At 38.3% G+C, this 119,096-nt stretch overlaps 5 protein-coding genes across 5 annotated transcripts; 3 read left to right on the top strand and 2 right to left on the bottom strand.

The window, feature by feature from the left end:
• Positions 1-12,182: 12,182 nt before the first annotated feature.
• On the top strand, positions 12,183-14,065 carry LOC145764675 (peroxisomal trans-2-enoyl-CoA reductase-like). Its single transcript, XM_082576323.1, has 2 exons — positions 12,183-12,972; positions 13,825-14,065. Exons 1-2 carry the CDS (start codon positions 12,231-12,233, stop codon positions 13,923-13,925), a joined length of 843 nt encoding a protein of 280 aa, XP_082432449.1. The 5' UTR covers positions 12,183-12,230; the 3' UTR covers positions 13,926-14,065.
• A 5,186-nt stretch (positions 14,066-19,251) lies between these two features.
• Positions 19,252-30,048, bottom strand: LOC145764676 (mediator of RNA polymerase II transcription subunit 20-like). The gene is made up of 4 exons (XM_082576325.1): positions 29,979-30,048; positions 20,934-21,079; positions 20,394-20,647; positions 19,252-20,136 (listed from the first exon to the last, which is right to left on the bottom strand). Exons 1-4 carry the CDS (start codon positions 29,990-29,992, stop codon positions 19,936-19,938), a joined length of 615 nt encoding a protein of 204 aa, XP_082432451.1. The 5' UTR covers positions 29,993-30,048; the 3' UTR covers positions 19,252-19,935.
• Positions 30,049-55,109: 25,061 nt separating this feature from the next.
• LOC145765639 (uncharacterized) lies at positions 55,110-57,859 on the top strand. The gene is made up of 4 exons (XM_082577470.1): positions 55,110-55,254; positions 56,421-56,528; positions 56,960-57,077; positions 57,688-57,859. Exons 1-4 carry the CDS (start codon positions 55,141-55,143, stop codon positions 57,837-57,839), a joined length of 492 nt encoding a protein of 163 aa, XP_082433596.1. The 5' UTR covers positions 55,110-55,140; the 3' UTR covers positions 57,840-57,859.
• An 828-nt stretch (positions 57,860-58,687) lies between these two features.
• On the bottom strand, positions 58,688-67,861 carry LOC145764887 (tubulin alpha chain, testis-specific-like). The gene is made up of 7 exons (XM_082576581.1): positions 67,600-67,861; positions 64,414-64,636; positions 64,210-64,314; positions 63,359-63,555; positions 62,330-62,827; positions 59,626-59,819; positions 58,688-59,032 (listed from the first exon to the last, which is right to left on the bottom strand). Exons 1-7 carry the CDS (start codon positions 67,600-67,602, stop codon positions 58,897-58,899), a joined length of 1,356 nt encoding a protein of 451 aa, XP_082432707.1. The 5' UTR covers positions 67,603-67,861; the 3' UTR covers positions 58,688-58,896.
• Positions 67,862-86,198: 18,337 nt separating this feature from the next.
• On the top strand, positions 86,199-92,921 carry LOC145765051 (tubulin alpha chain, testis-specific-like). Its single transcript, XM_082576790.1, has 7 exons — positions 86,199-86,337; positions 89,805-90,027; positions 90,153-90,257; positions 90,862-91,058; positions 91,714-92,211; positions 92,310-92,503; positions 92,575-92,921. The coding sequence occupies exons 1-7, from the start codon at positions 86,335-86,337 to the stop codon at positions 92,705-92,707; spliced, it is 1,353 nt and encodes a 450-aa protein (XP_082432916.1). The 5' UTR covers positions 86,199-86,334; the 3' UTR covers positions 92,708-92,921.
• The last annotated feature ends 26,175 nt before the right edge of the window (positions 92,922-119,096 follow it).

Genomic DNA, 119,096 nt, shown 5'->3' with positions numbered 1-119,096 from the left:
AATTTTTAACAGTCATCACACAAAATATCAGACTAACACAACATCTAAATACAGTGCCTATATTGTAATTCTTATCTCAACAACTCAGTGTTCTGCCATTGCTTTAATGATGGTGTTCACAAAGAAAACAGAAAAATTTATCTGAAATTATCTGTAAATTACGATAATTATGTTATTGTTCTTGAACAAACACGACTAATTTGACAAGCTTGATGGATTTCACAGTATGCACATTTTTACTACCAATAACGCTTAAGATTACTGATAAATTTTCAAGCATTTTGTGTTTTTTGGAATTTTTTCAATTATTGCTGACTTTGCTGTAAACAGCCCGTAGAAAGCAAAATACAAAGTTTGGAATTTTTTATGGTATTTTCATTTGATTTAATTATTTTGCCTACTGCACGTAAGCGGCAGTGTAACTCAATTGATAAAAGCATCCAACTGGTATCTGAAGGTATAATTATAAGCACGGCGGTTACCTCAGTGGTTTGATTCTGGATCAAGAGGTTGAAGATTGTCACGATTTCTCTCTATCTCTTACCAGGAAAAAGACTTGGAAAGGTTCAATGACGTAGTTTAATGGGTCAAACCGAAAAGCAGTCAATTAAATGTCGAATAGTTCTACTAGTGAAATGATAATCTAACTTCTTGAAGGACTTTAACGAACGGCTTCTCAAATAACTCTAATTTCGAACACAATTTATATCAGCACCAATTCTCCTCTACTTGTATTCGATTACTTCAACTCTCAATCAACAATAATTTCTGCACCAACTACCAACCCATAACACAACTCTCATAATCAACTCATAATAATAGGGAAGACCGGGGCTAAAAGTAACAGGGGTAAGTTGTAACACTATCATTTTCTCCCCAACTAAACAGAAAAATATATTTCTCATTTGCGCCCTCTATCAAGTGTATTGTAGCTAAGTTACAGAGAAACCCTCGTTTCAATATCTCTCCGTACAGTTGAGTTATAACGAAAAGCATTTTTTGCCTACTGAAAGTAAAATTTTAGAAAAATAAACTTGTAGTTACTACGACAAGAAAAAGTAAGCTAGAGGGCTGGTCTTTTTTTTTTGATATAACCATTGACTTAGGTATTTAAAAAAATAAAGATGACCAAAAATATGTGGCATTTTATTGGTGAAATATCGAACAGTCTATGGTTAACTGCTATTGGGGCAAGATGTAACAAGAGCTGTGTTATGTTTTTTGGCATTAAATGAACTAGATTACTTGGTAACTGTTACAATTATGCGTAATTATAAAAAAAAAGTGAACGTGGGAAGATTCCACCTGCTGTATTAAAACGTGCTGCTGAGGAAGCCATCACTGGAAATGAGTCTATTCGAAAAATTGCCAAAGATTAGCCTACAACATATGCCATGTGACTTTGTACAGACTGGTAAAGAAAGTTAAAGGTAAATTTAACTTGCCTACCTAAGATAGCTTACTGATTGTAAGAAAAAACATTAAACACCTGTAGGCCTATGTCTACTCCAAGTGAGAATGTTTCTACTGATCAACCTTCAGTTGCAACACCTTCTACTTCTCTTCGTTCAAGTGAAACACCGAGTCCTTCTGTTTCTTTGAGTGCTTGTTCAGCAGTGTTTTCTCCTATCCAAGTAATGGGAGGATTGCCTAAGGCTGCACCTACAAAAGTTGGGGCAAAGAAACGCAAAACTAAGCAGTCTGCAATCTTGACAGACACACCGGAAAAAGAGAAGCTTGAAGAAGAGCAACATGCTTCCAAATCTAAGCACACAAAGAAGCGAAAGCTTACTTTTGAAAAGAAACAAGGCTGCTCGAAGAAAACCGAATGGTAGGCTATTGTTTGGTGTGCTCCGAAGCGTATTCGAACAGTAGACCGGGAGAAAACTGGGTCAGGTGTGAAAAGTGCCATGGTTGGTCGCATTCTTAATGTACCGAGGGATTGCCAAAGTATTATTGTCACTTTTGTTAGGAGTAAAGAAAAAATTTGAATTTTTGTAATGCCTATTACATTGTGTGCAGTTTTGCTTCAGTGTGTACCTTCTGGTGAACATTTTCTGACCTTGAGGAGTGAATAAACCTTTCTTGAGCAAAAGTGAATGTTCAGTAAAGTGTTTGCTATTTATTAGCAGCAAAAATATTCTGTTACAACTTGCCCCTGCCCGTATTACAACTTGCCCCAGATCCGGGGAAAGTTGTAACGCCCGATTGAAGTTTTTCTAGGCCAATTTTCTCAAAATCCTTAATACATATCACAGGGCCTTAGGTGGAATAATATGCGTAAATAGTCTACCTATACAACTAATCTCCAAAAAATTCGTTCAGACTTGTTTTTACAGACATATAATAAATAATTAAAAAAATGTTACAACTAGCCCCGGTCTCCCCTACAACTCCCATCATCACATAATCAACTCAATAATAATCATCATAATAATCATTACGCAAATTACACCACTATTTATAAAAGGTTTGTTCGGTCTAGTAACTTCGAAAAGGTTACGTAATGTTGGGAATCAGAGGACTCGTGCGGCGGACATCCGGCTACGATGATTTCTACTGTAACGACGACAGAGCTCTCTAGCGCTACAGTTGCATCACACGAACTCATCGTTCGGTCACGTTGCATTGAGCGGCATAAACAAGCAAGTTTAAAGAAGACTCTAGAACTGCACGTAGCAATCGAATGACCTAGAATACACGTTACATAATACAGATTTCGTAATCAGAGGTTACTTCAGGATAATGACCGATGATAACCTATAGCATAAGAATTTTACAATCAAAACAGCACGCTCGATCGAGATACAAGCGGCCCGTCGTAAGACCTCGCACATTGATTGTGACAAAGATTCGATACCTACTGCCGCTGTTGCAATTCTATTCATGCATAACTTACAAAAAGTTTTGTCCCTTTACAGTAGGCTACATTATGTTCGATTTTTCGTCATGTTGATGAAAACAGTTCGTGCTGCATGGGGTGGGGCAGCGCTAACCAAGAAAAAAAAATTATTGTTATCGGACATTATCGGCGATAATTTATCGTTATCGCTTAACTTTTTTTTGATTTATCGTTTATCGTTATCGCTTTAGGCATTTTTCGTTTATCGATTATCGTTATCGCTTAACTGAAAAATGAGTTATCGCGCCCAACACTGTCTATAACTTAATTTACTATTACATGAATACTGAATAGGCCTACAACACGATAACCTGTGCCATAACATCCACAGTGAAAAGAAAAGTTTCAGCATCTGGAGTCTACTCCTACATTCAATTCAGAAAAAAAATAAAAGCTATAATGCATTAACTTTTACAACCAGTGCTTCCACTTTGGTGGTAATTACCACAATTGTGGAATTTTCATCATGCTTGTGGTAAAAATGTGGTAATGAAAAATTTGTGGTAATTTAGTGGTAATATGGAAATTTTGTGTGGAAATGTTGCCAAAATGTGGAAATTATAAATTTTGAAAATTTGACATAAAATACTCTCAATAAAAGAGCATAGCCTACTGTTGTCTTCCGAAATCGAACAAATATGCAAAAAGCTACTTATAATAGCCTAGCATGCGACTAGCATGTTCCGCTGTTTTCGGTTTGATTTTGGAATGCGTCCTGACTTTTGACCTGTAAATATAACCAAATAATAGCGTTGCCAGATAAGGAATTCTATCCTAATCTGAGAAAAGTTTAAAGCTATTGAAAACAAGAATTTGAATTTTGGAATTATTTTTCAGTTCTGGGTAAAGATCAAAACCCTAACCTTATTCTTAAGTCTAACCAGAGATGTACGTATACGCCGCAAATTCTACGCTGCAGACTTGCGGCGTAGACTTTTTGTTTACGCTAACGCTTGCGGCAACATTTTTTTGAATAGTTTGTGCTTGAGGATACGCCGTAAAGTTTTCGCGTTTTTTTTAGTGCATAGCGTCAACGCATACTTTTGGATGCAACCTAGTTCGTACCCTGAACAGTTCGTACCCTGAAAAGATCGAGAGAAAAAATTAAAAAAAGCCAAAGTCGCTGATCGCAGCTTGCGCAAACATTCAAAATTTTCCCCCTGAAAAGATCGAGAGAAAGATAGCACAAAGCCGAAGTCGCTGATCGCAGTTTCCGCAAACATTTTTCCACAGTTTCCGCTAACCCTAACCATAGACTAATCTATGTTCTAACCCTTTTGTTTGTCGTATCCAGGCTTACACCCGGTGGTTGAAGATTTAGATTAAGTGGACGGGAAGGCAAGGAAGCCAATCTTCGTGTCCACCTTCAGGCATGCCTTTTAAGTGTCCTGCCAAAGACACAGCCGCATGCTCTTGAGCGGTGTCGAACCGGCGCCCTTTCGATTGCCGTTCAAGGGTTCTCACCACTCGGCTACGCAGCTGACGTTCTAACGTTCTAACGTGCTGACGAAGGTTAGGGTTCTAACCCTAACCTTCGCTGATGGCAGTTTCCGCAAACATTTTTCCGTAGTTTCCGCTAACCTTTACCCTAACTCTAACCATAAAGTAATCTATGCTCTAACCCTAGCCCTCGCTGATCGCAGTTTTCGCAAACATTTTTCCGCAGTTTCCGCTACCCTTTACCCTAACTCTAACCATAAAGTAATCTATGCTCTAACCCTCGTTGATCGCAGTTTCCGCAAATATTTTTCCGCAGTTTCCGCTAACCCTAACAATCGAGTAATCTATGCTCTTTAACCCTAACCCTCGCTGATCACAGTTTCCGCAAACCTTTTTCCGCAGTTTCCGCTAACCCTAACAATCGAGTAATCTATGCTCTTTAACCCTAACCCTCGCTGATCACAGTTTCCGCAAACCTTTTTCCGCAGTTTCCGCTAACCTTTACCCTAACCATAGAGTAATCTATGCTCTAACCCTAACCCTATTTTTTGCAGCAGACAAAATAAAAGGTTTCTCTCTCTCTCCTCGCTGATCGCAGTTTCCGCAAATATTTTTCCGCAGTTTCATTTTTTCGCAGTTTCCGCTAACCCTAACCTTCGAGTTTGTTTGCGGAAACTCCGATCAGCGAGTTCGGCTTGTGCTATTAAATTGCGATCAGCGACTTCGGCTTTTTTTAATTTTTTCTCTCGATCTTTTCAGGGTACGAACTGAGGGTGCGAACTAAGTTGCACCCCATACTTTTTAATGTATTTTTTTCTCTACAACACGCCAATACCTTTCATCGCTGCAGTTGAAAGAATGTTTTCAATGGGCAAAGACATATTGGAACCAAAACACAGCAAAATGTCAGATGAACACTTTCAGATGCTTGTGTTTTATCATGGAAATTCAAAATAAAACTGGTTTGTTTTGAGTGGTTTATACCGTGTGAATGTTTGGCACCTTGCAAACAAAATTAGTTTACGCTAGTGTATGCGCTGACGCTGACGCCGCCAACTTTTTTTACAAGTTACGTTGACGCATACGGCATATGTTTTTTCGGGTGCAACCTAGTTCGTACCTTGAACCATTCGTACAGTCAGTTTGTACCCTGAAAAGATCGAGAGAAAAAATTAAAAAAAGCCGAAGTCGCTGATCGCAGTTTAATCACAGTCTCTATATTAGCAACGCCATAGCAACTATTATACGCCATTGAGTTTCCAGACTAGTATTATAGAGACTGTGGTTTAATAGCACAAAGCCGAAGTCGCTGATCGGAGTTTCCCCAAACAATTTGAAACAAACTCGAGGGTTAGCGGAAACTGTGGTTAGCGGAAATTGCGAAACTGCGGGAAAACGTTTGTGGAAACTGCGATCAGCGAGGGTTAGGGTTAGAGCATAGATTACTCTATGGTTAGAGTTAGGGTAAGCGGAAACTGCGGAAAAATGTTTGCGAAAACTGTGATTAGCGAGGGTTAGAGCATAGATCACTTTATGGTTAGGGTAAAAGTTAGCGGAAACTGCGCAAAAATGTTTGCGGAAACTGCAATCAGCGAGGGTTAGGGTTAGAGCATAGATTACTCTATGGTTAGAGTTAGGGTAAGCGGAAACTGCGGTTAGCGGAAACTGCGATCAGCGAGGGTTAGAGCAAAGATTACTCTATGGTTAGGGTAAAAGCGGAAACTGCAGAAAAATGTTTGTGGAAACTGCGATCAGCGAGGGTTAGAGCATAGATTACTCTATGGTTAGAAATTAGAATTAGGGTAAGGGGTAACGGAAACTGCGGAAAAAATTTTGTGGAAACTGCGATCAGCGAGGGTTAGGGTTAGAGCATAGATTACTCTATGGTTAGGGTAAGCGGAAACTGCGATCAGCGGACTTCGGTTTTGAGCTATTTTTTCTCTCGATCTTTTCAGGGGGAAAATTTTAAAGCGATTGCGAAAACTGCGATCAGCGACTTCGGCTTTTTTTGTTTTTTCTCTCGATATTTTCAAGGTACGAACTGACGGTACGAACTGTTCATGGTACGAACTAGGTTGCATCCTGTTTTTTCGAACGTTTGCGCTGACGGCGTCAATATTTTTTGTATGCGCGTACATCACTGAGTCTAACCCTTCCTAACTTTAATCCTAACTCTGGCAACACCTGATTGTAACCATGGCAACAAGTAGGTAAAAATAGCCACTTTGTTAATGTAAAAGTAAGTCGAAATACGATTAAAATCGGGAAGAAAATCACAGCAAAAAAATGTGGTAATCTGAGGACAAATGTGGTAATACAAGTGGTAATCTAGCTTTGCAAAAGTGGAAGCACTGTTTACAACAACTGAAAATAGAAAGACATTGAAACAGCGCAACTGCAGCCTAGCCTAGTGAATCTGTTTTCCACTTCAGTAATTACGGCTGAAGCAAATAGGGTGCCTATCCTCTGCATTGGGAAAAACGTAATGTCGCTACTTCAGCTTCTTTAATAAAAATGTACTGCAATCGTTTACAAAAAAGTAGCGCACTACCACCCACCTCTGGCTACAACTGTGACATTGTAAATACTGTTGATTTGTGAAAATCAAACGTTGGAGTCTGCGGATTTTCTGATGCCAGTAGTTAAAAAAGTTGTGAAGCTATTATTTTAAAATCCTTTTATGAAAACCATTAAATATTCAGCTCTTTTTGGGCTATCTTTATTAGCCCACGAAGAGATGAGGCTAGTTCTTTTATGGTAATTGGGCTGAAAATTTCACAAAATCTGGCAACATTTCCAAGTTGCTAATCGCTACGGTATGTTCCAGAGGTGTAGCCAACAGGAATCGGTTCTTACTGTTTTCACCTGATCCGATCAAGATCTTGTTTTTTTTTAAAGAGACAGTATCTGGATTCTAAATTTTCATAATTTTTTCTAGGGATAGTAGAAGTAGGGGATTCCTCACTCAAAAAGGAGGTGGACAACTGGAGGGTCATAGTCTTATGACAAAATTTGGTGAAACTGCAGCTTAAGGTCTACCGCCATATGTCGCTTACCCAGGTGCAGCGTATGTGATCTGCCTGCATGTGTATAAAGTGTGTATTGCCAAAATACTGTAAATGCATGAAAATATGTGATATCATGTTTATGTAATGCTATACTAGTCATAATAATGCAGCAATAGATTTCACACTGCAGTAGTAACAGTAGTTAGCCTCACACTGCAGTAGCAAGGTTCTGCCGATGTTCTAGCATCCTAAAACTCACGCAAAATATATAGCATTTCATTTGATAAAAAGGAATTTACCCAAAAGCAAAGAAAACTTTTTGCAGTTCTGCCAATTTTTAAATTTCGCAATGACCCTCCAGCTGTCCATAATTTTTTCGCACAAAGATACAAGCTTTTTCATAAAACTCAGAGAAAGTTGTGAATCATTGCGTTTGTGGCAACACTGAAACTTTAGTCAGGTCAAAGGTGATCTTGTTATAATGTGAGCTCGCATAGATTTGTTTTCCCACATTCTGATCATTGAGGAATGGTTATGTTTGTTGCACATCCATGTTTACTGTAACATGTGTTGAAAATGTTTAGTGTTAGAGAGATAAACAATTAAACATGCATGGGTTACAAGGTAGGCTACTAGGGCTACAGCCTCTACAAGTATGCAAAACTGCCAGAATTAAGCTCTGCAAGAAGCTTTTCTAGTCCGAGGATAAAGATTCAATCAAATGAGGATAGACTTTATTCATTATTAAGCTTACAGCCAACCTCTTTTAGTTGTTGTTTTGCTATGCACTGACTGATTAGTTCAACAACAATAGTGATTAGTGGTTGTGCGATGTACTGTGCAATTGTGCATTTAAAGGAAGACAGAACACATTTCAAGTCAGGGTGCTTGTTATGTAGGGACCAAAAGTGCTATAAGAGGTGATCAGCCAGTAATGCACGATGCAGGCTACCAGTACGGTAGTAAGATGGCTTTCCCTCGTCTTTGAGGATGATGGTCTTCGCAATAAAGTCTTGCGTAGACGCCTGTGCATGGGCTGATTTCCATCATGAGCTGTAATTAATTTACTCAGCTTCAAATTCAACTCAAGGCTTAGCCGCTTGGTCATAAAACATGAAGTGACTATATTTACAAATTACGGTAGCCTACTGGCTGCAATCAAATAGCGTTTTGTGACAGGTGTTGTTAGGGTTTTGCTCTCTGCCTAAGACTTTAAAATTTCCCAAATCATTTTTTTTTCAGTACGGTAACATTAAAGTTTTTTTAAATCATAATCATAATCCATCGTCGGTTTGTTCCCCACTAGTGGGGGTGGCCGATTGTTTCCGCGCAGCAATTGTCTTAATCCCTTTTCTCCATTTCACCCTGTCCCTTGCATCTTCCTCCTTCAGTCCGACTTTTTTAAACTCATCCTTCACTTGTTGTTTCCACGTTCTTCTTGGACGACCGCGTTTCCTCTTCCCATCCACCTTTAGATCTAGTGCCTTTCTAAGAAAACTTCCTTCCTCCCTCCTTATCACATGTCCATACCATCTTACTCCATTTGCCCTTGCCAGTTGGTCTATGGTCTCTCTCATCTCTAGCATATCCAACAATTCTTCAGTCCTTTTTTCCCTTCTCGTTTTCACCCCACACATTGCTCTCACCATTGACCTTTCCGTTCTTCTCAGGATTGCCAGTTCACTCTCTCTCAATACCCATGTCTCGCTACCATATAGCATTGCAGGCCGCACACAGCTCCGATATACCTTTCCTTTCATCCTTAGTGAAAATTTTCTGCCATGCAACATTTCCCCACATTCCCTGAACTTTGCCCAGCCCAATCTTGCCCTTGTTGTCACCGCTGCTTCACATCCACCACTTCCATTTATCCGATCACCCAGATAACAGAAGTCTGTCACTGTTTCGATGCCATGGCAGAACTCATCATCATGGCCTTCCACTTCATTCCTTCCTTTACTGCATTTCCCACAAACAAAACACTTCGCCAATCTTGTTGCGGCTCTCTTGACATTAGCACATCTTGCATGTACCCACTTTCCACATTCCTTGCATTGCATTGAATTTCTCATCACTCTCTTGCCACATATTCCACAGGGATCTACTTTGCTCTCAACAACTGTTCCTTCTGCTCCACTCACCATCACTTTTGTTTTTTCAAGATTCACCTTCATACCCTTGGTTTCAAATGCTTCTTTCCATTTCTCAAACTTTCTCTCCATTCCCTCCATACTATTACTTGTCAAGACCAGGTCGTCTGCATACAAAATTTCACTCAATAAGCCCTCCCTCACTCCTTCAGTTACAATGTCAACCACAATAGCAAATATCAGAGGTGACAAAACTGATCCCTGGTGTACACCAACCTTCACAGAAAACTCGTTTGAATAATTTGATCCAACTCTCACTTTTGTTCTTGCATCCTCATACATAGACATCACAGCTCTCACTAATACCTCCGGTATACCTCTTTTCCTCATTGCCCATTCCATCACTTTCCTTGGTACTCTGTCAAATGCCTTTTCTAAGTCGACGAAACACATATATAGTTTTCTCTGCTTCTCTCGGTATTCCTCCTGCATTCTTCTCAATATAAACAGAGCATCCACTGTACCTTTTCCTGGCATAAATCCAAACTGCATATCATTTAATTTCACCAATGTTCTTAACCTCTTTTCTAGTATTCGCTTCACAATTTTCATTCCATGCTCTAGTAGTTTTACACCTCTATATGCACTGCAACTTCTCACATCCCCTTTTCTCTTGAACAGTGGAACAACAATACTATGCTTCCACTCCTGCGGCATTCCCTCTCCATCTAATACCCTTTGGCTAAGTTGTAGCATTACTTCAATTCCCAACTCTCCACTTGCTTTTATCATCTCTACGCTCACTTCTGATGGACCAGCTGCTTTATGCAGTTTCATTTGTCCCATTGCCTCCACCACTTCATCACGAGTAACCTTTCCCACTGGACCCTCCACCAGATCAACCTCTGTCATATGATCCCATACATTCTCCTTATTCATAACATTTTCCATATGTTCCTTCCACACTTCTCCTCTGCTTTCCGGGCTGAAATGCAACTTCCCATCTCCACTCCTTATACATCTTCCCCCTACAATATCTTTCCCATCCCTTTTCATTTGCTTTATGAGTCTGAATACTTTGTTTTGGCTTTCCCCCATTTTATTAAGTTCCTCCTCAGCACCATTCTTCATAGCTCTTGCAACAACCCTCTTTGCCTTCTTTTTCATACTCTTATACTTCTTTTTATTCTCTTCTGACCCATTTTTGCGCCACTGCTTGTATGCATCTCTTTTCTGTGAAATCGCATGCTTCACCTCCTCATCCCACCACCATGTGTCTCCACGATCCCTCCTCACTTTCTTTTTCCCACATACTTCATCACATGCTGCTAGGACACCTTTCTGAAATGAAGCCCACAAGTCCTGCGCACTCATGTTTACCAGCTCTTTTGCTCTTTTCACAAACTTAATTCTCGTTTCTTTTTCCTCCAGTTTCCACACATTTCTCACAAAAACTCGTTCTTTCTTCACAATTGTCTTCACTTTTTTCATATTTAAGTCTCCTACTACTAGTCTATGCTGCAACTCCCACGGAATTACTTTCACATTCTTCAAGTACTTTCTCTGTTCCTGCCCAACCACAATAAAATCAATTTACGAATCATGTCCTCCTGAGCTGTAAGTCACCTTCCTTTTCTCTTTCTTTTTAAACCATGTGTTGGCAATACAAAGTTTCCTTTCATCACAAAATTCAAGTAGCATTCTTCCTTCCATGTTTCTCTCCCCAAAACCATACCCTCCATGAATGCCCTCGAACCCATTTGCTTGTTTTCCAACATGCCCATTAAAATCTCCTAATCCAAACACCAACTCTGTTGAACTCCGTAAATCCCATTCCTCTGCCAAAACATCATAAAAACTTTCCTTTTCTAAGTAATCCCTACCACTTTGAGGTGCATATGCACAGATTAGCCTCACTACCTCCTCTTCAAAAGCAAGTACCATTGTCATTACTCTGTCACTCCTTCTTCTAACTTCTATTACTTTCTCACATAATTCCTCTTTTACCAAGAAACCAACACCACCGATTCCTGTGTTATTTCCTGACCACCATAACTTATATCTCCTCCCATTGGCACCTAAAAACCGCGCTGACTGTCCCCTCCATCTTACTTCCTCTAGGCCACATATATCCACCCTTCTTTTTCTTAGTTCTTCACATATTTCAGTTCCTTTACCACACAAACTTCCCACATTCCAGCATCCGATTCTAACACCATAATCTTTTTTCAATGTTTTTTTGTTTTCTCGGAACCCAGAGATTCTTCGCACCCCTTGCCCATCTAAGGACTGCTGGGGACTAGGGGCCATTTTTAGCTTTTGCTGCATTTAAATAATATTTTGGAGCATAGATTTTCCAGCCGGATGCCCTTCCTGACGCTAACCACAGTTATTGGCGGTGGGCCTAGCCTTTACTTAAAAAAGTATTTCCTGCAAGGCAGCAGGATTTCTAACAAGTTTTAGCCAACCAGTCGAGGTTGTTGCCCATGAGGTGGGACGTGGACCCACTTGTTAGTTTGGTGTGTGATCAAGACCAGTGTTCCCAGAGACCCATGGTGTAACAATCCATGGCGACTGCCCAGGGTTCAAAGGTGCTACTTGTACCACACACCTAAATGGAAGAAGAATTCTTTATCTGGCAACACTAGTACCATAGATGGGCCTATAGAAGGTCCTGTAAAATAGTGTTGTGGCTTTATAACCTATGAAACTTTGATTGCAATTCGCCAGTGTAGTTTGATGCATTGCAGGTCAGCTATATTTTTCTATATTTTATATATATGTATAACAATGATGAACGTGTGCAGTGTTCTCAGACCAAATTTGTTTGGTGGCCAAGTTGCCATAGTTACTGGAGGTGCAACAGGTCTAGGTCAAGCAATCACTCAAGAGCTTGCCCATTTGGGGTGCAATGTAATAATTGCCTCTCGTAATGAAACCAGACTAAATAAAGCGGCTACTGAAATGAACAAAAACACTTCTCTCTCAGGTCAAGTTTGTGCAATTCAATGCAACATCAGGAAGGAAGAACAAGTGAGAAATCTTGTAAAACTCACACTGGAAAAGTATGGAAAAATTGATTACCTTGTAAACAATGGAGGTGGACAGTTTATCTCACCTGCTGAAAACATTACTTCAAAAGGATGGCATGCTGTGATAGAAACCAATCTTACAGGAACATTTATGTGTTGTAAAACTGTATACAATGAATGGATGAAAATTAATGGTGGTGTTATTATAAACATGGTAGCAGATATGTGGCGAGGCTTTCCAGGCTGTGCCCATACAGGTGCTGCTCGAGCAGCAGTTGTAAACTTAACGAAAACTTTAGCTATTGAGTGGGCTGCCAGTGGAACCAGAATCAATTCGGTTGCACCAGGAACTATTTTTTCTGAAACTGCAAAAGCCAACTATCCTGAAGGTACATTTGAAAGAGCTGAGAAAATGCAACCTTCTGGTAGACTTGGCCACCCAGAAGAGGTTTCCGGTGTGGTATCATTTCTTCTTTCCCCTGCAGCTGCATATATAACAGGTAAATTGGTCATTCTATTTGTAGGCTAATCAACATATTTTCATTGCACTGGTAGATACCATAAAAGTGAACCATAGCCTCTGCGACTTTTAAAGCTGTGGTCCCCTTGTCATTCTAATATGACGCTTGTAAAATTGCCCTTTAGCTGCATTTTAAGCTGTCTGCTTGTCAATAACAAAAGTAGGATTGAGAACTTGCATGTTTGCTTGTGGAATGTCATGCTATAGATTCTGTGTGAAGCTTTGCCAGACCTCAGTTCAGTACTCTTAGCTTTTTTTTGTAAAGGTTCACTTAAATAATACTAATTCTATTTACTGTACTCAGTTTGATTTACTTATTTTGCAATTTTGGTAAAGAGGTGACTTTCTTCAACCATACACAGATAAAACCAAGCAACCACACGTCATTTAACATATATAATACATTAAAGTGTTCACAGTGTTCATGTTCAAGTTTTTATTATTTAAATATTTTTTGCTTCATCAGTGCTGTTTTGTTTGTTTTTGATTTTGTGACCTTGGTGGCTACAGGCATGTACTAAGGGCTAAGGCCTACTATGCTAACAATTATTCATAAGCATTTTTTAACCCTTTGAAGTCTTGGCAATGGCACGTTTTCTGTTCATCCGTGTAGGCTACTAATTGCCTGTAGCCACCAAGGTCACAAAATCAAAAAATATACTAATGTAAGGTGTTAAGGTGTATGGTGTAATGTGTTGTAAGGTGTATGTCAAAACTGATTTTTGTCATTTATAATACTGATGTGAATGTGCGTCTTGTGCGATTGGTACTGTAGCTTGCATTCCTTCCTAGTACCGTTAGCTATACTTACTGCACATCTATTTTTATGCAGGGGAAACGGTAAAAATTGATGGAGGTCAAAGTCTTTACGATCAAATGTTGAAAGTACCTCCACACAACAATATGCCTGCTTGGAAATGGACAAAGTTATAGCAAGAATCGAAGTGTTACAAAGATTATCGCATTCTTATAATTGCAATCACTGTTTTTATCCACATTCTTATTACATTGTTATGCAGTCTCAGTTAATTTTTAGTATTAATACATTTGAGACAATTTACTCGCAAGTCAGTTGACCCTGTTTTTTTATCCATTCAGATTTGATACAGTTTAGAATCTTCGGGTTTTCAGAAAGTGCGGTTTCCATCTTACAAAGTTGTATTGACAAATGCTCCAGTGATAGTGTACAACAGAAGTTTCCAAATACGACGCGATGGTGTTGACTGAATTGGAATGATTTGATGCTCATTTCAAACCTATCAATTTTTATTGACATCATGATTCAATAGCCCACCCTCTCTTTTGTGATTGGTGCAGTTTTTACATCACTTATATATTTAGTCTAATAATGTGTGGTATATATACAGTGGCCCAGATAGTTAGAGAGTTTCTCTGGGCAAGAAACTTTACGATAATTGCCTCTACCCAGTGATCGATTTCGAGTAATGGGTAGTACCGAATTTAAGTCATAAGTAGAGGAGACAACCGGAAACAGACATTGCAGTCGGCTGCAGCGTGGATCAGGTGTACGTCGGAAGGCGTACACCGATGCATAGCGCTCAAGTCCGCTTTCCCGCAATGCAGGATAAAGATAATAAAACAACAACAACAAGAGTAGTCATTTCAATTCCTACTCCTACCCTTAGGGGGCTGTCCATAAAAGACTTTGCAAATTGCGGACATTGGGGGAGGAGAGTCATTTTTTATGAGAACATCTTTTGTGGACAGCCCCTTACCCTTTTTCAATCAACTCTCTGCTAGAAGGCTCACAATCAGGGTTGCCATCGACATGGACCCAAAAATAAGGACAACCGAAAAATTAGATTAGCATTTAAAAAACGTTTTTGGACATACTTTGTATTTATACGAGCCGTGTCATATCACATTCCATACTTTTTGCCAGAAACAATCTGCTCCAGCAACTCCTTGTTATTAGAAATTGCTTCATGGATATCACGGCAGCTCAGATATAGGTTTATCTTTACTTGTAGCTGAGATTTGACTGTCATTTCACTAAGTCTGTTCCTTTCCTTGGTCCACAGCGCCGAAACAAGAGAGAACACTCTTTCCACAAACGCATTGCTGACCGGTAAGGAGAAAATGATGCTAACCAGCATGTAGAGCAGCGGAAAAGAATTGTTTCCGGTAAAGATCTTCATCCACTTGGCAGGACATCCTTGCTGAACACATCATCTGGAATCTTCTTGAGCAGAGCGTTAACAGTCATCATCAAACAGCTCATCTTTCATTGCCATTAGTGGATCAACTTGCTTCGCCAACCCCTTGACTTCCTCGTACTCGATTGCTTGATCTTTCAGCAGGGTCCAGTTGATGTGCGTTGGATGCTTCTCAAATCGATACCACTTGTTGATATATTTCAAAGTAATTGTGTTGAACTCCTGGAAGCTCGCTTTAAGAACCTTAGCATGCTCTTCATCGACTGTTCTTAGTAGTTCGTCTGTTGTTGCTCCGAAAAACCCTGAACACTGGCGTTGCAATATTTTGATCATGAAAGATTCAATTATCTCTGCCACTTCTGGAAACAACACAGTTGACTTTTGCAGGAATAACAGTGGTTTATTGAAGAGCAAGAGAGCGCTGTGGAGGAATGATACGATGATCAGTGCCTCTTCTGATTTAAAGAAATCCTCCAATATTCTTGGTGGATGTTTTAGCGAAAGAAAATGCGCTTTGAGTGGTTCCCAGAGATCGATCGTTCGCTCCAGTACAGCATCAAGTGTGGTCCATCGAGTCGGCGTGTGAGTTGGCAGAGTCGAGTAGTTGCTATCAAGCTCCTCGCAGAAATGCTTGAGCCTCATCGTTCTATCAGTTTAACTTTTAAAGTGGCTACCAATCTTCAGTACGATTGTTTCTGTGTCAAGTGTGAGGTGCTCTGATTCCTTCTCGGCTGCATTATGCAAAATATGAGCAGGGCAGCCGACTAGGACAATATGCAATGTTTGCTCTTTGAGACGAGAGAAACCGTTGTTTTTTCCACTACGCTGTGATCCTCCAAAATTCACTGGTGCATTATCGGCACAAAAGGATGACAGCTGTTTTATGTCTAGGCCATTCTCTTGAATAGAGGAGAGAATAAAGTTCGTGATCTGTGCCGAGGTCTCGCCTGGCATCAATCACAGGTCAAGAAGACGCACTCGCACTCCAACTTTGGCGTTGAAGAATCTGATGACTAGAGGAAACTAATTAGACTAATTTTAGAATATTATGCAACACCGGATACCAGAGGAAAACGATCGAAGTTCTGTAATTGTTGAAAATAAGACAAAATAAGGACGCAGGTCGAAAATAAGGGCATTTCTTAGAAATAAGGACATTTAAGTTTTCTAAGACCTGGCCCTTCAAAATAAGGACAAATCTTAGAAATAAGGACGGTATGGCAACTTTTCTCACAATGCTGCAGTAAGCTGGTTCATAGAGAAAATTGTCCTGTTTTAAAGTGTCTAGGGACCGTTCAAATATTACGTAACGCTATCGAGAGGGAGGGGGGGGGTTTATGAAAAGCGTTACGTTAGCGTCACATCGGGTGGGAGGGGGTTCAAGCAAAACGTTACGTGACGCTTACGAGTAGGCTACGGTAGTTTATTTGTGCTGGCTGGTATCGTCGTTTGGAGACTAAATTAAGCTGAAATCATATCCAACAGCACCAACAAAATCTCTATCTATGTTGACGTGTATTGTTTTGATATGATGGTCAGAAATAAAAACAACTGAAGTATCAACTACGATTCTGTAATTCCCGTAATTCCATACAGGTTCTAAGTCAGGGACGGGCAACATACGGCCCGCTGGCCGGATCCGGCCCGCGACGGGATTTTGAGCGGCCCGCAGACAGTTTCCGGTCTTTACATAAATGTGGCCCGCGGCCACACTCTTCCGCAATCCACCACTATACTTGCTTACTACGTCAAATAATAGTGACTGTTGGTTATTTTTTAGTTCTTTGATTATTTGTTTTCGGTTTTTAGTCAAGTGACAAACAGTCCCGGGACAAACATGTTATGTTCTGTCATAACCGGGCCTTCCATCCTTTTTCTTTGTGTCTTGTAAGAATCTCCTTCAGTCTCAAGCCGGAAAAATAGATCTAAACGTTTTTAGTAGGTAGGCCTACATAACGTTTTAATTCCAAAAAAAGAATATAGCTAAAATTTCATGTCTCAAACGTAAGCTTTTGGTGCATACAAACCAAGATATTTTATCAGCACGTGTTTCCACGTCATAATTTTGATATAAACTGGCTAAAACGGGCTTTGTAATAGAAAAGCGTCACGTGGGAGAGGGGGGGTTGACAAAACGTTACGTTGGCGTCACATGGGGGAGGGGGGTCAAAAATTCGGAAAAACAGCGTTATGTAATATTTGAACGCTCCCTTATTAGGGGACTGGTCCAAATTAGAACACGTTACGCCATACTTCAAGCAGGTAAAAGTTCTAAAAATAAAAGACATTTACAAACTAGAGATTGCTAAATTAATGTTTAAATATAACCATAATTCTTTTTCGAATTACTTCAAAAAAACATCAAACGTTCATAATCGCTCAAATAGATGTTCAATCAAAAATTATAATTACTTTGTTCCTCTGTATGCTACTACAAGACTTCAACGAAGCATCAAGTATAGTGGAGTAAAAATATGGAACTCAATCCCACTAGACATTAAAAAAAAATCTTTTGACTCATTTAAAAAACTTTACAAAAACTATCTAATAGCAGAATATTAAAGTTAATGCAGTGTAATTTACTAATGTGGACCGATACTCTTTAAGATTTTAATCGTTGACTATCAACACCTAATATTGGAACTTGAAGTTCAGTTCAGTTGTTTTTATTTCTGACCATCATATCAAAACAATACACGTCAACATAGCAAAGGTCGAGAAAAGGGTAGAAGCGACAAAACGCGAACGTTAAAACGTGCTTGAGACCGAAGTAAGTTATTGATTTGAAAGAAATTTGGCACGGTCGCAACACCTTCAGAAAAATTTAAAATATAAAGGGAAAATAAAAACAGAAAATGTTACAAAAAAACAAAAAACAATTAAACAACATATATTTAGGCTATAGCTTTATTAGCCCACATAGCTTTAGCTGATATATTTAAGATTTGTATGGACAGTTGCTATGAAGATCGGCCATGGTGCGTTATCAAGAGTGCTAATGGTCGTAAATTTTGACATATCATGGATGCAAGTTTGTTTCTGTCTTGACTCTTTGTTGTAAGTGTAGATATTTTAGTGCAATGTTTATCATCGACTTGGCTGAGTGTGGCTGCTTGACTCGAAGACCGTCATGGTCACTTCGCAGCTTCCCGTTGTGATTTACTTACTTCAAAGATGCAGTGTACATTTGTTATTTTTCTTTTGTTTCAATTGTGTTCGTTAAGCGTGCTGCATCATTTAATGATTTTGCCGTTATAGCCTGATATTGCACAACAAAATAAACCAACCAATCACCACTTTCCCCTACTTGCATTTTTTATACAGTTTTCGGGTTTTGCGAATATCCAGCGGCACCTTTGAGACATGGACCACTGAATATAATTTCGTGATCCATGCTTTGAGATCTCGCATATTTGAGGAACTAACAAACAGCCTATGGGGTATCCAGCAGCCACATTATGCTGATGCGGGTGACTAGTCCTCACACCCATAGGTCGTTTTTTTTTTTCTTTTTCGCGCAATAGGTCGAGGTGGGAGCTTCCGATGCTGGATTGCTCAACGAAGGCAAGTCGACCCTTGTGGTCTGTTAGAAATAACTTAAGCTCGTAGTACCCAGCACTCCCACTCGGCACAAAATTGTTTGATTTGGAAAAAATGATGTAAAAATCAAAAATTTTGTAGCCTAGAGAACTAAACAATTTGACCATATTGAAATAATGTAAAGTATAACAAAGCTTTGCCTACAGTACCGGTAGCCTATATTTGCTTTGACGTGATGACTTGCATTGACTATTTTTTGTAATCGCTTCTTATGCCTAAAATGTAAAAAGAAAAACTTAAAAAAATTAAATATAGGCTAACAAAACATCGAGCTTTGAAGTAAAATTATAAAAAAAGCATTAAATTTTGATGAAAAATCACAAAAATATATGAAATAGCCAAAACAAACATAAAAATGTTGACATTTTTGGCATACAATCATAAAAAATAGAAAAATCTTGAGTGGGACCCCTGGGTACGGAATTCGAGCAAGATTCCGAAAGCGGATTTACCTGCTTCTTGCCACACTGAGCCCATTATTATTTCACAGTTTATTACAGACAAAAAGTATTATACGAACACAAAAGCGATCAAAAAAAAATAAAATTGGCAGTGTAACCTAACAATCATCATGAAGCAGCCTGCTGATAGTTGTAAAGTGTCAGTCATGTGTTCCAACATTCCAAACGTGTATCAATACTGTTGACATTTTATATCTACGGGGCCCGAAATGGATTTACAAACGTCTATTAGAAAACATGTTGACAGTATTCATTACAATTTGGAAACTAGGTGATGTGAGATAGATTAATCCGCTAGACAAGCGGTTTCCAAACAACGTTTGAAACTTGCAAGATCGTCATAAGAATCTATTGCGACCAAGGGTTTTGAAAAACTCAAATGTTGCGTACTTAGGAAATGGTTTCAAGCTCATTGGATTGTTGTGCAGGGCCATACCTCTCTCTCAATTAGCCATGGCGTAACAAGCAAGCAGATCCATCACATTTAAGCACGCGACTAATCTTTAAAGTAGGCTACATCATTTTGAGCATGAGTTCATGTAAACTGGAATCACTGCTTTAAACAACCCATCAAAGGACCATGGACAACCTAACTCGAGCCTGTGGCATAATTGGTATTTTGAAAAATCTGGAGCATTGGTAAAAAAAAGCAAGCAGAAAAAGATGAATCTCAAAATACACAATATGCTGCAAAGAAAGTAGCTATCACCGGGCAGTATTCGATTTTCGCATATTGTTGAACACTTCTATGTATTGATGAACCATGTAATAGGGAAGTCCTGCATCTGGCTTTTGCACAATAATTTGTGGAAGGCTGGTTGGAGCTTGATCTTCAATGATGTCTTGCAACATCTCCGTCATCAACCCCCAGCACTCTTGTGGATAAAGGCAGGGCATGTATTCTACCTGTGAAAATAATGAATTTAAATTCATAATATGATGTTTTCTAAATATGATATGAAAAAAGTAATGACATCTGAATGATCTTGAACCGTGCAATAATTACAGTATAAGACAATGTACAAATACAATGTTTCCATGATACCTCAATTTTACTAATCATTTTCACTTTAAACAAGAAGGATTAGGAGCAGAATAGAGTTTTAGCAGAATAATTCTACCTTACGAACACTAAATTACTACAACATGAAAGTATAATTTACCTCCAGAGCAACGCCTTTAGTGCTCGGCCCAACAGTCACAACTCCTATTTTTATTACAAAGTCCCCAAGCAAGTACCGATTTCCTTTGCTTTCAATTTTTCCACCTTTCTTTTGCTGCCAATGAACTCGAAGTTTAGATAGAAAAGACCCAAGCATGACATCGGTCACCAAAAAAGCACCATCTTCAAAAAAGGCAAATCTGGAAGCTGGGTATTCTGTGCTGTTCATAGTATGCAGCGTTTTATTGAAATGAGCTGGAATTTATAAACAGATGCTGTAAGAGTTTTGTAGACGTTGACCATTTAAAACTTTAAATGAAGAGTAATTAACACATCCTTTTAAATAAGTGTAAAATATTGAGTTTTGCATACAATTTCCCTGATTTAATGAGGTCACTGCCTTTTTCTTGCGCAATGACTGTTTCTTGATGCCTTGCAGTGATTTACTGGCAGCAACCTACTAAAATATACAACAAATTACAAATATTCCCTAAACTTTTGTAAAATTACTGTTTCAAAAAGTGTTGAACATCAAACTCACGATTTGTTGCTGCTGAGCTTTGAAAAGATTCACACTCAACTGAAAATAGTCCTGTTTTCTTCCCTCCTAATTTCTCAACAAGTGCTTGAAGGTCTTCCACACTTTGTTGGAAATTTTTTCCAGCAGGAACATCCCATTGAGTAACACTACATAAATTCAATAAGAAAAGTACAATTTAAGCAATTTTGAACTCCACAATGTATGATATAGTTTCTATTGGTATCCAAACCAAGGGGGAACTTGGTGCCCTCACAAAAAAATGAAAACAAAAATGCAATTTCCTTTGTTTTGGCAAAACTTTCTTTGTCAATCACATAATGTTAACCTAGCTGCCACATTAGGGTGGTCCAAAAAAAACTTTTTTTGTAAATGTTAATGTCTCACCCTAAAATATTGTTACCATTGATGAGAAAATGATATATGTGAATTTTCATAAAGATTGGTTGATATTTAGGGGTTGCTACCGGGGTTCAAAGTTTTGTCGTTTGCCCCCATTTTAACGTTTTAAGAGGATGTGATACAGATATGATATGATACGGTACAGTAAAAAATATGGTACAGTGCCATGGCATATTGCAAGAAAAATACAGTTTAATAATTACTCTATATAGTCTGTTTATAAACTCATGTACGTCTGTATTACGAATTATACTAACTGGTCTACATATATATACAAAATGTGCGACTTTGTATACTTGTGTTTAAAGTTCAGAGACTAAATTTGACAATCAATAACAGCTTTAGAAGACAGTAAATAAACTACATGTACAAATGTACATGATGTAAACTAATATACATAGTACATACATAGTTATTACCCTCTAAACCAGGGGTTCTCAACCGTGGCCTTCGGCCCCCCAAGGGGACCACAGAGCGTTCTCAGGGGAGCCACGATAAAAAGCTTCATTAATAAATTATAACATGTATTGATGAATTATAACAGAATTGTGACACAAAAAACACTCATGTAGGTGTTAGTATCGTAAAGCTAGCCAAAAGCATGTTTTTTCATCATATGTTCTATCTCACTGCATGTTGCATCATCTTTTGTGATTGTAACGTAACAATTAAGGATACGCTTGATTTACTAGCGGGTCATTCCATGTCAAGTGATCCAGACCATGTAACCCACCCTCTCAGATTTTAATGAAAATTCACACACTGATAAAACTTTTCTTCCTGATTTCAAAAAACTAATTTTTTTTAAATCGGTCAACTAAAACAAAAGTTACGGCCACTTAAAGTTGACTGCTTTTTGTGATCGCTGAAGCGTAAAATCCATTTCGCTTTCACAAGTTTAACTATTGGAAGATATTTCTCAGCTCGTAAGAAATTGTACGGATTGATATTTTCAGGTATTGTAGGACATATACTTCTTATCCATATCACTCAAAACTAAAGCTCTTGACCATCACCTTTGACCTTTAACCTCATGTTTATTCGTAGCCCCAATTGTGCTTAATCATGCGGAACATAATTTTTGATCATAAATAACTCATGGTGCTCACTAGTTACAATCACATGCAATGCATCATTTTAAAGGTATTTTCAAGGAGAATTGATATCAAAAATAAAATTAATGGCTTATTGAGTATTTCACCTTACAAAGTGAAAACAAAAGCTTGTGTCTGAAAATCAGTACTATTTTTAATTGCAAGTGTGCTATGCCAAGTTCCCCTGATGATGTTTTGTATATTTATAATTTGAAATAGGCTCATTAAATATTTAATTGAAGAAGATTGTACCAAACAATGCAAAACCACCCTCCACACCTCCAAGACACCCATTTGAATGCTCCAAGCTCCCAACTTCCCTGGACACAACCACCTTATAGACAAATCCCACAAAAGCGACCAAGCTTGTGGCTGTGTGGGGGAGGCCATGGCTTGACCACTAAACAACTTGGAATAGCTCCTCCTCAATGACTTTGAGGGAGAGGAGCCAACAACAAGATTGTGCCAAAAACTTATGTTTTTAAACTAATATGGGTCCTGCTACTTAAACATTTTAAGCTATAGATCTGAGCAATAATGATAAATTCTAAATTCCAGAACAACATTTTGTCACTTCGGGTACATACTCTTTCTTGACCTATTTTTCCACAACAAAACTAACACATCAAAAATACCATACAACAATACACTGAATCATAACATAAGAGTTCACAAATGGCTATCTAAGGGTTGGAATCGGGTAATTGGACATCGAAATAACAATTAAATATAATACAGATTAAGAAATATGGAAAGAGACTCAGTCAGAACATCTAGCAATAATGCAGGCATTATACTGTATATGAAGACACATACTGCACATATGCATATAAGTTGCATGTGTGCATACTGCATACATACACTACCTGCCATTGATAGTCCGCTATGTACAAACATATGATGTAACTGACTTGTTTGCTGAACTATACAGTATTTTGCTTTGATTATATCATTGAGCACTCTGAATCTACCGTATTGGCAATCATACCAGATATATATTATATAATATATACATCACAAAGTGAAACAGATCACATTATAGATTCATATTTTATTAAGTTCTCTACAGTTGGTTTCGCCCTTAGGGGCTCATCAGAAGAAATGCTAAAAGAAAGAGAACTTAATTATATAAATATGAATCTATAATGTGATCGAATCCACTTTGTGATATTATGCTCTGACTCTGGTCATCGAGCACTGTCATATATTTGTTGAGGCAAGATGTGTTGTTTGATAAAAACCAATGTGCGTGCCTTGAGGAACGGTTGTACATTGTACAGTGTGCAGGCCTCGAAGTTTGTACTTTTTTCCGGCGGTCAAGCATGTCCTACCGGACTGGCCCTTTCAGCGGACATTTAATATCTCAACCGGACATATTTTTTGCATGTACATTTTGCACAAAATCGTACTACAGTATTGTGTGGTCGTGTTTGTAGAAGAAGAATTTTTACAACAGAATAGCTCTGCAATGGTTGATGGCTTAATTAACCGACCCTGAAGTATACTGGAGCAGGTTAAGCGTGAATGAGGTCGCCACATTCGCCTAAGCACGTACGGAACCCAGCTGAGATTTGCTTCTCTGTGACGTTTCTTTTTAACAAACGATCAATGTAACGCAATAATCCTCATTGTTAAAATTAGAATACATATCCTGCCGAAAAGTTCAGACAATTTTATTTCAAGGCAACATTGCAATTTGCAAGGCATTGAAATGATGCAAAAATGGATACTTTTGCCATCAGCTCGTTAACCACACCACTCTAATGTGATCTTTAAAGCAATTGCCTGTACTATTATTGTTTCAGCTCCGTATTTGTTCGCGTAAAACAAACAATTGTAACAATTCAAATTTAAAGTATATTTTTGCTGCATTAGCTCTATTTTTGTCAAGAATTTTGCAGCGGTCATTTGTGACCGACCAATCAGTCGGCTTCGGCAGACATTCGAGGTCATTCCGAAGGTCATGTCCGCCATGACCGCCGGATATTTCAAGGCCTGAATAATCTATTAATTTTCATTGTTTGATTTATATGTGTGGGGTAGACAATAAGACTATGGTATATGTACTTTGGTATTTTGTGGTATGTCAGTATATATGTGCATAAGCAAGATTCACCGCTGTACATATATAATTATATATACCATGGTGAATCTTGCTTCAACAAATATGAGAGTGCTCGATGACCAGAGTCAGAGCATAATATCACAAAGTGGATTCGATCACATTATAGATTCATATTTATATAATTAAGTTCTCTTTCTTTTAGCATTTCTTCTGATGAGCCCCTAAGGGCGAAACCAACAGTAAAGAACTTAATAAAATATGAATCTAAAAATGTGATCTGTTTCACTTTGTGATGTATATATTATATAATATATATCTGGTATGATTGCCAATACGGTAGATTCAGAGTGCTCAATGATATAATCAGAGTGAAATACTGTATAGTTCAGCAAACAAGTCAGTTACATCATATGTATGTATATAGCGGACCATCAATGGCAGGTAGTGTATGTATGCAGTATGCACACATGCAACTTATATGCATATGTGCAGTATGTGTCTTCATATATAATGCCTGCACTATTGCTAGATGTTCTGACTGAGTCTCTTTCCATATTTCTTAATCTGTATTATATTTAATTGTTATTTCGATGTCCAATTACCCGATTCCAACCCTTAGATAGCCATTTGTGAACTCTTATGTTATGATTCAGTGTATTGTTGTATGGTATTTTTGATGTGTTAGTTTTGTTGTGGAAAAATAGGTCAAGAAAGAGTATGTACCCGAAGTGACAAAATGTTGTTCTGGAATTTAGAATTTATCATTATTGCTCAGATCTATAGCTTAAAATGTTTAAGTAGCAGGACCCATATTAGTTTAAAAACATAAATTTTTGGCACAATCTTGTTGTTGGCTCCTCTCCCTCAAAGTCATTGAGGAGGAGCTATTCCAAGTTGTTTAGTGGTCAAGCCATGGCCTCTCCCACACAGCCACAAGCTTGGTCGCTTTTGTGGGATTTGTCTATAAGGTGGTTGTGTCCAGGGAAGTTGGGAGCTTGGAGCATTCAAATGGGTGTCTTGGAGGTGTGGAGGGTGGTTTTGCATTGTTTGGTACAATCTTCTTCAATTAAATATTTAATGAGCCTATTTTAACTTATAAATATACAAAACACCATTAGCGGAACTTGGCATGGCACACTTGCAATTAAAAATAGTACTGATTTTCAGACACAAGCTTACCGTAGGTTTTCATTTTGTGAGGTGAAATACTCAATAAGCCATTAATTTTATTTCTGATATCAATTCTCCTTGGAAATACATTTAAAATGATGCATTGCATGTGATTGTAACTAGTGAGCACCATGAGTTATTTATGATCAAAAATTATGTTCCGCATGATTGAGCACAATTGGGGCTACGAATAAACATGAGGTTAAAGGTCAAAGGTGATGGTCAAGAGCTTTAGTTTTGAGTGATATGGCTTAAGAAGTATATGTTCTACAATACCTGAAAATATCAATCCGTACAATTTCTTACGAGCTGAGAAATATCTTCCTTCAGTTAAACTTGTGAAACCGAAATGGATTTTACGCTTCAGCGATCACAAAAAGCAGTCAACTTTAAGTGGCCGTAACTTTTGTTTTAGTTGACCGATTTAAAAAAAAATTAGTTTTTTGAAATCAGTAAGAAAAGTTTTATCAGTGTGTGAATTTTCATTAAAATCTGAGAGGGTGGGTTACAAAATCCCATTTTTCTGGATCACTTGACATGGAATGACCCTAGCGTAGTCTATTACGAAAAAGAAAGCATTAAATCATTTAATCATTCGTTAACTGTTTTTATTGATTTCGTTTCATTGTTCTTTAAACAAATACATTTTTATTTTGCTCAAGGGGGCCATGGTCTTTTAGAGCCACAGTCTGGGGGGCCATGACTCAGAAATGGTTGAGAACCACTGTCTAAACCCTTGACAGCCTGTTTCACCCTAAAAGGGTAATCATCAGAAAGTCCTCCTTTTAGGTTAAAACAGGCTGTCAAGGGTTTAGAGCAGTGGTTCCCAACCTTTTTGACCTTGCGGCACCCTATCGAAGAGATAAATAGTTTGCGGCATCCTGGCAAAACTGGGTCAATTTTATGAGATTTCTGTATTTCAAGTAACTGTATGAAATAGCACAGAATGAGTTGTACAGTATAGCGCGCATAAATAAATGTATTTATTCAAAATTTAGTGTGAAATTTGGGCTTGACTTCTTGCACAAGTCCCTTAATATCTCGAGGCACATTCGACAAAGCCACCCACATTTCTTCCTCGACTATAAGCAGTCGTTCTCGTTTTTTTAGTTTTAATGTTCGTTTGTACGGAAAATCCACTAATTTGGAGACCCAATTGTAATCGCAAAGCAATTCACAAAATATATTCATATAAGTATAAAGCAGTGCTCCGCAACCGGTGTGCCGCGGGATAACTATCATCAGAACATACTTTTTGAAAAGAAAGGAGTTTTTATGTTTTAAAAATTCTCGCTTTACCACTGCAAGACAACTCAAACTCTAGCTAGACTTCCCACAGTGCATTTATGATTTTTTTGCCTCACATTGAAGTTTTCGCAATGGGAAGGCTGCCCTAGTTTTAAAAAAGGCTGGTTAACGTGGTAGTGCGTTTTTAGAAGTCAGGCTAGGTCATTTTGAATTGTCAGTTAGCAGTGTTTAATGAAAAATTTCGTAATATTGAAAGCACAGCTATTAAGTGTAGTAGCCAACGTTTTGTCAATGGCGAGTCCATAACAAACGAGTAGCCTAATTATTTTGCAAAGAACTTCCAGCCAGGAACGAACGACTGGCCAGGAAATTTTTAGAGTGACCAACGAGTTTTTCATAACCTATGGTATCCATTGGAATAACTGCATCAACGTTTGCACAGATGGTGCTTCAGCAATGGTGGGCGAAGGAAGAAGTTTAGCTGCATGGGTAAAACGTCAAAATCCAGCCATTCAACTTATGTATTGCTGCTTACACAGGGAAGCCTTGATGATCAAACATTTTACAAGGGAGCTGACAGAAACAATGAATGACTGTATCCAAATTGTTAACTTTATTAAAGCAAGAAACAAGCGCAAATATCTCATTAAAAAGATGATAGTTATTTTTTACATTTTGAAAATGTGTCGGCCGAATTGTGCCGCAAAATTTTAAAGAGTTTTTAAGTGTGCCGTGAGTAAATAAAGGTTGCGGAGCACTGGTATAAAGAATAAATCAATTATAACTTAGCCTTTTCTCGATTAGCTATGTAGGCTATCGTGTTTGTATGCGCAGGTATGGTATCCCCCATGCAAAAGTTTCTATTTTATAGTGGTTCGCAAACAATCGTGCAATTTTATAATCGTGCTGGGTCACACAATCCGATAATCCATCACTGCAATTTGACTTTGTGCGCCGTGAAACGCAAAATAAAATCATGAAACCTGGCAATAATGATGCGTTTCAAACGTTTTTATGGAAAAAACAGCAACGATTCAAAATCTCTTTCACGCTGTTATTTCTGGGCGAGAAAACAAAGGCTTATTGTGGATTAGAGTTAAAATAAATAAATAAATTCCACACTTAACGGGTTAAAGTTAAAATATCTCGCGGCACCCTTGAGCATTGCAATTGGCACCCCGGTTGGGACATTGCCGAGCGTGGAGTGGCGTTGATCACGGAATACAACACATTACACACATGTGACGAAGAACAAAAACAGTATCTTTTGCGTGTCGTCGCCGATCACCGTCAGCGATATCCAGACTGCAGTAGAAAGACCCTCGCGCAATAATTCCTGTATGTAGTTTATTTGTTGTATTCTAAAGCTGTTAATGAATGTCCAATTTAGTCTCTGAATTTTAAACACAAGTATACAAAGTCGCAGCGGTGACGCGCTCGCTTTCCAATTATGCAATCCTGGTTTGACTCCCGGCTTATACTGGTTGTTGACAAACACCGCCCACGCCCACCTCTACCCAGGGTATAATATATTGGGTGGGCGTAGTTGCTGAAGTAAAGGCGGCCGAGAGAAAGGAACTGGCCACCCTACTCTCGTTAGTGCCGAAGGCTTAGTATAATGAGAACCTCATCCCTCGATGCTTGTATTCAAGTATGGGACTCACCTTTACCTTATACAAAGTCGCACATTTCGTACATGTACACCAGTTAGTATAATTCGTAATACAGACACATGAGTTTATAAACAGACCATAGAGTAATTATTAAACTGTATTTTTATTGCAATATACAATGGCACTGTACCGTATTTTTTACTGTACCGTATCATATCATATCCTCTCGAAACGTTAAAATGGGGGCAAACGACAAAACTTTGAACCCCGGTAGCAACCCCTAAATATCAACCAATCTTTATGAAAATTCACATATATCATTTTCTCATCAATGGTAACAATATTTTAGGGTGAGACATTAACATTTACAAAAAAAGTTTTTTTTGGACCACCCTACTGCCACATATGTTTTAAAGTGTAGGCTAAGCAATTTTTTAAGGACAAACTGGTTATATATGTATTTTTTCTCAAGATATCACAACAATACATTCGTACATTTCATAATGAAATGAGGGAGGAAGGAAGCGAAAGACCTTACAAGGTCACCACTTGAGTCAGCTTCCACTCTGTCAGTATTTTACAAAAACGTTACGGTAACAATGAAAATTACCGTATATTATACTGAAAAACACAAGAGAAAATGAAGAAACGTTGAATAAGGTTACACTCGCAGTATGATGATGGTTAGTACATACAAGCCAGCCATTAGAAAATTGTATATGAACATATCGTAACAGACATAACAAAAACGTAACATACAAAAATCAAACAACACACAAATCAGCTCTCAAAGCCCTACCACACTGCAAGGTCAACTCCACCGAAAGCTACACAACACAGTTGCATTAGCAATCTAAGTGACAAACAATCAGATATGTTTGATATTGCTTTTTGAATCTAATAGGAGACAAACATTTAATTTCTGAAGGAACCTTACCCCAATACCCCATGCCTGAGCTCCCATGTACCGTACTAAAGTATTTTTTACCCGGAGTTATTGTTATTTCTATGTAAGAAATATTAAAATTATATTTTAAGGCGAGTATTATGATTGATTTAAGTGGCAGCAGTTTGGTCACATGCTCTCATTAAGAAAAAAATGAAACATTCTGTATTTATGAGCAGGAAAGTCATATATAACTGATTTTGTCAGAACGTCAGCAAAAGTTGACAACTTTGTCAGCAAAAAAGGTTGAAAATTATGAATTTAAAATGTGTGGAAATGTAAAACTTCAATACTTTATAGATGTTTATTCAAAAAAATGTTTACACCTCACAAGCACACAACATAACAACACAATTATAATATGTATAAATCTCAGATTAGCTATTTTAAGGGTTGGTACCGGTACCTACAAACAAAATTAGCTGCAATACCAAATTGCAATCTATTCATCTAACTCTTTAACAATGTCCAAAAACTATTGCTGTTTCACAAAATCACATTTTTACTTACTACGTAACTCCCATGTTGATGTAAAGCTATTCAATTCAAACTGATAAGAACGACCGGAGCTGGTTTACAAGCTCCCCCTTTAGTTAAAAAGGCGATGACGTCACGGAGGAGGTATTCACCAAAAAAATAGTAGAAAAGTGGGGTGAAATTAGTCAACCATGACGATAAAAAGCATGCAAGTGTCCGCCTTTAGTAAATTAGTTGTGATTTGCTTGTTTTTGCTTCAATTTATACAATTGAACCAGCCCTGCAAAGCAGAAGATCTCACCTATGCAAAGCAATGTAACACAGGCCTGAAAAACACCACATATCTCCTTAGAAAAGAGTTAAACTTGACCAAGTTTAACTATTTATCCGAAGAATACTTCTAAAGATACCAGCATTTAATCAAGAACATATCTCTGTCGTTTCTGCTTCGATTTTTTCAATTGAATCATTGCTGGAAAGCACAAGCTATCGTCTACCCAAATAAAGCTAAGCCAGATCCTAGAAGTTAAAAATATTATCTAGGTAAAGAGTTAAACTTGACCGAGTTTAACCATTTATACGAAAAATACCTTCAAAGATACCAGCATTTATTAAACGCTAATTTAAAGAGCATATCTCTGTCTATTTACAAGCAAAAGTTGAGGTTGATAGCTTTTTCACAAAGCGAGCAACCGGGCTTCAAACACAAGCAAATAGCGCCCGATGACTCGTTGCATTTCCGAATCGAAGCGAGTATACAATTCTCCCCCGGTCTGCGATCATTATATGTCTTTATTAAATTAGTTGTAAGTTGCTTGTTTCTGCTTCGATTTTAACAATTGAACCATTGCTGGAAAACAGAAGCTATCGTTTATCCAAATGAAGGTAAGCCAGACTCTAAAAGTTAAAAATATTTCTTAGGTAAAGAGTTGAACTTGACCGAGTTTAACCATTTATCCCACAAATATTTTTAAAGATACCAGCATTTATTCAACGCTAATCTAAAGAGCATATCTCTGTCTATTTACAAGCAAAAGTTGAGGTTGATAGCTGTTCCAGACAATTGTTCACCTAATCAAACGTCATATAAAAGCGTTCAGGTCTACTGAATCTTAGCGTATTACGTCATGGAATTTTTCCTAAAAATGAGCCAAAATTGCACCATCGTTCGTAAGACTTGTGTCAAACCTGTTTAAACATGAAACATTGGATCACCACCTTTGAACACCTGTTAGAATTGCGTGACAATGTCTTTCATTATTGCGTCACAGTTACTGTTTACGTGAGTTTGAGATATCGCAAATTATTCTAGTCATTTTAAAATTGTTGCTTGAAGAGGTTGGTCGCATGTTTAACTGTTTTGCTTAGTGCTTGTCAGCTGGACGAAAATTTCCGTCTTTTATCCAAGTAATCTGTTCTGTAGTGACAAGTTTTTAGTGGCGTACCGTGTTGCGTCCCATACAATTCTCGAATAGACGTTTCCTGAAGAGTGTTTCTTTTCGGTCATTACATACAGACGAACGGATCTGGGAATCTTATGTTACAATTTTCCCACGAAGAGATTATGGTTTACCGCTGTGACCATAAAAAATAAAAGACGGTACTCTGTCTAGTGTTTGGTACTGAAGCAAAATAATAAAGACGTTGTTGTCAGTTGGAACTTAGAAGCACATAAGTAATAAAAGAAGATCTTGTTGGTTGGTAGTCTACAGAAGCAAAAGAAAATTAAAGACATTTCTTTTCAGTTGGTACTGAAGAACTTCAAGCTAAAAATTAAAGGCGTTTCTTTGTTGGTTCTGAAGAAAAAACTACATTGACATTCATTGGCAAGAAAGAAGATTAAAGACAATCGATCTGTGCTTGAAGATTCAAGTTGACGAATCCAAGCAAGTTTTGTGGAACTTTAAGACTTCATTTACATACCCCAACAACTACGGTATTGTGCATTTATATTCTTTTTGTATTTTTTACGGTCATTGCAGTTAAGTTTTTTATAACTACTGTAATAATTTTGTGTGTTTGTGTAACTTAATTTTTTTAATTGTTAAATTTAGCCCCAACATTTAATATGTCTACCCTCGGTGGCGACAAGGACTCGACCGCCGTCGACTCGACTGAGTTTAAGTCTGATGATGTTCTTTGCAGTCGGGCAGGCCATTCTGGGGAGGGACCCAGTAACGATGAGGCTAAGTCAGTTCGAGAGGCCCAGTATCTTAGAAAGGATATTTTGACTCAAATTGGGAAACTTTCTGTAGCCCTAGGTTTTTTGAGTGATAAGCAGGAACTGTTAATTTTTAGATCTAAGTTCTCTACTTTGGAAGAGGATTTACGGCATTTCCATGCTCTTTTGACTAAAATTTTTAACTCTGCAATCTTGGCAGAACTTCGTGATAGGGTAGATCCCGAATTGAACTCGTTAAAAAATAACTTCGAAGAAAAAGTAAGAGAGTTCTCAGATATGTTGGACGCTGACATACATCCTGAGGATAGCGCTTCAAATGTAAGCACTAGGATGTCTGAGAGCTCGTCACGGATAGTTGCACAAATTAACCTACAGCTCAGAAGAGAAGAGCTCCAGATGCAAGCCGAGGCCGAAGCGAGAGCTGCTGAGGCCGCCGCGAGAGCTGAGGCCATACGAGTTGAGGCTGCCGCGAGAGCTGCTGAGTCCGCCGCGAAAGCCGAAGCGAGAGCTGCTGAGTTCGCACTCAAAGACGCTCAGTTGAGGGCTGAACAACGTAAGGAGGTAGCTTTAGCTGAATATCGATCAGAGGCGGGCTCCCGGCGTAGCTCTAAAAAGGGATCTTCTAGGCATTCCAGAAGTGAACATCAATCTCGGTTAAATTTACATAACCTTTTCCAGACGCCTGTTCAATCTGTAAGTGGACCAGTACAATCCACATGTTTTCAAACTGTTTCAGGAGGTCTCGGGGCCGCAGCGAAGGATCTTCCGAAGGATCTAAAGCCAAAGCCTGCGAATTTTAGCCGAACTCTTCCCCCAGAGCGTACAGGTCACGAGGCCGCTGATAGCAGTAATGCTTTGCCCCCTTCACAGTTTTCTGCGCCGCTAGTTTTTGATCGCCCAGCTACACGTAATTTGGGTGGTTGTGAGAGGCGTATCGCGTCTCCTGATTTTAACGTTTGTGAGGATCGTGATCGGGCTGTGCATGTGACTGAGCCCACTCAGCCCCTGAAGGGATATAGCTTGTCTTCTCCCGCTAAATCGAGTTCTCAACAACAGGATAGCTTTTTTGAATACCAAAATAGTAGGACGTTTTTCGATAAGGCGGCCTTGATTGGTTACGATGGTAATAATATGCCATTTATCTTCTTTAAAAATTGTATTACGGCCTTGATGGCAGCTTCGCCCTTTAAAGGGAACTCGTTTGACATTGTTACAAGCAGCCTGTGTTAGAACAGCTGCGCAAACGATTGCTAATTTGGTTTCCGACACTCCTGGCTTGTCAGAGGAAGACAGGATAGAAATGTCGTTAGCTCGCTTGTCCCAACGTTTTGGAGTTCGTGGAGGTCTTTTCGCCGAACCGGAAATTAGAAAGTATCGCTATGGTAGCAAATTGAATTCAATCTCTTCCAGTGATTTGAAAGAGTTTAAAGATGAATTGTCGCAGTGTTTGCTTTACGCGCAAGCTTATGGTCAGCGTGATAAATTAGAAGGACGTTTTGTTTTGGATTTGGCTAAGCGACTCCCGTTTGACGCTAAGCAGCGTTATCTTGACTTTTTAGGTGATCAGTATGGTGGCACTGATGAGCCTACTTTTCAGAGTTTGTTTGAATTTGTAGTTCGGGAGGAAACGCGTAAGTCGACTGATTTTAGCATTATGCTAATGGGCGATTCTGGTGAGTCGCAGCATTTTAAAAAGTTTGGCAAAGGAAAATTGCCTTCATGTCCGGTTAGGCAGACGTCGGTAAAACCCCATGATGATGTGATGTCAGGGAGTTCGCAGTACTCGACTGCTGTTGGCGCACCGCGTGGTGGTGAAGCCAGACGTAAAAACCTACCGGCATGCATTTGTTATTCGTCACATGGTCAAGTTGAATATCATTTTTTGTCTAACTGGAAAGAATTTTTGCGCTTGACACCTAAAGATCGGAGAGATGTTATTGTGAAAGCTGGCAAATTCTTGAATTGTTTGCGCCAGCATATGGTTAGGGATTGCGTTCATGCAAACAACTGTCGTAAGTGTGGGCCTAACAACGATAGGAAACACTATTTTCTTCTGCATGATTTTTATGTGACGCCACGTGATTCTCTGGATTCGATCGGCAAAGATGATGCTGGTGCCAGAGTTCCTGTGCGTAATGTTAAGATTGGAAATGTTAAAGCAGCTTGTAACCGCATTACTGCTGCTTGTGTTTTGAATCCAATGACTGGTAAATCGAAGTTGGTGTATTGTCAGCATGATCCTGGTTCGCAGTTGACGTTTGTTTCGAGTGATTTGGTGTGCGAACTTGGCGTTAAACCGTATGATAAAGCGTCGTTTAAAATGGACACTTTGGCTGGTCAGAAACCTACTTGTGCTAACCTTGTTAAACTCAACATCCAGTCGTTAGAGACGGATGAACTGTTTTGTGATATAACCTCGGTGGTAAACCCAGCTTGGGCTGACGATGTTAAAACTTTACCGCATAAACAAGATTTAAGTGGTTTCCGTCATTTTCATGACGTGAATATGTTTCATTTGAATGATTGTAGTACTGTAGATGTACTGATTGGCAACGACAACGCTTATTTGATGTGGGCCAAAGAAGAGCGTGTTGGTGAAAATCGTAGTGAACCGCATGCTTTGCTCACTCCTCTCGGTTGGTTGGCTTGTGGTGGTAAGTCACCCTTAGATGAAAGCGTTGCTAATGTGTGCAGAGTGCAGACGTCTTCAGAGTCGGATGTCATCTCTGGCTTTCAGCGTAAAATTGAGTCTCGTAATATGGAAATAGCAGACCTGAATAAAGTCATTCAGGATTTGACGTTGCAAAATGAAACCTGTGAATTGTCTCGCACAACTGCCCATAGGAAACCCTTTTTTGATTGCGCTTAGACTATCTTGGACCTTTAACCTTTGTTGAAGGTAGAAGTCACAAAAAAGCTTGGGGACTCTTGTTCACATGTATGGCATCTCGCGCTATTCATGTTGAGCTGGTTACGTCATTGTCGCTGAGGGATTTTTTACTTGCCTTTACGAGGTTTACAGATTTACGTGGGCAGGTTAATGCTATCTATTCCGATAATGGAAGTACCTTTCAGGCAGCATCTAAGAAGTTACCCGAGTTGATAGAATCAGCTGAATTTCACAACGCCCTGAGACAGAGAGAGATAAACTGGGAATTTATACCTCCGTATGCTCCGCCGCAAGGTGGCGCCTGGGAGGCAATGGTAAAACAATTTAAAATTGCATTTTTTCACATTTTGGACTCTTCAATACGTAAGCCCAATTTCATTGAACTGCTTACGTACACAGGCAGTGCCGTTCGGATCGTGAACGAACGCCCTTTGGTACCTTTGAGTGACAACCCTAGGGATTTTACTGTCATCACCCCTGCCTCACTTTTGACCCCATACTTAGACCCATACTGTGCTGTTGGGAAACCACATGATCGTGACCAATTAAGAAGGGATTATCGGTTCAATTTGTCACTTTCTCAGCAGTTTTGGAGTAAATGGATCGATTTTTACTTGCCAGGTCTTCAGGGCCGGAAAAAATGGTTAAAAATGGCCGAGAATTTGGAGCCTGGTCAACTTGTAGTGGTGGGTTCTCTCCAAGACATTGGTAAACGTGGGAAGTATCAACTTGGGAGGGTGCATGAGGTAGTTCCACAAATTAGGAAAGGGAAGCCTGTGGTTCGTAGAGCCAAAGTTGCCGTCTGCAACTATGATGAGAGTACAGGGAAAGTGAAAGTAGACTACGTGTTGAGAGATATTTCGTGCTTCGCCACCGTAAAGAACACCTAAGTGTTAGGGTTTGAGCCTGGTTTTGTCTGCGGTGGCCGACACTTGTCTGAGACCAGAACAGTCGGTTATTATCGCAACCATTGTACATAGCGTCATTTTAGCGTGTACCTATGGTACCAATTTCATGTATCGTCGTGTATTATTCGTATTGCTGTTCATTCTTTGCATGCCTTTTGTATTTGCGTATTAACTTAACTCGACCTGTTATCAGCCGGGACCTGATGGTCCCGCCCTTCACTAGTTTTGAAATTTTATATAGAAGGAATTCTCCTAAAGCGCTGATATTTCTTGACTTTTACTTTTTATCATTTGAGCATCGTTTAAACCTAATTTGGTTATTTTTGGAACATTATGTGGTTCACAATAAGCATTTTGTCACAGGTTGTTCAGAAAATTTGTCTAAATTCCTATATTTTGGCAATCGGCCTCGAAATGACTCATCGCTTCTGCTATAGTGTACACAGTGGCCGCAGTCAACCGCGAGTCAAGTCATCAATCACACATTTAAACTTAGAACTAAACGCAATGGAACCCATAGTGTAATTTATCGTTTTATCTAAATCCCAGGCAGTTTTTGTTGCGTCATTGCACAATCTCGGCAAGTGAAGTTGACCAGTTTTTACGAAGATTCGACGTGTTCAAAACATGAAAAGCAAACTTTGGCTACTAGGAATAATCCGTTACTTTAGTTTAGTATTTACACTTTGCTACTTCTGAAAAGAAAAACAGGGCTAATCACAACCGAATCATCAACCACAGTTATCCACAAAGCGTTGTACCATTATGTGTAGACGACATCAGAGGAACGGGTTATTCCAAAAAAAGAAATAATCTCGGCAAAGTTTCTGATCGTCGCTCCAAATGCAATATGCCTTTTTGCACAAAGCACATATTGAAACTATGTATGTCATGCCATTCATGACATGTAGGCTACAGTTGAGAAGGAGCGATCTTCCCGGCGTAAGCACTACCTGACTACTCACAACAGAACAGCGAGCATTGTGTTTCTCTAAATGCTTGTAAACTGAATTTTTCATAACTCCACGATCATTTGTGTGTTGAACCAGAATTGTGGTACATTTCATTTTTAATTATGTAAAAGTAAAATTAACTATTCTTACATTGTCTCGACATTGCCAGACTCAAGTTAAACAACCCAGACAGAAAAACCAGTCATTTTTACATTGATTCAACGTCTGAAAAATGACGGGTTTTGCTGTCTGGGAAATTTAGCTAAAAGCAGCAGCCCAGGCAGAAAAGTTGGCTTTTATATCGTTTCAACGTTTAGCTACATTGAAAAGTATCAAAAAGAAGCTTTTTTTCTGATTCTAAAACATTTTGGCAGGTTGAAATGAAAGCTACACTCTATGTTATGAAATGAAACGCCTGAAAAAACAGCTGACTGGAAATCGTGTTACCTATACTTCTAACCCAGGCAGTAAATCAACCACTTTCAACAATGATTCGACGTCTGCAGACGTTAAATAAATGTAAAAAGGACCAATTTTGCTGGCTGGGAAAGAATGTGATAACCTAGAGTTCTTTCAACCAGAAAATCAATCTGCGAAGGTTGAATCAATGTAAAAAAATGATTTGCTGGCTGGGACGCGACAACTATTTTATGCTTTCATTCATCTTGATTTGTCATGAGAGATACTGCGATGCTAAGCAGCCATGACCACATGTGGAGAACCTATCAGTGCAATTCATCACAATAAACTCAAAATCGGTTGATGTAGTATGAATATGAAAAATACTGTATTTATTGTAGGAAAAAATAATTTGTTTCAAAGTATTTTTTTGAATGGTCACAAAACCATCAAAATTAAAATTCGAACGAAGAAAATCGGACATAAAATGACTAAATGCCAGCAAAATTCGCGTTTTTAGAGCTTTTTTGCAACATATGTCTTCAGAATACACAAACTAAGCATTTATTTCGAAAACAAATAATTACAATATAAAATAAAAGCATTTGACTATGTGCATGCCAATTTTCTCAAATGTGCGATATTTAGCGGCTGAGTTATAACCCATTAATCAGGGCGTGGCCAAATGGTCCCGTCTCGTGCTTTTCGCTTGTCTTTGACACGAATACCAGAAAGGGTTAAACGTGAGTGACTCAAACAATTTGTGTATCATGTGTTTTTATTCATTGGCTCACAATTGTCGTCAATTCTTTTTTAGTTATGCCATGTCAGACTGTCATAACTAGGGGCCGCTATGTTCCAGACAATTGTTCACCTAATCAAACGTCATATAAAAGCGTTCAGGTCTACTGAATCTTAGCGTATTACGTCATGGAATTTTTCCTAAAAATGAGCCAAAATTGCACCATCGTTCGTAAGACTTGTGTCAAACCTGTTTAAACATGAAACATTGGATCACCACTTTTGAACACCTGTTAGAATTGCGTGACAATGTCTTTCATTATTGCGTCACAGTTACTGTTTACGTGAGTTTGAGATATCGCAAATTATTCTAGTCATTTTAAAATTGTTGCTTGAAGAGGTTGGTCGCATGTTTAACTGTTTTGCTTAGTGCTTGTCAGCTGGACGAAAATTTTCGTCTTTTATCCAAGTAATCTGTTCTGTAGTGACAAGTTTTTAGTGGTGTATCGCGTTGCACCCCATTTTCGACAGCTTTGAGGCTATTTTTACAGAAATACAATTCTCGAATAGACGTTTCCTGAAGAGTGTTTCTTTTCGGTCATTACATACAGACGAACGGATCTGGGAATCTTATGTTACAATTTTCCCACGAAGAGATTATGGTTTACCGCTGTGACCAATAGCTTTTTCACAAAGCGAGCAACCGGGCTTCAAACACAAGCAAATAGCGCCCGATGACTCGTTGCATTTCCGAATCGAAGCAAGTATACAAGTCTCCCTCGGTCTTCGATCATCATATGGCTTTATTAAATTAGTTGTAAGTTGCTTGTTTCTGCTTCGATTTTAACAATTGAACCATTGCTGGAAAGCACAACCTATCGTCTCCCAAATAAAGCTAAGCCAGATTCTAGAAGTTAAAAATATTTTCTAGGTAAAGAGTTGAACTTGACCGAGTTTAACCATTTATACGAAAAATACCTTCAAAGATACCAGCATTTAATAAACGCTAATTTAAAGAACATATCTCTGTCTATTTACAAGCAAAAGTTGAGGTTGATAGCTTTTTCACAAAGCGAGCAACCGGGCTTTAAACACAAGCAAATAGCGCCCGATGACTCGTTGCATTTCCGAATCGAAGCAAGTATACAAGTCTCCCCCGGTCTGCGATCATTTTATGTCTTTATTACATTAGTTGTAAGTTGCTTGTTTCTGCTTTGATTTTAACAATTGAACCATTGCTGGAAAGCAGAAGCTATCGTCTATCCAAATGAAGGTGAGCCAGACTCTAAAAGTTAAAAATATTTCTTAGGTAAAGAGTTGAACTTGACCGAGTTTAACCATTTATACGAAAAATACCTTCAAAGATACCAGCATTTAATAAACGCTAATTTAAAGAACATATCTCTGTCTATTTACAAGCAAAAGTTGAGGTTGATAGCTTTTTCACAAAGCGAGCAACCGGGCTTTAAACACAAGCAAATAGCGCCCGATGACTCGTTGCATTTCCGACTATATCACGAAGAGACTTTATACTCGAGCTCAATGAATGTTTGTGCCACCAACTACAAAACAACACAACTATTGTCATGACACCTTAGTCAAGTAAACGCAGGAAATGCTATAGATTCTATAACATAGCTATCAACCTAAAAAGCTATCAACCATGCTTTTTATCGTCATGGTTGACTAATTTCACCCCACTTTTCTACTATTTTTTGGTGGATACCTCCTCCCTGACGTCATCGTCTTTTTAACCAAAGGGGGAGCTTGTAAACCAGCTTAGAACGACCAATTAAAGATAGATTGCCTATTTAAGCGTTCATAATTGAAGTAATCACTTGCTAAACAAAAAAACTAAAGATCGTTAAAACAGTTTGTCTGATAGCTCAGTTGGTTAAGCACCCAACTTTGTGCAAGCAGAAACTGGATGATCAAGCAGCGTTAGTTTGACTCTTGAGATTTGTTTTTGAGCAATGCATATAAGGACTGTTCTCCATTTATTGACCCTTACTGGATAAGATACTTCACAGAAAACAACACTTTCATAAACAGAAACTTCACGTTGCCAATCTTGATGACAAACTGAAGAGTCTGTTACAGTACGGTAGTTCAAAACCTCTACATTGCAAAACTGCCAGGACTCAGCTTTCAAGAAAAGTTTTCTCAGTCCGAGAATAAATATACCATAACACTCTAACAAGCCAAGTTGAGAACTTGGCCAGACAATCTAACCCCTCGCATGTGGCTTAAACTTTTCTGAATGAAAGTTTGAATAATAATTGATTGTGGAAATGTTTATCCTCAGATTGAGTAAGCCTCTATCAGGGATACCTAAACAACCGGGATGCGAAACTCCGTTTGACCGCTTAACAACAGTAGGGCTAATGCCAAACGGCGATGCAGCTGTTTTTAAGCGTACATCTGATGCAGAACTTTCTGCAGTTTATGTTTAAAACATTCTAGAAACACTAATACTGGCATTACATAGACTGGAAGCAATATTGGTTGACTACATTTTCTTTTACACCATCAAACTATTACAAACACAATAATTCAAAAGTCAAATAAGGATGAAAAATCACTTCTTAGAAAATTAAAAACACATAATAACAAGTCGACTACGAAAACCTAGAGGTTTAAGCGGCAGTTTTGTTGGAGCTGGCACTCGTAACTTTTCGCAGTTTTCTAGCCATAATTGCTGGTGTTTGATGTTTTGGTGCGTAGAGCCGTTTGAGTTCGTTTTTGGCAAAACAGTTACAAACTATCTCCAAAATTAGTTCAAAATTACAGTGTTATCCTACGCAGTTATGGCGTGGCATAGCACAATAATGGGAAGACTCATGTGCAACATTTTTCACTGCTGCTATATGCAGAGCGCTGATTAACAACTGATATCATTTTGGATTTGGCCAAGTTAAAGTTCCTAAAACTGCAATGAGTAGTCTTACCAGTACAGAGTCTTACCAGCCCACTACCTGCTTCGGTATTGAATTTGTGCTGGTCAAGTACTAACTAGCTTGTTCTACCTAATCTGCTGTAGCTTTTAATTTATTCTTGTGATCTTCCAGTACAGCAGTGAATAGGAACAACGAAACGTGAACTGCTGTCTAGCATCTGCTTACTGTTGACAAAATCACATGTCACCGCGACGTGCGCACTCCACGACATGAAGATAGCCCTACTGTTGTTACGATCAAAGCGGAGAATCCGTTAGTTTCGCATCCCGGTTTGTTTAGGTATCCCTGGCCTCTATAAAAGCTTAACCTCGGCTGTTGCACATAGCCTACTTGTAACTGGCTTTAAATTAGTTACATTAGGCAAGATAAAAAGTCACTTGGGTTATGAGATATGTACTTTGGTACTAGAACACCACTTTGGTACGGTACTCACTAAAACGTTACAGTAATTTAGATTGTAAAAATGTTGCATTAATTTTGCTAATTATATTTTGATATCTGATCAATATTTTCGTGGGAATTTTTACCGATTAACCCTTAATTATGGCTTTGATTTCAAAGCCAACCGTTAAAAGTTCATGTTTTGCCAAGTAAATATCTCCCAGGAAAAATTTCTTGAAAATGTCTATTATATCCTGGTACCGTCAGGGCCGGATTTAGCTGATGGGGGGCCTGGGGCACTTTTAGATCGGGGGGCCCCCGTGCAAAAATTTTTTTCAAGCCTACGGCGCGAAAAACCATCTCTACGTCCACAGTAGCATCAGTCCAGTACTGCACAGCATTTTGCAGAAACTTTAAAGGCCAAAAGGAAAAAAATAACACAAAATCACATTTTTTCCACATAGGGGGGCCTTCAAAAGTCGGGAGGCCCGGGGCAACTGCCCCCTCTGCCCCCCCTAAATCCGGGCCTGGGTACCGTAGTATATAAACATCTGGGGTGGATAATTTTTCAGTGGATTTTTTATGATAACCACACACATGTTTTACTAAACTTCAAAGTAAAGTTGTCCATGCTGTAAAGTGGCCAACAATTCCCATGATTATCGCAATAAGGAAACCATACAAGATTGTGATGAAGACCACTATAGATATAAAATTTTTTGCATGAAATGGCTATAATCATGGTGCCGTAGCCTAAGTATGATATAGCTTTTTTACAGAATGTTGGATTCCATCAGAAATTTGTGAATTCTGGTTTAAGCAGGAACTTTAATATCGCAGCTCTGGTACATCTCTACTTAAAATGCTTATAACTTTGGATTTCTATGCAATAAAACTGTTTATTTGTTAGAAATAAACCTCATACTCAGTGGCGTATCCTGATTGATTTTCGTAGGCATGCAATAATTGCAATGGAAGGAGGGTCATAGCCAGTGTAGGGGGGTCTGGGGGCATGTTCCCCCAGGAAAATTTTGCAAATTTGCCTTAGGTTTTATAGCTTTTCTTGCAATCTGAGCCTTACTTAGCTGATAATTGTTTGAGCTGTTTTGCAAAAAATGAAGTTTGGAATGCACCATGAATCCAATGTCTTAATTTTATATCTTTATCCTGCACTGCAGGAAAGCGGACTTGAAGCGTTATGCAGCGGTGTATGGCCTTCAGCCAGGGATAGCCTTCAGCATACACCCGACCCGTTTTCTTGATGATCTTTTAAACTACTGTGCTTAGGTCTCAAGTAAGCTTATATCATACTATCTACAGTAGAAAACCGCAAGGACTTAAACTATGAGAACCAAAAAAAAAAAGGCCAAACAAATGCCAATCGGAAAACTAAAAAAGACCAAGCGTCCAAACACTTTTTAAAAACTCCAAATTTCTGAGATTTAGCCTTAAAAAGACCAATCTGGCAACCCTGTCTCGAGATCATGATTTTTGGTTTGCATGCAATTTTAAATCTGCATGCCTTGGTTCCATTTGCGCCACGCTGTTGTAAAAGAGCGGCGAATAGGCAAATTGTATTATCATAGATATCTTACATAAAAGATATAACATCTTAATAATATCTTACATATATGTAAGATATCTATGGTATTATCAACGCATGCTGAGCTCGTCTCAGCTTGCAGAGTTGCCAGGTTAAGCAAAGTTTTCAAATTTTGAAAACGAACAGTTGTTTCGAATAGACTATTGAAATTAAGAGAGCGAGGTGGTTCTGCTATTAACATTTTCAATTTCTACGCATAAATTTGTTGCTTCTGAAAGATTTCTGATTTCATCAGAATTGTAAGGCATGCAGTGCATGCCTTGCATGCAGTGCATGCCTTGCATGCATGGAGAATACGCCACTGCTCATACTGTTCTTCTTTATTGACAGCAACTACAGTAGCCTACTACTGCTAATCTTGGGTCGACTACTCTACTACACACAGAATAGGACTGTTAAACTTATAGTAATGGTAGGTAGGTTTTTGCTAGCATGTGTGTAGGCTACAAGTACAAGCAAGGCATTATGAAACGGGAAAGTGCTCTGAAAGTTACAGCCTCCGAGCACGTTAACGACTAAAAATCACCCACATGGTACAAACATGGTACATAACCTCATAGCCTTAATTAGCCTACCTCCCCCTCCGGCACCACCACCAGGGTTGCCAGGTCCACTTATGGAAAAAATGCCAAACAACTGGTCAAAAAATGCCAACTGACCTCAAAAAATGCCAAATAGGCAAACCGCTGCAAAATCGAAGGTTTTTTCATTAAGGAGTAATAGATTTGTTGAAAATTGAAAAAAACTCAGCCTACACGTACTGCTAGTGCACAACCTAGCTATCTTCATTCATTGTAGGACGGGACGCGCAACTCCGTTGTTCCGCCAACATTAGAAGGGTCAATTTCCAATTTAACATTTTTTTTTCGCTTTGCTGCTGGCTTGCTTTCAACTAAAAACCTTAAATTACTTTAAAACCAACTTCACTCTTCTTATATAACCCATAAAAAGTACATTATGTTGTAAATTACAAAAAAACGTAACCCTTCTAATGTTGCGGATAAGCCAAAAGCGGATGTAGTTTCGCATTCCTATGATCTACAATCCCTAATTCATTGCTTGGCGAAGTTGTATGACGTCACTAGTGCAAAACTTTGTGAAGACAACGGAGGAAATAAAAATGTCCAAGGTTTTATTAAAATTGCCAATCACAATTAGTCATGTGAACAACGTTTAAAAGGTCAAATTAAAAAATCTCAAACAAAATTTTTTGGGCAAAAAAACAACAAAAAAGGCCAAAAATCTGCCAAATTTTGAAAAATTGCCAAACAGGATTTTTTCATGCCAAACAACATAAAAAAATGCCAAATTTGTGTAATTTGGCATTAAGAATGCCAACCTGGCAAGCCTGACCACCACAAATTGACATAAGCACAAAAAAAATTGGTGGATGTGTATAGGAAACCCCCAGTTTCGCGAAATTACAACAAAAATCTTGGGACTACAAAAATCAATCAGAAAGTTTTATTTGATTGGAGAAAACTCTACTCACTGTATATGGCAACTACGTAATGCATTGAATTGAATTTATTTATCTTTGTCGGAATACACCAGCAATGATAATGTTTAAAATAAAGTATGGGAACAAAATCAACATGGAAAAGGTAAAAAACCACAACAATTTAAGACGTGCATACGATGTGGATTTTAGCAAACGTAGCAGTAATACGAGATTAAAGTTAATTAGGCAAGGCCACCAAACCTGGCAACAAATTTTCATTGCATTTTAGTCGATCTGTCAATAGGCTAAATAATTAAAAAAAATTGACGTCGACCTCCAAATGATAGCCTACTAAGAAACTTAAGCTATTCTTAACAGCCTAAAGTAGGCTATAGGCTATCAGGACAATTCAAAGAAACCTTGATTTAGGCTAGCTAGTAGCTAACTACTAGCTAGTAATAGAGCTTCGATAGAGAGTTTGTTTTGTTAAACCATAGGCATACGAAGCCGAGCAACGTGATCAAGTTTAACATATTAAGTTTATTACATTTATAGAAACACAAAACTACGCAACAAATTAGGCTAAATATAAAACGTTTTCGACATCACAAGATGTCCTTTTCATGAATAATATAAGGTACCGGTACTCTGCCCAAATAAGGCCTGTGCCTAAATAAGGCCCACCCTTTTATATCTGGAAAACCAAAGCAAGCAAGGAACAGCTGTTGTAATCTAATTGGCTGCGATAATCATGTGAATGAACAAAAAAGTAATTTGGTTTCCTAGAAGAAGCCACATGCCAGCAGAGTTAGTTGTAAATTTCTGAAAGCTATCTTGCAGGAGTAAAATTTTGTTCTAATCTATCGGCGTGTTTTCGTAAGTGGTGTTTGTTTTCTACCTTTGTTAGAGTTTCAGGATATGCTAAAGGGTCTAAAGCAGTGGTTCCCAAAGTGGGCGCCAGCGCCCCCTGGGGGTGTTTGCGACTATGAAGGGGGCGCTGGCTATAAAGTGGGCGATTGGGGGGCGCTGAGAGTAAATCGGGGCAGTTACAAGAAAAGGATTGCAAAGCATTTTTTGTCATGTTTCGCTTCAAAGAAATACCAAAGACGGTGACTATAAGAGCTTTGTGGCAGATATCGTGGCAATTATGTTGGCAACGTCGCTTCGCAGTGCCTTACAAGTTAGTTGAGATCGTAACGTAACGCATACCGCAAGACGACAATTTGAAGCACTGCGATTACGCCAGTGTTGTACGCGTCATTGAAATAATTTGACGGCGTCAGCGTCAGCGCGAATTGCCTAAAAACTTTGCGGCGTAAAGGACTGCGTAAGCTCTTAAAGAAATTGACGGCGTCAGCGTCAGCGCTAATTTCTAGCGCTATTTTTTGCCAGCGTCTCATAAAACGAAAATATTTCAACCAAGTTCAGGCTAACAATAGCTATAAATAAAGAGCAGGTATTATGTTTTCAGACTGTATTGTAATTAGCTGCTCAGCCTATTAGTTATTTCCTTGCAGAAAAACAAACATTTCAAAACGTTTGTCTGACAATCTGCTGCGTTTGAGACGCATATTTAGGGGCGCCAGAGCAATTTTTGACTGGATGGGCACTGGGCAGGAGTATAAAAAAAGGGCACTTTTGTTGCTGAAAGGCCAATTTTTTTTGTAAGTTTTAAGATAAGATATAGCGATAATGCTCATCTATCAGCTCATTATCGAGTAATGATACAAGTGTCCGCTATACAAAGAACAATGGCACGGAAGGGCATCATGCTATTTTATAATGATGTAATATAACTTACTGTGATAGAGAATTTTGTGTCGAGAATATTATTTTGAGGCAAAAATAGAATATTATAATTAGGCTAAAAGCGAATAGCATAAATTTTTATATTGCAAAGTGTGCAGTAGCTTACATGACCTTAAAATGGCACCATTGCCCCCTCTTTCCTCCCCATCCACAGAAATTTGAGGGCAGGGGGGCATCCGCTCCCCCTGCTCCCCCACGCTTCCGGCGCCCCTACGCATATTGTCATTTCCAAGTGAAAACATGCGTTCCACAGCAGCGCTGGTTGGTATTGGTGTGTTGTATTTCAAAAACAAGTTGAAAACGTTTAGTCGGAAAGGTATCACTGTTCCAAGCGTGCTGTGATAGTTTAGCATGTATACATCTTTTAACGAGGTCCACTGCACCAACATCGCTCTTTTCAGGGGCATAGAGCCGTCACCTCCGAGATAACACGGTGGTGACGATAGAGCTCTTGAAATAAACTATATTCAACGTCCGCGATGCCATTCATGGATTTTTTGCATTCTGTCTCTGATCTCTCGTTCTCAATACATGGGTGATCACCATTTGGCGAACTTCTTCTGCATGTATTCCAGAGAGCCATTCCAACCAACGCAAAAGCCGTTAATTCAGATGAGTCGCGCTGGCCAGAATACATTGTGAAACTCTTATTGTGAAACGAGATTTTCCATGAAAACAAAAAATGACGCTTAGCGCTTGACGCTTAAAATCGGCAAAATAGTTGACGGCGCTATCACTTCCGTCAAATGAAAAATAAACTGACGGCGTCAACAAAAAGTTGACGCCGTCAAATGACGCCGTCAAATTGACGGCGTCAACGTACAACACTGGATTACGCAAATCTGGTCTTACAGTCCGAGATTATTTTGATCTAGCGTTCGTCTTAATTTATCTTTGAAGACTGTCATCAAAGCAGTGAATCAAATTAAAGCGCACGCTCTGAATAGGCTACACGCTTATTCAAACGATTGTGTAATGAGAACGATGAAGCTTTTGAGCGCTTACTACTCCACACCGAAGTACGATGGCTTTCCAAGAGAAATTGCCTTGCACGGTTTTAATCCCTGTTTGAAACTATCGTGGAATTTCTTAATAGTTGTGACCGTGGCCTTGCGAATGACGTCCTGGTTGTGAGAAATGATATCGCCTACTTGTCAGACATATTTTCCAAATTTAATGAATTAAAATTATCCCTTCAGGGTAACGAAATAAGCTCGTATTGTATCAGCAAAATTTAGCTAAACGAGAATTTTTCCAATTCTCAAGCTTGCATCAACTTGATACCAGTGACAAAGGCATATCTGATATTGATGTAGAGACGTACAGCAATCATCTTGAAGAAGTCCACAAAGGCATGGGAGTTCGATTCCAGGATGTATTCCAGTTAGAAATCCATGACTGGATAATCGACCCATTCTGTGATATTTCCGAACATGGAATTCTTGAGGAGGAACTGATAAAATTGCAAAGCGATTTTGCACTCAAACCGAAGTTCAATATCTCCTATTAATCGTTCTGGCTACAGAACCAAATCAAAGAGAAATACCCTCACGTGCGGAATCGGGTCAAAGTTTTTATCATTGCCTTTTCCAGCTCATACTTGATGGAGTGTGGTTTCAGTGCCGTAACAACGCTTTTGGGTAACAAAAGAAACTGTCTTGGCATAGTTAGACGGGGAGACTTAAGATTGTTCATATCCAAAGTGAAACCCGATAGCAAGAGGCTGATAGCATTGCACCAACCTCATCCGTCTCATTAGAATTGGACTTTAAGTTGTGATGAATGGAGAATAACTTTGGTTTTACTTTTTTGTCGAAGGGGGCGTTTGATACTCTGTTCGTTGTCCAGGGGGGCGCTATTAAAAAAAAGTTTGGGAAACACTGGTCTAAAGTTTCTTTTATTGTGGGCTTGTAAGGGATGTTAGGAAAAAGACAGTGCAGTTGATACCCCTTTACTGGCAGCTAACAAGCACAACCTCAGATCAAAACACCACAACCATGTGGTTGGGGCACAAAACAAATTAGGCCTACCTGTTTCCAGTTTTGCAAAAATTGGGTTTCGCTTTTATTAGGATTTGGAATTTTTCCATTTGATAAAGGCTACTGCTGACCATGTCTTTGCTCCAACAAGGGATGTCACCAACATTGACCATACAGTGGATGACCAAACTCACCTGCCATCACCGAGTCAGGACATGCTTTCACAGCCACCAAAAAGTTGTGGGATGTCTCCACAACTGTCAACAAGTCATGAGTTGTCCCCACAAATATCAACAAGTTATGGGACGTCTCCACAATCGTTAACAAATCATGAGATGTCTCCACAAATATCAACAAGTTATAAGATGTCTCAACAACCGTTAACAAGTCATGAGATGTCTCCACAAATCTAAACAAGTCATGGGATCTCTCCTCAACCATCAACAAGTCATGGGATCTTAACACAGCCCCCCACCCCCCATATCAACACCATGTCATAGCATTATGGCTACACCGTCAGCAAATACCCTAAGCAAGAAGCGGGAACAAAGAAAAAGGAGCATTATTATCGAGCAACAACTGTATCGAAGTCTCTGTTTGACAAGTATGGAAAAGGGAGAGAAAAGGCAAAACAAAAGGGGAAAATAGTAAATATGCAAAGACGTCCAAGTGTAGGAGATTGGTGTTGCACTCCTCAATGCTTTTTCAATTGCATCGGCATCTTCTTTTTCCCCACTGCTTAGTTGATCGTAGACCGCAAACGCAGGTCCATCGAGAAAAAGCGGAATGACGACCGCCAAATCTTTTAGGTTTAGCAACCTTTTTGCTAACTTAGCCTGCTTCAACCAAACTTCCACATTACTAGCACCGATGTATCTGTTCAAAACGTCCGTCGCTTAAAGTGACGGACAGCCCAGTTAAGGACCAACAAGTTGCACCCTTGGTACCCAGAAGGGCCCCAATTGTCATTGCTGACTGGGAACATTGTACTAAAATACAAACATCGAATTAAAAGCTAAAAGACCATTGACTGAAAAAACATTGACTAACAACCATACCCCTAACACTACCAAACGAAAAGAATACCAGTACTAGAAAATAATCTACTAGACAAACTGAAAGCAAAAAACATTCTAAAACTAATTAGGCTACTAACATTGTACCAAACCATTAACATTGAGTGAAGAGCTGAAACACCATTGACTGGAAAAACATTGACTAACAACCACACCCCTAACACCATCAAACGAAAAGAATATCAGTAGGCCTACTAAAAAGTAATCTATTAGACAAACTGAAAGCAACAAACATTCTAAAACTAACTACTAACGTCCAAACCATTAACATTGAATGAAGAGCGGAAAGGCCATTGAGTGGAAAAATTTGACTAACAATCACAACCCTAACACCACTGATAGAAAAGAATACTAAAGAATAGATTACTAAAGAAAACTCAAGGCAAAGAATATACATTCCAAAACTAACTAGCCTACTATTATTGTGCCGTATCACAAACATTAAATGAAGGGCTGAAAGACCATTGACTGAAAACACATTGACTGACAACCGCAACCATACCCCTAACATTATCGATCAAAAATAATACTAGAGAATACTGAGAGCAAAAAACATGCATGCTATATCCACTAACTAACACTGTAGGCCTATAATCTGTCTTGGTAACATTGCTAACACATGACCGCTTCATTCAAATCAGTAGCTTACTGCAAGTGACTCTGCACCAAACAATTTACGAAAAAAACATTGACCGAATCACACTCCTATCAGAATGAAAGTTTAAAACGGTACGGTACAGTAAAAATGTTGTCATCGAAACATAAAAGTATTTTATCTGTGGGCCTCTGAGATGGTGGGTCCGGGGGCCAGGCCCCTTTGGCCCCTCCCTTGACACAGCACTGCCTACACGGAAAAATCATCGGTCCCATACACCTAGGACCAATGACCCATTTTTTTCATAATTGCTTTTAGGGTATCAATTTTTAAGAGAAACGTTTAGTTTTAGGCATGCCAACAGCCGGGCTTGTTGATAACCCATTTGCCATTTTTTTGGTAGTTTTAGCTGTTAAACTGTGCAAAGGTTTGATGAAAATGTGACGGTTCCATACCTTCTTTATGTAAGTTAGCTTAACGCAGAAAAAACCGTTGCTATTGCATCAAAGATCGATATTTTAGAACAAAATTGTAGCCTATTTATTTCTTAAAAATGAAGAGCTTAATTAAGTTATATCTACTGTAAATGACTTTGATCCTTTTTTCTTCAATGTGACCGTCAATAATAAAAAATGAATTCAATTCATCAAAGAAAACTAACTTTGCAAACTAGAATTGGCGTCAACTTGTAAAGTTTGTAAAGTGTGTTTTACCTGTTATCTTGAATGGAAATTGAATTGAATTGGAAAAATTAATTATAGATTAGAGCCTACTTGATGTGTTTGGACAAGAACAAAGTAAATATTTTCGACAGTTTTGCGTTCATTAAAACATCTTTGATGGATCTCGTGAAATAATGAATAAATATCAAAACTAATTATAACTATACAATAAGGCTTAACTACCGGTACGCGATTGGCGATCCACAGCCTTTTACTTTGACATATAGTCAGTCGAAAGTTGTCATATAGTCTAGTCGAGAAAGCTGATGTAGAACTACAGAAAAGTAAGATTGTCACTTTTGGACTTTTACAGCATTGATCCAAAATGGTGTCTAAAACAACGTTAAAAAAGGTTTTACTTAAGTTTTCTTCTATCTATTTTTAAATGTCGCCTTGTAACAGATTTTGTGTGATGAATTTACTGAAGTAGTGGTCAGTTTAGAAAATTTATTTTCTATAACCATCTACCATCCTCCCCTGATATATTGTTGGAAGTTGTCCTGGAGGCCCATTTTGAGCTGAAGTAGGCTAACCATAAACCATTTAGATTATAAATAAGTACTAAGTAGCCTATGTTAATAATAAAGAACTGTGTCGGCTTGACTACGGTGTCAAAATAATAGGGCTAACGCACTCGACAGTGGAGTATAATAAGTGATAAACAGCTGATGTTCTGTTCCTGGTATGTCATTAATAGCGACCATGCACTGCGTCACACATGTTGTGGATTTATGCTAAAATAAATTGAACCTGATACATTTCTAATCCACAAGTAGACCGGACACTAGAGCAGTTCGAAACGAACTTTTTCAAGTCGAAACGAAATCTTTCTTATAGATGTTTGCTCCGAAACGAAATTTAGAAAATTAATAATTTTAGGTGAAAACGAAACGAAATGTTTCGTAATTTCAAAACGAAACGAAATATGTCACAGCTAACAGGCTATTGCTTTAGTGTCAACAGGAAATTTTAAACATCATTTTTTGCAAACAAAAGTGTGGCATTAAGAATTTTATCACTTTGTTAATTGCAATTATAATCAAACCTTTGAAAAACATGATGAAAATTTACTTTGAAGTGTGAGTTTTTGGCACATTTAAAGTTCCCAAATTCTTGTACATTTCGTTTCGAACTCAGAACGAAACAAAGTGGCTTAAATATCGAAATGAAACGAAACGAAATTCTTCATTCAGAAATTATTTTGAAACGAAATTAAGACAAGAGATTTCGCTTCGAAACGAAATATTTTGAATTTTTTTTTAAATACTTTTTGTTTCGTAGGCTATAGCTTTACTGGACATACGAATAAGGTAGGGCAATATTAATGGAAAATGGAATATGTTCATGCTATTTGTGGACAGCTTACTTAAAATAAAAAAATCTCATGATTTTTCATGTCAGAGGTATAGCCAGTAAGTTATAATTAGCAAGTTTGATTAGATATTGGCTTATGTTTACAGGAGTTTTCCCAATGGACATTTAAAAAAAATTAGATTATTATCCAACCGAACTTTCATATACCGTACGATTTATTAACTGAGACCTCTTTAGCCGTTGTAGGCTCTAGCCTACTTAAATTTGTTCTGTTGTAATTTAGTCACAATGGCTTATGTAGTCTACTTAAAATAGTCAAAGCTTGAAAGCTCTTAACTCAACGTAAAACATTTTTATATCAAGTTGCGGCTATTGAATGAAAGTGATGGACATGGAACATCTATTTATTACTTCATCTCTAAATTTCTAACTCTACGAAATGTCATTGTTACGGTGACAGACAGAATGGATATATTATATTTGTTTTTCATAAAGATGTCATGTCGCATATGTTTGAGTTTACTTAAAGGGTTTGGCAACGAATTAAATGAACAAAGTTTTATCAATAAATTCATTTGTCCTTTATGATAAAAATAATTTTTAAAGTTTGAAGTTAATTTGCCTTTTAGTATTTAACAAGAAAAATGTACGCTAATAACAGTAACACGTATGGGCTTTTGTATTTTTAAAAAATTGTAGGCTATTGCAAAAAATGTATTTTTACGTCAAAAACATTTAATCGCTTTTCTTCCCGTTTAACACATGTGCTCTAACCCAGGATTTCCCAAACTTTTTGTTTGCGAGTCGCGACCCTTTTCAATCTTCTAAATGTTTTCGCGATCAGTCGATTAAAATCATAAACAGTGCGAAATATAGATTTGTGGCATTTATTGAACGCTTAATTCGAACAAAAACTAAAAAAACCTACCGGTAGCCTACACGAAACCTGCTACTTTACATGTAGCCTAGCCTATTGGAATTACTGGAAACCAAACAAAAAGCAAACACATTTATTTTGTGTGTAACGTCTTGATCTATCAAGACATTGATTCTTATTGCACTGAATAATAGCTTCATGAAACTCGCGTTTTGCCCATACAAATTATCAACTCGTGAGAATGTATATTGCGTCATAGTGATGGTAACCGCACATAAACATATCGTAGATGGCGCTATAATCGTTCAATCTGTTACACTGTGTAATGGGTGGGACTGCTTTCTGCCACAAAACAAGTTCAGTCGTGGCTTAATGTTTACTAATGCTGGTCTCAAGCCGGTTTTAATGTTGCTTAGGCTGGAACAGTAGGTCTATTTTGTTTTGATTGCCGTCAACGTTGAAAATTCTGATTCGCACATGTACGTTGATGCAAACGGCAGGAGTGGCCTACTGCTGAGTCAGATAATGATGGCCCGTACACTATCTGTAACTACATCATTGCTGTTGTTTTCCGACAACGAAAAATAAATTGAATTGCATGATCAGCTAGTTCTTCCTGAGAATTAAGAGCGAGGTGCTTGGTGGACCTGCTTTATTTTGCGTTGTAAATAAGTTTTGAAACCAACTTAATTTTGTAACGTCCAAATGTGGAAGAAAATACTTGAAACTGTTTCAACAGATTTGACAAATGGTCGATAACAAGAGGTTCAAATAACGTTTGATTCCACATCATTGCAAATCAAAAACTTTTCAGTAAATAAAAACATTTTAAATAAAGCATTTTGAACTTTTTGTTTCCAAATGTTTATTTATTTGATAATTAATTGCACAAACTTTACATTTCAATACAAAACATTGATGTTATCTCTTAGGAGGGACAAATTAAATTCCTTCAGTTTTTTAAGCAAAACTGACATTGGGCATAATTTCAAAAGTCAGTTGTCATTGTTAAAATGGTGGACTAAGTCTAAATTTTATTCAGAGTCTGAATTAGAAAAATCATGACTTCATTTTTCAACATTAAAAGCTTTCTCAAAGCTTTAACTTTTAAAAGCTACTTCACTTCACAATGCAGTGTAAGCGTTTTAAACTCCGATTACATTTCACACCATAAACTCACAAAAATACATGTTTTGAGTGCGCAACTCCATAAAGTCAATAACTTTACCCCAGTTTGGGGAGCCCTGCTGTAACCTACATACAATTTGTGGCTATTTTTTATTATAACAAATTTCTTAACGGGTCAATCCGAGGATGAAAATTCCTATAATCGAGTCATATTGGCATTTGTAAAATCGTTCACAGATTGCCCTGATTCAAATGTTTGCCTTTATTGGGCGTGCATTTCAACATCTTTAGTAGGCTATATACTAGTCTACGCGACTTAAACCCATAAGACATTCAACCATAGTGATGTACGCGCATACAAAAAATATTGACGCCGTCAGCGTAAACGCAAACGTTCGAAAAACCATACGCCGCATGCGTCAACGTAACTTGTAAAAAAAGTTGGCGGCGTCAGCGACAGCACATACACTAGGGTAAACTAATTTTGTTTGCTAGGTGCCAAACATTCACACGGTAGAAACCACTCGAAACAAACAAGTTTTATTTTAAATTTCCACGAAAAAACACAAGCATCTGAAAGTGTTTATCTGACATTTTGCTGTGCTTTGGTTCCAATAAGTCTTTGCTCATTGAAAACATTCTTTCAACTGCAGCGCTGGAAGGTATTGGCGTGTTGTAGCGAAAAAAATACATTACAAAGTATGTGTTGACGCTATGCGCTAAAAAACCGCAAAAACTTTACGGCATAGCCTCAAGCGCAAACTATCCAAAAAAATGTGGCCGCAGGCGTTAGCGTAAGCAAAAATTCTACGCCGCAAGTTTGCGGCGTTGAATTTGCGGCGTATACGTACATCTCTGCCTTCAACGCATTCGGTTTTGAATAGTGATAGGCCTAGAATGCAATACGACAAAACTTTAAGTTACAGTAGGCCAAGATAAATATGAATCATAAGTACAAGCAATATTATAACTTAGTTGAAGGGTTTGGTTTCAATCGTTTTTAGAATTAACCAATCTCTGTCTACTCAACTGATTAATCTGTTTGATTGCTTATAAATTGATTTGATGTCATTCAATTTTTTTTACAAATCATTGCAGTTGAAATACGTAGAATAATTGTAGATAAATAAGGTTTTTTTAAATTTGTTTTCTTTTTTTGTTGGCAAAGTATAATCTTTTTACACGAATGCATATCATCTGTCAGGTTTATTTGCTTACAAAACAAGCATCCTATCAGAAGATGTTTCTAAGTGTACTTTTATTTGTGGCAAGTGTTTCGCTAGCTGGCGCAATACACGAAGAAAAGTTAGCCGCTCCGGTCATTACAGCTGATGAATACCTCGACCAGCTTACGGTAAGTGTCCTTTGCAAACGTCATAGCCATAAAGTGTTCAATATAATTGTAAAATAAACCGAGTTGATAACAGTTTAGTCTGCAATGTATATAGCTTATTGATGGAACACTTAAAAAATATTCTTGCATCCAGTGACGCAAAATGCAAATCTCCATCTGGTAAGATAAATGTAAAAAAATGTGGCCTATTGCTCATATTTTTATTATTATGATTTATACCAAGCGATGGCTCACATGCAGCTGAAAAGCTTTCAATATAAACCTCAGGGTACGGTAAACCTATTAAACTTACATGTAGTCGGCATGCGTTACAAATGCCTCACAATTCACATAACCTATTATAGCATACTGCCTTTCATTAGCTTATACAGTATTGAGATACCATCGCATATTCGGCTTCACCCGTCTTTAACTACAAAGAAGAAAGCAGGGCCACATTTAGAGAAAAAAGGCTCTAGGCTATTGTCCATTTGAGGCCCTTAACCTTAACCCTAACAGCCAAAGAGACAACTATTTCAAACATCTACTGATAAAGAATTTAATTATTAGTGATGGAGAAATATGTACGCAAACAGAGACGTCGCCAGCACAGAATTTCGGGGAGGGGGAGGGGAAATGAGTAGGCTATTATTGCACATGTCAGTGAGTCCGGAAGAGTGGGGGTCTGGAAAACATCCCTCAGAAATTTTTGAAGGAAATGTCTTACAATAGCGCATTCTGAAAGTGAGTTCTGAGACTTTAATTCCAAGTCTATAGTAAAACTCTGTCAAACGATTCTGCAACAAAGGGTAAAAAGATTGTTTAAGTTACATAAAATCAAAATATCTGAAAGAACGAATGGTGGTTAGTTCAATGGTATCTGTGGGTATATCAAGGAAGTAGCCTATTGTAATTTGGTGTAGGCTAACCAAAATGAAATGCAAACTCCAGAGATAAACTGCTAATTAGTTGCAAATGATAGAAAATTTCTTTGTCCAAGAATTTTTTCAAGAGTTTATGGCCCAATGCCCCTTCCCCATTTTACAGTAGACTAAGCCATTGTGGTAAATCTATCAGAAAAACAGAAAAACGTTTCTATCGTTTTGTGCTGAAAAAACTATGTAGGCCTATAGGTTTATAAAAGTTACATTGTGTAAGCTTGTAGTTTTAAGTTGAACTTCATTCAGGCAAGTGTGGATGTGGAACTGGAAGAAAACAGTATGATGGGTCACAAGCCTCCCAACCGTTGGTACTACAACCCTGTTGCAATCACAGAGCAAGCTAGCCAACAAAAGGTTTCAAACTTCTTGTTTGTTTTTGATAGATTGGGTAACTTTACAAAAATAACTTTGTGATTAGGCCTATAGCCTATATGTTACAATACAGTATTCGTTGTTTTATTAACGAGTTGTAGTATTGTTGGCAAACATATTCTTACTGTATGATTGTATGAATATGGGCGCGGATGATTAATAATTTTGCATCCTCTTAATATTATTTTCTAATTCTTTATATTATTATGACTTTGAAAATGCTTGTATTCAATATAGGCTACCACCCACCTACTATTGTCCAGCATTTATCACATTATTTTTGATAGGCTAAAGCTGATTAAACGAAACAATGTCTTAAATTATGCGATGATTACGACTAAGTTATAATCTCTAGCTAGTCTACTTTAATTACAATCTAAAAGCGATTTTGACTCACCACACATATTTTTCAGCTAGAGCAAGCTTTAGCCATGATCCTAGTTCGGCATTACAACTATCTCCTTCACGTTCGACGGGATTTGAGGAAGATAAACAATAGCCTACCTGGACATTTAGACTTGTGGCCTTTGCGTAAGTACACTTGGAATGACTAAGGTTTATCACAGTGCAGCTGGCACTCTTTACTGACTTGGCTAAACAAATTATTTAGCAATTAAGTGATAAGTTTTTGTAAAAGCGATTACAACTGGAAACATTTAAAACAAAATGATGCCTGACATTAGAAGATAACAAACCATAGAAGATTGTGAAGAAAGGGGCGTTCTTCCTGCCTATCAGCACAAGGATGAGCACTCACTAGTCTTGATCTTCAAGATCACGTTGTTCTGGTGGTCTGATCTTCAAGATCACATATTCTTGGTGCCTATATGCCGATAGAAGTGGGGAATTTTCGTCTTGTTTCGGTTTTGACATACAGAAGGCTAGGCGAAAATGTTCAAATGTAGGCTCTGACTTTTCTAGTTATCAATACATTTACAGTAGCCTATAACAGAAAATGTTCAAAGCGATGGAGCCTATATCAAGAATAGACCACCATAAGACTGCTTTAAATGAATAAAAATATTTTAATCCGTATTTGCAGCCTGTGCTGTCAATCAATTACATTATGCAAATTCAATCCAAATTAGGACACCGGATGCAAATTCGTAATAAGTTAATTAATTTTGGTAATGTTAAATAGAGAGCTTCAATCACTCTGATGAAGCTGGTTCCAAAGAAAATCAATCGGACGAGGATCGATTTATTGGGTGGAAACAACCGGAGTGGATGGATAACCTGTTTAACAAAATGGGAAATCTGAATGCGCTTACAGAAGATTTGAATGAAGAATAAAATGTGTTATTTAGACTTTAGTGGATATTTGTAAAGTCATTGAGGGGAGATGGTAGCTTGAGAAATAATGTAATTTGATACAAAACTTCTAGAATGTTAAGCTGCTTTATGCATTTTACTAAATCAGATTATATCATGGGTTAAAACATAGCCTACTGTATCATGCAATAAACTGATAGTGATTTCGACTAACGAAACTGTTTGCAAATTATTTCGGCCTAAGAGTGTTTAAGCACAGTAGGCCTATACTTGATTTTCTTGCTGTCAGTTAGCATTGCGGAAAGTCTGACCGATTTTAGGTAAAAATAAACGAGGTTTACAAGTCACGGCTAAAAAATCTTGGTGCTAATTGGCTACAATGCTTGTCCTTTTTGTTACAGGAATAGTAGCCTATTATAGCTACCAAATTATTGCGTAACTTTCTGACAGTTTACCTACTGAATTCTTTTTTAAACAGCATTGCGATAAAACCAAATTAGGCATTCCATTGTTTCTTTTAAGGTACGAGCGTTAAAAAGTTTGATGAGAGTGCACTCTTGAAAGGAGTAACGTTAAACCTAACTTTTTTTTAAAGTTTAACGGTTAAAGTTAGAAAATTTTTTATGCCCTTTTGTGTCCCCATGTTATACAGGCTATAGCCTATTCTGTCAAAAAAAGTTAATCATCATATTCGGCTTTATTCCTCTTATGGGGGTGGCCGATTGTCTTCACTCCTATTCTCCATCTTATCTTCTTTCAGTCCGATTTTGTCTGCCCATTCTTCACTTGTTCTTTTTGGACGTCCCCGTTTCCTCTTCCCATCGGGGTTACGTCCAAGTTTAGAAATTACCAGGTTACTGAAATTTTATATCATTGTGGAAATTTATTGGAAAAGTCACTTTGGATTTAGCCTAAATACTAAATTCAGTAGTTATGCATACTAAATGAACGATGCCGTTGAAAGAAAAGCAGTGACAAAAACATGACTAAAGCGACGATAACAACAATGCCAAGTTCTCAACACCAACTTTTGATTTACGGTGACCAAATGAAGTTTAATTTATTACGCTCTCAAAATTCAATATTCATCTTCTGCTTCTTCCGCCTCTCCCTCAACAGAGTCGACACCAACTTCTTCATAATCTTTCTCAAGAGCAGCCAAATCTTCACGAGCTTCTGAAAACTCTCCTTCTTCCATTCCTTCTCCAACGTACCTGGGTGGTTTTTAAGTTTTTTCATACAAATTGCATCACAACAACCTCAATAATTTATTGGAAAAACAAAATCTTTTATAGCCTAGTCGTTCTGCGTTTTCTAGAGCCTTGCTATGCTGAAGCAAGCATCATTATCGCTGTCACAATCAATATGCGAAGCTTCACGACAGGCTACTTTATGGATCTTGACCAAGCGTACAGTTTTAATTGTATATTTCTTACGAAAGTTATTATCGGTTACTGTCCTATAGTGACCTTTGATTGCGAAATCCTTATTATGTAATGTATTTGTAGAAGATTCTGCATACGTGTAAGACTAGAAGGTTCTCCAACTAGAGTACTAGACCGAACATTTGTCAGGTAGTAGGTTGTTATGACGTCACAAAGATGTTTGCGGGTAGTATAAATTGACCAGAACAATGAGTTCTTATGACGTAACATTATCGTACCTTCTGTAAGTTACTGGTCAAAGCAAACCTGCTATAAATAGAGGCATAATTTGCATATTGATATAGAGATGGAGATTATTATAATTGAAGGTGAAACTATTATTTATACATTAAAACAGACAACGATCATTTTGTTCGACTTACCAATGCACGAAAGCGCGCTTGGCGTACATCAAGTCGAACTTGTGATCCAAACGAGCCCATGCCTCAGCAATTGCGGTTGTGTTGCTCAACATGCAAACTGCGCGCTGTACTTTAGCGAGGTCCCCACCAGGAACAACAGTTGGTGGCTGGTAATTGATGCCAACTTTGAAACCGGTTGGACACCAATCCACAAACTGAGAAAGATAAGTGAGTGATCACTTCTATAATCTTAAACAATGCATAAACACTGTTTAAAATAACGATAACCTCCCATACTAAGCAACCGTAGTACATTAGCATCAGGGCCTGATTAAGGCTCACGGGGGCCCGAGGCACAGCTAAGTTTTGGGGGCCCTATTGGCAAACGCTTTCGATGCAGAGCAGGAGTGCTCAACTGTTACAGCAAAATCGTTACACAATTTGGAATTGTTACTCAAAAATAACAAGTGTGCACACACTGGCACAACAACTTTCACTACCTATGCCTACGGTAGGGAAAAGTGCTATAAAGCGAACCGGCTGATAATTTGTACCACTGCTGTTTTTTCAATGACTGAAGTAAATAATTTCATGGTTTGTGAACAGCTTGAATTAACTTTTTTTACTGACCTAGTTTTTACTATTTCAGAAATTCAGATTCAAAGGATTGAGCTGGTTCTTTGTTGCTACTAGAGGTTTTGTGTTTTGGGGGTCTGCGATGTTATTTTGCTGGTCTAAACTATTGAGAATTTTTCAAATATTGCTACAGTTACAAAAGATTATACAAAAGTAATCTGCAGGAGAGGCATTACTAATAACTATCTGCCAAAATCTTGAAGAAATGTCCACTGTTTAATTCTAAATGACACCAAGCAACATAAGATTATGCTAACTGTAATATGGACCACCTAACTGTTTGGTAATATGGACCAGTGGTCCAGGTTATGGTCAATTGGTAGAAATTTGTTTCTCAGTAATGAAGACAGGCATAGAAATGAAGTTCCATGAGATTTATGCATTTTTTTCAAACTTTCTAGAGTGCATCATAAAATATATTTGTAACTTGCTTTCTTATAGTGATAAAAGCTACTACCAGTAATTTGCATAATCACTTTGATATTATAAACAATTTGATTAAGTTCTGACGACATGTCTGAGCATGGAAATTGGATTTAAAAAAGCAAGAATTTACCCCATTAATCCTCTTATATTTGATGAAAGTGATTTTCACTCAGCTGAAGTTACTGACAAGCCTCATGAAGTAGACACCTCTCCAAACAATGTATCACCGCTGATAATTGATGATCAAGATATGTCTACTCAAGATGCAATTTCTCGAAACATTTCACCTTTGTCACAAGATGTGGTAAACATTGAGAAAGTGGCAAAAAATCTATCATGTCAACAGAATTAAATGCTGGAACTTTAGCTGATGCACCGTATGAAGCAATCTCACAAGCACCAGGACCATCGTCATTGAGTGTTAAGAACTTAGGCTACAACCTTGTTCAGTTAGCATGTCATGCAGGGTATCTGTCGAGGACATAAGCCCACTTCCAAAACAAGTTACAAAGGGAAGAAAACGTAGAAAAACTACAAAGGCTACTGTGCTGACAGGTACGCCACACAAACATAAAATCAAGTTCACAGAAAAAGCTAAACTAGCAAAACAAGTGAGAAAAGGCTTTAACCTTTAAGTCTTCAAAAAAGAGAGTTATTCCAAGCAATGCTGCTTCTGCATGCACTTGTCTTGTGTGTGACGAGTCCACTGATGAGGATTGGATTCAGTGTTGTCAGTGCAAGAAATTGGCCCATATGATGAAAGTTGTGCTGATATATCAAATGCTTATTTTTACTATTGTGACGACTGTGCCAACGATCAATGATTTGAAACTTGTTTGAGATGACTATCATGAACGTTTCAGACTATTTTTATTTATTGAGTGTTTGTGTTCTATTTCATGCCTTTGAAGTTTGACTTCCTTGATATATTTACTTTCACATGACAACGGTCCATATTACAGTATGGTGGTCCATGTTATGAAACAGGTGGTCCATTTTAGAAACTGGGTTGATATTATGGACCACTATATAAAAAAAATAATAATGTAGTTTTCTTTGTTTGTGTTATGTTTTTTTGATTGGAATTGTTCTTGCAAACCAACTAGCCTGTAACTAATCAAATAAAGTTAGTTGCACCCCAATGTTGTGGATCTTTTTAAAAAAATTAAGATTTTTCATTAGGTGGTCCAAATTATAGTACTTTCCCTACTAATGTAAAAAAATGGGGGCCCCCAAAACCAGGGGGCCTGAGGCCTGTGCCTCATGGTTAATCGGGCCCTGATTAGCATGTAATAACTGACATTAGGACATGGTATTGTCAATCAATTGAAAGCAGTTGAATCTTAGCTCACTGGTTAAGCGCACTACTCCAGATCAAGCGGCGCTGGCTCGACTCTCGGGGTATGCATTTGAGCAACGTATTTCAGGACTGCTCTCAATTCAGCAGCACTTATTAGCCTATAGATACAATACTTTCTCGGCAATAACAATCGGAAACTTTACTCTGTCAACCTCGGTAACCGGCCCTGTGTCAGAGGTTCAAAGACAAGTATGCTAAACTGCTGATATAACCTATAACACGTCATCAGGCTTTGTTAGTCCTCCTGGTCAGTCCGAGGATAAAGATTCAGAGCCAACCAACCCTGTAGTCTGCAACACGTACCTGGATAGTGCGTTTGGTCTTGATTGTTGCAATGGCAGCGTTGACATCCTTAGGCACGACGTCACCACGGTACAACATGCAGCAAGCCATGTACTTCCCATGGCGAGGATCGCATTTCACCATTTGGTTGGCTGGCTCGAAGCAAGCGTTGGTGATTTCAGCAACCGACAGTTGCTCATGGTAGGCTTTCTCGGCAGAAATAACTGGGGCGTAGGTGACCAAGGGAAAGTGAATACGAGGGTAAGGCACCAAGTTGGTTTGGAATTCTGTCAAATCAACGTTAAGAGCGCCATCGAACCGCAGAGAAGCGGTGATTGATGAAACAATTTGGCCGATGAGACGATTCAAGTTGGTGTAAGTTGGTCGTTCGATGTCGAGGTTTCGACGACAAACATCGTAAATAGCTTCGTTGTCAACCATGAAAGCACAATCGGAATGCTCCAATGTGGTGTGAGTCGTAAGGATGGAGTTGTATGGCTCGACAACTGCAGTGGAAACCTATAGCAAATCACAAAGCGAAGATTTTACTTACTATGACGACCAGAGTTACATGCAACATTTAGTTGTTTCTATTTTTATATCAGACTCAAAGTGGTCCATATCACGATCAATTATAAGAAATTAATAAAAACAATGCAGATATTCAATTCTGAAGAGCTGAGCCATAACGTAGCCTACCAAACACAAAGATTGATAGTAAATTTTAGCAAAACCTTAATATTCTCATGGACTTCTAAATAGTAGAATCTGGACTGGAAACCGACTTTACGCAGTGTACAACAGTTGGCTAAAAAGTTACCAGTTCTTATTTTAGTGCTTTTTCAGTTGCTGCCCCACCCCTTCTCGTACAGTACCAGCACTGTACGAGTTAGGGTTATTCGCTAAGAGAAGTTTTTGGATACCTCAGTAACTAACCCTAAACTTGGCTGTTGGCCAACTGCTGTACACTGCGTTTCCAGTCCAGATTCTACTATTTAGAAGTCCATGAATATTCTCCATTCAGACCACTATATTGCAAATTTGTTTGACCTGAGGTGATGGATAGATGGCAAATTCAAGCTTCGATTTTTTGCCATAATCAACAGACAGACGCTCCATAAGAAGTGACGTAAACCCGGAGCCAGTGCCACCTCCAAATGAATGGAAAATCAGAAATCCCTGAAGACCAGTGCAATTGTCAGCAAGCTTTCGAATGCGATCCAAAACCAAGTCAACGATTTCCTTTCCTACAACCAACAATAACAGAAACACTGTTGTGCAGCCCGGGGGTGCAAAAAAAAACTTTTGAGTGGGGTTTTGAAAAACAGTTGTTGCATTACAGGCTACATCAAACTCAATGGTAACTTTGGCTGAATTTTCACTCTTCAAACCCCACCCTTACTTATAGACTACGCCACTACAATTATACATGCACTATAAATAGCAGAATTCAAATAGCGTACCACACAAGTGTTTTAACACTATCTAAAAACACAACAAAAAATATTCATCATTTCAGTTATGTAAAAAGCTTGGATTTATGGAAGATATATCTGAAAAAAAAAACGTTGTTTTGTCAGCTATAAATCCTTTACAAGTTTACCGGTGGTGCAATGTCCACGATAATAATTGAATAAATAAAAAGTATATAAACAAATAAAAAATAATAGAACGACTAAAAAGTAAATCAATAAGTAAACAAGACGCTTTACTTACATTAAACGTAAGTGGATAGCCTAGATTGAACCTGATATTTATTCAAAATCTAACAATGATTTAACATACGTCTGTGCGAACAACCAGCGCGATCAAGCGATGAAACAGGCAGTGTGCACTCAAATCTCCTGTTAAGTAACAGAACCACCTACACGGCGAAAGTGGTACATCAAATTAAAACTAACCGATTGTGTAGTGTCCTCGAGCATAATTGTTTGCAGCATCTTCCTTTCCAGTGATAAGTTGTTCAGGATGGAAAAGTTGACGATAAGTTCCGGTTCGAACCTCATCTGTAACAAGTGAGTGAATGAGCAGTTGAGTTTTTTAAAAGATTTTACAGCACTAACAAACTTATTAAGTTTTCATGGCGACTAAAATCTAAAACTTACCGACAACAGTTGGCTCCAGATCAACAAATACTGCTCTTGGAACATGCTTTCCAGCTCCAGTTTCGCTGAAAAAGGTGTTGAAGGAATCATCTCCACCTCCAATGGTCTTATCACTTGGCATCTGACCATCAGGTTGGATTCCGTGTTCCAAGCAGTAGAGCTCCCAACAAGCATTGCCAATTTGGACTCCGGCTTGGCCAACGTGGATTGAGATACATTCACGCTAAGGACAAGATACCAAAAAAATAGGCAAAGGATGCGAAGATAAACTGATAGTCCAATCACTGAGAATTGAATCATTAAGAATCAATGCATATAAATAGGCTACAGTATGCCCTGATAAGTAGACCCATATGAAAAACAACCAGCAAAAGCCATGAAAAATCACAATTCAAAAGTGGGTAAACAGGCTATGTAACTGTTACTAACTTGACAACACGTGGCGCAAATGAGTTTAAGATAGGGCAGACTTTGTTGGAGTTATAACGAAGCTATCTTTAAAGGTGTTGTTTGTGGTTATGTCATTCCTTTTTTCAACTATTAGCTCCTGGATGTCTTATTTGCAGTAGAGTTGATAGGGGGATTCAGGAGGGTTCCTTTAGGCCCGGGGCCGGATCCAGGAAGTTCAAGAAACCATTTTAAATTTTATTGGATATACAATAATGCGTTTTTCTTAGAAGTAATTTGATTTGGGGCCCAAGGATCTTATTGGTAACGGGCAAAATTATCCTCTCAACAAAATGTTTAAGCCATCGGTCTTGAACAGTACTGCGCCTTCGCCATCGCTACTCTTATCTTCACTTCATTTGTTGACTTTCCATTTTTCATGAATTGTGCACCCTGCATTATGATTACGTAACAATTATGCAACAATGTAACAAATAGATGTGTTGTGTCGGTACCTACGCCAGTAGTAAAGATGCCATAATAAAGATGTCATATCTCATTGTGGGTCGGCACAATAAAACTTGCATTAAAAGTGGGTCGCGAACTGAAAAAGGTTGGGAAGCACTGCTGTAGCTTACTGTGAAAAAAAACAACTTATTATTGTAACACAAACGTGTCATAGGTACTAATAGGGAAAAGTATTAGTGCACATAAGCCGTCGCATAGCTAAATTCCAAATAAATTACAGTAGTCAGTAGCTATCACCTAAACCAGTGGTTCCCAGCTGCTAGTCCGCGGACCGGAGCCGGTCGGCAAAATATCTTACTTTCTGCCAAGCAAACTTCAATATGGAATCATAAGCATTGCAAAGTTGTCACCTTACTGTAAAACTCATTCAACGCTTGGTCTTCCACAGCTCTAAAATTGACTTATCTCCCTTCATTAATGCAGCAAAATTGTTTGATAAATGATGATAAAATTAAACTTTTTGATTACTTAAATTTTGAGCATCATGATGTTGCAGCATCTTCTGTAGTGCTAGGTTATGTCATTACAAGTTGTACAGTTTTTTATTGTAATTTTTTTGCTTGCTGCTAAATTCTTTTTTTTTTTTATTTGATTAAAAGTCACAAACTAAATGAGACGTCTCCTTAAACTTCAGATTCAGCAAGGATATGTCATTGTGCCATTTTTTCCCTCTTTAGCATTTGTGCCAGTTTTTCCTGTGGCAATTTTTTCTGTGTCATTAAGCCATGGGTCGGCAACTTGCGGCTCCGGAGCCGCGCGGCTCTTAGCTCCTCTGAAGCGGCTCCCTCTAGATTTGACAAAATTTGGAATTTAAATTTGCGTTTGATATCAATCATTGCAGAAATCAGTTCATAGAGGAGATTCCGGAATAAGAAAGGATCGTTCCCTAAGGCAGCAGGTTAGATAAAAGCCTGTGTATTGATCCGTAGGCTATTTACAAAACTACCCGGAAATACGCGTAGCCTAGGCCTATTACGTTTTGTGGCTCTTTGGTGGGCATATTTTCCGAAAATATAACAGAAGAGTTTTTTTATTGAAAAAGGTTGCCGACCTCTGCATTAGGCTATTTCCGTGCCATTTTATTCCTAAAACTGTTTCTACTAGCTATTTATGCAAGAAATTTTTTCATCTCTAACTAATTAAACAAAGCAAAGAAATTGGCTGGATGCCGAAGCAGAGCTCCGTATTTCAGTAACTTTTTTAATGCCTCGCATCCTACTGTCAACGTAACAGCAATACATTTCCCAATATGCCTATCATTCATTTTGTATGTAAATGGTTTGAAATTTTATTGTTTGAGTTGATTTCGTTGCCGTTTTTAATAAAGTTTTCGTATTAACAAGAAAGCTTACGTTGTGGTACGCAATGACAAATTTGGGTAACAAAAGATTACAAATACTTGTTCTATTCGCAACGATTGTTTATTGCAGGTCCGCAAACATTTTTCAAAATTTTTGCTGGTTCGCAGTGTTAAAAGGGTGGGAACCACCGATCTAAATTTCACACTAAACCAGCCTGTGAAAACCAATTCAGATGTCTAACTTTTCGAGCCTATGTGCATTGGTTAGATTCTTCTCGTTGTGATGTCACTGAGTTTTCATTGTGATGTTATCAAAACTTAATTCAATGACTGAAAATAAATCAATAGTTTTTTTTACAAGTCTAAACCTTAAACCATTTGACCAGGTTAACACTCACAATAGCATTTCAAAAATTTTTTTTTTTTAAATTTACACCTTTAAAAAAATTAAAAACAAAATTAAAAATTTAAAAAATTTACAAATTTTAAAAAACAACCGTATTTGGAAAGGTTAGGGTTAGGGTTTTTTGAAATGCTATTGTGAGTGTTAACCTGGTCAAATGGTTTAAGGTTTAGACTTGTAAAAAAAACTATTGATTTATTTTCTAAATGATTGCTTTCTGTGTTAGGTTGATCGCCCATTTGAGGAAGTGTCATAGTACCTGATCACCTTTTCCAGTTAGTTTTTCTCACTTTTGATTCAATGACTGAATCGTTTTTATGACGTCACAATTCTCATAACCTTAAAACTAAAGCTGTTAAAAGATTTAAGTGAAATTTGTCAAAATTCAGCATCGAAAAGTACACTAGGAACCGTAAACATTTTAACAACCTTAAAATTTAGGCAGCACAGTGTTATCAAAATAAAAACTCAGAAAATTATTGGCAAAATGCTTAAGTTGAACTTTCCTTGAATTAAACTATATGGCTGGTTGCAAGCCATTGGTTATGCAACCATAGGCAAGACTTACCATGGTGATGAATGTCTGTCTTGCTTCAAGTGTCAATGAAAAATAATTTTATTTCAAAACTAAAGATCCAGCTCCTTTTACGGTTGCAAACTTTCAAAGAAAATTTTCTTCACAGAAATGATTTTGACCACATTTTGGTATTATGATGTAATAACAAAAAACAATCTAATAAACTTGGTTGGTTATAATCGCTTCATCAACAATATTGATTTAGGAAATATTCTTCTATTCACAACTAAACACAGTAAACGGTTGTATAATTTTTAGCTGTCGTCTGCAAAATAAAATGAGGTAGACTTACTGTGTTGCCAATTAGTATTATAAGCAAAAATGCATTAAAATCACCAAAAACTTATTTCATTTTCTAAATGTTTTGTAAAATTAGACTGAATAATCAAAATGTATCCGAGAAAAAAAAGAGTAGTATGCATGTATTTTTTTTATTTAATCGTATCCTTGCGTTTGATTACTTTTTTTTCTAAATTCGTACGGTCACACTGAGCCGATTTCCTGTAACTATTGAATTGCTGGTCTTTTATGACATCATATTTCTTTTTTTTTAAGATGCCTTTGAAGACTCTCAAAGCAAACGTTCAGGAAGCTTGTTATCTTTTCAATTTCTTTTTTGTGTAGTCTGATTAAGTTTAAATCGCTCTTGCAAGTGTTAATTGTAATTGTAGGACTATTATCACAAAAACAACATTTTATTTTGCTATCTCTCTTCCAGGTTTGGTGGCTGTACAACTTTAAGATAGTGGTAGTTTAGCTAGTAGGCTACTGTTTTATCGATGTATATTTTAAACTTTTGGGTTTTGCCATTTTTCCCTTTTGTTGGTGTCAAATTCGTATGTTTGCTTTGCCGTTCTGTACGTGTTTGCGCCAGCAGCAAAAAATAACATTGAATTGAATAGTGTTTTTGAGTTTGTTTGGGCCAATTCAATCTAGTGCATTTTTCATTGCTGGCGCGAACATGAAAAGAACGACAAAGTAAACACACGAATTTGGCACTAACAAAAGGAAAATACAGCAAAACCAAAAAATTTAAAATATGCATCAATAAAACAGTGTTTCAAAAACACTATCTTAAATTCGCACAATGCACGACGTGCACGTCCACCATACTCTGAAGAAAGAGACAAAAACTTTTATTCCGTCGATAGTAAATTAAGGCCTACAAAATTAACACTTGCAAGTGCAACAAGGATGATTTAAACTTTACAACGCAAAAAGAAAATTCAGAAGTGACTAGTTTTCCGTCTTTCTGAACTTTTGCTTCGACAGTCTCGCATTCAAAAAATTAGTTGTGATGTCATAAAAGACTCAGCAAGGCAAAAATTACAAGAAACTGGCTCAGTGTGACCGTGCGAATTCAGAAAAAAATAAAGTAGAGATTTAACTAATTAAATATAATACAATTTAGACATACTATTTCTGTTGAAATAAACTTTGATCAATCAATTCAGGTTGCAATTTCCAAAGGTTTTACAACAATTACAAGGGAAGTAAATTTTTGGCGATTTAAATGCAGTTAGCCTATTATTTCACCAAAAAGACTGCCAAAGTGACAACAATGCGAAAAATTGTATTGAAAAGTAAAAGAAAGATTATGATTGTAACACTTTGTATAAAAAATTAAGGCTACAGAAGTAAAGCAGTTTTGATGATACGAATTTTAGTACAAATAATGTAAAAAAGGCCTGGCAGCACTAATTCTAAAAATACAGTTAGGATACCGGTCAACTTAGAATTTTATGAACAATTTGATGAGAAAAATAAGTATTTTGATCAATTTAAAGTTGTATTTCAATGATAAATTAATTGCATCTTAGTACAGAACAGGCAACTTTTTTATTTGACCGAATTTTCACTTGAAAGCCTACTTTTATTGTCTTCTCTTTTTTTCCACATTCTACTTCACAATACTTCTACAAATTATTAAAGAAGTAATCGTAGCTTTCTTTTTATATTTTCTTGAATTTAGTTTAACTATAGTCCTAACTTTGCACTAATCCTAAAAAATTGAATTGAATCCAGTTTTAAGATTTGGACCTGAAGAGCAAAATTCTTGCATCCAATTTTTAAAAAGCGCGGGAAACAATAAATTGTTCAATGTTCATTCATCAAAGACGCACGCAGACAGCGGCGAAACCAGATCCATTTTACAGGGGACAAGGTTTTTTCAAGGAAGGGCAACATTTTAGTGACGTCATAAACAAAGGTGATACAGCAGGGGTGGCCAAACTACGGCTCTCGATCCTCATGCGACTTTTTAAGCCTTTGATTGAGGCTCTTTATAATGAATTTGCATCAATGAATTATATTATGCATTTTTCCTGTCTTGCCAAGTTGTTTGACTAGATTACAAACAAAGCGTTCTCGCGTCTTTGAAATCGGTCTATAGCCTAAGTCTCTGACTGCAGTTGAGTTTTAGAAAAAAAATGTCACAAGCAGTTGAATGTTGTTGTTGGGAAATTATTCCATCCACTAAGTAGGCTACTGCTGAATGGTGTAACATATTTTCTGCACAACATAAGCCTACTGTTGTGCAGAAAACTACTGTTGTGCCTTACTTAGTCTGAGAATGGAGATTCAAACCAATAGCAGTAGTTTCTCAATCTCAGTGGCGAACCCTTTTTATTCATTGAAGTTGTGTGCCTGCCTCTGCACACCTGTGTGAATGTGTAGTTCGATTTCAATTCAATTCAATTTATTTTTCTTTGTCGGAAAACAACAGCAATGATCAAGGGCGCGGGAAGTAGGGGTGCTCAAGAGGCTTCAGCCCCCCCCCCCTAGAGCTAAATCAGCCCCCCCTGGAATTTTTTAAAATTGCTTCAGCCACCCTAGAAAATTCTAAAAATTTAAGGTACGGTACATAACATATTTTCAGAAAATTATTCGAGCAATAATTGCTAACGATGAATCGAGTTCCTGTTACGTGTGGTCGCGCTCATCATTCGCAATAAGAGTCGTCAATCACAGGGAGCTATAATACCTCGCAGTAGCGGTACCAGCAGGGCCGGATTAAGGCGGGGGCTGATGGGGCTGCAGCCCCAGGCCCACCAAGAAAATAGGCCCACCGATAACAACTTACTAAGAGTAACTGACATGCTTATTGTCATGATCTAAAGAATAAAGGACGAGAATCATACAACGAATATGCTAACTGTGTAAACCAGTGGTTCTTAGCCAGGGGCATGCCTCCCCAGGGCGCGTCAGCTAATTTCCAAGGGAGGTGCGAGACCTAACCGTTAATTTAATTGAGTTATGGTCGTGCATAATAGAACGGTTTCATAAAACTAGTCGGGCACTGCAGGATGGCAAAACTACTTTGAATAAGGCAACAAATTTTCTGAAGACACATCACTTGATCCATCGAGCAGATTCATAGTTAACTCACATTTGCCAAACATTGCCCAAATTATTTTGTGTATGAAATCCCGAATTGCAGCATACGATCGTCTTAAAATAATATTGTCGTTTCTGGCGGAATTAAACACCATGTCTAACTGAAACATTGAAGAGAGTGCAAAAACATTGCTTCACAATTATCCAGATGATCTAAATTCTAGAATAATCACTGCTTGGAGAGATGATTCATTTTTCTTCACTGCTAAAACAACACCATTTTAACAGCGAATGCAGGAAAGACACTCCAATGTTTAGATTTATCAATGAAAATGAGTTTATGTATGCATTTCCTAACGTATCTGTTGTAGCCTACTAAGAATGTATCTGTGTCTGATGATTTCTAATTGTTCAGGTGAGCGCTTATTTTCAGTGCTTAAAAGAGTAAAGAATTAACTGCGTTCATCCATTGGGCCAGAAAAGGTTGCATTCCTTAGCTCTACTCTGCATTGAAAACAAAATTTTGGAAAAAAATAGACACCCATGATGTTATTACCAGCTTTGCTTTGTTTAAATCCAGAAAACATGTCATTTGAATGTGTTCAATAAGTAAATACTGTAGTTCGGGTATAGTTTTTGTTATTTCATTTTAATTGTGATTGGTACAATAAGGAGAATGAACAGTGTTGTACGCGTCAATGAAATAAATTGACGGCGTCAGCGCGAATTGCCTAAAAACTTTACGCGTAAAGTATTGCGTAAGCTCTTAAAGAAATTGACGGCGTCAGCGCTAATTTCTAGCGCTATTTTAGCCAGGGTCTCACAAAACGGAAGTATTGCAACCAAGTTTAAGCTAACAAAGGCTGTAAATAAAGAGCAGGTTTTATGTTTTGAGACTGTATTGTAATTAGCTGCTTAGCTTATTAGTTATTTACTTGTAGAAACACAAGCATTTCAAAACGTTTGTCTGACAATCTGCTGCGTTTGGGACGCATGATGTCCTTTCCAAGTGAAAACATGCGTTCCACAGTAGCGCTTAATGGTATTGTACGTGTGTTGTATTTCAAGAACAAGTCTTGAAAGCGTTTACTCGGAAAGGGATCACTGTTCCAAGCGTGCTGTGATGGTTTAGCACAGGGGTGGGGAACCTGCGGCCCGCGGGCCGAATGCGGCCAGCGTGACTGTTTCATGTGGCCCGCGTCAAAATTTCTTTACCCAAAATATATTGAAACAACAGCTCAAAAAAGAGTAGGCTCTACATTCTCGGTATATTGCGAATGGCCTGTGACTAGTTAATCCATCGGCTTCGCTCCAGACTGACTGATAAAAACGTGGAGATGCAGATAAGAGTTGCAACATCTTCTGTGTCAGCAGACATCACACGACTCACCAAAAATAAAAACTTTCAGCCATCCCACTGGCTGTGAAAGTGAAATAAATCATTGTCTACTTCGCTGCATTTTTTATCTGTAAATAAAATTTCGAATTTTTTAGTGGCCCGCCTGTATTATTTCTCATTTTATGTGGCCCGCAATACTAAAAAGGTTTCCCACCCCTGGTTTAGCATATATAAATCTTTTAACGCGGTCCACTGCACCAACATCGCTGTTTTCAAGGGTATAGAGCTCTTAAAATAATGTATCTTCAACCTCCGCGATGACATTCATTGATTTTCCTCTTTCTCTCTTTGATCCCTCGTTCTCGATACTGCTCACGATATGAGTGATCACTATTTGGGGAACTTCTTCCGCTTGTATATTCCAGGTAGCCATTCCAACCAACGCGAAAACGGGTAATTCGGATGAGTCGCAATGGCCAAAATACATCGTGAAACTCTGATTGTGAAACGATATTTTCCACGAAAACAAAAAATGACACAGCGCTTGACGCTTAAAATCGGCCAAATAGTTGACGACGCTATCACTTCCGTCAACTAAAAAATAAATTGACGGCGCTAGCCTCAGCGTCAACAAAAAGTTGACGCCGTCAACGTACAACACTGGGAATGAAATATAATATAGGCCTCAGATTACCATATAGCCCCAGGTCCATCAAAACCTTAATCCGGCCCTGGGTACCAGCCACCCTCCTTACTAACACGGCGGTCCATCGTTTATTGGACATCATTCTGCAATATCCACTTTGCAGCATAAAACAGCAAGAGATCTGGTTGTTATAACGGAGTGCGGGCCAAACTTAAAGCATTATGCTCTGGATCCTTATACATTCACTGCAGTAATCATGCTCTCGATTTGTTTTTGCAAGACGTTGTAAAGGAGGTGAGGCTTATTGCAGATGCCTTAAACTTCGATCACGGTGTTGCAGTTGTAATCCGTGAATCTATCGTCTAAACGTAAATCATTGTTCATGTCGCTTTTTGGTTCCGATGAAGTTGCCTGCAATTTGCTGGGTTAGTTTCCTACTCGTTGGTGCGTTCGTTCTTTTGCCCTCGATCATGTTGTAAAGTGCTACCCTACCCTGTTTGGCTGTTGCAATGTCTGACCCACATGACAGAAGATAGTGCAATGAAAGGAGACGAACGTGCAAAAATATTCAGCTTGGTAAAATAAGCACGCATGATGTGGCTTTATTTTGCGATTACCTGCAGCAGTGAAGTTTTCCAGTTTGCAGAAGGCGTCGCAAAACAGCTCCAAAACAAGAAGATCTCTGCTTCTTCATCTTTGGATCATCACCATTTTCCGCGAACGGATCAAAAATCTCAGAAAAGGTTAATCCGTTTCCATGCTTGTGGAAGCAGCGAACGTCTTTGCGTCTGCCAATAACCTAAAGACGCCAAAGAATCTCCAAGTGAGCAAAACTCCAAGTGAGCAAAACTCTAGCAAGATTTCGAAACACAGAGGAATCGGATGGTTTGTCGTATGTGGGAGAAGGAGCGTGGAAACGGCAACACATCGAAGCCCTTGATTTTGTTCAAGCTGAGCTTGATCGAAGATTCGACCAGGCTGATCTGCTTACAGCAGCCAACAGAGAGAAGACCCTTCTGAGCTGTGCAAACGGTGAGGAAGGATCTGATACTGAGATCAGCTTACTCGATGCCATCAGAAAAGATCGCCTAAAAACGGAACTTAGGCCTACCTTGCTCAGCGATGGTGTAAGTGGAAAAACCGCAAACTCCGTTAAAAAGGTTGCTGAGATACTATCGCAATTTAAACCTCGAAGACTAGATCTTTTCAAAGAAACGTGAAAAGTTGTAGAGCTCTGCCTTTGCCTCCCGGTTTCATCTGCATCATCAGAACGTTCTTTTTCTGCTCTATGCCACCTGAAAACGTGGTTGAGAAGCTCAATGACACAAAAAAAACTTAGCCTACTCGCCTTGCGTTGATGCATGTCTACCAAAACATTTTGAACACTGTCGATGTCAAAAAACTCATGACACAGCTCATAGAGAAAAACCTGAACGAAAAGCAATCTTCGGAAGCGTGTGAGAACTCATTTCCACAAACTGTAGTTTTCATACCACTTTCTAATTTGTTCGTTTTCATTTTAATTTCCTGAATAGCTGCTTTTGTAGTTGCCGTTCTTCGTTTCTTACAACTTTCAATGGGCGTGTTTTTGGCGTCTTAGTTATTACACACAGGAGGGCACCGATAATACCTACTACCAGTTTTAAATCAAATATAGTTATTACTATCTGAATCCTTAACAGCCTGTTTCACCTTTAACGGATCATCAGAAGGGTCAAATAGAATTTGAATAAGACCTATTTGAATAAGACCCTATTTGATTTATTTTGATTTTAAAGATTCTATTTGAATAAGACCCTTCTGATGATCCGTTAAAGGTGAAACAGGCTGTTAAGGATTCAGATAGTAATAACTATGTTTGATTTAATTCGCTCTGCTTTGCTTTTTTGCTTAGCATTGAGCACTTTTTGTAGTATTAATAGTTTTTATTGTTTTTACTACCAGTTTTAAATGTTCTCCCACATTAAGGGAGGTCTGGGGGGCGAAGCTCCCCAGAAGCTCACAACACTACGGCAGCTTCAGCCCCCCTAGAGAAGAATAGTTCCCGCGCCACTGGCAATGATAAAGTTACCAATAGGTAACGGGAATAAAACCAACAAAAAGAAACGGCGAAAAAACCAAAAAAGTTTAAAACGTGCATGCGATGTAAATTTAAAGGATACGTCGATGAAAGTAAATTTAAGCAGGGCCACCAAACCTAACAGTTTAAAATAGAGGAATTAGTTGGCGCGACCCAAAAAACAATCGTTCGAAATCCTTGCGGCCCATACGTTTCAGAAGCGTATAATTTTGAGCAAAATGTTTTGCAATTTAATATCAATTTCAATACGGTCGTCCCCGCTTATTAAGCCCACATCGGGACTGGACAATTTCGGGCTTATTAAGCGGGGGACAATTTTCTACCACTCCTATACCTTCAGTAATTCCGGAATGGACCAAATTGGGCTTAATAAGCCGGTGGACCTATTAACCGTGGGCTTCGTCGTCGTCGTGTGAGCCTCTGGGGGCCGAGGATCCATCCTTTTACCACCCAGATTTACGATGTTTCCGGACTACACTGAAAAGCTACTAGAGAGCAGCCAGTCTTTGGTTTCATCATCCAGCGTGACGCGTAGACCCTGCACTCCGTTAAATGGCTTGAAGATGGTACAGTCATTGATGATGTGATCTGCGGTCTGTTCCTCGGCACCACATTCACAGGAGGAGGAAGAGGCCATTCCCCATTGGTGCATGGTTGAGCGAAAAAGCCCGACGGCCGTACGAAGACTGTTGAGGCGCACCCATGTCTGTCTTTGTAGTGTCAGGCTGATGGGGCATGTGACGGCGTCGGAGATGAACGAATGAAGTCTGGTGGTACTTGAATTGACTTCCATTCAGAATTCCATTTATGGTCTGCCCATTGCCCAATTAGCCGCAGAGATGTCTTGTTCATCAGCTTTGTTGATCAGAAGTTGAGTAGCTGGCACGAATGGGTGTATTGATTTCATTCGACAAGGGTGCTCGTTTGGGGGAGCAGAGATCTTGTGGTGGAGAAGATGTTAGGCTCCAGTGCCTGTCGGCCGAGAGACAGAGTGGCTTCTTCCCGACGAAGCTCAGCAAGTTGGATACCAGCGAAAATGGGGAGATTGTACAATGGTGTGAGACGCAGGCATCTGGTCACTGTGCGCAGGGCGTTGTTTTTAATGGCAGTGTCGATGTTGTGGCAGTGAGCACTGCGGCACCAAACAGGTCCACAGTGCTCTGCTGAAGAATAGACAAGGGCTAAGGCTGCTGTACGGAAAGTGTCAGCCCTCGCCCCCCAGCTAGAGCCTGCCAGGCGCTTGAGTAGCGCAGCGCCGGATGTCAGTTTCTTGCGCAGTGACACCAAATGGTGGTGGTATGTGCAGGGCCGGATTTATCTGATGGGGGGCCCGGGGCACTTTTAGATGCTATAATCTTTTTCAGGCCGAGTGCTATTGTCGTAAAAAAACAAAAAATCACTAAAGTGTTGACTTTTTCCTTGGGCAAAATTGAAGGTTATTGATATTTTAAAAATGCACGTTTGTGTCAAAATGATTGAAGTGTTTTTTTTCATGTTGTTAACTAGATTTGCAAAATAACGTTTTCTACATTTTTTTTCTAATTTGTTGGACATGCATTTTGTGTCAAGTTATTTATTACGCATTAGAAGATTTCTTTCTGTTCAAATTTTGAAATAGCATTTTAGATGCAGTTTGCGGTTGATGGCGTTACTGCAAAAGCCATCTTTTGTAATTGACACACATCCAAAAACAAAAGACGCATAAACTACTGCTGGCTGATAGACCACGTCACAATACATCATAATGATGTTTTTCTGAACCGAAGACCCATAAAACCAATTTTGTCGTATATTAGTTTAGACGTCTGCAGACCTTGAACCAATGACAAAAAGTGATTTGCTGATTTGAAACAAAGTGATTGCTGTTTCCAATGTCCAAACATTTTGATAAAAAGTAATCAAGTTTTGGCCACAGCTTTCTGGTCCATTTAGGCTACTATGGTCAATCAACTCACGTTGCAAATAACTTGTTTTGTGTAAAGTCTTGCTTGTGAAAAAATCGAAGTAAAAACACAAAAATGAAGTAAGCTATATTTACAAAGTATTATATTCTTGAATGAACCACAGTTTTAAAAAAAAATAGTTTGAACAGGTTTCATTTGATAGAAACTATAATTGATATCATCGCGAAGGATCAAATAGCTGCGAAAATCACTTCAAGCAATTCTTTGGGGCGATATTCATTATGCAAACCAAGGTGAACCTCAATATACATATTTTTATGCCAAACGATAAAAATCGTTCTTTCTTTTTTTCAAGGACAAGGAAAACGATCCGTATAAAAAATAATTCAATTCAACATAGTTTCCTTTTCTCAGTTATGCATTTTGTGTAACAATGCTTTAGCAAAATTGCTGAGTATGGTATAACGTTTGAGATGCAGTCAGAGAATGCAACTTTATGGTTGAAGGCGTTATTACAAAAGCCAATCTTTTGTCACGGAAATGTATTCGAAAACAAAAAGTCACAAAAGCGGCTGACTGATAGATTGCGTTACAATACGTTACAAAAACGAGGCATTGATTTCAGATTTTTTCATCCCAACAAACAACTTTGCTCCAAATGACACAAACGTCCAAATTTATGCAGAAAAAGATATAGGCCTACACCGTTTTGTGAAAATAAGCTTTTGAAGACCAACATTTGAATGAAAAGTTTGAATTTATTGAGTTCGTCCTAATAGTGTTTCTGCTGAGATATATCAAAACTTTTAAATCCTCGTAGAGAAAAAATAAGTTTGTAATCTCTCAAGCAACTGCAAAATTATCATTTAGGTAAAGATTCAGTGCTGATACAATATGCACAATGTTTGTCAAAGCACAATAATTTAGCTGCGCGTGTTTTTCCACAAAAGCCAAGCAGTTTAGATAGTCTGTGTCAAGTTCTTTTCAGTATCCATCAATCTCTCGTTTTCATAAAACATTTTCACAACATCCATAAATATTCATGTGAATATAAGTGTAAGTACAGGTACATGCAAAAGTTTATTGGCGGGTCAAGAACGCACTCCTTGCTTTCGGACAAGAAGTCAAGAAACTTACCACATCAGTCTGTTTGTTTTATGAGATAAACAGAGTTTTGCCAAGAATTGTCCTACTGCTTCTTGTTATAAGTTAGAAACAAAATGTATTGGCCATAGAAAACAACGTAAAATTACATTTTTTTCAGCATAGCTTATCGGGTGCTCTCTTATAATTTCAAAGAAACTCAGATGTAATTAAAAGATTAATCAAAGCAACTCAAAACTCGAGTTTGCAAACAAAAGGCGGAATCATTACTGTTGAATGCTTTACAACAAAGCCAACTCATGAGATATCTGCGTCGCAGACCACGCACTGCGGCGCTCAGTAATCCTATTAATCCGTATAATTTGAAAACAAAAGGGCTAGCTAGTAGCTAGCTAAAATATCAGAGTATGTTATGAAAATCATGTAATATCTTTAAAACTATAGACAATAGCAACGTCATTTAAAGAGGAATAAATACTTGAATAATTTTTAGGAAAAGTCAAGAAATTTCAAAGCTGTGGATCGCGCAGTTCTTTGATGATATTGCTTTGAAAAGTACCAAGTCCCCACCGACCCCCCCCCCCCCCCCACAGGAAATAGGGTTAATGGCGTATCCCAAGAGACGTAAATTAGATGTCAGATCATTTCAAGAATCCTGGACGACAGTTTTTTGGATTCGTTTCTCGAGACGACCGAGCTGTGTGTGCACTGTGTTGTGAAAACGTCGTTTGCCGAACATCAAGCATAAAACGACATTTTGAAACGAAGCACGAGAAAATCCTTCAAGGACGATGCAGAGAAGATCGAATCAATAAAAAAGGCAGTATCTAGCTACGAAAAACAAAGCAGCATTTTCAAGAAGGTGATTTATAGCACAAATCGAACAATCGAAAGTAGCTACAAAGTCGCAGAGGTCATTGCCAAACATGGGAAGCCATTTACTGACGGGGAGTTTGTAAAAAAGGCCTTTCTCAGTTGTGCCGACGTGTTGTTTGATGATTTACCGAACAAAAGCACGATATTTTCGAGGATCAAGGATATGCCTGTTTCTCCCCGGACAGTGGAGAGACGCATCACGGACATGGCTGCAGCCTGCAGATGTAAATGAGCAACGAAATGTTGCGTTAAAAGCTGCAAATGTTTTCAGCGTAGCTCTTGACGAAAGCACAGACATACTGTAAACGATAATCCACGTATAGCGATTGTAGCTAGGTACTGCAGTAAAAGCGAGGTGCATGAAGAGCTTTGTTGCTTGAAACCTATGTATGGCACTACTAAAGGAAAAGATATACTTGACACCTTCACTAACCATTTTGAGGAAAGAGGGATTGATATAAAAAAGATATTCTCGGTTACAACAGACGGCGCACCTGCTATGATAGGACGACACTGTGGATTTGTGACTCTTGTTGAGCAAAAGATTGGGCACCCTGTTATGAAATTGCACTGCATTATTCATCAAGAAAACCTTTGTGCGAAGATTTCAAATTCAGCTCTTAATGACGTAATGCCAACCGTAACGAAAATAGTGAATTACCTTGTCGCACGCTCTGCTACAACACACCAACAGTTTCGATCTTTGCTTGATAAGATGAACAGTGCATACCATGATGTGCCCCTGCACTGCAGTGTCAAGTGGTTAAGTCGCGGTAAGGTTCTCTTGAGGTTTGTTGAATGTCTAGTCGAGATAAGGGTCTTTTTGGCAGGGAAAGGCAAGGTCTACCCTGAACTGGAGGTAAAAACTAATGTTTCTTGCAGATGTCACCACCCACCTTAACGAACTTAATCTTCGTCTGCAAGGTTCACAACAAACGGTGATGGATCTTTTTGAGGCATGGAAAGGTTTTGTAGCTAAATTGGATATCTACACAAGGGACATCCAAACTGCAACTTTTTGCTACTTTAAATACGGTACCTGAAGGTTTTCTCATTGAATCACCAAGTTAACATAGTTGAAATTGATGTGTAGGCTACATGAGGGATCTAACGTCTCAATTTTACAATAGATTTCACGATTTTCAACATTTTGGTTCAGTATTTTCATTTCCCATCAAGCCCGAGAGCAGCGAAGACTTGAACTTATCTGCATTTGAATGGTTGGACATCGAAGACTTCCAGATGCAGCTGATCGATTTCAAAGCATCCTTATTGTGGACATCAAAATTCGTCGAATTGCGGAAATCGCTGGAAACGATTGAAAACAAACAAACAAACAAGCATTTTGACGTGCTGAGAATCTTTGCCGGAGAAATTTAGCTGTCTCAAGAAGATGTCAATAGCTTTGCTATCTGCATTTGGCTCCACTTATTTGCGTGAACAAATATTTTCGCACATGAATTTTATTCTCAGTCCACATCGCAGCCGACTTACGGAAGATCATTCGGAAGCATGTGTTCTACTCAGTGGCGCCGCCAGACCTTCAACAATGGGGGGGCAAAATATTGACAGTGCAAGACAGTAGTGTAGCCAAAAATTTTGAAAGGGGGAGTGTTGACGACAGCCGGCGGGCGCAGCCCGATGGCGTGTTCGCCAAAGGCGACACTTAGCGGTGGGGGGTCTGGGGGGCCTCCCCCAGAAAATTTTGAAAAATTACTTTCAGTTTGGTGCATTCTGAGAGCATTTTCAACAAAATTGTGGGTATGAATATTTCTGTAAAATGGTGCTGTCCGGTGGCATAGCAAAAGGATAAGATCATGTTTTCTTCGGCATTTTTCGGAAATAAAGCTAAGTCTCTATGTTTTCTTGTTGCAAATTCCAGATTGAGATATTTGAATGTTTGGTATTGGCAAAACTCGCTCTTTTAATACAGTTTCGTTTAAAATTAGGCAAACTTTGTTTTAGAGACATAGGTTGATTTCCTTTTTTTTGCGAGATTATTACAGTTTTATTATTTATCAATTTTCTCCTTGGTTGATTCAAAAAGCGATCTTATTCCGGTAAGTCACTAACTTTTATGCTCTGAAGTCAACCCAAAGTTTAGAAAATGTAACGTCATAGACGTCATACATCTTGATGAGTGTCAAACAAAAAGCTTTGAGACAATGAAGTTACTTTAGGCTATTTCTGATATATTCAAGTTTTGCATAACGAATAGCTGTTTAGATGTTAATCTAGATCGAACAAGCGATCTCAGCAGTTGCAGATGGCTTGCATCCTTGCACAGTTTGACGAGAAATTACATCACAGGCTAAAGCTTTTCTTGTAAACAATGTATTAACATCTGTAAATTCAATTTGAAAGGTTAAAACCCCCCTCCCTTGGCTACGCCACTGGTGCAAGACAGTGGTATATTATTTAATTTCTCTTGTTTTCTACCAGGGCTGGAAAAAATGTTTAGCTTCCCGGGAATCTGTTTTTTAGAGAAAAAATTTCCCGCGGCTTACAATCACGATAATGAGAACCCTATATTTTACTGATTTCGGGGGCTGACGTAAACCTTAAAAGTCATGTCGACATATTCTTGATGCCCTCCTTATCGAAAATTGTTCTTTGTAATACCGCTTTGAAGGAGGATTACGAGTTACGACTATGAACAAAAGGATAAATTTTAAACTTCATTTTGAATTGAAAAGACATGACGTAATGTCTTCCAACCTTAGTTATATATTTTTTCATTACGTAACGTCTTGTAGGAATAAATTGAAAATCAGTATGATCACTCAAAATGAAAGCAATGGGACTACGAACCCTCACTAAACCAATCAATCAATGGTCTTGTTGCACCGAAGATGACACCTTATATTTTACTGATCTCCAGAGCTGACGTAAACCTTAAGGCATAGATCTGTTGACTCAAAGCAAACCCTTTGAAGGTTGGGGGGGGGGGGGGCTGTCAATTCAACTTTTTTGTGTCAACAGTTGTATCTCTAAAACCACTGAGGCTGCGACTACGAGATTTCTAAGCATATTAAAAGTTAGAAAAAGTCAAATTACACTCATAAGTGACCTCAACATTTCAACGTAGGCCATATGAGCAGTTCTAAAATTCACATAGTTTTGATTTTCGGATATGCTCAGCGTGAATAATTTTACAAAGTGAATCTCAAATTTTGAAACCTTGCCAAAATAACAGAGATATCACTCCTAAAGCATAAGAAGAATCGACAGCCCCCCCCCCCCCCCAAACTGAGCAAGACTCCAGGAGCCCAACCTTTTAAGGGTTAAAAGTCATGTCGACTTATTCTTGATGCCCCCCTTATCGAAAATTGTTCTTTGTAGTACCGCTTTGAAGGTGGATTACGAGTTACGACTATGAACAAAAGAATAAATTTTAAACTTCAATTTGTATTGAAAATACATGACGTAATGTCTTCCAACCTTATCACATTTTTTTCATTACGTAATATTTACCACCACCAAACCACTTTTGACGATCGAATTTGTTAATTTATTATTCGGTAAAATGTTTAGATGATATCACGTCATTACGCCGAATTGAGATATAATTTCATTTATGACGTCGTATGGATGAAAAACTTTTACAAGTTTTATACTCTGCTGAGATAAAAAAAAGAAACATAATTAATGATAAATATTGGAGAAATTGAGTCTCCTTTTACAACTTAAGAATTGAACAACTCAAAACTGCTGAAACAAAACGTTTTGTTTAAGTGAAAGAATCACTGCAAGCAACCAATGCCAAAATGCGCGCGGAAGAAGTCATGGGAGTGTGAGGTATCAAAAATTTAACAAGTTGTTATTTTTCTACATCAATGTGACGTTAGTTAAAACTTTAAAAAGTCTATATCTTTGCTTCCGCAGAAAATCTTTTTATCTACTGTACAATTTAGTCATCAAGGTTTTCCATACTTTTTTTTAAAGAGAGAGCTTTTACCCCCCCCCCCCCCCCCTGCAACTTGAGTTGACTTACTTGAGGTTGGGATCCAAATATTAAAAAAAATATACTAATATGTATTAATAAAAAAAAAAATTAAAAAGATGATGCCCAAAACATTGGGGGGGCAGCTGCCCCGCCTCCCCCCCCCCTGCCGGCGCCACTGGTTCTACTTAAAGTGTCCAAATATAATCCTAATACTACAGAGCTAAGCAAGAAAAAGCAAGGACAAGGATCTCATTAAAAAGTGATTCTTATGACTGCATTCGATGTTTTCCAATAAAGTTAATAAAACAAATTTGTTTCTTGTCTGTTAACTCAGTCAACTTTACTGTTTAATTTTAACATCAGATAGTTGCCAGTACAAAACCAAACATACAAAAATGCTTGGCACGCGAGTTGTTGATATTTTGATATTATTCATAAACTGGCACACTGCATACGAAAGGTTGCCGACCCCTGAATTAGTTGAAAGAATCAGTTGCCTCCACATGTCTGACAGTTGATGAAGCCATGCGGTCAGGGCCGGATTTAGCCTAAGTGCTGCCCTAGGCAGATAAGAAAAGTGCTGCCCCTAAAAAAAAAATTTTTCGATAGTGATTTTCGATACAACACGGGTACTTGTCATCAATGCCGCCATTTTTATAAACCTTCATAAAAGTAATGTTCTTTCGTAAACTAGTCTTACTTTTTGGCTTGTTTTCATACTTTAAGGATCAAGGCAAGTAGGCCTACACAAAATAGCCTGCAACTTTTCCATCAACCTAACATTGACTAAAAACATTTTTTCTAGGCTCCTTTAACTTTACTAACAGTGAAACTAACCGAACAAAGATTAATAAAAATTGCACAGACAAAGCCTATACTAGTCCTCCATGCTAAACGAGACGAATAACTAAAAGAAACGCCAACCAGCACATATTGTTGAAAACCAATCAAGCGTGAAGTACTCTAAGAGCGATGACTTGCCATACATGACTTGCCGCACTGTTTATAAATGTGTGTGATGTGATAACATATTTATTAATAATTGCTATATATCTGAATATATCTGTTGTGAATTATTATATTCACGTACAGTTATCAATGTAATATATTCGTATATTTTGCCGCCCCCAATAATTTGCCGCCCTAGGCAACTGCCTACTCTGCCTACTGATAAATCCGGCCCTGCATGCGGTGACGACTGAACCTTACAACCAATACAAAAAAAGAAAAATCAAAAACACGAGCATTTAAGAATAAACGTACAGTGAGCTTATTATCCAAAAAATATGTACAGTGTTTCGTGTTTGAATAAAATGAAGTAAAGTGTTCGCAGCAACGACAGTGGCGCAGTTTTAATATATCAATCGATAACTGATGAGTTCAGGAATATACACTAAATATCATTTAAACATGATATTAAAGTGATGATCATGAATGATGAAAAATGTAGTGAAGAAGATATGAAAATGGTCTTGATGGCATGCGGGTGACTTCGGTATCGGAGAGGGATGGAGTTTCTTGGCGTTTTTCAAATAAATTTCTAACCAAACTGCTGGAGAGTGATGCAGCTTCATTGTTGAAGTACCGTGCTCTTCACAAAAAAATCTACACAACAAAGTAATAGAGAGTCAAGAGGTTCTTTGAACAAGTACAATGTACGTGGTTCGGCTAATTAAAGGCGTATTGCGTTGGTAACATATTAAATCGTTGTAAGATATTTTTAGCATAGCATCTAATAGCAGCCTATTGAAATTGAAAAAATTTTAGCATTTTAGCAGCCTATTGAAATTAATTTACTGTTATGGGGTGGTGACTGACTGGATGACTGCTTATGGTGTTTCGCCCCCATCCTGATTGCGCCATAATCTAACCAACAGTTGTACAATGCATTGTTTTGACAATTATTTACTCTGCTTGTTTGTTATTAATGGCGCTGTTGAAATAAAATAAATTGATTTGACTTGTGAGTCATCTTTTGCTGCAATGAATTTTTTAAAGTCAACCACCGTTCAGTTTTGACAAACCAACACTTGAAGAAACTGCTTTGTCATTGTTAATTAAATAGTTGATTTTTTCCCCAAATCACTAAATCTGTAGCAAGCAATCAACTAACACGCAAAGGAACTATGCTCTGGAGAGAAATAGATGAACAATTAATTAGGGCTGTTCGAAACAAACTTTTTCAAGTTGAAAGGAAATCCTTCAAAGATTTTTGCTTTAAAACGAAACGAAATCAAGATAAACAATTTTAGATCGAAACGAAATATTTTACAGCGAACAGGCCATTGCTTTAGAAGTCAACAAGAAACTTTAAACTATACCTTGTCGGCTGTCGCGCACCTGTTTAGATAGCAGTCAATTGAAATTATCTTGATCAGGAGATTGAGCAACAAATTTTACACCGATTGAGATGATTAAATTTTGATATTTATTTTGTCTGATATGTTTTTGCTTGGCATTAGTGTGGCGACTGGCGAATACAATAATACACGCCTAAATACAATAAAACAAATTAGTTAGGTTTTTGATTGATGAATAGTGGCCATGATGTTCATGGTTTCTGAAGAGCCGTAGAGAATATTTTGGGCCAGGTACCAATGAGATCCTTGGGCCCAAACGGAGTGCATCCAAATAATACGTTGTGGTTTCTTCATGTTTCCGGCCCCTTGAAAAGATTTCGGGCCTTTGAATTTATCCCTGGCCCGGGTTCAAAAGTACCCACTGGACCACCCTGTCAACGCTATTGGGGCTCTGTGAGGAGGCCTCGGTTCAAAATAAGTTGATAAGAACTGAGCTACTTGACGCTGGAAACATTCAACCAGATTGATTTCCAAACCTAAAGAAATTAGGCTGCTTTCAAAAACGATTGCCAACCTTTTGTTTGCAAATTAAAAAAAAATCTTTGAATACTAACAAAGACTGCAATTAAATGACACTCTATCATGAACTAGCTGGGACATGTTTTGGCTGTTTGAGCAGATAAGGCAACCTCAAATCAGATTGTTGTTTGCATTGTTTCCCACTCCCAGCGACATGTTCTGATAACCACGCTGTTGCCTAGCAGTCGCACAAAGCTAATATTTGCTCAAACGAGCATACCTTGCCAAACAACTAACAAGCTCTCTCGAGCTGTGCCCTTTCGTTGCATTTACATAAATTAGTAAGAAATAAGAGTAATACGTCAAGAATTGTTTCTCTGGCAGGCAAAATGGAAACCAACCGAATTTAAGGATTGGTCAAGTCAAATTTATCAAAATTTAACTAGCACTTCTTTGTTTGCTCTTTGACGTCACGTGGTGCATTTCTTTCATCCTTTTCTAATAAAACACGATGGATGTGACGTATTTTGTGTGTTTAAGGAGGTACTTACAGCATGGTATTCGTGAAAGGCGCCATTTTCAGTTGGTGCAAGCTACATAAAGTTGCTGTGAAACCGTTTAAAATAAGAAGTTTGGCATATTTTCATTTTCTTTCTCAAATCAACAAGTAAAAAAAATGGTAAGTAGGCCTAGTTGATTTTTGTAATTCTGTCGTTACAATAAGAATTGTTTTTTGATTGGTGTCATCAGTCACTAAAAGACAAATATCATGCTTGTAAAATTTAAAGGTTCCGGAGAAAAAAATATGAATATTCATCTTCAATGTAAATCAACAACTGATTTGGTATAACTTACGTGTCACTGAGTTACGTCAGTGGAATTGTAAAGAGCTGATCAAGTGCATGCGCGTGCTGGTACAGTAGTCCAAACCGTAGATTATGTTGCGCAATAGCCTACAGCAGGGGTGTGCAACGTGCGGCCCGCGGGCCAAATGTGGCCCGCGAAGAAAAATTGTGCGGCCCGCGAAGATGTAACAATTTTGAATTGTGTGCGGCCCGCGAAACGTGTTTATAATTTAGTTTAGTCTGGTACATGTGAACAATTCATTGTGGAGTGGATTATTGTAATTTTGCACCTTCTGTTAACCATTTTAGAAATTTCCCACCGGCCACCGCTAATCCGTTGTATTTAATTATTTGGAACGTCAGAAGATCAGAGGTGGAGCCCTGCTATTGTCTCTGGCTTTGTCGCCTTTTTATTTGATCTCTTGCTTTAGACCTTTTGTAGAGCCGGCTTGCGTCAAATTTAGCAGTTGCCTAATGTAGGCCTAGCCTATAGGCATACAAGCAGTTGGATCAGAACAACTTAAGCCTAGCGGCTCATTCCTTGCCAAATTTGTTGAACCAGTCAAAATAGAAAATTTGTTAAAATTAGAAGTAAAAAAGTAGAGGCATTGGTAGAAAAAAAAATTGAAAAAGTGGCAATTGAAAAGGGCAAAACAAAACGATTGAATGAACTCAATGCAAGACTGCAGCAAAAAAACAGTATGCGAATGAGATGTATGGTCACATAAAAGGCTTTATGAACAAATTACGACTTTGGAAAGCCACATACAGACAGGAAATCTTTTCCACTTTCCAACTTTGAGAGACCATGGAATGCATCCTGAGAAGAAAACTGAATTTGCAGACCAACTTGAAAAATTGTTGTAGGCCTATGAATTTTTGGCTCGTTTCAAGGACTTTAAATCTCATGAACATTTGTTTGGTATATTCTCTTCGGCATTCAACACAGACATTGACAAAGCACCAGGTGATATCCAACTTGAACTGATTGATCTTCAAGAGAAAACGGATTTGAAAGCAAAGTATTTAGAAATGAATCTTGGCGATTTTTACCGAAAACATCTCAACCAAGATGACTTTCCACATTTGAAAAAGTTCATGGCTTCAAAAATGGCTCTTTTTAGCTCAACGTATTTGTGCGAACAATTTTTTCTAAAATGGGCGTCATAAAATCTCCCTATCGATCGGTTCTGACAGACGAACACTTGGAAAATGGACTTCGAATAATTCGCTTTATTGCTAGCACTTCCATTGAAGTAAATTTGGAAAAATCCGTGGGGAAAAGAAGCCAGTTGCAAACTTATCACTGAACTCGTTTAAAGACTGTGTGACAATAGATTTAAATAGCAGTTTTCTTCAGAAATTTATACGTCTTAACTTATTATTTCTGCAAGGAGATCCCCTAATAATACCATATGAATAACAAAAAACTACTTTTTTGTGCCTGCAACTACTAGAAATCATATGTCAAATAAACATGCGGCCCGCGGTTTCACCCAGTTGTTTATATCTGGCCCTCCTGTAAAAAAGGTTGCACACCCCTGGCCTACAGCATCATTGCAATTGTAGGCTACCGCAATACTTATCCGCTCCAAGCATTGGTTCACCTTCCTCTCAGGGCAGTGCTTCTCATCCTTTTATTCGCAGTCACACAAATGCAAATAAGTAAATTAAAACCGAAGCTTTGGCGACCCAATTTTTTTCATATAATTTTGTGTAAGCTTGAACCCATGGTTGAAAAGAACTGTCTAAACTCTAAAATAAAGGTTTGTCTTGCTTTGAAGGCCCAGTCTGTGATGGAACAGACATGGCCAAAAGTCACATGGTATAGAATAGATCATGGATTCACAACCACCGGATAGCCAGAACACTCGATCAAAATGGTCGTCAAGAATGCGAGTTGGTTCAAAGAAGGCCCTTAGTTGTAAAATAAATTGATTACAGTGAAAAAAATTGCAGCCATGCACCAAATACGTAGGCTACCGTGCAAACAGAATCTTTACCAAAAACTTGCTGTAGGCAAAACCCTGTCTATCAAAGTAGTGGCGGAGCCAACGAGGGGGCATTTAGTAGCCTACCGCGCCCTCCTCGTTATCTATTTCAATGTTAATAGAAGTATGAGGTGAACTTTGCTTTGCATAGCGCATAGCCCATTAAGCTCAAAGTTTTTGGGGAGCAAGCCTCCCAGCAGGGCCGGATTTAGCTGATGGGGGGCCCGGAGCACTTTTAGATCGGGGGCCCCCGTGCAAAAAAATTTTTCAAGCCTACGGCGCGAAAAACCATCTCTACGTCTACAGTAGCATCAGTCCAGTACTGCACAGCATTTTGAAGAAACTTTAAAGGCCAAAAGGAAAAAAATAACACAAAATCACATTTTTTCCACATAGGGGGGCCCTTCAAAAGTCGGGGGGCCCGGGGCAACTGCCCCCCCCTAAATCCGGGCCTGCCTCCCAGACATCTGCTAAACTATTTTCCTTTTCCGACCTCGACTTTTACATTGTCTTTTTTATTTTACGAATTTTGCTTTAAAGTGTGTTTAAACTGCTATAAAAATTATACTATGAGTAAATGTCAAACTTCGTTTTTCCTGTTGCCGGCTGCAAAATTATTTTTACTGTAAAACCTGTCTATGATAGAAAGATGGGGAATCGCTGGATTAGAGCCTACTATAAAGGGTGGTAGATGGGTTGCCAGGTGGTCTAAATTCGGTCAGAAAACGATAAATTGACCAGATTAAAAGTACACTGTCCGATGGCTACCAAATTATGCAGACATTTAGTCAATTTTTGATGTTTAGTTTCTTTTGATATCATTGAAGTCTCCCAGAACTACAAACTTTTCCTATTTGTCGTAAAATGTCCGAATTTAGACCATAACTGTCCGAATTCCTTTCTGCTTACCTGGCAGTGTCATCCCAAATTTTCCTTGTAGGCCTACAGTTTGAATTGTTGCTGACAAGTTATTCCCATGATTTCAGATCTATTTCAGCTGTTTTGGAGAAACATTTGATTTATCTTCATATGGTACCATATGTTGACAACGCGATACGCTTTTAATGTTTCAAACTCCATGCTACGTTTATGAGCATCTTTATGCAAGTGTTGGAAAAAATATGAAAGGTAGCCTACAACGTTTTGATAGTTATTGCAACAGATATTCGAATTGATTTAAGTCCCGTTATTGCAAAAACTTCAAAAATTTGACGTGCTTAAAAAACTACCAATCGCTTGTTCGCCTACTTTCGTAAAATGTTTTGAGGTTAGCCTCATCAATTTATGTTGGAATTCTTGCCTTTGTTTAGCGTGAATGTATCTCAATCCATGTTGGCCAAGCCGGAGTGCAGATGGGCAATGCCTGTTGGGAGCTCTACTGCTTGGAACACGGAATCCAACCTGATGGTCAAATGCCAAGTGATAAGACCATTGGAGGTGGAGATGATTCCTTTAACACATTTTTTAGCGAAACTGGAGCTGGAAAGCATGTTCCAAGAGGAGTCTTTGTTGATCTGGAGCCAACTGTTGTCGGTGAGTTTTGGATTTTAATCAGTGCCATGTACCTATAAGCTTGATAAAAAATAAACTTCAAAATGGCTTGTTGGTTGTGTGAGACATTTCTTAAACTTAACTGCTTCTTGACTCACTTGTTACAGATGAGGTTCGAACCGGAACTTATCGTCAACTTTTCCATCCTGAACAGCTCATCACTGGAAAGGAAGATGCTGCAAACAATTATGCTCGTGGACATTACACCATCGGTTAGTTTTGATTTGATGCATGTAGGCTACAGTTATAGCCTACCACCTTTGCGGTGTAGGTGGTTAATCTGTCACTTTAAAAGAGATTTTAGCACAAGTATTAGCCTATCCGCGATCGCGCTGTTTACTGTCCGCGCAGACGCGTGTTTAACCAATGATAGATTTTGAGTAAATATCGAGTTTAGCATATCTGCTACATACACCGTACTATCACACAGTCGAATATCAGAACAAATAGAAAAAACTATGCTTGAACGCTCAAGCCTAGAACAGGCATGGTACAGTTGGTACACGAAGAAGAAGCTTACGCTTACGGTATCTGCTATCGTTTAATGTATGGGTGTGGCGTCTTGGTCCTACTGCCAAAGTACCAAACAACCACAACATCATTTCGTTTGATAATCCTAACACTAAACTTTCAAGTTACGGTACCACACTAAATCCATTTAAAATGTTTTACTTTGGACAAAATATGTTTCTTAAAAGCAGTAGTTGGTAGGCTATTAATTCAAGTAATAATGATAATAATTTATTTTAAACCAGTTGGGTGTAAAATAACGTTAAGTTATGAAATTACATTAATGATGGCGATTTTGCTTAACAGGAAAGGAAATCGTTGACTTGGTTTTGGATCGCATTCGAAAGCTTGCTGACCAATGCACTGGTCTCCAGGGATTTCTGATTTTCCATTCATTCGGAGGTGGCACTGGTTCCGGGTTCACGTCACTTCTTATGGAGCGTCTGTCTGTTGATTATGGCAAAAAATCAAAGCTGGAATTTGCTATTTATCCTGCTCCCCAGGTTGGTTGGAGCTAATGAAAACACGTAATTGAGTACAATTTTTTCGAAACTCGTAAACCAAAGCAAACATTATAGATTCCCAGTTTTCTTTATAAATTGGTCTTTAAGTAAACAAAGATGAAACGCACAGTTTGGTTATTACAAAGTTAAAGCCCAGAAATTATTGATTTAAATATATGTATCTATGTCAGTCATAACTGGAATAGTTGTAATTTCTAGCCTGTTTATATCGGAATTTCGCAAACGTGGCCACCATCCATAAGCTACGTTATAAATTGAACGTTTTTTTACGAGCATGCATAATTTCGAAGGGTGTAGATGTAGTGTGGTAGTATTTTTGCCATTCTGCTTTCGACCTTAATATTTTGCAAAAAATATTCTCCACTCGAAATCTGAATAGCGTAGCAAGTCTATTAGTTTTCCAACAATTAACTGCAAATGGATAAAAGGAACATGACTGTGATGTTGTAAATGTTGTTTAAAAACACAAAGTAAACTATATAATATAAACATTTGTGCACCAACATAAACTGCTACTGCAAGAAGACTGGTTTGTTGAGGTTATGGTAACACTTCTGCGACTTTATAACATAGTTATGGCAGCGTTCATAATTAAGGCAGCAAAGCCTCAGAGAAATCAATAACTATTTTCCAGATTGCAACCGCAGTAGTCGAGCCATACAACTCCATCCTTACGACTCACACCACATTGGAGCATTCCGATTGTGCTTTCATGGTTGACAACGAAGCTATTTACGATGTTTGTCGTCGAAACCTCGACATCGAACGACCAACTTACACCAACTTGAATCGTCTCATCGGCCAAATTGTTTCATCAATCACCGCTTCTCTGCGGTTCGATGGCGCTCTTAACGTTGATTTGACAGAATTCCAAACCAACTTGGTGCCTTACCCTCGTATTCACTTTCCCTTGGTCACCTACGCCCCAGTTATTTCTGCCGAGAAAGCCTACCATGAGCAACTGTCGGTTGCTGAAATCACCAACGCTTGCTTCGAGCCAGCCAACCAAATGGTGAAATGCGATCCTCGCCATGGGAAGTACATGGCTTGCTGCATGTTGTACCGTGGTGACGTCGTGCCTAAGGATGTCAACGCTGCCATTGCAACAATCAAGACCAAACGCACTATCCAGGTACGTGTTGTGGACCACAGCGAGCACTTTAGTGGTTTTAACAGCTTGGCAATCTTAACGGCGATTAAAAAGTGATTTAATAAACGTATTTTTCTCAGTTTGTGGATTGGTGTCCAACCGGTTTCAAAGTTGGTATCAACTACCAGCCACCAACTGTTGTTCCTGGAGGAGACCTCGCTAAAGTACAACGCGCAGTTTGCATGTTGAGCAACACAACCGCTATTGCGGAGGCATGGGCTCGTTTGGATCACAAGTTCGACTTGATGTACGCCAAGCGCGCTTTCGTGCATTGGTAAGTTAAAAAATAATTGTAGCATTGAAAAATCTTGCATGAAAAGATTTATAATCTTATAATAAATCCAGGTACGTGGGAGAGGGAATGGAAGAAGGAGAATTTTCAGAAGCTCGTGAAGATTTAGCTGCTCTTGAGAAAGATTATGAAGAAGTCGGTGTCGACTCAGTCGAAGGAGAGGAAGAAGATGAAGATGAATATTAATTTCAATTGATATAGTTTTTGAATAACTAAACATGTCTAATCAATGTACGGTATTAACATTTTTTCGAATGACATAGACTCGTAAATCAAAACTTTCTAATTTGTTGTATAATGTTGTCTACGGTAATCAATTAATAAACAATAGGCCTACCAATAGGCTACTACATTGCCTGAAAAACAATAAAAAAAATACATGGAAAGATTTTTCAAAGTTTTCAAACTGTCCTTTATGTAATAGTCTTAGTCGAAGCTATCCTGAGGTTGTTTAGTAGTCTACGTTGAAGTATAAAACAACAGAATATGGTAGTCTGCCATGGAGTTTCGCTTAATTTTTTTAGCTTAGCAAAAGCCTACGTGGCCTGTAAGCTATAGTAATTTAAAGCTTTTTGTATAAAATCATGACGGCGTTTGACTTAAACATTTGAACAGTTCGAGGCTTAAACTAGTAAAGAGAGGATGTTGGATTCGTATAACTACTTCTCAAAAACATTGTTCATTTTCTGAATGCTGTTTTTGTTCAGTTATATTTTTATTTCTTAACCATCACAACCGGGGGGGCGGATGCCCCCCTGATCTCTATTTTTCTGTGGATGGGGGAGCAATGGTGCACTTTTAAGGTCATGTAAGCTACTGCACATTTTGCAATACGATATAACAATTTCTACTACTGTATTCGCTTTTAGCCTAATTATAATCTTTTATTTTTGCCTCAAAGTATTATCCACGACACAAAAATATGTATCACAGTAGGTTAGCCTCCATCATCATAACATAGCATGATGCCCTTCCGTGCCATTGTTCTTTGTATACGGGACACTTGTATCAGTACTCGATGATGAGCTGATGGATGAGCATTATTGCTATATTATATCTTATCTTAACCACTTAAAACTTACAAAAAAATAATTAGCCTTTCAGCAACAAAAATGCCCTGTTTTCATAATCCTGCCTCCCCAGTCAAAAACCGCACCGGCGCCCTTGATCACAACAAAAGCAATAGACCAGTGGTTCTGAACCTTTTTGTTTCGGCGGACTCCTTTTGGTGCCCGCGAAGCGGACCCGCAAAAAGCAATTATCTGATATTTTAGTAAGAAAAGGTTGGGGCAAAAGGTATAGGCTATTTGCTTTATTTAAAAACTACAGATTAAAATAACAAATTTTTTTATAAAAACTATTAATACTACAAAAAGTGCTCAATGCTAAGCAAAAAAGTAAAGCAAAAATCAAATATAGTAATTACTACCGTATCTGAATCCTCAACAGCCTGTTTCACCTTTAGCGGATCATCAGAAGGGCCTGAAAAACATGCAAAAACAATCAATCGGTAATTCTTGAAGAGATATTAAATATTGTAACTGTGGCCTAATTTAATCTGCAAAAAAACTTTTAAACCTGTAATTCCAGAAAAAATATTAAATATTATAACCAGGGATATCTAGAACAACGGGATTGCTGACTTTGCAAATTTCGATAAAGCGATGGACACTAGAAGGGTCAGCGCTGTTAACGCTCGAAAATGAAAAAGCGAAAGCGCGAGTCAATTACGCTGTTGAGAAGTCGCTTTTTCTAGATACCCCTGCTGTGAAGCTAAAATAAAGTCTTGAAAGTGGGCACTCCTAGGCATCTTCCCTAGCAACGCCCATAGCAACAACTAATGGCTGGCCTTGTCTATAACTTAAGATCATCATTTTAAAGCAAACTTTTGCTGTTAGTCATCCAAGACTATTGAGTATTGAACACAGCTTTAGTTTTCATATTTAATTGATTATTGCATCACTTTTGGGCAATTTTTAGTCATCAAAACTAGGAAATAAAAAAAAAAACATGAAAAGAAGTAAGAAAATTTAATTTCGTGGTATTGCTAAACAAAGAAAGTTGGATAAGGTTGGTTGTAAGTCTAACAATGGTGGTAGACTTGATGAACTGTTACTGTAACACAAGTGTTACCTTTCCTGTAACACCAGAAAGCCATTCAACAACAGAAGATCAAAGCCCTTTTTGCCAACCTTCTACTTTAGCAAAAAAAATTAGGAACACAAGACAGTGGCAAAATCTCTGCATATTCAGAAATCTGCCAAATACTCGACAAGTTTTGACTTGACAAATCAAAAAAAAAGCTTTGACACATCCAAGGCCAGGAGAAAAACATTAAAAGCACTTAAGAAAAAATTACAAACCCAAGCAGAAGCAAAAAAAGGGTCTACTTATGATAAAGGAGGCTTTAAGGTGTTGAAAATGTTTATTGTTGTTTTTCGTAAAATGTGATTTTTGACCAAGTACTGTACCAAATTTTAATCTCAAATATCTTTTTCATTTATTTGCCAATCGCTTTCAAATTTTTAACACTATCAGACAGAGTACACATGCAAAGCCTCTGGTCAAAGAATTTTGGAAATTTTGTCCATGATGCTGTCCGCACCCATTTGTTTCATGTCTGAGGATCAAAAATTTTTGAAAAAATGCAACAATTCGAATAACTTTTATTTTCTGAAAATATCTTTATTTCCTTCCATAGAGCTTCAGTCTTGATACTTATAAACATTCTATTAAAATTTGATTCAAATCCAGTAAGTGGTATTAAAAATATTTGTGTTTAAAATTTGTGTATTTTTCACCACTTGGTGGCGGTTTGGGGAAAAACGGCCACATTTTCAAAAATTGTTTTCCTTTTTTTAAATTATTTCATCTTCAAGCATCATTATAAAAACAAGAAATGGGTTGTATGTTGAGAAATCCACATTTTAGTTTGTGCAGTAATGATGCAGTAACCCTCCTATTGTCCACTTCAAAACAGAGTCAGCAATCCCGTTGCTCTAGATACATAGCCGTACGAGCCAGGGGGGCAGGCGCTCCCCCCTGTTGTTTCAAAACGTCGCAAATTCGGGCAAAATCTTGAAATTATTAGGGCAAAAATTGCTATATAAAAAGCTACAAAATTGCATGAATTAAGAAAAACTATAAATTAGTATATATCTTTTACCTATCAAACTAAGTAGCCTACAGCCTCTTATTTGCACAAGAAATGTGCCGCAAAATTGTCATTTGGCACACCCGTATTGATGGATTGTATTCCATGGTCGGTGATCAAATTGTAGTACGAAGTGCATTTAACCAACTGCATCATTCTAACCGGGTGACGATGCAAGAGCCTATGCTGCTAGGTAGCCACTTTAACAAGTCGAAATTCTGCCACCGAAAATGACTAGAATGAAACCGCCAACCAATCATAAGCTACGGTTTAAGTGACGTAAAAAATGGCGAAAAGAAGATTATACAAAGAAAATTTAGTGATGGATTTTTTATCAGCTGGTTGGCTTAGGGGTTAGGGTTAGGGCTAGAAAGTAGTCGTTTCATTGACGCGGGTTCGATTCCCACCACTGCTATTTCTCTTTTTCTTCTGTAATTACCAAATAAAGTTCAAAACAAGCATAAACTCTCTGGATGAGTGCTAGAAGGGTCACAATTGGACGGTAGCCTCTTATAACATGTTCTGATTGGTTGGCGGTTGCATTGTAGTCATTCGCAGTGGCAGAATTTCGACTTTGTTAAAGTGGCTACCATGCTGCTAGGCTACTGACATACTATTTTGCAACGCATGGATGAAGCAAGTCGCGTGGCCAAACAAAATTTAGTCCTTTGACGTCCATGGGAATAAAACCCTCAAAAACATCCAAACTTTAACTTTTTATGAGTTAAAATTTAATTAAAAAGGACTTTAAGAACATAGAAACCTTGGCTTGACAACGTCCGGGAAGATTTGTTGTTGGAAGATCTCGTCCCGGTTGACCCTCAAGACCGGGTCAATTTCACACATCTCTGACAATTTTGTCAAGTCATCGATTTTGCAATGTATAAAAATGTTCCATGCAGGCTAGAACTTATTGCGTTTAAATGGCGTTGTTTTCCCTGTTATTACGCGTTGGCAGTAGGCTACTTATCAACCATTCGGGTTCATTGATTGACTCGCGCGCCTATTAGATTCCAGCTGAGAACAAGACGCATACGTTGTTGTTTTTCAGTTTTCTTTTCCAGTTGCGTTAATTCTAATTTGTGTTCCAGTTGCTTTTTGGTTTTGCTGTAGTTTTCCATTAGGCCTGGCGACTTTTTGGCCGTGTCTTTCTCTGTCTGGCCTATATGGCCATATGGCCTATAATATGAGTGAATAGCTAGGCAAGATTGTAAAACTAGCATTTCACGAATTTTCACGCTGTGTAGTTTCGTCCATTTGGTAGTGTTCTTTTCTTTAGCGACATTTAGTGGAAATTACAGAGATGGTGATTATGCAGGAAACGTTAAAACAACATTATGAGCGTGATGTTTTTCCGGTTTTTGGTACTGCATGCAAAACTTTCTGCGCATTCGTTCAGCTACACACAAGCTCCGAAAACAGCAAAAATACACTCTTCAAGAATAACGTGTGCAAAAGCGAAGATGAAACTTACAGAAGCAGAAAGAAATACTGAGGTATCACCCCTTCTTAACTCTGGCTGGTCCATGGTCAAAGGTCGTGATGCCATTTATAAAGAATTTTTATTCAAAGATTTCAATCAAAGTTTTGGGTTCATGACAAGAACTGCCCTTATGGCAGAAAAAATGAATCATCACCCAGAGTGGTTCAATGTATACAACAAGGTTCAAATAACCCTGAGCACTCATGATGTTGGTGGACTTTCAAAAAAAGATGTCATTTTAGCTAGTTTTATTGAAGGACTGGCAAAATAGACCATCTGTGTTGGACATACAGTTTGTTTCAGTTGTTTATACGTTTATTCAAGTATGGTGGTTTTACAGTGCCAGGTGAAGGTATGTTTTTATACATTTTTGGCAGCTGGTGTATTGTATGATACAAGTCTCCGCCCTGGTAAAAATACCATGACATCACAGACAGGAATCGACCAAACATATGGGGTGAAACTACTTTACCTTTGCTTTACTGTTCACACACGTCAACCCATGTGTCTTACAACAATATCAGCGAGAAACTTTTTAAACTTACAATTGTTAGGTGCATTTGTTTTTGTTTGAATCCAATTTACTGTTGTTACTTCTTTTGTCATACATGTTTAAAGACTTAGCCACAAGACTTTCTTGGTGTAAAATGCAGTGATGCCATGTCACAGTACTGAAATGTGTTGTTCAAGCGCACTCCCCGAGAGTCGCACCAGTGCCGCTTTGGCTCGTTAACATCAAAAGGAGTTGTCTTTTTAATGACACTTGATAACCCAATGCGGGTGCTTTACAGCAAAAATTGTGTTTAAACTAATCCAAAATTTCAGAAGTATTCAACAGCAAATGAGTCATTGCATTAGCCTACTTGGATATTTAGATATAGAATGCTGATTCGTTTTGTGCACACAAATTGTCGTTATTAATTAAACAAAATCTTTCTCATGTTTCTTAAAGTGCTCTGGGTAGGGATGGTGGAATACAGGGACGACTCACTTTACTGGTTATTCTTGCTGTGTGGACAGCTGGAGGGTTACTGCAAAATTCAAAATTTGGCAAAACTGCAAAACGTTTTCTTTGTTTTTACATGAATTTGTTCTCATCAAATGAAATGCTATATTTTGCTTGAAATTTTGGGTGCTAAAACATCAGCAGAACCTTACTGTAGCAGTGTAAAGCTGCGTACCTTTACCCCTGTAGCTTGACTTAAATCATGAATTGAATAGTATAATATAAAATATATAAACATGATATCACGTATTTCCATATATTTATTTTGGCAATAAACACTTTGCAAACTTGTAGACAGGTCACAAACTTTGTACCTGGGTATGCGGCATATGGTGGTAGACCTTAAGCTGTAGTTGCACCAAATTTTGTCATAACACTATGACCCTCCAGTTGTCCACCCTCGTTTTGAGTAAGCAATCCCCTCTACCATCCCTAGCTCTGGGCCTAGCCTACTTGCTTGGAGCAATAGTAGGCTAGGGAGTAAAGTGAATGAGAATTGAATTTAGATCAATTCATTACGGTACATCAGCCATTGACTTTCAAATCGGCTAAGGTGCATAATTTTATCAACAAACAAACCTTAAATCCTTTCACAAATTATAAGAAAAACGAAAAGCTGCAAACTAACTAAGTAACTATGGTAGGTTTGTGCGGATGAAATTTTTGCAAAATAAGAAAGTGCGAACCATGTTTGCACAGTACGGTACTACAGGATAAACAAAACTTTAAAAGTTGACTTGAATCTAGAAAACTTTTAAATTGTGTAATAAATACTAAAAATAATTTTTCAACTATTTTTAACATGGTTGGTTGGTTTTGAATCTTTATCCTCGGACTGACAAGATTGGTTATTCCTGGTAGTTTCGCATACTTCTAGAGCAGTGGTTTTTAACCAGGGTTCCGCGGAACCTTGAGGTTCCGCCAGTAAGTCTAAGGGTTCCGCAAGTTTACATTCAAATCCGAGAGTCTATTTTATTATTATATAAATGCATTCTGCTTGTTGGTTAAAAAGGAATATCCTACAATTGCTCAGAAAGCGCTGCGACTTATGGTGTTTTCAACCTCGTACTTGAGTGCTAGTTTTTTTTTGGTCATAAACCGATTTTTTAGCAAAAAATCTGAAAAAAATATATATAGTCAATTCGATCAAAATGTCCGAAAAAAGTGTTGCAAGGTTGAGTTTCGCTGATGAACGTTGAAGAAACGTTTGTCTGTTCTAACTTTTCATCAACTAGGCCTACTTTAAAGGAAATATTTTCATCAGAAAAAATGATTGAAACAAATAAAAAATTACCGAATTTTTTCAAGTCATTTCAGACAAATGACCTAAAAGTCTCAGCGAAAAAAACCCAGCTTGAGTGAGTTTGGATTTTCAGCTCTGACAACCATCAAGCACAATTGCTGTCTGTGGAAGATGAACTTTGTGTGTGTCTGTTAAACACACGACCCAATATTAAAGACTTGTGCAAGAAACACCAGGCTCAAGTTTCTCATTGAATTTTTTATGAGAATAAATGTAATTTTTTACGGTTTGTATTTTTTTTGTACTGTACATAAATAAATCTGAACATGAGTAATTTTATTAATTAAACGATGTTTTTTGCATAAGGCAATTAAATTATGGAACAGGGGTTCCTCGAGCTTGTGGAATGTTTCATTGGGTTCCGTTCCACCAAAAAGGTTGAAAACCACTGTTCTAGAGGCTCTTGACACAGGGCCGGTTACCGAGATTGGCAGAATGAAGTTTTCCGATTGTTGAAGTGTTGTTGCTGGGGAATTATTCCATTCACTAGGTGCCGCTGAATGGAGAGCAGTCCTGAAATGCATTGCTCAAGCGCACACCGCGAGAGTCGAATTTGTGCCGCATGATCTTGAACCTTTTTTGTGGATATTTTGGGAACAGGGCTGTCTGTGATGGGTTTGATTGTGATCGTAAAAATCAGCATTTTGCGTTGGTCTCTCTCCCTCTCTACAAAAAACAAAATTTTCCAGTGACAAAAACAAACTGACAAAATGGTTAATATGGTTATTAGTAGAGATGTACCGATATATCGGCATCGGTATCGGTGATATCGGCCATTTTTTGAGTATCGGTATCGGCATCGGTATCGGCAAAATTTGGCCGATACTGTGGCCGATACTAAACATGTAAAAAAAGGCGTTTGCTGCGGATTTTTTGCAGTAGCAAAGATATTACAGCATAAATTTTTTAAAGTAGTAACTAACACCACATTGATATAGAAAAATAACAACCTGTTCAAATTTTTGATACCTCACACTCCCATGACTTCATGTGCGTACCTTTTGGCATTGTTTGCTTACAGTGATTCTTTCACTCAAACAAAACGTTTTGTTTCAGCAGTTTTGCGTTGTTCGATTCTTAAGTTGTGAAGGAGACTCAATTTCTCCAATATTTATCATGCTTTTCTTTGTGTTTCTTTTTTACTCTCAGCAGAGGATAAAACCAGGCCAAGACTACCCAGGTAGCAAAAATGTATACTTTTGCATCGTTTTTACGTTGCTAAACGTTTAAAAAACCATGTAACTTGGTTGTTTTTAGTGAGCTGGTTTTATCAGTTTGTGATTTAATATCCACATTTCGTTGTAATAAACTCACCAAGCTTAAACAATGTCATGGCAGAGTAAGTAGGCTTAAAATGATAGCAATGGGACTACGAATCCTCACTAAACTAATCAATAAATGGTCTTGTTGCGCCTAAGATGACAACCTCATTGTGAAGAAAGGAGCGTTCTTCCCGGCTATCAGCACAAGGCTGAGCACTCACTAGTACAGCGAGCTGTTGCGATTCGCTAACCATAACGGTGTAGCTTCCACGCTAGCCATTTAGACCATTAAATCAACTATATGTTTCTCGGCAGCCGTTTTGTAGCAAGAATTGACATCGACAAGAATTGAAATGGCTAGTGTACGCCCGGACAGCAGAATAACTAAGTGTTATGATTTAATTTAGGATGCTTTAAACAGAACATTTTTGCACGTAAAGCATTAAATTACCACTTTGGGCCCATAATTTGCTTGCAAAGCACTCGCTTACATGTCTGGGCCCTTTTGCTAGATTATGGGCCCCCCAGGACTAAAGAATAACAATTTTAATGCTTGAAATCAGTCGTTTAGGATGGTTTTAGCCAAACACTTTTGCGCGTAAACTATAAACCAAAATTTCGGGCCCTCCCAAAAAACACAGGCTTGGGCCGTCAAGAGTACGCCGTACCCTCCGTACCCCCTCTCATAGGCCTTGGTCATTTTAGGCGCAACAAGACCATTTTGATTAGTTTAGTGAGGATTCGTAGTTCCATTGCTTTCATTTTGAGCATACTTATTCTGCCATGACATTGTTTAAGCTTGGTGAGTTTATTACAACGAAAGGTGGAAATTTAATCAGAAACTGATAGAACCAGCTTACTAAAAACAACCAAGTTACATGGTTTTTTAAACGTTTAGCGACGTAAAAACGATGCAAAAGTATACATTTTTGCTACCTGGGTAGTCTTGGCCTGGTAAAAGCTTTTCAACCGAACGACAAGCGCCATTTGGTTGCACATTACTTGTCGAATAGTTTTTGTACGACTACACAAATCACTTGGTTTACATTTTACATCTTATTATCAATTATGATAGCCTATTTGGAGAGTTTGCGCAAACACTTTATTAATTTTTCAGAAACCCCAATTATGATGTAATGTTTCTTCCCTTATACCCCAGTCCTCAATTATGGTGGCCTTTCATTACTAAGACCTACTATTATGACACAACAATGCGGTTGAGATTTGATTCTTGAATCTTTAATAGATTATGCCAATTGAAAGCTTTTTTCAATAGTTTTATGCAAATAAGGTAAAACTTAGCATTTGATATGATTCCTTGCAAATACCAAAATTGCTTCTTTTTGTAACACCAAAGTATCGGCCAAAATATCGGTATCAGTATCGGTATCGGCCTAAAAAAGTGATATCGGTATCGGGATCGGTATCGGCCAAAATATTGGTATCGGTACATCTCTAGTTAGTTATGTATTAATGATAGTAGGATTTACAGACTGGTGATCCCAAAAATACCAACAAGGTTATAAAAAGCAAAACATTTCTGTGATTACTGATAGATAGTGGGAAGAGCCAATTTTTAAAGTAATGTAAGATTGGCCACCAACATTGATAACATGGGCTGTGCTCTGGCTGCAAGCTATATGTTGCATGCCTTTGGTTTAAAGGGCGGGGAAACCCAAATTCACTTTTTGCGAGTTTTTTGTTTCAGCGTGATGTCATTGTGTACAACATGCGTTTTAGCAAAAAAAAATCTAAATTTTGTTTCCCTTGTCTCGCTAAGGCCGCTTTTGTTTGATACCCGTTTGCGAGGTCTCGTGCGCATCAAGCTGTGATTCTGTTCGCTGTGACGTCACAAGGTACATATAGTTGTGGCTAAAAGTTTAAGACCAGACTTGATTTATGACGATTTTTGCATTATTTCAAAATACTGCATCATATATTGTTTCAGTTGCATCATCTTTATGCATCATCTTATATCTGATGCAGTATTTTGAAGTAATGCAAAAATCGTCATAAATCAAGTCTGGTCTTAAACTTTTGGCCACAACTATATGTACCTTGTGACGTCACAGCAAACAGAATCACAGCTTGATGCGCAACGAGACCTCGCAAACGGGTATCAAACAAAAGCGGCCCTAGCGAGACGAGGGCAACAAAATTTGGATTTTTTTATTGCTAAAACGCATGTTGTACACAATGACATCACGCTGAAACAAAAAACTCGCAAAGTTAATTTGGGATTCTCCGCCCTTTAAATAAATGTTATGTTCTTTGATGTTGATGAGAACTTTTTTTGAAAAAGTGTGTTCGAAAATGGAAGAGGCAAATCGAATATTGAAACTGCTCAGAAGTTTTTTTGTGGTCTCCTATAATTTTGCACCTTGCACTAATAATAATTTTGTTCTTTTTGATAATTAACTGTACTCTAATAATTACCATGACATATAAAAATCAACACTTAATCCGAAGACTGCTCATATTAAACATATTACTGTATAGTGTATACTGTAAAATATGATCTTATCATTTATGGTTATATGAGTTGATTTTTCATGTTGTTGACATCATTATGCACTATGCTGCAGTGATGTTATTATGCAACACTGCCAGTCTTGTAGAATGTAGTCTGTACAAGTATGTAAATTTGTATTCGCTTTGTTGTGAAATGTGTATAAATTGAAACTGCCATACCATATGATAAGTTGTACAAAATACAAACTATTCTAATTTTTGTATAATGACGAAAAATTATAGTTTTGACCCTCCAAGTGCTGAAAGTTTATTATTTACAACTCAATTAATTAGTGCAAAACAGGCTCCAGCAACATTCATTTTCTATTGCACAGTTTGACATTTTATTGACAAAATAAAGAGTAGGCTATTGAAAAAAAAGTGCTTTATTATGATTGGTAAGCTTAAAGAAGGCAATAAATTAAACTAGTACACTAAGTATATAACTTGTGCAGTGTACGGTACCTTACACAGGTCGTGACACTATTACAGTATCTTTGTGTTTTGTACAAATTCACATTTAACACAAGCCAGATCTTGGTATAGTTAGCTCTTTTATTTAGTCAGCAGCGTCGGTTTTGTTTTAAAATGTTTGTATTTGTTGATTGATCTACAGTTAACTGCTTGTATTAAACTAAGTTGGTGCGGAAGGTAGTGCTAAACATTTTGCATATTATTATTTATTTGTGTCAGACAAAGCTGTCCCTATCCAAAACAAAATAACGAAATAGCGATTCAAGTTTATCTTTTATTGTCAGTGTAAACATTTAGAGAACAACACAGTCAATGTCAACTCGCATTTGGTAACAATAATCATCGTTCCGCATTAAGCCACTAAGCCAGTTTGATTGGTCACCTTTCATACCTATTTGTTCAGCTACACACTTTGTCACTCTATTATGTTGTGTTGTCCAGTGTTGCAATTCCATTACTTCTGTACTTGTATCATAAATCTTATGTGAATCTCACTACCCAGACAGCAAATCGATAGATTTTTACATTGATTCAACGTCTGCAGACGTTGAATCAAAGTAAAACACACCTGATTTGCTGTCTGGGTAACTGTTGTCATTATTCAAAAACGTATCTTAACTTGTATTATCATTCATATCCATAACTTGTAACTATGCTGTACAGAGCCATAGTTTGCTACTTCTGTTTACGATTACTTTCAGGACCTTTTCATGTGAGGGTAAATAAAGGAGGTTTGGTGAATACGGTACTGATCATATGTGCACCGATTTCTCTTGCAAAAGTACCTTGAAAGGCCTCAGTTGTGTTAAATTAGGCATGTGTGGTGTAAGACTGCAGGTAAATGTAGCGTTTTCTGGTATGTTAAATGTTGATTAGACTGAACAAGATTTAGGTGCACAAGTTTTTTTTTCTTGCCGAATGTGATCGAGAATCAAGAAGTTAACAAAATATGTCGTTTTCTTTTCTGGTACTAATGCAGAAAATCGTCGATTTTAACATCTCGATTCGTCGATTTTTAACATAACATCAAAAACATTTGATTGACACACAAGAAAGTTGGTTTTCTGGATCATGAGAAGACGAATAATGTACATCGGTATCCCCCAAATGTAATTGAGGAGTTGCAGCTTTAGAAAAGCTTGTAAAAGTGAAGCAAATGTGTTGGGCACATGTATAGAGGCAAACGTAGGCAAATGCACAATCATCTAAATTACAAGGGCACACGAAAAACTGTTGTTCTTTCTGAGACACTTTGATGCTGTTCAAGCAGTGTCGTATAATGTCATTTTTCCATTCTCACCCCTTCTTAAGTTGGCTCATAAGACAGACGGCTAAGCGCTTACCCCGAGAGCCAAACCAGCGCCGTGTGATCTTCAGTCTGGCGCGTAACCACAAAGCTAACTGTTATCGATGCATGTAAAATTATCATACAAAAACGTTGTAGCATACGAACTAAATATGCGTGTGTCCCTAGGGCCTAGACAGATGGGGGCCCCAGCCGGAGGTTTACGGATTTTGTTAGGTTTCTATAACGAGGGGTAATCTTGGACGATACAATAGACCAGGGGTCCGCAAATAGTGGGTCGCGAGACCATCCACAGTGGGTCGCAAAACGGTTTAAACTTATTATAAGTATAACTTGTATGGCAAAATAAATATAATCATATAGTCATTGATGTGCTGAGTTTCGTACAATTTGGTAGTAAAAATTTATACTTTCAATTGTAGTACAGTCGTTAAGCCTGCGGTTATAAAGCCTGGAAGACACCTTGAGCCAGGGCATGAAAACTCTCTCAGCTTATCTCCAAAACTAGTGACTGAAAGTCAGCGAAACCAAAAGTTTGGCAGCAGCTTTTCGCCTCCATGATCGGGAATCTGATCGTGAGCTACATGTTCAGAACCACAATGGAAAACCTCTGTCGTTCTGCCCGAACCAAAATATCTTGGGGTGACAATAGACAGATCGCTCACATATCACCACCATTTGGTGTCACTGCGCAAGAAACTGACATCCCGCGCTGCGCTACTCAAGCGCCTGGCAGGCTCCAGCTAGGGGGGAGAGGGCTGACACTATAGCAGCCCTAGCCCTTGTCTACTCTTCAGCAGAGTACTGTGCACCTGTTTGGTGCTGCAGTGCTCACTGCCGCAACATCGACACTGTCATAAAAAGCGCCCTCCGCATAGTGACCGGATGCCTGCGTCCCGTACCATTGGACAATATCCCCATTCTCGCTGACATCCAACCTTCTGAGCTTCGTCGCGAAGAAGCCACTCTGTCTCTCGGCCGACGGGCACTAGATCCTAACCATCTTCACCACAAGATCTCTGCTCTCCCAAACGAGCACCCCCATCGACTGAAATCAAGACACCCATTCGTGCCAGCCGCTCAACCTCTGATCAACGAAGCTGATAAACAAGACATCTCTGCGGCTACTTCGGCGGACCATAAATGGAATTCTGAAAGGAAGTCAAGTACCACCAGACTCCATTTGTTCATCCCCGACGCCGACACATGCCCCATGGACCTGACACTACAAAGACAGGCATGGGTTCGCCTCAACCGTCTTCATACGGGCTTTTCCGCTCATTCATGCACCAATGGGGAATGGCCTCTTCCTGTGAATGTGGTGCCGAGGAACAGACCGCAGACCACATCATTAATGACTACCATCTTCAAGCCACCTAATGGAGTGGAAGGTCTACGCGCCATGGATTATGAAATCAAAGACTGGCTGCTCTCTAGTAGCCTCCCAGTGTAATCCGGGAACATCGTGAGTCTGGGTTGGTAAAAAGATAGACCCTCGGCCCCAGAGGCCTGTACGTCGACGACGACGCCCATGGTTAATAGGTCCTCCCGCTTATTAAAACCAATTTGGTCCGTTTCGGAATTACTGAAGGTGTAGGAGTGGTACAAAATTGTCTCCCGCTTAATAATCCAAAATTGTCCAGTCCCGATGTGGGGTTCATTAGCGGGGACGACCGTATTGAAATTGATATTAATCTGCAAAGTGTTTTGCGCAAAATTACATCCTTCCGAAACATTTGAGTCGCGAAGATTTCGAACGATTGTTTTTTGGGTCGCGCCAAAAAGTATTTGCGGACCCCTGCAATAGACAATGGCCCAATGCAGAAGCTGGTTTCAACATGATCTAGTTTGTCAATCGATTGTGAAATTTGGTTTTGATTTCAACCATTTTGTGAATACATGTAGATGTAGGAGCCTACTTCGAACTAGTGGCTGATTCAGAACGTAATTTATGGATGGGCCTAGGAAACATCTTGGTGGGCCTTCACCAATAATGCCACGGCGGCCAGCATACAAAAACTGAGCGTTACCGGAGCTTCTACACAAGGCAAAGTCTCCTAAGTTTCAAGTTAAAAAAGTTAATTATGTCATTATAATCCGAACTGTCGAGGAGTTGTCTTTGAAAAGACAAAAGTGTCAAGTTGTTAAGGCGTCCTGTCAGCATGGATGATCTCAAGCGCGTTTAGATCCTGTTTGTTGCAGAGAAAAGTCTCTCAACGCTGCAGGACGTGGAAAGCAGTGTTATGAACTTATGATGGTGCTTAAAACACCGTCGAAATCCAGGGGTGGCTCGCTAAGGTTTGCTGGGAGTGCTGCCAGGGCCGGATTTAGCTGATGGGGGGCCTGGGGCACTTTTAGATCGGAAGGCCCCGTGCAAAGAATTTTTTGCGCCTACGGCGCAAAAATTTACCTCTACGTCTACAGTAGCATTGATCCAGCACTGCACAGCAATTTGTAGAAACTTCAAATGCTGAAAGAAAAAAATATAACACAAAATCATATTTTTTCCACGTAAGGGGGCCTTTTAAACGTCGGGGGGGGCCAGAGCACCTGCACCCTCTGCCTCCCCCCCCCCTAAATCCGGGCCTGGGTGGTGCAGCACTCTCACAGAAGTTGTCACGAATATCTTAGCGTTTCTTCTGCCCAAAATGTATTTGATGTTTTCTATTTACTGTTACGTTGTGAGATTTAAGTGTTACATTTTTGCTGATTTGTATTAGAAGAACGCTATTAGGGATGGATCCAGGCACAAAAAAAACTGATACTTTTTAGCAGCTTTTTAGAATAACTCTGCTTCCCATCTTTGGGGAAAACTGCTTGAATTTCTCTTTTACCATTAGAACGTGTTCTTCACAATTGTTTGTTGGTCGTCCCTTTTAATATATTACCGTTGGTCACAGTGGTAAACCATAATCTCTTCTTGGGAAAATTGTAACATAAGATTTCCGGAGCCGTTCGTCTGTATGTAATGACCGAAAGAAACACTCCTTTGAAAACGTCTATTCAAAATTGTATTTCTGTAAAATTAGCCACCTGGCTGTCGAAATTGGGATGCAACACCGTACACCACTAAAAACTTGCCACTACAACAAACTACTTAGTTAAAGACGGAACTTTCGTCCAGCTGGCAAGCACTAAGGGAACGTTCAAATATTACATAACGCCTTCGAGGGGGGGGGGTTTATGCAAAGCGTTACGTTGGCGTCACATCGGGGGGGAGGGGGTTCAAGCAAAACGTTACGTAACGCTTTCGAGTACGGAATGGTAGTTTTTTGTGCTGAATTCGTAGTGAAAAAGCGTTACATGGGGGAGGGGGGGGATTGAAAAAAGCGTTACGTTGGCGTTACATGGGGGAGGGGGGGTCAAAAATTCGGAAAAAAAGCGTTACGTAATATTTGAACGTTCCCTAAGCAACAGTTAAATATGCGACTAACTTTCAAGCAACCATTTTACGAATTACTAGAATACATTGCTATATCTCAAACTTACGTACGCAGTTACTGTGACGTCATAGTGAAACATTGTGAAGCAATTCTCAACAGGTGTGATACAAGTAGAGATGTAAAAAAACGTTTTTTTTGTTTTTAAAAAAAACGAGCTCGTTTTTTTTGTTTTTTATCGTTTTTTTTTTGTTTTTTCGTTTTTTTTGTTTTCTTACCTATTTTGACATTAAATGTCACAATATGCAGCAATTAGGGTAAACTCATTGAAATAGCGTCTCTTTCAACAAAGAAACAGTCTCATAACTCGTATAACTTACTTTAAATCAGACTATATGTCTGGTATAGGCCTATTTTTTCATTGCAATTTTGTAGATCCCAAGTCTCGACACACGAGCCATAAAGACTTCTCACCGTCTCAAATAGCAGTAACAGTGTCCTATGGTTGGCATATCTCAAGTATTGTCTGTAATTTGGTCGAGCCAGTTGTTAAATGCAGTACCACACTCGTGTACAGTTTTGAAGCCACCTGGGATTTTGGTTAATGGGCATGAATTAGGACCAGGTGGTCAGTGTCCTGTTTTTCTACTTAACAAAGGCACTTTTGACCAGCACTCCACACCTTTTCCAGTACAACGTCAAGAGGTTGTTTCAGTTGATGTGCATTTGGGGCAAACTTGATAAAAATCACACAAACGGTTCTCGAGTTATAAGTGAAGTAACCTTGGCCACTAGGTGGCTTCATAGATAAGGAGCAATAGAAAAATGGCAATATCTCAAGAACCGCTCAACATATTTGGATAATTTTTAGCTCTACCCCATGTTTTCTGGGGTGGGCTATTTGTTTATGAACATTAAAACAAGTTTTGGCAACTATTTTTTTAGATAAAAAGAAATTAACCTCTTGTCGTTATGCACCAATAAAACCATGATGCGTAACTTTAAATAAAAAATTTTTTTTAATCGGGTAGAGAAAAAATTGATGAAAAGTTTGGCAAAAGCAGTGTAGTGCTAAAGCCCCAACTTTTAGCCCAAATCACATTTAAATGTAGTGAAAGATGGAAACATTTTGATGTTTTTTATTTTCCACGAAGAGGTTCAATACTCCATTGTGATGTCATAGTCATGTTTGTTTTCCCTTAATCACACCATTGTGCTGTCATAGACATTTTTAAAAGAAGTATGGTTGCACTTATCTATCCAAATTGAACTACTGTAGTTTTCAGGACTTTGAGACTTTAGCACTTTTCTGTTTTTGCCAAACTTTCCATCAATCTTTCCTCTACCCAATAAAAAAAAAATTAAAGTTACGCATCATGGTTTTATTGGTGCGTAACGACAAGAGGTCAATTCTCACTCCTTTTTACTCCAGCGTAGTTCCCAAATAAAATAAGTTTTCATCTTTGATGTTTGTTTTGTATCTTTATCCTGCATTGCGGTAGCCTAATAGCCTATGGGTAAAACTTTATTCTTGTCAGGAAAAGTATTATGAAGCATTTATTCACTATGTGAACACTGCGAGCAGTGCTGAAATACTCCACTTTAAAGGGAAACTTTCTTCATTCATGGTTGGTAGTTACTAGCAATAGTTAACATGGGTGGTGGGCATTTGAAAGGAACATTAACCTAAACCTTTTCTGACAAATGCACTTACTTTTGACAGCTAAAAATATCAGTGATAAGATCTCTTGCATTATGTCACAAATGATCTGCAGGAAGCATCAATGACAAAGTGTCTAAGACCTTACAACACACGAAAAGAATACTTCTGTTTCAACATTTATAAAGCATAAATACATCGTTGTTAAGCTATCAGTTAAAAAACATGTTTAAACAAGCTATTGGCAATAGCTTGCATTAGTAAATTACCACAAACAAGGTAATGTGTGTTCTGAATACTGCCATCTTGTTTTTGCCAAAATTTTGTCAACCCATTGAGTGTGTACAAGAATAACCAGTAGGCCTACCGGTATACTAACATCGTAGGCTACCTTCCATAAAGGGCACTTCCATAAAAGGAAAAAGAAATTAACTCATCTACATTATGTCATGTATCAAATTGCATTAATTCAACGTTTGTCAGGTCTACTGCTACAAACATGCCTGAGAATGAAGAAGAAAGTGAAACAACGTAGGCTATAGGGCTATGCAAAAAACATATGCTGCTGCCAAGCACACACACTTAGGAATTTCAGCACACCAATAAAACCAATTTTACTAGTTTAATAATTTTCAAGAGCACTATAATGAAACTAAGCTGCAAATTGTAAAAATTTTTAAACTTTTCCAGAAAAATATAAAAAAAAACAAAAAAACCCTTGTTTTTTTGGCCCAAGTTTTTTTTGAAAAAAAACACGTTTTTTTAAAAAAAAAACGGTTCGTTTTTTTTTGCATTTACAACTATATATATAAGTCTTACGAACGATGGTGCAATTTTGGCTCATTTTTTAGGAAAAATTCCATGACGTAATACGCTAAGATTCAGTAGACCTGAATGGTTTTATATTATGACGTTTGATTTGGTGAAAATTGTCGGGAACATAGCGGCCCCTAGTTATGACAGTCTGACATGGCATAACTAAAAAGGAATTGACGACAATTGTGAGCCAATGAATAAAAACACACGATACACAAATTGTTTGAATCACTCACGTTTAAGTTAATACGCAAATACAAAGGGCATGCAAAGAATGAGCAACAATAAGAATAATACACAACGATACATGAAATTGGTACCATAGGTACATGCTAAAATGACGCTATATACAATTGTTGCGATAATAACCGACTGTTCTGGGCTCAGACAAGGGTCGGCCACCGCAGACAAAAGCAGGCTCAAACCCTAACACTTAAGTGTTCTTTACGGGGACGAGGCACGAGATATCCCTCAACACGTAGTCTACTTTCACTTTCCCCGTACTCTCATCATAGTTGCAGACGGCAACTTTGGCTCTACGAACCACAGGCTTCCCTTTCCTAATTTGTGGAACTACCTTATGCACCCTCCCAAGTTGATACTTCCCACGTTTACCAATGTCTTGGAGAGAACCCACCACTACAAGTTGACCAGGCTCCAAATTCTCGGCCATTTTTAGCCATTTTTTCAGGCCCTGAAGACCTGGCAAGTAAAAATCGATCCATTTACTCCAAAACTGCTGAGAAAGTGACAAATTGAACCGATAATCCCTTCTTAATTGATCACGATCATGTGGTTTTCCAACAGCACAGTATGGGTCTAAGTATGGGGTCAAAAGTAAGGCAGGGGTGATGACAGTAAAATCCCTAGGGTCGTCACTCAAAGGTACCAAAGGGCGTTCGTTCACGATCCAAACAGCACTGCCTGTGTACGTAAGCAGTTCAATAAAATTGGGCTTACGTATTGAAGTGTCCAAAATGTGAAAAAAGTATTTGGTCATATCGGCCACGAAACCAAATCTACTAAGCCGAAATCTAGCCAAGACATCTACCAGAGGGTTTAACAAGTCAGGACCCGAAAACATTACATCATTAACACAAGTTCCGCGAAATTCAGACTTGCCATCGTAAACAATGCGTTTTTTTAATTGTGACATCACAAAGTATGGTAAATACCACTCAAATCCCTTTACATTTTCTGCTTCACCAGCATGCTCAATATAACCATTAGATTTAAGATCTTTCATGGTGTCGGTAAGAAAATCACGAAGTTCAGGTTCTTTTAAAGCTTTCTTTCTTAAAGCAGCAGCTCTATCTGACGCCAACACAAAATTGTTAGGTAAATCAATATCTTCCTTCAACGGTACAGGTATCTCAAATCGACCATCTTTCAACTCAATATTCGGTTCAACAAGTTCTCTAGCCAAAATGTCATTGCGAGACAATTCACAGGTTTCATTTTGCAACGTCAAATCCTGAATGACTTTATTTAGGTCTGCTATTTCCATATCACGAGACTCAATTTTACGCTGAAAGCCAGAGATGACATCCGACTCTGAAGACGTCTGCACTCTGCACACATTAGCAACGCTTTAATCTAAGGGTGACTTACCACCACAAGCCAACCAACCGAGAGGAGTGAGTAAAGCATGCGGTTCACTACGATTTTCACCAACACGCTCTTCTTTAGCCCACATCAAATAAGCGTTGTCGTTTTCAATCAGTACATCTACAGTACTACAATCATTCAAATGAAACATATTCACGTCATGAAAATGACGAAAACCACTTAAATCCTGCTTATGCGGTAAAGTTTTAACATCGTCAGCCCAAGCTGGGTTAACCACCGAGGTTATATCACAAAACAGTTCATCCGTCTCTAACGACTGGATGTTGAGTTTAACAAGGTTAGCACAAGTAGGTTTCTGACCAGCCAGAGTATCCATTTTAAACGACGCTTTATCATACGGTTTAAGGCCAAGTTCGCACACCAAATCACTCGAAACAAACGTCAACTGCGAACCAGGATCATGCTGACAATACACCAACTTCGATTTGCCAGTCATTGGATTCAAAACACGAGCAGCAGTAATGCGGTTAAAGGCTGCTTTAACATTTCCAATCTTAACATTACGCACAGGAACTCTGGCACCAGCATCCTTTTTGCCGATCGAATCCAGAGAATCACGTGACGTCACATAAAAATCATGCAGAAGAAAATAGTGTTTCCTATCGTTGTTAGGCCCACATTGACGTCAGTTGTTTGCGTGATTACAGTCCCTAACCATATGCTGGCGCAAACAATTCAAGCATTTGCCAGCTTTCACAATAACATCTCTCCGATCTTTAGGTGTCAAGCGCAAAAATTCTTTACAATTAGACAAAAAATGATGTTTGACTTGACCCCGTGACGAACAATAAATACATGCCGGTAGGTCCTTACGTCTGGCCTCACCACCGTGCGGTGCGCCAACAGCAGTCGAGTACTGCGAACTACCTGACATTACATTATCATGGGGTTTTACCGACGTCTGCCTAACCGGACATGAAGGCAATTTTTCTTTGCCAAACTTCTTAAAATGCTACAACTCACCAGAATCGCCCATTAGCATAATGCTAAAATCAGTCGACTTACGCGTTTCCTCCCGTACTACAAAATCGAACAAACTCTGAAAAGTAGGCTCATCAGTGCTACCATACTGATCACCTAGAAAGTCAAGATAACGCTGCTTAGCGTCAAACGGGAGTCGCTTAGCCAAATCCAAAACAAAACGTCCTTCCAATTTATCACGCTGACCATAAGCTTGCGCGTAAAGCAGACACTGCGACAATTCATCTTTAAACTCCTTCAAATCACTGGAAGAGATCGAAGTTAATTTGCTACCATAGCGATACTTTCTAATTTCTGGTTCTGCGAAAAGACCTCCACGAACTCCAAAACGTTGGGACAAGCAAGCTAATGACATTTCTATCCTGTCTTCCTCTGACAAGCCAGGAGTGTCAGAAACCAAATTAGCAATTGTTTGCGCAGCTGTCCTAACACAAGCTGCTTGCAACAAAGTCAAACGAGTTCCTTTAAAGGGCGAAGCTGCCATTAAGGCCGTTACACGATTTTTAAAGAAGATAAATGGCATATTGTTACCATCGTAACCAATCAAGGCCGCCTTATCGAAAAACGTCCTACTATTTTGGTATTCAAAAAAGCAATCCTGTTGTTGAGAACTCGATTTAGCGGGAGAAGACAAGCTATATCCCTTAAGGGGCTGAGGGGGCTCAGTCACATGCACAGCCCGATCACGCTCCTTACACAAGTTAAAATCAGGAGACGCGATACGCCTCTCACAACCACCCAAATTACGTGTAGCTGGGCGATCAAAAACTAGCGGCGCAGAAAACTGTGAAGGGGGCAAAGCATTACTGCTAATGGCGGACCCTTGACCTGTACGCTCTGGGAGAGGAGTTTGGTTATAATTCGCAGGCCTTGGCTCTACAGCCTTCGGAAGACCCTTAGCCGCGGCCCCGAGACCTCCTGAAACAGCTGGAAAACATGTGGATTGCCCTGGTCCACCCACGGATTGAACAGGCGTCTGGAAAAGGTTATGTAAATTATACTGCGATTAATGTTCATTTCTGGAATGGCTAGAAGAGCCCTTCTTAGAACTACGCCGGGAGCCCAACTCTGAACGATATTCAGCTAAAACTACCTCCTTACGTTGTTCAGCCCTCAACTGAGCGTCTTTGAGTGCGAACTCAGCAGCTCTAGCTTCGGCTTTCGCGGCGGCCTCAGCAGCTCTCGCTTCGGCCTCAGCTCTCGCGACGGCCTCTGTTCGTACGGCCTCAGCAGCTCTCGCTTCGGCCTCAGCTCTCGCGGCAGCCTCAACAGCTCTCGCGGCAGCCTCAGCAACTCTCGCGGCGGCCTCAGCTCTCGCGGCAGCCTCAGCTCTCGCGATGGCCTCAGTAGCTCTTGCTTCGGCCTCAGCTTGGATCTGGAGCTCCTCTCGTCTTAGCTGTAGGTTAATTTGTGCAACTATCCGAGACGAACTCTTAGACATTCTAGTGCTTACATTTGAGGCGCTATCCTCAGGATGTATGTCAGCATCCAGCATATCTGAGAGCTCACTTACTTTTTGTTCGAAGTTATTTTTCAACGAGTTAAATTCGGGATCTACCCTATCACGAAGTTCTGCCAAAATTGCAGAGTTAAAAATTTTACTCAAAAGAGCATGGAAATGCCTTAATTCCTCTTCTAAAGTAGATAACTTAGATCTAAAAATTAACAATTCTTGCTTATCACCCAAAGAACCTAGGGCTACAGAAAGTTTCCCAATTTGAGTCAAAATATCCCTTCTAAGATGCCGGGCCTCTCGAACTGACTTAGCCTCATCTTTACTGGGTCCCTCCCCAGAATGGCCTGCCCAACCGCAAAGAACATCATCAGGCTTAAACTCATTCGAGTCGACGGCGGCCGAGTCCCTGTCGCCACCGAGTGTAGACATATTAAATGTTGGGGCTAAATTTAACAATTAAAAAAATTAAGTTACACAAACACACAAAAAATATTAAGTTATAAAAAACTTAACTGCAAAGATCGTAAAAAATACAAAAAAAATTTAAATGAACAATACCGTAGTTGTAGGGGTATATATATGAAGTCCTAAAGTTCCACAAAACTTGCTTGGATTCGTCCACTTGAATCTTCAAGCACAGATCGATTGTCTTTAATCTTTTTTCTTGCCAATGAAAGTCAATGTTGTTTTTTCTTCAGAACCAACAAAGAAACGCCTTTAATTTTTAACTTGAAGTTCTTCAGTACCAACTGAGAAGAAAAGTCTTTAATTTTCTATTGCTTTAAGTTCTTCTGCACCAACTGAGAAGAAAACGGCTTTAATCCTTTGCTTCTGTAGACTACCAACCCGCAACAAACCGTCTTTATTATTTCTTTGCTTCTTGGCCTACTAACCAACAACTTCGTCTTTATTATTTCTGCTGCCTGTGCTTCCGTACAAGCTAGAGTAACGTCTTTATTATTTTTTGCTTCTGCAGCCTACCAACCAACAACTTCGTCTTTATTATTTGTGGTCACAGCGGTAAACCATAATCTCTTCGTGGGAAAATTGTAACATAAGATTTCCGCATCCGTTCGTCTGTATGTAATGACCGAAAAAAACACTCCTTTGAAAACGTCTATTCAAAATTGTATTTCTGTAAAATTAGCCACCTGGCTGTCGAAATTGGGATGCAACACCGTACACCACTAAAAACTTGTCACTACAACAAACTACTTAGTTAAAAACGGAACTTTCGTCCAGCTGGCAAGCACTAAGCAAACAGTTAAATATGCGACTAACTTTCAAGCAACCATTTTACGAATGACTAGAATACATTGCTATATCTCAAACTTACGTACGCAGTTACTGTGACGTCATAGTGAAACATCGTGAAGCACATTTCAACAGGTGTGATACAAGTCTTACGAACGATGGTGCAATCTTGGCTCATTTTTTAGGAAAAATTCCATGACGTAATACGCTAAGATTCAGTAGACCTGAACGGTTTTATATTATGACGTTTGATTTGGTGAACCATTGTCAGGAACAACCGTAGCCTACATATTTGCGAAACTCTTAAATCAGCCAAGTTTTATCTCAAACTATCACTATTTAGAGCTGAAAATACGCTCAGAATGCACCAAATCAAATATTAATTATTATTTTTTTTATTTTATTTTTTTATAATTATTTTTTTAATGAGAGCAAAAAAGAAAAAAATGTCTAATAGGTCCTGCATTCTATTTTAGGCCCCCTATTATTCATAATTTACATCAACGACTTCTCACATTGTTTAAATTGTACTGATTCTATCATTTTTGCGGATGACACAAATCTTCTGATGTCAGGTAGAGTGTGGATAAATTAGGATAAATTGCATGAAGCGGCCAATACAGAAATGCAAGAAGTTGTGAAATGGCTTGTAGCAAATAAATTATCACTCAATGTAAACAAAACAAAATACATGGTATTTGATACTAACAGTTTACGTGCGAATAAGTGTAAGCAAATCTTAAGTATAAATGATCAACCAATTGAGAGAGTACAAAATATCAGTTTCCTTGGCCTGACTCTGAATGAAAATCTTTCATGGAAACCACACATGCAACATTTGCTGCAAAAGCTTCGAAGAAATTTTGGCATAATTACCAAGATTAGACCGTGCCTTAATTTGTCAAATTTGATCTGCTCATACCATTCTTTAATTGAAAGTAACCTGAGGTATTGCATTACGACTTGGAAATATGGCAACGAAGGACTTATACAAAAACTTCAAAAAATCTGTGACAAATTTCATCGTATTTTCCGTCCCAACAATGATAGTTGTAGCAAGATCCCGATATCAATTGAGCAATTGTTCAAACTGGAAGTTGGTGTTTTCGTGTTTAAATTTCACAGCAATTTACTACCAGATTGCTTCACCAACCTTTTTAAATATGTCAAAGAGGTTCACAGCCTGTCTACAAGAAACCATGATAATGATTCTCTAAACATTCCATACTTCTCAAAAACGCTTACTCAACATTCAATAGAATTCACAGGTGCGAAAACATGGAACGAATTTCCTTCTTCAATTACAAAGACTGATACAAAGTCACTTTTTATTCACAAACTAAAACAACATTTAAGCAAAACGGACACGCAATAGATTGAATAGAAAGACAACGTAGAAAGGCTTTCTTGCATTCTTGTGAAGATTTCAGTGGAAATCCAAAATTATTTACAAAAGATTAGGCTTACCTAACAATAATATCGATTGCTTGTGCTGTACTTTTATGTTTGTAGATATTAACAGCAAACGAAATACTCCATAATCAACACGACACGTCGTAAAAGGGGATGAGAGCTTCATCATGAACACCAACATGACATCATCATCTACCATCATCTCATCCATTCCATCACCCACCAGGACAAGAAACAATAACTTAAACTGGATATCAAACCTCAATCGTCTTAAGCTACTGTGTGATGTGCAGTCTAACCATAGAAAGAGCTCAACACCTGCTCTCCTAGGCCACATTGAAACGGGCTTTTGCCTGAGGATGGGTTTCTTTTATGTCCGGTTTTCTTTCTCCATCCTATTATTATTATTATGACTGCTCATCCACATCAATATTGGAACTGGCAAATTCAATCCACAACACTTTTCATTAGGCTGTCATTAGTTACTACATGTGTGCTTCTCTCTGTTTTTGTTTTATTTTTTGCTATTTGTTTTTTTGGGTTTTGTGGCCGTGCTAACTACTGATATATAGCCTACTACATAATTTTTCATTCAAGCAAAAAAATTGGTAAAAAAATAAAATCTCTCTCGTCAAAACATGAAACTTACTGTTTTAAGCGCATCAAATCTTTAGATGATTAGATTAACTAAAATTGCAAGAACTTGCCTTGAGACGTGCGGTTACGTCACAAACTTAGATTAAAAGACAAAATTCACACACAATAACAACACAAGATCGGTTATAGACTGTAAGATCGATTTTTTTCTAGCTTGGCGATATAACTTTAATCCAAAAATAATAACCGAATGCATAAGTGCCATTTAACTTAAAAAGTTAACCCATTTGAGCCGAAAGTGAAAGTACTTAAAAAAATTTTCGGAAACTTTAAATATTGCATAATTATGACTTAAAAAACATATCACAATTATTTTTTTCCTAATTGTGTTTGTACTTTTTGAGAAAAAAGCCGTCCTATATATAAGACGCTAGGCAAATCCGTTATCAAATTTCACAAGTTTCTTGTGCGTAATGCTTAAGCGTTATTACATTTTACTTATCGCTCAAAGTGATAAATGGGAAATGTCTTGTTCATGTCTTGTCATGTCATTATTGTCATCGAGCATTTTATTGAAATGAAAGTTCAAAAAATATGAAGATGAAAATTAGCAAAGTAACACAACATCACTGAAACAAGTCATTGCGGAATATGATATTGCTTGAAGCATTTAACATGCAGACCGACATCACATTTTTTGGCATCTTGTAATAGTTTTTGCATGACAATAGGCGGATCGAGTTGCGTGGTAAAATTATGCTAAATACAGTATAACCTTTCTCATTTACTGTAGCCTACCTATGCGACATAGCCTACCTCAATCAAATATTTTTATTCCCACTAATACAGTGCCTACATTGTAATTCTTATCTCAACAACTCAGCGTTCTG

Source organism: Aplidium turbinatum, chromosome 2, assembly GCF_918807975.1.
Source record: "Aplidium turbinatum chromosome 2, kaAplTurb1.1, whole genome shotgun sequence".
In the NCBI taxonomy this organism is placed as follows: Eukaryota; Metazoa; Chordata; class Ascidiacea; order Aplousobranchia; family Polyclinidae; genus Aplidium; species Aplidium turbinatum.
Note: the sequence above shows the minus strand (reverse complement) of the source record. Positions and strands in the feature narration are given on the sequence as shown.

Bases quoted from the DNA above. Each gene is read 5' to 3' on its own strand.
- LOC145764675 (XM_082576323.1), top strand. From the start codon at position 12,231: ATGATGAACGTGTGCAGTGTTCTCAGACCAAATTTGTTTGGTGGCCAA. The intron at 12,973-13,824 runs GTAAATTGGTCA...ATTTTTATGCAG, and splicing joins TGCAGCTGCATATATAACAG to GGGAAACGGTAAAAATTGAT.
- LOC145764676 (XM_082576325.1), bottom strand. The intron at 20,648-20,933 runs GTGAGTTTGATG...TATAAATTCCAG, and splicing joins AAGCTCAGCAGCAACAAATC to CTCATTTCAATAAAACGCTG. The intron at 20,137-20,393 runs GTAAATTATACT...TTATTTTCACAG, and splicing joins CTAAAGGCGTTGCTCTGGAG to GTAGAATACATGCCCTGCCT.
- LOC145765639 (XM_082577470.1), top strand. From the start codon at position 55,141: ATGTTTCTAAGTGTACTTTTATTTGTGGCAAGTGTTTCGCTAGCTGGC. The intron at 56,529-56,959 runs GTTTCAAACTTC...CATATTTTTCAG, and splicing joins AGCAAGCTAGCCAACAAAAG to CTAGAGCAAGCTTTAGCCAT. The intron at 57,078-57,687 runs GTAAGTACACTT...AATGTTAAATAG, and splicing joins TTTAGACTTGTGGCCTTTGC to AGAGCTTCAATCACTCTGAT.
- LOC145764887 (XM_082576581.1), bottom strand. The intron at 63,556-64,209 runs GTTAGTTTTAAT...TGTTGGTTGTAG, and splicing joins TCGAGGACACTACACAATCG to GAAAGGAAATCGTTGACTTG. The intron at 59,820-62,329 runs GTACGTGTTGCA...TATCTTTCTCAG, and splicing joins AGACCAAACGCACTATCCAG to TTTGTGGATTGGTGTCCAAC.
- LOC145765051 (XM_082576790.1), top strand. The intron at 90,258-90,861 runs GTTAGTTTTGAT...TTTGCTTAACAG, and splicing joins TCGTGGACATTACACCATCG to GAAAGGAAATCGTTGACTTG. The intron at 92,504-92,574 runs GTAAGTTAAAAA...TAATAAATCCAG, and splicing joins AAGCGCGCTTTCGTGCATTG to GTACGTGGGAGAGGGAATGG.